Source organism: Hyla sarda, chromosome 2, assembly GCF_029499605.1.
Source record: "Hyla sarda isolate aHylSar1 chromosome 2, aHylSar1.hap1, whole genome shotgun sequence".
In the NCBI taxonomy this organism is placed as follows: Eukaryota; Metazoa; Chordata; class Amphibia; order Anura; family Hylidae; genus Hyla; species Hyla sarda.
Window position 1 is genome coordinate 73,551,929 of NC_079190.1, and position 144,179 is coordinate 73,696,107.

Below are 144,179 nucleotides of genomic sequence, written 5' to 3' on the forward strand. Positions count from 1 at the left end.
TTATCTCTACCTACCATACCGCTGCTGGAGTCGTATCTATCCATAATATTATGACAAATTCCCATGTAGCCACTGATCAACCTTATTAAGGACTATGGCCAACATTTATCATTGTCTTTAGATTGTTTTTTTTTGTCTAGAAAAGACGCAAAAAAAGGCGCAAGCAGGGCTTCTTTGCACCTTTTTTGCGCCTTTTGGTTTACACATTTCTGCTGATTTTGAGTTGCAATCCACTGATTTTGGCAATACACCTGATATGGAAGGGTTCTATGAACTGCACCTTTTTGTGAAAAGTCGCAAAAAAAGGCGCAAAGCCATTAAAAAGTCTCTAGACTACACCAGCCCAGACTTAGCTTAGCTTTATGGTGTATGTGAAGAGTAAAATTTCAGAAAATATGACCTGTAAGAAATTGATGACATGCTCTGCGACCATTAAATAAATTTGGTGCTCCTACACATTACCAGCACACAAAAAAGGTGTAGAAAAATGCTTCACTTACACCTACAATGATAAATGCCCCCTATATCCTATCCACCGCCTAGCAGGCAGTTCCAGCATGGTAATGTCACAGGAAGCATGAAGAAACCCAAAGCACCAGGAACTCAGAGCCAGCGGGACTGCAACAGCAGCGAAGAGGGGAAGGTGAGTGTGGAGTCGGGGTGCAATGCAAGGTAGATGCAGGGCAGATGTTAAGGCCCAAGGGGTAGATGTAATTAACCCCTTCTTGTCGTGACGCCAGGGCGTGGTTTAGCCTTAACCACCCGAAGGTAATACCGCTGATCCTGGGTTAGGCAGGGGCAATGAACACACCAATGCCAGATTAAGGAAAACGGCAGCTTTACTGAGGCAAGACAGGTGATATAGTCTTTGCAGTACAGCCAAATATCCCAGGGAGGTGACCAGTGACACAGGGGGCCCTCGCAGGCTTGCTGGGACTTGCAGTAGTTAGACTGACTTTAGTGCAGGCCACGGTGACTACAGGTGGACTTGACTTGACAGAGATGGTGACTGACAATAAGATGACTTGACTTACTGATGACCGACTTGTGGCTGCAGGACTTTAGACTTGAGGCCTCCAATGCTCTGGACACAGACTAAGATTTTGAAATTTCTCCTTCAATTTGCTGCTATTCCTGTGAAAAACCTAAAGGGTTAACAAACCTTTTGAATGTCATTTTGAATACTTTGAGGGGTGCAGTTTTTATAATAGGGTCATATATGGGGAATTTCTAATAAGAAGGCCCCTAAAATCCACTTCAAAACTGAACTGGTGCCTGAAAATTTTGATTTTGAAAATTTTGTGAAAAATTGGAAAATTGCTGCTATACTTTGAAGCCCTCTGATGTCTTCCAAAAGTAAAAACATGTCAACTTAATGATGCAAATATAAAGTAGACATATTGTATATGTGAATCAATATATAATTTATTTGGAATATCCATTTTCCTTATAAGCAGAGAGCTTCAAAGTTAAAAAAAAAAATGCTAAATTTTCAATTTTTTCACCAAATGTTGGAATTTTTCTCCAAGAAATTATGCAAGTATAGAGAAAATTTTACCACTAATATAAAGTAGGGAATGTCACGAAAGAACAATCTTGGAATCAGAATGAAAGGTTAAAGCATCCCAGAGTTATTAATGCTGAAACTGACAGTGGTCAGATGTGCAAAAAATGGCCGGGTCCTACACTGAAAATTGTCTGGGTCCTTAAGGGGTTAAAAGGTCTCTGAAAAATTAAAGGAGCGATCTGATTGGGCATCTTAGCAATGTTTATTCTGGACAAGTTTTGATAAATCTCCCCCATATGTCTTTAAAATTTAGAACACGTAAACAACATTGTAATGTTCTTTACACAGTAGAAACAAAACGACAAAACGAACTTGAGGATTGTTCCTGACAGCCAGAACTGGCATTGTTAAATTATTCATTAATAGGGTCTTACTATCCTAAGCATGTAGGACATGTTCACAGGATGTGCCATAAAAAAGTATTTCCCCACCGATAAAAAAAAGCCAAGCAAGCAGTTCCAAATCAGTTTCATCCTAGTCAGCCAGCATTGCTCTTTTCTCTCAACTGGTCATATACATGGAAGATATAATTTACATCATTCTGATTCATTCTTTAAAAACTCATTGCTTCATTTTTTACAGGCAGAATTTGATGTCACACCTCTCCAATGAAAACCAGTTGGGTGTGGACGGGAAAAAAAAGGTATTTTTGCATAAACTTTATAATCTTCCAGCATTAGTCACATAGACAAATATTCACAGAGCAAGAGCAAAATTGGTGTTTAACCCCTTAAAGGGGTTCTCCGGTGCTTACACATCTTATCCCCTATCCAAAGGATAGGGGATAAGATGCCTGATCGCGGGAGTCCCGCAGCTGGGGACGCCCGCGATCATGCACGCGGCACCCTGTTTGTAATCAGTCCCCGGAGTGTGACGTCACGTCTCCGCCCCCCGTGTGACGTCACGCTCCGCCCCTCAATGCAAGCCTACGGGAGGGGGCATGATAGCTATCACGCCCCCTCCCGTAGGCTTGCATTGAGGGGCGGAGCGTGACGTCACACAGGGGCGGAGGCGTTACATCACACGCTGCCGGCCCTGTAGTCGCCCATAATCAGACCCGGAGCAAACACGCTCCGGGGACTGATTACTGACGGGGTGCCGCGTGCATGATCGCGGGGGTCCCCAGCTGCGGGACTCCCGCGATCAGGCATCTTATCCCCTATTCTTTGGATAGGGGATAAGATGTGTAAGCACCGGAGAACCCCTTTAAGGACTCAGCGTTTTTCCATTTTCATTTTTTCCTCATCGCCTTCTAAAAATCATAACGCTTTCAATTTTGCACATAAAATTCCATATGATTGCTTATTTTTTGCACCACCAATTCTACTTTGCATTGACAGTCATTTTACCAAAAAATCCATGGAAAAATCCACGGAAATAAAATTAATTGTGCGACAAAATGTAAGAAAAAATTTAATTTTGTAACTTTTGGGGGCTTCCGTTTCTATGCAGTGCATTTTTCGGTAAAAATGACACCTTTCTTTATTCTATAGGTCCATACAGTTAAAATGATATCCTACTTATATAGGTTTGATTTTGTCATACTTCTGAAAAAAATCATAACTACACGCAGGAAATTTTATACATTAAAAATTCTCATCTTCTGACCACTCTAACTTTTTTATTTTTCCGCCTACATGCCGGTATGAGGGCTAATTTTTTGCGCCATGTTCTGAAGTTTTTATTGGTACCATTTTTGTATTGATCGGACTGTTTGATCGCTTTTTATTCATTTTTTCATTACATAAAAAGTAACCAAAAATTCGCTATTTTGGATTTTTGAATTTTTTTACATGTACGCCCTTGACCGTGCGGTTTAATTAATTATATATTTTTATAGTTCGGACATTTCCGCACGCGGCGATACCATATATGTTTATTTACACAGTTTTATTTATGGGAAAAGGGTGGTGATTCAAACTTTTATTCGGGAAGGGGTTAAATGACCTTTATTAACTTTTTTTTCCACTTTTTTTTTTGCAGTGTTATAGCTCCCATAGGGGGCTATAACACTGCACACACTGATCTTTTACACTGATCCCTGCAAAGCCATAGCTTTGCATGGATCAGCGTTATAGGGGGTTGATTGCTCAAGCCTGTAGCTCAGGCTTGGAGCAATCAAACGCCGATCGGATGCGATGGAGCAATGTAAGCGGACCTCCGCTTGCGTCCTTGCTGATTGGGACATAGTGATTTTATCGCGATAGTCCCGATCAGCCCCACTGAGCTGCCGGGAAGCTTTTACTTTCATTTTAGACGCGGCGATCAACTTTGATCGCCGCGTCTAAAGGGTTAATAGTGGAAATTCTTTTCCGTTTGAAACACAGAGCTGTCTGCTGACATCATGAGCACAGTGCTCTCTGCTGACATCATGAGCACAGTGCTCTCTGCTGACATCTCTGTCCAATTTAGTAACTGCCAGAGTAAAAGGAAATCCCCATAGCAAACATATGCTGTTCTAGACAGTTCCTAAAATGGACAGAGATGTCAGCAGAGAGCACTGTGCTCATGATGTCAGCAGACAGCTCAGTGTTTCAAAAAGAAAAGAATTTCCGCTGTAGTATTCAGCAGCTAATAAGTACAGGAAGAATTAAGATTTTTTAATAGAAGTAATTTACAAATCTGTTTAACTTTCTGGCACCAGTTGATTTAAAAAAAATAAATAAAAAAAATAGTTTTTCACCGTAGTACCCCTTTAACCACTTAAGGACCTAGGGCGTATGGATATGCCTTGACATCCTGGTACTTAAGGACCCAGGGAGTATCCATACGCCCGTGGGAACTTCGCAAATGCCCAGGGGGGTTATCAGATCCCCCCCCCCTGTCGGCGATCGGCGCAAATCGCAAGTGAATTCACACTTGCGATTTACGCCGATTCCGGGTCATACGGGTCTATGGTGACCCAGAATATAAGGGGGATCGCAGTTGTCTAAGACACCCACGATCCCCCTGTAGCCATAGGAGTGAGGTGGCAGGGGTGCCACCCCTCCTATCCCTGCTATTGGTCTGCTATTGATCGTCAGAGGCGACAACCAATAGCAGACCGGGGGCGGGGGGGTTAACTTTCATTTTCCCCGTCCTGCCCACCCACAGTAGGCGGGGCAGAACAGGGAACCGAAGGGGACCGGGCGCCGATGTCCACTTACTGATCCGGAGGCTGCGGCGACGGTGATCGGCGAGCGGCGTGACTTGCGTCAGAAGAGGACGGCTCTCGGGATCCTACGGAAGCTGGTAAGTTGATCTGGAGGGCTACAGTCTGAGACTGTGGTCTCTAAACTGTAGCCCTCCAGATGTTGCAAAACTACAACTCCCAGCATGCCCAGACAGCTGTTTGGGCATGCTGGAATATGTAGTTTTGCAACAGCTGGAGGGCTGCAGTTTGAGACCACTATACAGTGGTCTCTAAACTATATCCCTCCAGATCTTGCAAAACTACAACTCCTAGCATGCCCACATAGCTGTTTGTTGTCTGGGCATGCTGGGAGTTGTAGTTTTGCAACATCTGGAGGTCCACAGTTTGGAGATCACTGTGCAGTGGTCTAAAAACTGTAGCCCTCCAGATGTTGCAAAACTGCAAATCCCAGCATGCCCAGACAGCAAACAGCTGTCTCGGCATGCTGGGAGTTGTAGTTGGGTACCTCCAGCTGTTGCATAACTACATCTCCCAGCATGCCCTTCGGTGATTAGTACATGCTGGGAGTTGTAGTTTTGCAACAGCTGGAGGCACACTGGTTGGAAAATACTGAGTTAGGTAACAGAACCTAACTGGTAACTGAAGGTTTTCCAACCAGTGTGCCTCCAGCTGTTGCAAAAGTACAACTCCCAGCATGCATGGTCTGTCAGTATATGCTGGGATTTGTAGTTTTGAAACAGCTGGAGGTTTGCCCCCCCCCCCCATGTGAATGTACAGGGTACATTCACACGGACAGGTTTACAGTAAATTTCCTGGTTCAAGTTTGGGCTGCGGCAAATTTTTCGCCGCAGCGCAAACTCCTAGCGGGAAACTCACCGTAACCCGAAAGTACCCTAAAAACACTACACTACACTAACACATAATAAAGGGTAAAACACTACATATACACCCCCTTACACTGTCCCCCCCAATAAAAAAATAAATAAATAAAAATGTCTTGTGCGGCAGTGTTTCCAAACGGAGCCTCCAGCTGTTGCAAAACAACAACTCCCAGCATTTCCGGACAGCCACTGACTGTCCAGGCATGCTGGGAGTTTAGCAACAGATGGAGGCACCCTGTTTGGGAATCACTGGTGTAGAATACCCCTATGTCCACCCCTATGCAATCCCTAATTTAGTCCTCAAATGCGCATGGCGCTCTCTCACTTCGGAGCCCTGTCGTATTTCAAGGAAACAGTTTAGGGCCACATATGGGGTATTTCCGTACTCGGGAGAAATTGCACTACAAATTTTGGGGGTCTTTTTTTCCTTTTCCCCCTTGTGAAAAGGAAAAGTTGGGGGCTACACCAACCTGTTAGTGTAAAAAAATAAAATAATTTACACTAACATGCTGGTGTTGCCCCATACTTTTATTTTCACAAGCAGTAAAAGGAAAAAAAGACCCCCAAAATTTGTAACGCAATTTCTCCTGAGTACGGAAATACCCCATATGTAAGCGTAAAATGCTCTGCGAGCGCACAACATGGCTCAGGAGTGAGAGCGCACCATGTACATTTGAGACCTAAATTGGTGATTTGCACAGAGGTGGCTGATTTTACAGCGGTTCTGACAAACGCAAAAAAAATAAAAAATACCCACATGTGACCCCATTTTGGAAACTACACCCCTCATGGAACGTGACAAGGGGTATAGTGAGCCTAAACGCCCCACAGGTGTTTGACGAATTTTCATTAAAATTGGATGGGAAAATGAAAAAAAAAAATTTCACAAAAATGCTGGTGTTACCCTAAACTTTCACAACGGAAAATAGGAAAAAAGCCCCCACAAATTTGTAACCCCATCTCTTCTGAGTAAGAGCATACCCCATATGTGAATTTAAAGTGCTCTGCGGGCGAACTACAATGCTCAGAAGAGAAGGAGCGCCATTGGGATTTTGAAGAGAAAATTTGTCCGGAATTGAAGGCCACATGTGTTTACAAAGCCCCCATAGTGCCAGAACAATGGACCCCCGACACATGTGACCCCATTTTGGAAACTACACCCCTCATGTAATGTAATATGGGGTACAGTGTGAATTTACGCCCCACAGGTGTCTGACAGATTTTTGGAACAGTCGTCCGTAAAAATGAAAAATTAAATTTTTCATTTGCACAGCCCACTGTTCCAAAGATCTGTCAAATGCCAGTGGGGTGTAAATACTCACTGCACCCCTTATTAAATTCTGTGAGGGGTGTAGTTTCCAAAATGGGGTCACATGTGGGGGGGGGGTCCACTGTTCTGGCACCACGGGGGGCTTTGTAAACGCACATGGCCCCTGACTACCATTCCAAACGAATTCTCTTTCCAAAAGCTCAATGGCACTCCTCCTCTTCTGAGCATTGTAGTTCGCCAGCAGAGCATTTTACGTCCTAACATGGGGTATTTCCATACTCAGAAGAAATGGAGTTACAAATTTTGGGGGTCATTTTCTCCTATTACCCCTTGTAAAAATGTAAAATTTAGGGGGAAAACTGCATTTTAGTAAACAAAAAATATTTTTTCATTTACACATCCAACTTTAACGAAAAGACGTCAAACACCTGTGGGGTGTTAAGGCTCAGTGGACCCCTTGTTACGTTCCTTGAGGGGTGTAGTTTCCAAAATAGTATGCCATGTGGGTATTTTTTGCTGTTCTGGCACCACATGGGCTTCCTAAATGCGACATGCCCCCCAAAAAACATTTCAGCAAAAGTTGCTTTCAAAAAGCCAAATGTGACTCCTTCTCTTCTGAGCATTGTAGTTCGCCCGCAAAGCATTTTACGTCCTAACATGGGGTATTTCCATACTCAGAAGAGATGGGGTTACAAATTTGGGGGGGGCATTTTCTCCCATTACCCTTTGTAAAAATGGTAAATTTGGTTGAAAAACTGCACTTTAGTGTGAATTTTTTTTCCCATTTACATATCCGTTTTTTTTTTCAAATTCAAAAAGATGTTTATTCAAAAGTAAGTGAACATAAAAAAAAAAGATAAGCAATACAAGAACAATCAAGCCCAATGACCAGGTGAGGCCGGTCATACGGGGGGGCCATAAATCACAGCCATGTAGAAAACATAAGCAGAAGCAGGTGCATCAAACAGTCCGCAAGGGATGGCACTTATATAAAGAACATGACGGAAATTAGAACATAACCATGAGCAATTATATATCACAATAAACCATAGAATGAGAGGAACTTATTCAATAGCTGCTCGTCAGATGCACGTGCGTACACTGGCAAAATCTTAATTCAGAAAGAAAACTATGCAGAGCGAAAAGAGAGCAGTAATCGCATTCATATGACGTAACACACAAAGAAAAGATCCCAAAGGGGGGAGAACACAAGAGTGTAGAGAGACGGAACACAGAGGAAAAAAAAAAAGGGGGGGGGGGGAAGGCCAAGGAGAAGGGAAGGAGAAGTAAAGAGGACACAGATCCAGAGACCGCTGAGTCGGGCCCAATAGAGTGCAAGGGGTCTAGCCAGCGAACGGGAGCCCTCCGAGAAGCCAGGGGTTATAGGACCAAGAAGGCGCAGAAGATCGAGTCATGCAAACTAGCCCACCCTAAGACATCGAGCTATAGCGTCCGGACGAGCAAAACTCGCCCCAGGGGAGCCAGGTGGCACCTACCCTCTCCACGTCGGCAGGGAGAACCGCGAGCAGTTCCTCCATACGACGGGTCTGCGCTACTTCAGCCAGCCATTCCTCAATAAGGCAAATTTTCGGTAGCTCTGGAGCTTCCCAGATTGGGACCCACTATAAACGTTTTTAGGTGCAGAGATACAGGCGATGCCCCCTCTACCCCAACGGCACGGGGACTGAATGCAAGAGGGCAATCGCTATACAGTTCAGGCACTTAGTGTCTCTTACTGGCTACAGTGTGCACAGTCAGGTGAGTGCAGCTGTGCTTGCGATCTGGATACACGTCCCTCTGTCCTGGCGGCACGGGAGAAATGTAGGAGGGGTGATATGATCCGATGCTGGGGGTTGGAGATGATGGCTGGGAAGCAGCGTGTGGCAGCACTGTGAAGCCTAGCGGTCGTAGCAGCGTATGGCAACTCTCTCTACTCCAACGGCACGGGGAGCAGGTGAGAGAGTAGGTGAGGACCGGCAATGCGGTAACGATTGTCTCAGATGATGTGCAGGGTTGTCTTAACCCCAGACGCGTTTCGGGGAACTGCGTCCCCTTTTTCAATGGTGGAGGTTCAGGAAGACTGTATGAACCTCCACCATTGAAAAAGGGGACGCAGTTCCCCGAAACGCGTCTGGTGTTAAGACAACCCTGGACATCATCTGAGACAATCGTTACCGCATTGCCGGTGCTCACCTACTCTCTCACCTGCTCCCCAAGCCGTTGGGGTAGAGAGATTTGCTATACGCTGCTACGACCGCTAGGCTTCACAGCGCTGCCACACGCCGCTTCCCAGCCATCATCTCCAACCCCCAGCACCGGATCATATCACCCCTCCTACATTTCTCCCGTGCCGCTGGGACAGAGGGACGTGTATCCGGATCGCAAGCACAGCTGCACTCACCTGACTGTGCACAATGTAGCCGTTAAGAGGCACTAAGCGCCTGAACTGTATAGCGATTGCCCTCTTGCATTCAGTCCCCGTGCCGTCGGGGTAGAGGGGGCATCGCCTGTATCTCTGCACCTAAAAACGTTTATAGTGGGCCCCAATCTGGGAGGCGCCAGAGCTACCGAAAATTTGCCTTATTGGATTATCAACTTTTTTGCTATGTACTTTCATCTGGATTAATCCTGGCTCTTATAATATGACTTTACAGTATAACTAAACAGATACTGTTTGCACTGTCCCATTGCCCCACTTTCATTGTCTCATTGTCCAATTAGTGAAGTGCAATACCACTGTGTATATTTAATATTTTTAGCATTTTATACCATTGTAACCATTTTATCTAGTGACCAGTCTGCGACAAGGGCCCTGCCGCAGACCTCACATCATTTTTCCAAATAAATGTTATCATTTTATGCTATTTTAGACACGTTTTCTTTTTTCTCTCTCTCTTTCTTCTAATTTTTGACCTTATATCTTTACTCTGACCTAGCCTAGCAGGACTGCCTCCCCTTTTTACACTATTAGTACTCTTTCTTGGCACATGGGTATGTGCAACGCAGTATCCTCGGTATAGGTTTTCTCTTTTTACGTTGAGCTGCCACATTTTTTTAAATATATTTTGAATACCAGTAGCAACTTAGAACCGGTCCACCGGTACGGTCCACCCCAATCCCTCTCTGACACAGAGGATCCACCTCCAGCCTGCCGAATCCTAACAATCCCATTGTCGCTCCTTCCCTTCTGAGCCCTCTAATGTGCCCGCCGAACACTTGACATACACATGAGGTATTTCCTTACTCGAGAGAAATTGGGTTACAAATTTTGGGGGCTTTTTCTCCTATTACCACTTGTAAAAATTCAAAAACTGGGTCTACAAGAACATGTGAGTGTAAAAAATGAAGATTTTGAATTTTCTCCTTCACTTTGCTGCTATTCCTGTGAAACACCTAAAGGGTTAACAAACCTTTTGAATGTCATATTGAATACTTTGAGGGGTGCAGTTTTTATAATTGGGTCATTTGTGGGGTATTTCTAATATGAAGGCCCTTCAAATCCACTTCAAAACTGAACTGGTCCCTGAAAAATTCCGATTTTGAAAATGTTGCGAAAAATTTGAAAATTGCTGCTTAACTTTGAAGCCCTCTGATGTCTTCCAAGAGTAAAAACATGTAAACTTTATGATGCAGTCATAAAGTAGACATATTGTATATGTGAATCAATGTATAATTTATTTAGAATATCCATTTTCCTTATAAGCAGAGAGCTTCAAAGTTTTAAAAAAAATGCAAAATTTTCAATTTTTTCATCAAATTTTGAAATTTTTCACCAAGAAATGATACAAGTATCGACAAAATTTTACCACTAACAAAGTAGAATATGTAATGAAAAAACAATCTCGGAATCAGAATGAAAGGTAAAAGCATCCCAGAGTTATTAATGCTTGAAGTGACAGTGGTCAGATGTGCAAAAAATGACCAGGTCCTTAAGGTATATTTGGGCTGGGTCATTAAGGGGTTAAGAGGTTAAATACAATGGGGGAAATTTATCAAAACCTGTCCAGAGGAAGTTGCCCAGTTGCCCATAGCAACCAATTAGCTTGCTTCTTTCAATTTTTTTAAAAGGCCTTGGCAAAATTAAGATTGGTTGCTATGGGCTACTAGGCAACTTTTCCTTTGCACAGGTTTTGATAAATCTCCCCCAAAGGGTACTTTCAAGAGTATAGCTTTCTGTTACTATTCTTTTACTGAAAAATGAGTTTAGTAGCATAGTAAAATGAGCAGCGGATGCAATAGCAGTTTTTGAGTCAAAGCCATAAGTAGATCCATGAAGAATAAGTCCTTCCTTTATATGTCCCATTCCTTTTGAATACACCTCTGACTTTGGCTCATAAACTGCAGTGGCAGTTTTCCAAAAAACTGCCAAGTAAAAATACAGCCTAAAGAAAAGATATGCACCCATTTCTGTCTTTTGTACCCTCTCCTGGTTTTGGTATAAATATTAGCCCCAAATCAGGCCCAAAATAAGGCTCAGTATTGGTGTCTGCACAGCCAAAGGTTGGTCCACAGCCCAAACATGGGCCTTATGGCCTGAGCTAAAAGATGACAGCAGGGCTTGTGGCCATAAAGGGGGAGATTAATCAAAACCTGTGTAGCGGAAAAAAAATATGGAGAAAAACTGTTCCAGGTTAAACCCCCCCAAAGGACGAGGGGGCACTCCCTCCGTCTGGAGAAGAAAAAGTTCAGTCTCAAGGGGCGACACGCCTTCTTTACCGTGAGGACTGTGAATTTATGGAACGGTCTACCTCAGGAACTGGTCACAGCAGGAACAATTAATAGCTTTAAAACAGGATTAGATACATTCATGGAACAAAATAACATTAATGCTTATGAAGAAATATAAAATCCCATCCCTTCCCCAATATCGCGCCACACCCCTACCCCTTAATTCCCTGGTTGAACTTGATGGACATATGTCTTTTTTCGACTGTACTAACTATGTAACTATGAGTGGTGCAGTTGCCCATAGCAACCAATCAGATAGCTTTTTTATATTTCACAGGTCTCTTTAAAAATGAAAGAAGCAATCTGATTGGTTGCCATGGGCAACTGCACCACTCTTCATCTGCACAGTTTTTCATAAATCTCCCCCGTGTGTAAAAATATAACCATATTATGTTTGAAAAACTGGCCTTGAAAAAAGGGGCATTTGCTGAAGGCTAGACATGACAGAAGAAAATATTATTTGCTCTAATTGTTATTAAGCTATTTTCTTATACACAACCTGTGTTTTCAGGGCAATTAGTTTTACCGACACAGAACCAGTGACCATACTTTATCACTGACAGTCAGGCCCTGACACAATACAGACAGCCCTTCCTCCAGATATGAAACATACAGAAGGGAGTGGGAAGGGCAGGTTCATGATGAATCAGGTGTGGCACACCTAATAAAATAGCCTGAGGAAACCAAAGTTCACAGTCTGAGTATAAAGAAACACTTCCTGTGTGTGAAAACTTATGAAAAGTCAGAAGTGATGCAAAGAATATAACTATGGTAAAAAAAAAAAAATGGAAAAACTTCTTTAAAATAAACTATTTAAAAAAAATGATAAAGGATATAAAACATAATATTTAAATTAACTAATGAAACAAATGTAGTTCTTTACAGTTCCTCATATGCAGTCATAAATTATTGATCAGCTCAAATAAAGTAATATACATGATATACTTCTAACATGTGTGCATCACTAATACTTATTAGTATAGGTCCTGGCTTTTATCTCCCCTAGGGGAGGTTTTACCTCAAGTTTTTTGGATTGCACCTTACTTTGTATCTTGTGGATTTTAATGGATTGAATAAAATGGATGTTTTATATCCTGTGCTGTGATCACTTTGGAATTTTTACAGTAGTCTACGTATGACTTTTGCCAAAGGCACACGTACTTTCATTAGCTATCACGCAATCAAGACTAAATGTACCCATAAATTTCTGTCGTTGAGCCTAGTTCCGATCCCACTTTGATTCAGCTTTTCAGTTCATACTGGCTGCTACCGACAGAATATCTCATCATCGTAGAAAACCCATACTAAAAACTTCTTCCAACCCTGCTTTACACTCCGTAACTGACTTCTCCTCCTGCCTGTGTAATCTCCTCCCAGGCTTGCCTTGTCTTGCTGAATATTATTATTCTGATATCATAACATACACTGGGGTGGTTACAAATATCTGTTGCACGTAAAAGACTAAGGCTGGGTTTACACACAGAGATTTCTGATCAACCAGCTCAATCTAACAGATGAGGAAATTTTATCCCGGTGTAAATAAGGGATATGCTTTCAACAAACAATGGCAATATTTATCAATCAGCCTGAAACCCTAATTGTCTGTTTGTTCCGACAGCAACCAATCACAGCTCAGCTTTCACTTAACAAGAGCACGTTAAGATATGAAAGCTGAGCTGTGATTGGTTGCCGTGGGAAAAAAAAGACAATTAAGGTTTCAGGCAAATTGATAAATCAGGGCCAATATATGTCTAAAGTTTCCCACACACATTAGTCAAAAGTACCCCAAACTTGCCGACTTGGGTGAAGCCAACCAACTACTAAAAGTGTATGGGGGCCTACCTACTCTTCCCTAACTGATGATGTCGGAAACAGAAGGGTCAGGCATTTCTGTTGCTTGCTGCCAGAACGGTAATTCCAAGACTTTGGAAATCGCAACTTCCCCCATCCATTACCTCTTGGCTCCAAGAATCCTCCCATCTACACAGGATAGAAGAATTGCTAGCCGACTCCAAAAATCAGATAGACAAATACAACACCCTCTGGCCCCCTTTCACATCCTCTAGGGACTATACGTCCATGCATCTTTCACTCGGAAACGTATGTCCCCCAAGCCCTACAGCACACCCGGTTTCCGGTGCTCCCTCTACCTAAACAGCCCTTTTTTCACAAATAGCCACCATGCCTCATTGCTTTGCCATGTTGTTCTGAAGCCCTCCTGACCCGCTGGGTAAGTCTTACAACCTTTCTTACAAACCTAGTAGTCTTCCCATTCCCTTCTGTCCCTTTGGAACCCTTTCCTGTCTCTTCTTCCTCCTTCTTTCTGTCCTCATCTCCTCTTCTTCCCATACGTTGCTTACACCAACCACATTGTTGTTGATTGTATCTACCATAATCACATAGAAGCTCGGACCATGTGCCTTGAGTTGAATAATTGATGTTTGATTTGTCGTGTCTTTAAATATTTACTTTAATGTATTCAACATGCTGTCTTGTTACTGAATACCTGACTTTATATAGTGATGGTACGCATCATATGTGTGTGTACCCGATCGACAACCGCGTTTCTTACAATGCCTGTTTATTGATGGTGTTTTTGTACCTTACTTGAACTTTGTACTTTGAAAAATTAATAAAACGTTAATTTAAAAAAAAAAAAAAAAAAAAGAAGGGTCAGGCATGTTGGATTTCAACTGTGCAACTCTTTTATTATCAAATAAATAAGCTAAGTATTGCTAATGACAACATTTATATAATGACAATCATAGTATATGAGTGGAACTATATATATATATATTATATATATATATATATATATATATATATATATGATCATAGTTAAACAAAGTACAGTTTTGTGTGCCAACTGGGACTGGACAGTGCTGTACTTTATTAAGCCATGGTATGATATTTTCTACTTATGGTACAATATACACTATGAATTAGCTGCCATTTGCATGTCATCATTAGCAGAAAATAGTATACTTCATAGCTCAGGCTCCTGTCAGTGCCCTTTCTTTCTGTAGCAAGACACTGAGCTCCGTAATCTGATACTGGCACTGAGTGCGGGAGAATCAGTATTCTATTGGGCCTGCACAGTACATCTTTAAACACCAATAGATTGTCAACTTCATATATACATTATGTAAATCTTCTCATTCCCATACTTAAGAAATGTGTAGGGCGACTAGGGTACAGGGCAATATCCATTTGTGGTGTACAAATTGTTATATAGCACATTGGTGTTATACCTACTGGCAACCTACTGACTGTGTGCCGATTTTACCGGTAACAGTGGTGTAGGGCCTGAGATATGTCCGACTGTGACTAATAAACCACTTTATAGCACTTTGATATGGTGGTTTTATCTTACTGACTAATAAAAGTCATGTTTTATGCACTCCCCTTTGACACCTTGGTACCTTTATTTTTGGACCATACTTAAGAAAACCTATCTATAAGAAAACTGATACAATATGGAAGACATGTGGTAGAGGGTGTGATGAGGGCAGATGGAATTGCCCTAGGGGCAGATGGCATTAATCCCTTGTGTTCAGGATGCCAGGGTGTGGTTTATCCTCAATACCACCCGAAGGTATACCGGTGGATCCTGGGCTAAGCACGGGGGCAATAATAACTCTGACGCCAAGTTATGGAACAACGGTAGCTTTACTGAGTTAGACAGGTGGAATAGTCTATACAGCTTAGCCAGGCCCATGGAGGTGACCAGTGACTTTAGAGACCTTAAGGCTTGCTGGGACTTGCAGTGGACTGGGACAATTTTGATGCAGGACACGTTGACTGAAGACAGGTTGACTTTGACTGAGACTGACTATACCCCGTATGTAGCTTACCAGGCTCTGACTGGGACCTGGGGGTTGTGGACTTGTAGACTTGAGGCCTCCTCTGGACTCCAGACACACTTTTAGGATGTGGCTGCACTGGACCTCAGTATGAAGGTAATGCTCCAACTTTTTGATGTACAGGGACTCTAATGCTTTGGTGTCCTGTTGCTGCACCTGTCGCACCTCATATGGCAGCATTTTTGGCCTACATTTCTCCATTCTTTGTGCCCTCAGCCCTTCTACAATCTCAGCCACCTGGGCTTTTCCCCTGGCCCTCTCGGACTGGGCCGTCGAAACTGGGGGATGGACTTCCCTGGCAGGGGAAGAAGGTGCTCCTTCATGTATTGGATTAGTCTGGCTCATCGCCAAATAGCCACCGGGGTAACAGTGGTGATCGGGGCGTACAGCAGACTTCTGGACCTGGGGTGTTTGCTCTGGGCTAGGTGTAGGAGGGGTGGAGAAAGTGGCCTCAGCCGGGGTACTCACTTCTGACTCCTCCGTATAGATTTTGGCCCAGGATCCCCAGGACCGGTGGTGAGGGGACAGCCTCACCGGCGATGATGCACGGGAAGATTCCGGCGTTCCCTCTGCCGGGGTTGCTGGCCAGTCTCCATCGTCCTCGGGCAGCGGGACTTGGTAGCACACCTCTTGGGCCCCAATGGAAATGCGCTGTAGACGATCTGCCAGCTCCTGAAACATTTGCGCTGCGGCAACTTACCGGGCCTCCGGCGCCATCTTGGGACTCTCCGACCTCGTGCTTGCCTCCGCCATGTTGCTCCACTTGTAGACTTCTGGCAAACTGAGCAGATCGGGCGCGTTGCTCCTTTTATGCAAGGCTCCGGAAAAATGACCGCCGACTGGAAGTGCGTCAGCGGTGCAGCGCTGAATTTCCACGCCCCCGGCAACAAGGGGCTGATCTTTACAGTTCCACTTCAGCATTGATACAGCAACATGGTTTCCACACCCAGGGGTGGGACGCTGACCAGCGCGGGACATTTTCACATGTTTCTCTAGCACATCTTTAACCCTTGCAGGTACAGGCTACACTTTGTAACGTAGCATAGCTTCGGACCTGATCTTGCACATGGTTGACACAGTACTTAAACACTTCACAATGGCGGACAACAGTCTTTTCTTCACCTCCCCCTCTATTTCACAAGCGCCTCTTGACATAATCTTTTCACAAAGTCCCATACACTTTCTGGTGCAAATTTTGTCGCTCATGCGTTTTACTCTCCAATGCTGGACACAGTTCAGACTGGGGGGGGGGGGGGGGTATATTAGGCATAAGGCGCACACCCATATCCTGCTCGTAGGATGCCAAAAGTTGTGGTAGAGGGTGGGATGAGGGTAGATGGAATTGCCCTAGGGGCAGATGGCATTCCCCCTTGTGTTCGTGACGCCAAGGCTTGGTTTATCCTCAATACGACCCAAAGCTATACCGCTGGATCCTGGGCTAGGCACGGAGGCAATAATGACTCTGACGCCAAGTTACGGAACAATGGTAGCTTTACTGATTTAGACAGGTAGAATAGTCTAGCCAGCTTAGCCAGGCCCACGGAGGTGACCAGTGACTTCAGAGACCTTAAGGCTTGCTGGGACTTGCAGTGGACTGGGACAATTTTGATGCAGGACACATTGACTGAAGACAGGTTGACTTTGACTGACTTGACTGAGACTGACTATACCCCGTATGTAGCTTACCAGGCTCTGACTGGGACCTGGGGGTTGTGGACTTGTAGCTGCGTGGTTGACTTGAGGCCTCCTTTGGACTCCAGACACACTCTTAGGACGTGACTGCACTGGACCTCAGCAAAGACTTAACTGGAAATCAAGAGAGCGAGCTAGCTCCTCCCAAAGCGTATATGGGGGAGACTAGGAGGGGTCCCATAGGTCACCCTAAGGCCACATGGTCACTGATACCTCACTGGGTTACAATCACATGACACGTTAATCACGTCAATGGTTCTTAAAGACATAACACTTTTGAAATGGCAGAGGGGGGGGGGGATTGAAATGGCACTGGGTGGATCAGATGTGGGGGGATCGAAATGGCACAGGGGGATCAGAAGGGGATTAAAATGGCACGATGGGATCAAAGGGGGGTTTAAAAAGCATGGGAAGGACTGAAATAGCATGGGGGGGATTAAAATAGCACAGGGAGAATCAGAGGAGGGGGGATTGAAATGGCACAGGGGGATCAGAAGGGGATTAAAATGGCATGGGGGATTGCAATGCCACGGGGAGATCAGGGGGGGGGGGGGGGATTGAAATGGCACAGGGAAATCAGAGGGGGATTGAAATGCACAGGGGGGGAGATCAGAGGAGGGGGATTGAAATGGCAAAGGGGGGGGGATCTATGGGGCAGATTGAAATGACATACAGCTGTTGTGCAATTTCTTGCTGGCGTCACTATGTGTGTGCATAGCCCCTCAGGGTTCTCTGTTAGGATTCCATTCTAAAAATCAAATCGAACATCTGCCATGTCCTGACCAATCAGCACCGGACAGGGGTTTTGCCAGAGTTTAACCATTCCTAGGGCAGCATAAAACATACACTACTGGTATGACCTATTAAAATATAACAGTTTGTCCTGTATGCTGAAAGGTGTACAATTGCTGATTTTTGGTCACATCATATATCACAAAAACATTAATAAACAAGATCAATAAGTCCTATTGTGGTGACCCAGTACAGAACATAGCATCTTGCCCATCCTGTGTGGCAGATGTTGCCTTCAGTGTCCGTCTTGGGCCCACACTACTCAGGACTCTATATCTTCTAATGTTATGCTATGGTTAATTTATTGTCATTTTCTGTGTACCTGTCGCTTTAAGCCTGTTAAACCTTAGAAACCCTGTTGTTAGGGGAGTGTGTATGAGGCGAACCATGTGACTTATCTGTCCAATGGGAATGCTACAAATCTGCCCCTTATATAGTGTGGTAGTAGTTCAGAGGTCAGAGCAGTCCAGTGCTAGCTGAGGTACAGATTGGAGAAGTCTGAAGTGAGTCTGAGGTGTTCTTAGGAGGCCTCAAGTCTAATCCTACAACCACGCATCTGCTAAAGAATAACCCCAGTTCCCAGGTGAATGTCAAGTCTAGAGGTAAGCACTAAAGTCCTGGGGATTTAAGTCAGTCATACCAGTCACTAAAGTCAAGCGTGGGTTGCCATACAGCAAGTCAACCATACACAGCACAATCAACTACAAGTCCCAGCAAGCCGATAAGCTTCCAAGGTTCACCCTGCACCTTTCTTCATACCAATCTGAGCTGTAATGAATTTTATCATCTATCCTGCCTCAGTAAAGTCAGTTTTTCTGTAACCTTGTGTCAGAGTACTTATTGCCCCGTGCCTGGCCCAGGAGAAGCCACACCCTGGCATCACGAAAAAGTTAATTTGCACATTACCCTCACCCGACACTACACTATTTAAACCAAAATACCAAAAAAAAATCTACAGATCACAACAGAAAAAAATCATGTAGATGGAAAATTAACAAAAAGTTACAGGGGTCAAAATAGGGCAAAATTCTAGGTAAAAAAAAAAAGTATAAAAGCTATGTAAATATTGGTATTTCTGTAATAGTATGGACCCACAGAATGAACCAAATGTTTTTGGTTGCACCGTACATTTTATAGTTACATAGTTCATAAGATGAAAAAAAAAGTTTATTAACCCCTTAAGGACTCAGGGTTTTTCCGTTTTTGCACTTTTGTTTTTTCCTCCTTACCTTTTAAAAATCATAACCTTTTCAATTTTCCACCTAAAAATCCATATTATGGCTTATTTTTTGCGTCACCAATTCTACTTTGCAGTGACATCAGTCATTTTACCCAAAAATTCACGACGAAATGGAAAAAAATCATTGTGAGACAAAATCGAAGAAAAAACGCCATTTTGTAACTTTTGGGGGCTTCTGTTTCTACACAGTGCATATTTCGGTAAAAATTACACCTTATCATTATTCTGTAGGTCCATACGGATGGTACATGATACCCTATTTATATAGGTTTGATTTTGTCGTACTTCTGGAAAAAATCATAACTACATGCAGGAAAATGTATACGTTTAAAAATGTCCTCTTCTGACCCCTATAACTTTTTTATTTTTCCACGTACAGGGCGGTATGAGGGCTCATTTTTTGCGCCGTGATCTGAAGTTTTTATCGGTATGATTTTTGTTTTGATCGGACTTTTTGATCACTTTTTAATGCTATAAAAAGTTACAAAAAAAAGGCTTCTATGGACTTTGAAATTTTTTTTGCGCGTACGCCATTGACTATGCAGTTTAACATATATATATATATTAACAATATATTTTTATAGTTCGGACATTTACGCACGTGGCGATACCACATATGTTTATTTTTATTTACAAACTTTTATTAGGGAAGGGGTTAAATGACCTTTATTATCACTTTTTTTTTGCAGTGTTATAGGTCCCATAGGGACCTATAACACTGCACACACTGATCTCCTATGCTGATCACTGGCGTGTATTAACACGCCTGTGATCAGCGTTATCGGCGCTTGACTGCTCCTGCCTGGATCTCAGGCACGGAGCAGTCATTCGTCGATCGGACACCGAGGAGGCAGGTAAGGGCCCTCCCGGTGTCCTGCAAGCTGTTCGGGACGCCACGATTTCACCGCGGCGGTCCCGAACAGCCCGACTGACTAGCCGGGATACTTTCGCTTTAGAAGCGGCGATCAGCTTTGACCGCCGCTTCTAAAGGGTTAATACCGCACATCGCCGTGATCGGCGATGTGTGGTATTAGCCGCGGGTCCCGGCCGTTGATGAGCACCGGGACCGACGCGTTGTGATGCTTCATATCGCGGGAGCCAGCGCAGGATGTAAATGTACGTCCTGGTTTGACTTCCCGCACCAGGACGTACATTTACATCCTGTGTATGACCGCGAGCATCGGAAGGGTGCTCGCGTCATACACGGCAGGTTTCCGGCTACTAGCAGCAGCCGGGGACCCGCCCGTAATGGCCTACATACGCGATCGCGCGGATGTCCGCCATTAATCCCTCCGATGCCGTGATCAATACAGATCACGGCATCTGAAGCATTGCGGCACTTTGATTGGATGATCGGATCGCCCGCAGCGCTGCCGCGGGGATCTGATCATCCTGCATGACAGCCGGAGGTCCCCTTACCTAGCTTCGGCTGTCTCCCGGGGTCTTCTGCTCTGGTCCGCGATCAAGCAGACCAGAGCAGAAGATCACTGATAATACTGAGCAGTGCTGTGTCCTATGCATAGCACTGCACAGTATTGGCAATCAAAGGATTGCTATAGATAGTCCCCTATGGGGACATAAAAAGTGTAAAAAAAAAGTTGAAAAATGTAAAAAATAAAAAAAGTTAAAAATCCCCTCCCCCAATAAAAATGAAAATTGTCAGTTTTTCCCATTTTGCCCCCAAAAACATTTATTTTAACAAACATATTTGGTATCGCCCCGTGCGTAAATGTCCGAACTATCAAAATATAATGTTAATGATCCCGTCCGGTGAATGGCGTAAACGTAAAAAATTAAGTCCAAAAATGCTGCTTTTTTGTCACATTTTCTTAAAAAATTTTTTTATAAAAAATTATCTAAAAGTTTTATATATGCAAATGTGGTATCTAAAAAAAAGTACAGATGACGGCGCAAAAATTGAGCCCTCATAGCGCCCTATATACGGAAAAATGAAAAAGCTATAGGTGGTCAAAATAGGGCGATTTTAGATTAATGATTTTGTACAAAAAGTTTTAGATTTTTTTAAGCGGTACAAAAATATAAAAGTATCTAGCCATGGGTATCATTTTAATCGTATTGACCCACAGAATAAAGAACACATGTCATTTTACCGTAAAGTGTACAGTGTGAAAACCCTCCAAAATGCGCAAAATTTTGGTTTTCATTTAAATTTCCTCCCTTTAAATTTCCTCTGGCCGAGTCCCATAGTCTCACTGCTTTTACAGTCTGTACCCTGTCTGTGCTGGTGTAGAAACCTTTTTGCCTCTAGGGATAGAGGGTGCCTACTTGTTATAGATACAGTCCTCTGTATAAATAGGTCATCAGAGTGATCTCTGTACTGCCTCCTGATATATTTATACATAGGTTATTATGTTACCCCTAAACAGTCTTTTTGTTTTTAACTAAATAACCCTAATTCTGATAATCTTTGTGGTTTCTGATAATGTTTCAGGTAAAATAAAAGGTGGGATTACAAAGTACAATTACAAAAAATAAGCCCTCATTTAGCTCTATGGATGGAACAATAAAAGAGTTATATCTCTTAATGAGGAGGAAAAAAGGAAAATGCGGAAATAAATATTGTCCCGCTCCCTAAGACCAAAATTGGCCCTATCCTGAAGGGGTTAACAATAAGTGCAACTGAATGTTTTGACCACTTGTTCAACTATGCTGCAGCTCCAGATTGTGAAAGAAACATATGACACACCTAAGGCTACTGTCACACATAGCATTTTCTGGGGAAAAAACACTTTTTTTATGGAGCTTTTTCATGCATTCTTTCCCTTAAAAGAAAACTGTCACCAGTGTCACCTGCACTAACTAGTGGTACTGGCTGGTAGTGCGGGTGACACTGATAAAAAGGATTCCTACATGAGCGGATCTGTGGTAGCATTATTCTTCTTTTTGTGAATATGCTAATCAGCAGTTTGGGGCGCAGATGGGGTTAGGATCTCTCCTTCGGGCATGGTGACATCAGTGCTGTTCGCTAACGCTTGGCCCAGCTCAAATATTCATATCATCCCTTTCCCTACCAGCTCTGTTTCATGCACACAGTCCAAGATAGATGTGGCTGTGAAGTGTACATGCGCATTAGGGCATGAAACAAAGCGGGAGGGCAGAGGGATGATATGAATATTTACAAACCAGGCCAAGCGCTGCATGAACAGCGCTGACGTAACTATGCCCGAAGAAAAGATCGCAACCATGCCCCAAGCTGCTAATTAGCATAATTACAAAAAAGAAGAACAACGGAGCCATAGATCCACTCAAGGTAGGCTTTACAGGAGATTGGCTAAAAAAGAAGCCTCTCCTCAGTATAAAACACATTAAAGCAATAAAATCAAATAAAAAAAATCCTAAAAGGACTCTCCTAGATTCTCTATCTAGGTTGAGGAATCCAAGATTGAACTTTTTGGCCTCAATTCTAAGCCCCATGTCTGGAAAAAAAAACACTGTTCACCAGCTGCCCAATACCATTGCTAATATAATATACTCTAAATATAATAATTATGGGGGAGATTTATCAAAACCTGTCCAGGAGAAGTAGCTTGTTTGCCCATAGCAACCAATCAGCTCACTCTCATTTTTAACAAGGCCTCTGCAAAATGAAAGAAGCCATCTGATTGGTTGCTATGGGCAACTTCTCCTTTGCACAGGTTTTAATAAATCTGCCCCTATGTCAATGCAACATTTTACATACTTTATTTTAGCACAAGGCTGTACCATAACAACATGTGAAAAAATGAAAGGGTCAGAAATGGAAAATGTCCGAATGCATTGTATGGTGTGAGCAGGAAAAAAATATTTGTAACAATAACTTTTTTTTTATATTTAATCATTCCCCTGCCCCCTTAATCAGTCCCATGTCCCCCTTAATCAGATGCAGTATACTTCCCCCACATTAGGCGCAGTATAGTTCCCCACATTAGGTGCAGTATAGTTCCCCCACATTAGGTGCAGTATAGCTCCCCCACATTAGGTGCAGTATAGCTCCCCCACATTAGGTGCAGTATAGTTCCCCACATTAGGTGCAGTATAGCTCCCCACATTTGGTGCAGTATAGCTCCCCCACATTAGGTGCAGTATAGTTCCCCAAATTAGGTGCAGTATAGCTCCCCACATTAGGTGCAGTATAGTTCCCCACATTAGGTGCAGTATAGTTCCCCACATTAGGTGCAGTATAGTTCCCCACATTAGGTGCAGTATAGTTCCCCACATTAGGTGCAGTATAGTCCTCCACATTAGGTGCAGTATAGTTCCTCCACATTAGGTGCAGTATAGTTCCTCCACATTAGGTGCAGTACAGTTTCCCCACAATAGGTGCAGTACAGTTCCCCCACAATAGGTGAAGTATAGTCCCCCACATTAGGTGCAGTATGTTCCCCCACATTAGGTGAGTATGTTTCCCCACATTAGGTGCAGTATAGTTCCCCACATTAGGTGCAGTATAGTTCCCAACATTAGGTGCAGTATAGCTCCCCACATTAGGTTGGCACTATAGTTCCCCACATCAGGTGCAGTATAGCTCCCCACATTAGGTGCAGTATAGTTCCCCCACATTAGGTGCAGTATAATGTTCCCCCACATTAGGTGCAGTATAGTTCCCCACATTAGGTGCAGTATAGTTCCCCACATTAGGTTGGCAGTATAGTTCCCCCACATTAGGTGCAGTACAGTTCCCCACATTAGGTGCAGTACAGCTCCCCACATTAGGTGCAATATAGTCCCTCACATTAGGTGCCATATAGTTCCCCACATTAGGTGCAGTATAGTTCCCCACATCAGGTGCAGTATAGCTCCCCACATTAGGTGCAGTATAGCTCCCCACATTAGGTGCAGTACAGCTCCCCACATTAGGTGCAATATAGTCCCCCACATTAGGTGCCATATAGTTCCCCACATTAGGTGCAGTATAGTTCCCCACATCAGGTGCAGTATAGCTCCCCACATTAGGTGCAGTACAGTTCCCCACATTAGGTGCAGTACAGCTCCCCACATTAGGTGCAATATAGTCCCCCACATTAGGTGCCATATAGTTCCCCACATTAGGTGCAGTATAGTTCCCCACATCAGGTGCAGTATAGCTCCCCACATTAGGTGCAGTATAGCTCCCCACATTAGGTGCAGTATAGTTCTCCACATTAGGTGCAGTATAGTTCCCAACATTAGGTGCAGTATAGTTCCCAACATTAGGTGCAGTATAGCTCCCCACATTAGGTGCAGTATAGTTTCCCCACATTAGGTTGGTAGTATAGCTGCCCACATTAGGTTCAGTATAGTTCCCCCACATTAGGTTGGCAGCATAGCTCCCCACATTAGGTGCAGTATAGCCCCACATTAGGAAGAAGCAGGTTCCCCACATAAGGTGCAGTATAGTTCCCCACATTATGTGCAGTATTGCTCCCCACATTAGGTGTTGTATAGCTCCCCACATTAGGTGCAGTGTAGCCCCACATTAGGGAGAAAAAGTTTCCCCACATTAGGTAGTAGCAGGTTCCCCAAATTCGGTAGCATTGTCGTTCCCCCATTCCCCCCCCCCCCCTTCCCCCACTGACTCACACACACACAGGCAACCACACATGCACACACACAGACAGACAACACACATGCGCACACATACACACACAGACAACCACACATGCACACACACACAGACAGACAGACACACATGCACACAGACAACCTTACCTGACCTGCGCTTCTCTTCTCTCCGGCGGCACCCTGACGAGTGACGTCACTGACGCGGGTCTGCGGTACGTCACATGTGCAATGTCCCTCTTCAGACTCGGGCCGCCAGCCAACCGGAGACGCGGAGGAGGTCGGGGTAAGTGAAGCCTTCCGGAGTAATGAAGAAAACTGTGCCCTGAAGTGGAATGTGACCCTCCGCATAGGGACACAGTTGAGGGAGGGTAGTGGGAATGGAATGAGAGGGAGCGGCCTGCAAAGCAGAAAACTGTGTCCCTGTGCGGAGGGTCACATTCCGCTACAGGGCACAGTTTTCTTAATTACACAGGCATTTAGCGCTGCTTGCACGAAGCAGGGCTAAATCCCGGGCGTCGGGCAATACAAATTATATATACTTGGTGCGAGCTATGTCGGTCACCCGGCGCCCCTGTTGTTATGGCGCCCTGTGCGGCCGCACAGCTCGCACACCCCTAAGGCCGGCCCTGGGTGTGAGTGTCACAAAGTCTCCAGATTCTGGGGTTTATCTAGGGTTTATAATTTCATCCATTCCTCCTGGTTCTTTCCTTATCTTTATTAACCTTTCTATTCGGGAGTCTCCCATACTCAACAAAAGTCGATCTCCTTTTTCTAAACGGCCAAACAGACAATTGTCCTGTAATAGTCCTGTAAGTGATAAACCTAGGACTTCCCCAAAGTCCAACACAGTCTAAATTACTGTATGATAAACAAAGAAATTGACAGCTTTAATCCAAGGACACTCGAAAGCCTAGAAACGTTTAGACAAGTATGGTCACACTGACAGACTTACACTTCACCGTTTTTCCAATCACCCTCTGACAGAAAATGCTTTCCGTAACCCTTCCGAATGACTTCTATCTTTTCTCTTTTGTGTTTAGTCTTGTCTTGTCCTGAATGTTTTAAATGACTTCTGCAATTTGCACCCTTCTGCAGTTGTATTCTGCACATTTGATATGCCAGTTTAACCTGATATCGATTTAGCGGTCAAGGCTCCTCCGTGAGCCAACACTGATCCAACCCTGTTCAACCATTCTGTTTCTTTGTTTTTCAGTGAAATCGTTCAAAGGAAAAATGTTAAATGATGTTTGAAAAGCTGCATGCCTCTCTATAAATATGGCACATATAGAACTCCCAGACAAACAAACCAAAAATTAGTTGTCTGCTATGTGCACACCTTTGCGACAAAATAATGCCCCAAATACATGTGGGCCAGAATGTACTGTTGTAGGCATGGACAGCTTCATATTTTCCATACATAAAAATGTGATCATTTTACATGTTCACCTTATATTGAAGTGGAATTTTTTATTTATTTTTTTAAATCAACTTGTGGCAGAAAGTTAAAAAGATTTGAAAATTACTTCTATTTAAAAATCTTAATCCTTCCAGTACATATCAGCTGCAGTATGCTCCACAGGAAGTTATTTTCTTTTTGAATTTCTTTTCTGTCTGACCACAGTGCTCTCTGCTGACACCTCTGTCAGGAACTGTCCAGAGCAGGAGAGGTTTGCTATGGGGATTTGCTCCTGCTCTGGACAATACGGACATGGACAGAGTTGTCAGCAAAGAGCACTGTGGTCAGACATAAAGGAAATTCAAAATGAAAAGAACTTCTTGTGGAGCATACAGCAGCTGATAAGTACTGGAAAGATTAAGATTTTTAAATAGAAGTAATTTACAAATCTGTTTAACTTTCTGGCACCAGATGATTCACAAAAAATAGTTTTCCACCGGAGTACCCCTTTAATGTTGAATAAATTATATTCTGCCATACACACAAGCAAGCAACACTCCCAGACAGGCATCCAGAAACATCATGATTGACATATGTGCAGACAGTAGTCCTAAAAACTTTCATACAGTTGGAAAAACATGCCAAACTGGTCAGTATCTACCAGTGTCTATGAGCGTCTCAAAAAGTTGCCCACACAAGAACTGATCAGGCTGCCTGAGCTTTTACCTTTTGTTGACAATGACACATATGACAAATAAGAGCGGTTCAGACATGTCTCCACTCCCTTGTCAGGCGACAACAGGAACTACATTTCAGAAGCCCCATTCACACTTCCATCTCATCATAGTGATTTCTAAGTGGTTCATTATCTGCTGTTACTATGCCATCCACCTCTTTAAATGAAAAATGTCAATAGAGAAGGTCTAAAACCAGGCAAATAACCAGGCAGAGAAAGTGCAGGTTCCATCAGTTACTTGTTTGTCATATGTAATTGCAGGGTAAAGCACATGTCAAGACTTGGAGTGAATTAATAGTAATTTGGCAAGTATAGAGCTTTCCATCACTCACTGTTCTCACATACATCAACAACTATGACAGAATGCTATAGCAATCTTCAAATCTATTGTTCACATGATGCAATTATCCTTCAGGGAATGAGGGTGAACTGACTTGATACACAAGCATCAGGGTCGTGGGTGCCCAAGGCTCACTGATGTATTAGTTGGATGAGGGCTAACCTTCTAGTCTGATTCCACTGAAGATCTACTGTAGTCCAATTCTGCCGAAATTTACTGCCATTGATTTTAATGGTATTCTGCAGTCCCATTCAGACAGCTGAATGCCTACCGCAGAAATTCTGCTTTTCGCAAAAATTCAAGACCAGTCTTATATTTTGCAGAACTCTGCGGTGGAATCCCACTTAAAGGGGTACTCCGCCCCTAGACATCTTATTCCCTATCCAAAGGATAGGGGATAAGATGTCAGATCTCTGGGGTCCCGCCGCTGGGGACCCCCACAATATAGCAAGCAGCCCCCACCTGTAACTGCTTCCAGAAGCACTGGAGGCTCTCAGGCTAATTCCTCCCGACCACGGGGACGGAAGATCATGACGTCACGACTCCGCCCCTGTGTGATGTCATGCCCCGCCCCCTCAATGCAAGTCTATGGGGGGGGGCGTGACGTTCCGATCTTCCGTCCCCGTGGTCGGGAGGAATTAGCCTGAGAGCCTCCAGTGCTTCCGGAAGCAGTTACAGGTGGGTGCTGCTTGCTATATTGGGGGAGTCCCCAGCAGCGGGACCCCAGCGATCTGACATCTTATCCCCTATCCTTTGGATAGGGGATAAGATTTCTAGGGGCGGAATACCCCTTTAAGTCAATGGGGCTAACATTTCAGCAGAATTCTGTGTTCTGAAATTTTTGTCGGAATTTCACAATTTGTGTGGAATTGCAGAAACTCCAACATGTGAACATAACCTTAGAAATCTACAACTTCTCTGAGTTGGTATAGATTTCAACTACAATTTACACTAAATTTTATTAAATTCAGCATGCAAGAGTGACCACGCCCCTTGGCTAGAGACTGGTAAAAAGTTGGAAATTTTTGCCCAAACCGCTATTTATACTCTATACTGTGGGCAGGAAATAACTTTTAATCCTGAGATAAGGCCTTTAAAGGATCTACTTGTAACATCTTAGGGTCATATTGGACAGCCTGATCTGCCCTGTAAAGATGCGCCAATCTCGTAGATTAGTGCTCATTTACAAACACAGTTCAAGTGTTGGGAGGGGAGAGACGCACAAACAATAGTCAACTGCTATCAGGACATCTTAAAGCTCATGGTGGAGGCACAACCCAATACTTAGACGACCTGAACCAATCTTGTAAAGCCTATTGCACGACTTGGTAATCATGCCGGAAAGGCTGCATAAATGAGTGTTAGGGCCTTTGCCTATTACATGGGAAGATGTGTGGCTGACGCGCAATGATTTTTTGACAGGTTGAAACAACCCGTCAGCCAAATAGTGATGAAAGTTATGTTATAATTCAAGGATCATATGTTCGGAGACTACTGCTTCGACTAGAAAAGCTGGGTTATGGTTCAGAGATCCTATGATGAGACTTGTTGAAATTGGAAAATCTGGGTTACCACTCAGTGACGGTATGTTCTAAAACTGCGGCTAAGTGCCCTATTACACAAGTTGATTGGGCCAAACAAGCCCATATTGTCCTGTGTAATAGGAAAAGCGATATGCTGACAAATAAACCAATGCTCATTTTAACCTGCTATAAAATCATCATGTGATAGAGGATGTACAGTCAATGGCTGTGTGGTGTCCCGGTGCATTGCCGTGGAATGAGATTTGCCATAGAATGAGATGGTCCGCCTCCATCACATCCTATTGGCTCTCTCTTGTCACGTGACATATTTAAACGTCACGCATCGATGCGCACAGTAGTGTCAGTTTGGCTATCACAGGGAGAGGGTCTCCTCTCCCTGTGATAGCTGAAGCTGCACGTAGCTCTCATGGCCTCTGTGGCCCGACAGAAGTTCACACATGTACGCAGCTCATACGGCTGCCTCATATACATTTACTCTATTATTACATGTACTGTTGATCCACAGCGCTATCGGGATCCCTATGCCCGATGGCGCTGTCATCAGTGTGCGTCCCCGCGAGCGCCCCACGCCCGCAGCTGTACTCCCCGTCCCCCGCAGCTGTACTCCCGTTCCCTGCCCCCCCGCAGCTCTACTCCCCGTCCCCCGCAGCTCTACTCCCCGTCCCCCGCAGCTCTACTCCCCGTCCCCCGCAGCTCTACTTCCCGTCCCCCGCAGCTCTACTCCCCGTCCCCCGCAGCTCTACTTCCCGTCCCCCGCAGCTCTACTCCCCGTCCCCCGCAGCTCTACTCTCCGTCCTACGCAGCTCTACACCCCGTCCCCCGCAGCTCTACTCCCCGTCCCCTGTGAACGCTCAGGGAGCGATCCACAGCGCTATGGGGATTCCTACGCCCGATGGCGCTGTCAGTCGGTCTGTTCGGTCAGCTTTGATCGCCGCGTCTGAAGGGTTAATACATGGCATCACCGCAATCGGTGATGTCCTGTATTAGCCGCGGGTCCCGGCCGTTGATGGCCGCAGGGACCGCCGCGATAGGGGTGTATTCGCCGTATAAGACGCACCGACTTTTCCCCCCCAGTTTTGGGGAAGAAAAAGTGCGTCTTATAGGGCAAAAAATACGGTAAATCCATATGAGACATGAAGTAGCACAGCAGTCTGTATAGTCCATACCTACAGACAGGTAAATATAGCTTTCATGGACACATAATGTGGTCATTTTAAATCAATGTTGACATTTGCTCAGCTGAGATAGAGATTCTTTATCTGCACTGATATCCGGACGGTACACAATAAGTGCTAGCAACAGCATTGTTTAATGCCGGACTCATAAGCAGCAGCCATTGTGTATAGTAATAATGAGCACTTCACGCTGGACCCGAGAATTGTTCTATTACTAGAGCGAATTTGAAGAGAAAATGTTAATAAAACAATGCCGCCCCCCAACTCCATTAAACTTTTACACCCTTCATCTATCTATGGGCGTAGACTGAGCCAAACTGGGACTGAAATGATTATGGCTGATCGAGCTGTATATCACATTTACCAAATACAAAATTGAAATCGCACTTGACAGAAGGCAGAGTTATATATTATGATCTCTGTTACATACAGTCAAGTGCATGCTGCCCCTTACTCCTGCTTTCCCAAGATGGGATCTATGTTAGGCTAAGTTTCCACTTGGTTTTTTTTCTGGCAGTTTTTTAGCCAAAGCCAGAAGTGTATTCAAAAGGAATAGGACATATAAAGGAAGGATTTATACTTCTCCTCCCTTATGGATCCACTTCTGACTTTGGCTCAAAAACTGCAGTGGTAGTTTTCCAAAAACTGCCAGAAAAAAACATGTGGAATCCTAGCATTAACCTCTTAAGGACACATCATACCGGGTCGGCCCCGGCTGCTAATCATAGCCGGGACCCTGGGCTAGTAGCGCACGGCACAGATCGTTGTGCCGCGCACTATTAACCCTTCAGACGCATCGATCAAAGTTGATTGCCGCGTCCAAAACAAAAGTAAATGCTTCCTGGCAGCTCAGTCGGGCTAATCGGGACTATCACGATAAAATAGCGATGTCCCGATCAGCTAGGATGCGAGCGGAGGCCCCCTTACCTTGCTCCCTCACGTCGGATCGGCGTTTGATTGCTCCAAGCCTGAGCTACAGGCTTGAGCAATTCAGCCCCTTGAACGCTGATCCATGCAAAGCTATGGCTTTGCAGGGATCAGGGTAAAAGATCAGTGTGTGCAGTGTTATAGTCCCGTATGGGAGATATAACATTGGGAAAAAAAATAGTGAAAAAAAAGTTAATAAAGGTAATTTAACCCCTTCCCTAATAAAAGTTTGAATCACCCCCCTTTTCCCATAAAAAAACCTGTGTAAATAAAAATAAACATATGTGGTATTGCCGCATGCGTAAAATATAAAAAAATATATATATCCTTAATTAAAAAAAAAAAATTACAAAGTCCAAAATAGCGTATTTTTGGTCACTTTTTATATCATGAAAAAATGAATAAAAAGCGATAAAGTCCGATCAATACAAAAATGGTACCGCTAAAAACTTGAGATCACGGGGCAAAAAATGAGCCCTCATACGGCCCGTACGCAGAAAAATAAAAAAGTTATAGGGGTCAGAATATGAGAATTTTTAACGTATACATTTTCCTGCATGTAGTTATGATTTGTTTCAGAAGTACGACAAAATCAAACCTATATAAGTAGGGTATCATTTTAACCGTATGGACTAGAGATAAGTGAACTTACAGTAAATTTGATTCGTCACGAACTTCTCAGCTCGGCAGTTGATGCCTTATCCTGCATAAATTAGTTCAGCTTTCAGGTGCTCCGGGGGGCTGGAAAAGGTGGATACAGTCCTAGGAGACTCTTTCCTAGGAATGTATCCATCTTTTCCAGCCCACCGGAGCACCTGAAAGCTGAACTAATTTATGCAGGAAAAGTCAGCAACCGCCGAGCCGAGAAGTTTGTGATGAATCGAACTTACTGTAAGTTCGCTCATCTCTAGTATGGACCTACAGAATAAAGATAAGGTGTCATTTTTTACCGAAAAATGCACTGCGTAGAAACGGAAGCCTCCAAAAATTACAAAATTTAATTTTTTCTTACATTTTGTCGCACAATTAATTTTTCTTACATTTCGCCATGGATTTTTTGGTAAAATTAATAATATCACTGCAAAGTAGAATTGGTGGCGCAAAAAATAAACCATCATATGGAATTTTATGTGCAAAATTGAAAGAGTTATGATTTTTAGAAGGTGATCAGGAAAAAATGAAAATGCATAACGGAGAAACGCTGAGTTCTTAAGGGGTTAACAAGATGAGCCCATTGACAGCAATAGCAATGTGCTGCCTTAGGTTGGAATTACACACAACTTTTGTTTCATTTTTTTTATTTTGCCACAAAAAACTCCCAAATCATTTTTCCCTCCTAAGATGCAGTTTATGTGGTGGTGTTTATTAGTAAAGGTGTTTTGGGGGAATTTTATCCGCTGTTTTTTGTTTTGTTTTTTCATTATAACTTAAGTGATTCTTTCATCATGTGATTTCTATTAAAGAATTGGGGAGAAAAATGGCAAGATTAAATTCAATTACCTTTAATCCTATACACACTCCCAAACAATCTCTGCACAACCTTAAATAGCTGATAATATAGAACAATAGACTACATTCAGCTTATAGACACTAGGCAGAGGGCTCAGTGGAGGGATTTACTAAAACTGTCGATTGTTAAACTGTCTTATCTTTTAGACTAAAAATGGATTAACTATTGTGGAGCATTATTATTGATAAAATTGACTCATGATGACGGACAATTCCATAATAATTGTCCATCTCAAAGGGTTTTCCTGAAAAGCTGTCACTGCAGTTTCTGGGCCACAACCAGAAGTGGATTCTCCATTTAGGCTAAGTTTCCACTTGGTTTTTTTTTCTGGCAGTTTATGGAAAACTACCGCTGCAGTTTTTGAGCCAAACACAGAAGTGTTCTCAAAAGGTATAGGACATATGAAGGAAGGACTTACACTTCTCCTCCCTTATGGATCCACTTCAGACTTTGGCTCAAAAACTGCAGTGGCCGATATCCAAAAACTGCCAGAAAAGAAACCAAGTGGAAACTTAGCCTTACAGTTCTCATTCCTTTTTAATCCACTTTTAGTGCTGGTGCAGTGGCAGCACACAAAAACAAAACGCTGCCATGTGTAGATGCTGCCTAGGGGGTATGTATCATTACATTTAAACAGCTTTGGACATTTGTTGCAAATTTTTGCACAAATGACAATTTGCCCAAAAAGTTAGCAACTTTTCTTTTTAAACTCCTCAGAATTAAGTCAGATATGCAGTGGTAGCTGATTTATCAGATAAGACCATACTCACTGCTCTCTCTCACTTCACCCCATACTCACTGCTCTCTCTCACTTCACCCCATACTCACTGCTCTCTCTCACTTCACCCCATACTCACTGCTCTCTCTCACTTCACCCCATACTCACTGCTCTCTCTCACTTCACCCCATACTCACTGCTCTCTCTCTCACTTCACCCCATACTCACTGCTCTCTCTCTCACTTCACCCCATACTCACTGCTCTCTCTCTCACTTCACCCCATACTCACTGCTCTCTCTCACTTCACCCCATACTCACTGCTCTCTCTCACTTCACCCCATACTTACTGCTCTCTCTCTCACTTAACCCCATACTCACTGCTCTCTCTCTCACTTCACCCCATACTCACTACTCTCTCACTTAACCCCATACTCACTGCTCTCTCTCACTTCACCCCATACTCACTGCTCTCTCTCACTTCACCCCATACTCACTGCTCTCTCTCACTTCACCCCATACTCACTGCTCTCTCTCACTTCACCCCATACTCACTGCTCTCTCTCACTTCACCCCATACTCACTGCTCTCTCTCACTTCACCCCATACTCACTGCTCTCTCTATTACTTCACCCCATACTCACTGCTCTCTCTATTACTTCACCCCATACTCACTGCTCTCTCTATTACTTCACCCCATACTCACTGCTCTCTCTATTACTTCACCCCTACTCACTGCTCTCTCTCACTTCAACCCATACTAACTCATCTCTTACTTAACCCCATACTTATGGCTCTCTCTTCATTTACCCCATAATCCCTACTCTCTTACTTCACCCCATACTCACTTCTTCCTCCTCCAACACCACCAGGCACTCTTCTCCTACACCTGACAGTCCTCATCCCTTACACCACCCACTCACTCTTCTTACTTCAATTCCTACTCCTCATCCCTTATTTTACCTCACAGTCACCCCTCACTTACTCCTCTTCTCCTCAACCCCACACTCAATATTTTCCTCCATCCCACACTAACTCATCTCTTAGATCAACCCCTACTTATTATGCCTTACTTCATCTCACAGTCAGCCCTCAATCACTCTCCTACTTCACCCCACATTCCTGCTTCACCAAACACTCACCCTCTCCTTCACCCTACAGTCCTCCTGCCTTACATCCCACACTCACTCTTCTCTTACTTTAACACCCTACTCCTTATTCTTTACCTCACGGTCAGCCCTCGCTCACCCCTCCTTCACCCCACGTTCCTCCTTCACCCCACATTCCTCCTTCACCTCACATTCCTCCTTCACCTTGCACTAGCCCTCTCCTCCTTCACCCCACGTTCCTCCTTCACCCCACATTCCTCTTTCACTAGCCCTCTCCTCCTTCACCCCACGTTCCTCCTTCACCTCACATTCCTCCTTCACCCCACATTCCTTTCACCTTGCACTAGCCCTCTCCTCCTTCACCCCACGTTCCTCCTTCACCTCACATTCCTCCATCACCCCACATTCCTCTTTCACTAACCCTCTCCTCCTTCACCTCACATTCCTCCTTCACCTTGCACTAGCCCTCTCCTCCTTCACCCCACGTTCCTCCTTCACCTTGCACTAGCCCTCTCCTCCTTCACCCCACGTTCCTCCTTCACCCCACATTCCTCCTTCACCCCACATTCCTCTTTCACCTTGCACTAGCCCTCTCCTCCTTCACCTCACATTCCTCCTTCACCCTGCACTAGCCCTCTCCTCCTTCACCTCACATTCCTCCTTCACCCTGCACTAGCCCTCTCCTCCTTCACCTCACATTCCTCCTTCACCCTGCACTAGCCCTCTCCTCCTTCACCTCACATTCCTCCTTCACCCTGCACTAGCCCTCTCCTCCTTCACCTCACATTCCTCTTTCACCTTGCACTAGCCCTCTCCTCCTTCACCTCACATTCCTCCTTCACCTTGCACTAGCCTTCTCCTCCTTCACCCCACGTTCCTCCTTCCTCCTCCCTTACACCACACACTCATGCTTCTCTTTTACATCAACCCTTTCTCCTCATCCCTTACCTCACAGTCAGCCCTCACTCATTCTTCTCCTCCTTCACCCCCACCCTCAGTCTTCTCTTAATTCCACCCCCTACTCCTCATGCCTTACCTCACCTCACAGTCACCCCTCACTCACTCCTCTCCTCCTCCACCACACACTCATCTTCTCTGACTTCACCCCTACTCCTCATCCCTAACATACTCACTCCTCTCCTCCTTCACCTCATTCTCCTCCTCTCCCGCCTCCCTGTGCGGTGACAAGTCACTTTCTACAGCCGTTCCCCCGGCGTCCTCTAGGAGGCGCTGTGTCGGCTCTGCCGCTTTATATGAGGCGCTGGCCGGCCCGATGACGTCGTTACGTGGGCGGGCAGTGCAGGTGCTGATCAGTGCGGGGCAGGTGCGGGTGATCACGGTCGGAGAGTAGCATACAGCCGAGCAGCGTAGACTACAGCGGGATTGTGTGCGGTGACCGGGCTGTGTGAGGTGAGTCTCCTCCATTACGTGCGGTATCTGGGTCATGGCAGCGCAGCTCAGGGATAGAAGCCGGTATTACGGGTCCTTGGCGGGTGACATGTAACTTTCCGTCAGTTCGGCGTCTCCACCGTCATCCTTGTGCTGGCTGGTTGTTCTGACACTTGTAGTCCTTTTTGTGTATACCTTTTGTCCTTCACTGTGGCGCGTATATTTAATACGTTACTCCCTATATCTTGATGATTGTTGCGGTATCAAAGCTATAACTAAGGAATAACCGCTACATGTGAACTGTACCTTACAGCTTATTGGCATTCAAAGGGCTGTTCTGTAAAGCTGCTTGTGCCCTAGAAGCAAACAGGGTGGTTACACCTGGCATAGTTCTGCTATACTGTATATAAGCGATGCTCTGATAGTTATGGCAATTATTCATATAAGTATCCGCTGTATGTTGTACAGGGTGCCTTCAGCTTCGCTGTCCGGGCATGCTGGGAGTTGTAGTTTTGCAACAGCTGGAGGCACCCTGGTTGGGGAAACACTGCTCCAACCAGTGGCTTTCTAGGTGTTGCAAAACTACAATTCCCAGTGTGCCCTGTTTGCCTTAGGTGGACAAAGGCATGCTGGGAGTTGTAGTTTTGCAATAACTGGAGAGACAGTTACTTATACTGTTGCTGGAACAATTACACCCATCATCTGCCTTCACATATAGTATTTGTCCTTTTTGATAAGTGAATTAGATCTGCATTATATGTCCCTGTGACATGTAGCCCATGACCTGAGATCTGCTGGGAGGATTGGTGAGAGCGGCATGTGAACTGTGCCCTATGGCGCTCCCATATGGTGTAATTGTAGCAGGTGGGATGTTGGCTGTAACCTGATAGCTGGCGTCCTCCTCCTGCACCTGTATCCTTATCATTAGTGTCTGCTCTCTGACCGATTCCTGCGAATCCTCCCCTCCCCAAGACAGTGTGCACAGTAGGATCCTGTATTCCTGAGTGTGGAAGGAGCTTCAAAGGCGTATTCACATGCTGCAGTTTTTTTATATGCATCTGCTGAATATAAAGCCAAGAATGGATTAAAAAAGTGGTCGCTTTTCATACATGCGATAACTGTAGATGGTTTTATATTGTAAAACAGCATAGAACCGTATTGCCATAGATTGGCATTAAGAAACCACACTATAGTGAATCCAGTTTGGGGCAATCAGGGGCGTTGCTTTAGGGGGTGCAGATAGGGCTGCGCGGTATACCGGTTCATACCAAATTGCAAATTTTTTTATTTTTGCTCACGATATGAATTTTGCCCATACCGCAATACCGGTATTCTTCTTACTCCCCCCCATATGAATTATCAGCTGTGCTGTCCCCACATGTTCCCACATCATGTCACCCGCGTGCGCTCCTCTGCTCATCCTCATACGAGTTGCGGGCTGCTGGCGCTAGAAATCTGTACTACAAGTAACGCTGCAAAAATAAACAAAATAAACTTTAACTTAACTTACCTTCCAACGTGGTCCCTCCGCTGCGGTCCTGGGGATGGGAACGTCACGGAGCCGTCAGCCTATCACCGGCCGCGGCGATGTCCTTCTCGGCCGCTGATAGGCTGAGCGCACTTATGTATGCTCCTTACATGACAGTGGGCTCAGCCTATCACTGGCCACAGCGATGTCCCGCCGCGGCCGATGATAGGCTGGCTGCTCTGTGACTGTCCCGTCCCAAGGAAACAGCAAGAGGACCACAGCGAAGACGGTAGCAGAGCAACGGGGGAACGTAGGCAGGTTACAGTTTATTTTGTTTGTTTTTGCAGCCCGGGAAACGTTATTTGTAGTACAGATTTCTAGCGCCGGCGGCCCACAAATCATAGGAGGATGAGCAGAGAGAAGCGCACGCGGGTGACATGATGTGGGGACAGCGCCCAGGTCACATGGGGGGATATCGTTAATTACCGTGAAACCGCAATCACTTTAAAAAAAAAATAAAATACACGTTTTTTTTCTCATACCGCCCAGCCCATGGTGCAGAGGTAGCAATCGCATCGGGGTTTTGGTGCCTAAGGCTGGGTTCACACCACATGTTTGCAATACAGTTCCCGAATACGTTTTCATTTTGAGAACCGTATGCCAAACAATGCATCAGGTTGTCTGTTTTGCATCTTGTACAGTTTTCTCACTTTTTTTTTTTTTTTATTTTTTTTTCTCCATACCCAAAACCGTAGCCTACCATGATTTTTGGTCCGGGTGAAAAACCGTATTGAAACATACTTTATTTTTATTTATTTTTAAACATGGGAGTCAATGGGGACCGTATGTGTATGGTTCCATACGGTTGTCACTATACGGTTTTCGACTTCGCACAGTTTTGTTTTTTTTTTCTTGGAATTTCAAGCAAAAAAGTGAAACTTTATTCATAATGGAATGAAAAGTTAAAAATGTATACCGGACATAACTTTTCAATCCGTGTATGGATTAAAATTTGTACACACGTTTTAATACAGGTAAGTACGGTTTTGAGGAATCCATTTTTTTTGTTTAATCAAAAATCTTATATGGGAACTGTATTGCAAAAATCGTGGTGTGAACCCAGCCTGAGACCAGTATTATATTTGATACATGGGGCCATGTTGCAGATTTTGCATCAGGGCCCAGAAGCTACAAGTTATGCCTCTGGACACAATTTGGTTTAGGCTGTCTTTTTTTTATTTTTTATTTTTTTCACTCTCACAACCAATTAACCGGGTCCTGTTGTGCACTTGTATATTGTTCCAAAATTGTATATTAACTACCTTTTTTTATTTTTTTTTATAATATTTTAGTTATTGAGAACGGTATAAACCTGGTATATAGTTTTAATAGCCCTAAACCGTGTGCACAAATAGAAGTAGGAAAGGAGTAAACTTATTACAGCTGTCAGTAGTTGTAGAATACTGTGACTGTACAGCTAACACCCAGTGCTGGAGAAGGTTTTAGGGGTTGTCTAAACTGTATTTTTTATAAATCTGACATTAGACGTAAATTGGTAATGTATTGTCCCATATGCCGATTTGTAGCTTGTTCTGAGCTGTAAGATGGCCATGCACTACAGCTATTATATTGTTGTGGGGTGAGTATTAGGGTGTGACCCAACGTGAACTTAGGTTTTCCTGATGGAATGGCCTTGAAAGCATCTCGCCTAGGTTTGGCTCCCTTAACCTTACAGATGGGTTCATCTATTTTCAGGCTTTAGATTAATTCTGCCCAAAAACATCTTTCATTTTTGATTGTACCATGTGCAGATTAGCACTATGTAGTAAACAGTGCTGAGCACCGGGATACTGTCACTCAAGCCTGGCTGGAAATGAGAAGTGTGCGGCCAACTAGAACTGTAAGCGACTGCGTCTTCTCCTCTTTGCATATGGCACAAGCACCAATTAAAGTAGTTTTGGGGAAGATAGGGCATCTCTTTGAGTGCCTAAAAAATAGAAGCACACATCGGTAAGGTACTGGGGAAGGTTTGGAATGCTAAAACTAGGTGTCGGGGGTTCCTTTCTTACACATGGTATTTATTTTCTAGTAGACTGAACTTTTATTATCCATGATAACTACTTGTGTTTATTGGTCTGAGTTTTAGTGCATCTGTGTCCTACATTATGGTTAGTGTTATAAAACCTTTGACGGTTTTTGTTTTTGCTTCTCACAAAATTCTTATAACTACTAGAAATGTATATATGTAATGTTGGGTATTTTATAAAGTTGTACCAGCTGGACAGCCCCCTTTTGTCAGATTGCAGCCGCCCCCGGGGATCAGCTAACAGTGATGGGACCTTTTTTTTTAATATTAGCCCTTTTAGTGATGCCAAGACAATAGCTGTATTTTTACTTTAGATTCTTACCTTAGCCCCAAAGACTTGCCTGTGTGGTCCCTACAAATGGCTTCTCCCCTTTGAGGCTCAAGTGGGTGCCCACCCCCTCATGTAAATCGTATTGTCAATTTAAATATTCCAGACATTTTGTCACTTGGTCAATGTGATTGTTGCTCTTTTATTAGGGATTATGTGCAGGAGGGGGAAGTAAATGAGATAGTGAAAGTTTATATCCCTGTTCCCATTATCAGTTCCTTATTTTGGTGTACAAAGCAGCACACTGTTGAACTTTTTTATTTAAATTTTTTGGGATACCATTTACTTTCTTTTTAGAGCCCTCAAATGGGGAGTTATCATGTTAGTAGTTATGCACTTGGTTTCTTGAAGAGATTATAAACAGCAACAGGCTATAGAAAAAAATGAATTAAACTGTGGCACCATATACTGTAGTAGTTACATCCAGTGAATTAACCTTAAAGGGGTACTCTGGTGGAAAACTTTTTTTTTTAATAAACTGGTGCCAGAAAGTTAGACAAAAAAGAAATCCCAAAAGAGAAGCATTTCCTCTTTAGTATACAGCAGCTAATAAGTACTGGAAGGATTAAGAACTTTTAATAGAAGTAATTTACAAATCTGTTTAACTTTTTGGCACCAGTTGATTAAAAAAAATTCCTCTGGAGTACCCCTTTTAAAGGATGATATGTGGTAACTGCGTGCCTGAGTTGTGCGCCGGTTATAGGCACCACTGTCTTTTTTTAGGGTCTGCATACTACAGAGGAAATGGGTTTTCTTTTTGGAACACAGTGCTCTCTGCTGACCTCTCTGTCCATTTTAGGAACTGTCCAGAGCAGCATATGTTTGCTATGGGGATTTTCTCCTACTCTGGACAGAGATGTCAGCAGAGAGCACGGTGTTCCAAAAAGAGAAGAATTTCCTCTGTAGTATTCAGCAGCTAATAAGTACTGGAAGGATTAAGATTTTTTAATAGAAGTAATTTACAAATCTGTTTAACTTTCTGGCACCAGTTGATTTAAAAGATAATAAAAAAAAAATAAAAAAAATAAAAAAATGGTTTCTGGGTTATGCAAGCCCCTTCATCAAGTGAGAACATGAAACATGTTACCTGAGGAATGAGCTTGCATAGGGGCCACAATGAACACAATATCTTCCTGGATCTGCTGTGTGCCCCTGTTGGTATCTTCTACAGATGGCTGCTTGAAGGGATTATATAATTTTTATTGGATTTATATTCCTTGTTTGTTTTCTCTGCTGGTTTAGGAGGTCACAATTGTGAATACTTGTATCTCTCGCAGTGATAAACATCAGGTACACTGATGACAAATCCTCCAGGAATGAGGGCAGCCATCCTACATAAAGCTTATTGTGGTCACAGGGCTGTGACAAGTTTGTCTGGTTTCTTCTTGGTTTTATTTTTTATTTTTTTTAAACACCGCAGGTTATGTTTCACCTTTTATGTAGGTTTAGTTATTCAGTTTTTTGCTTACTGTAGTGATGGCTTTCTTCCTGTATTCAGATCATATGTAGCTATGACCGGGGCATCACCCTCTTGTTCTGCTATCTGAAAATGATACTAATATTAGTCATGGTTTCTCGTAAGTTCTCCAGAGAAAGTAGTTTGTTTAGTGGGTGTTCGAGGGTGCGTCCTGGCACTGATTAGAAGTACCGTAGTAGTAAGGTATGGTATCTTTTATCAATTCCCCCCCCCCCTCCACATTTGTTCCAATGCATGTAATCTTTATACATACTCTATATAGTGGTTGTATATAGCAAAAGCATACATGTGTCATTGGTAGAGGAAAATAAGTCTGCCAGACTGGTTTCTTTTGCAGAAACAAAGAAAGAGGAATGTTCTAAGGCTTCTTTCACACTACAGAATTAATCAGTTTTAAAGAATCCGTACGAAGTTCCATCTGAAAATCAGCTGAAAACGGCATTTACAAAATCCTATACGGCCGTAAGAAAATCCCATTATAATCTATGGGATTTTTCTAAAAGCAGTTTTAACGGCCGTTATATTGTGGCGAAGATGGTAACCGGAGAAATAGTGCATGCTGGGAGTTGTAGTTTTGCAACAGCTGGAGGAACTGGTTGGGAAGCACTGCTGTATACACACAAATCGCAGACATGCAGTCTATGTATATGACTCTGTAAAAGGAATGGTCACCTCTGCTGATCTGTCAGTTTTTAGTATTCACTTGTATTTCCTATGAAATTCTTGAATATATTTTTAGAACTATGAGTTATGATCGTCTTATGCCTTCTAGAAATATATGATATATACGAGTGACGTGATTAGTTTCCTGATGGGGACAGCGCACGAGGGGGCGGGGGATGTGTCCCTCTGTTATGGCCAGCTTTTACTGGTCACTGAGAGACTGGGGTGGGGGGGCATGATTTGATTATTTTTTTTTTTTTATTCATTTATATAGCACCATCATATTGTACAGCTCTGTAGAGTGCATGCCAACACTTAAACTGGTCCTGGCTGCCATTGAGACCCACAATCTAAATGTATGGTAGGAAACCAGAGAACCCAAGAGAAACCCAGGTAGGACATGCAAACTCCATAAAGATGTAGAGACCCCCATACATACTGGATAGTCAGAGGGATAAGTTGATTTGATAAATAGCCGATAACTTATACCGGAATATTGGTATAAATTATCAGCTATCTGCTTTAACCTCCCACAGATTATCGGTATCGGCCCTAAAAAAAAAAAATCTATTGGTTGATCCCTAAATAGAGTGAAAAGTTAAAAATGTGTATTTTTTTTTAATTAAAAAAATATATATATAAAAAAAGGATGCAACCGAACATAATTTTTCAAATCGTATACGGGTTTTTTAACCATATATGGGTTAACATTTGTACAAACGTTTTGATACAGTTTAGTATAGTTTTGAGGAACTGTATTGCAAAAAACGTGGTGTGAATGCACCCAACTGAGCATGGAGCAGCCTTTATATTGTGAACGCTCCTTGTGCAGCAATAAAAGGGCATTCACATCACTTTTGCCATGATGTTTTGCATCAGGGTTTTTTTGTGCGCAGTACTGATGCCCTAAAAAAAACTAACTGTATGCAAATGTGTGCTGTATAAAAAGTATACTTTAACACTTTAGTGCAATAAATTTCTAATTGTTTTATTAAAATTCAAAGCAAAAGTAGGGGTGGTTTGCCATGAACAAAACGTATCCCAAAAATCGTATGGCACTGTAGACACACCCATTTTTCATTGACTTCAATGTAAAAATAAGTATACCGATTTTAAACAGGACACACAACTGCAGTTTTGAGAGTGGTTAAAAAAAAAACACGGGAGGTCTATGTATATGGCTTTCCATACGGTTGTATACGGTTTTCCTATACAGAACAGTATACAGGAACTGTATAGCTAAATCATGATGTGAATGCACCCTTAGAGTAAGCAGACATCGATTAGGTGGGAAAAGTTGCCCAAAGGGAGGGTGCTGGAGGCCAGTGTATGGGGAAAAAAAAGGCATTACTGCGACTACTCTAAGAAGAATAGTCTTAGGACTGCTATGAGGCACTGCTGTGACTAGTGGCAGAGGATGAGATGAAGCTACTGCTGTGAAGAGTAATGGCAGTAAAATGCACTACTGAAGAAAGGGAAGCGGAGGAGGTTTGGGGGCAGAACACTACTTTATCTACAGAAACTTTTGGGGTGTCTATGCTACACAACTTTTGGGGTGAGTGATTACATTGCTATAATTAGTATGTTGGGGATGGTTTAGACCAGTGTTTCCCAACCGGTGTGCCTCTAGCTGTTGCAAAATTACACCCCTCTGCATGCTGTGAGTAGTAGTCTTGCAACAGCTGGATGCACACTAGTTGAAACGCTGGTCTAGGCTTTATGTATATCTTTCATTTTGTCACAAACCAGATTGCATGTCAAGTGTTTGCTGGCCTCAGCCCATTCAGTGCTAGCAGTTCATTGTGCAAGACAGTTTCAGGCTCTTCTCATTGCCTATAAATAAATAACTTCCAAATGTTAGTCAGCAAAAAGTTCTACTTGGTAACTTTTTGACTTGCAAGATTAATTCTAATCTTTTCAACCCTAGGTTTTAACATGGACAGTTCTGGGTTTAGAAGAGGTCAATGGGCCTCCCAGTCCCTCCGAGTAACAGCGAGAGAGCTGTCGCTTGTAAAGCCGAAGAATGCTGCTTTAATGGAACGATTCTCCAAGTAAGTGGGTTTTGTTACCTAATGTTTGTTTCAAGATTATTTTTTTTTTTTCCAAAGGACAGCTTTGTTATAATAAACTCCTTATTTTAAATATTGAATTTCTATTCTATATAACTATTGTGCTGTATGTAGCTACAATGTGGAGGATTTCGTTGAGCTCACAAATGTTCCCTCTATTGATCTTGCTGTAGACCAGTGACCTTTTTGGAAGCATCAAACACATTCTGTTAGAGCTCATTGACTGGAGAAGATGAGTTTTCATGAATATTAATGTTGTCTCCAACCTGCAGACCTCCAGATGTTGCAAAACTAAAACTACAGTGATCCCTCAACTTACAATGGTCTCCACATACAATAGTTTCAACATACAATGGTCTTTTCTGGACCACTGTAACTTGAAAGTAGACTCAACATACAATGCTACAGACAGTCCAGATCTGCAACACGTGTCAATGGCCGGAAGAACTGACCAATCAAAATGGACATTTTACTTGTAAAACACCTGTATTACTGAAGTGTATGCACTGACTGGTGTCTGGTAGCACCCCCTACAGTACAGGGAGGTATTACATGTTCTGCACTATTCTTTACCTGTGCCAGGGTTAGCTGCTCCTTTGGACACCAGGTGAGTGCGACTCCATGTTACTTTTTTAGGACATTCTGTAGAGAACCCTGAAGAAGCTCCTGTCCTCTACATAGACCAGCATTTCCCAAACAAGGTGCCTCAAGCTGTTGCAAAACTGCAACTCTCAGCATGCCCGGACAGCCAAAGTGATTTACAGCTTCTAGCAGCTCATTCTTACTTTTATATGTAAGGAATTGCTTTATCTATATTAGTTATCTACTTATTTTTCTTTAATCCTCACTTTTTCCTATTTTTGGATGACATTTTGGTGGCTTCAGAACCAATTACCAGGTTTCCATAGAGTTATGGTCTCAACATACAATGGTCGTCCTGGAACCAATTAATATTGTAACTTGAGGGACCACTGTACCAGCATGCCCGGACAGCCGATGGCTGTCCGGGCATGCTGGGAGTTGTAGTTTTGCAACATCTGGAGGTCCGCAGGTTGGAGACCACTGGCCTATAAAATGTCTGTTATCTGTAGTCTACTGCGGTCAGCATTATCTTATAGACTAGTCCCCATACACATAATTTCTGTGCTACTTTTTGTATTTTGATTATGAACACCAGTTCTTCTACCTTCATGCAACTTTTGAAAGTTTAAATGTGACACCTCTAAGCTGTGTTGTCCGTTCGCATAGAATTGCTTCCTACCATTGCATACTGATAAACATATACAGTGGTCCCCCAAGTTACAATATTAATAGCTTCCAGGATGACCATTGTATGTTGAGACCATAACTCTATGGAAACCTGGTAATTGGTTCTGAAGCCCCAAAATGTCATCTAAAAATAGGAAAAAGGATTAAAGAAAAATAAGTAGATAACTAATACAGATAAAGCAAATCCTTACATATAAAAGTAAGATCTGCTGGTAGCTGTAAATCACTGTCTATATCAGTGTTTTCCAACCAGGGTGCCTCCAGCTGTTGAGAAACTACAACTCCCAGCATGCCCGGACAGCCTTTGGCTGTCCGGGCATGCTGGGAGTTGTAGTTTTCCAACAGCTGGAGGCACCCTCGTTGGGAAACACTGGTCTATGTAGAGGACGGAGGCTTCTTCAGGGTCCTGTACAGTACACGCAATGTCCTAAAGTAAAATGAAGCCGCCCTTACTTGGTGTCCAAAGGAGCAGCTAACCCTGGCACAGGTAAATAGTACAGAACATGTAATACCTCCCTGTACTGTTGGGGGGCGCTACCAGACAGGAATTCAGTGCATGCGCTTCAGTACTACATGCACGCACTAATACAGGGGTTTTACCAGTGAAATGCCCATTCTGATTGGTTGGTTCTTCCAGCCATTGACATGTTTCGCAGATCTGGACTGTCTGTACATTGTATGTTGAGTCTGGTTTCAAGTTACGATGGTCCAGAAAAGACCATCATATGTTGAAACTATTGTATGTTGAGGTCACTGTAATCTATTTTAAAAGCTGAGTAACAACCAATATGGCTCCAGTCCCTGCTACTGAAGGTGTGGTCACGCTTTTCCTAGTGTCTAGCAACCTGGCCTAGATAGACAATAAAAGCAGAGGTGTCATTACATCATTAGCATAGGTGTTTAGGAAAAGTTGTGACAACTTTCTGGTATGTGTCCATTTGCTGTTTGCTTTGCAGTAATGAAGAACCTGAGTGACAAGATGGGTAGTGGCAACACCTAAATTAACTTTGCATTCTCTCCTGTGCCTGTCTGGGTTTTAGCGTCAAACAAATAAATTATATTTAGATTCAAAAGAAGATAAACAATGGGAGACGCTGATGCTGGGATGCAACCCAATGGCATAGCATAGTACACAGTAATCCAAACCATTAGCGAGAAATAATACAAACACAGAAAAATAAAAAAACTGATGAGGTAGATTTTAAAAGCACATCCCAATCTTAGAACTGTAACAATAGGACGTCTTGTAGGTCTAGGCATTGAGAACATCCAGGGCTCCCACACCGCTCAACCAGTCCACCCAATTATCTCTTATAGCGTTATGCCCCTTAGGGTTTTAAACTCCCTCCCAAGCAATGGATGATGGTGTTTGTGCTCTAGCAGGTTAATTTAGACAGCATTCAGGGGCCATAGCAATAAACATGTGGCTTTCATGAAACAGTAAGAATAAGACCGATTTGTGTGTGTGTGTGTGGTGGGGGGGGTGGGGGGTTAGGCTTTTCTGGTTTATCGATGAGTCAATCCTTGGCATGAATTTGTGTGAGAATTATAATCTATATACAGGTCAGCAGAATATTTGCTATATATCAGCATCATGACATGAGCATCTTTGCGCAGGTGCTGTTTCGAGCAATGTATATGTGAGATTCTGTTACTGATAAGGAGTTTGTCCCTGTTACATTTTTATCTAGACAGGTAGCATCTTGCCTTGAACACTCCTGGGAAGATTAGTCAGGTCCCTCCTGAGAAATATACTAACCCTTCCCTGTTTAAAGGAAGCTGCACCTATTTCTGTTAACTGGTTACATGTTACTGAAGGGTTAACGTAATTAGTTTAGCAACTAGAAAAGACAGTGATTTGTTGTGTAAATCTCTAGCGCTACGTTCAAACTGATATTGGTCTCAAACATGCATAAAAAAAGTGCATCAATGTGGCAGATATCAAATCACCCTAGCATTTTGTAGGCCTTACACGTGGTGGTGTTGCCAGGTACACAATGAGATCCCGTTATTAACTTTGTTTTAAATTCACAGTAAAACTGACATTCCAGCTCTGCGTGTAAAGAATTCCATGATTTGAGGCTGCTTATACATGGCATGTTTGTCTACCTCCCCATTACTGTTTTACTTGACTAGGTGTTACTGGTTAAAATGTCGGGTTACAGTAGTTAATAATTCTGTGACCTTCTCTATAAGGTTACCTATTGTGCTCTTTATGGGTGGTAGAAACAAGACTTGGTAGAGCATGGCAATAAGACATTCCTGAAACCTTGTGAGTTTACCTGGAAGATGACTGGCCATATAAGAGCAGGACGAATAACTAGAATACGGATGAAACATTTGTCATTTGTAAGAAAGCAACCACAAGTTCATACACTGCATGATATTGCAACTTGACTCCATTAAAACCATTAAGGCTTGGCTACAATACCCCTCTTCTTCTACACCCAATATACGGTAAATACCATAGGTGATTCACGATTATGTTTAGGTTTGAGATTTTTTCCAAATATCCTTGATTTAGTGGAATAATCCGTCCATCCCAAGACATGCTTTTTTTTCAGGCGGAATAAGTCTGCCACAAAAGTGTGCTTACGGGTAGCTGTGGTTAGCACTGGGACACAGTGGGAATATGTAAGAGTATACAGCCCACCACCACATCTACAGGACTGTCTTTTGGAATGGATATTGGTTGGCTGGTGAGGAACCAATATCCAGATTACAATCTGCAGCAGATTCTGTATGTGTGGAGTCTTTTGGCCAAAAACTATTCATGCCCTAGCCACATGATGGGCCTCAATGATGCCAACACTGAATGCCCACCTGATTGACACAGCCACCACATTGGTAATGTATGGGAGCCAAAAGCCTTGGCTCTCTACCTTGTTTGTAGTGGGGGAGCACTGTCCTTGTTCTCTTTATAGCATGATGACTTGTTTCAGACAGCATCAAAGCAAGGAATAGTTCCCCTTTAATCACCCCTCTTTTAGTTCTATAGACCTGTATATTTTTTATTATATTAATCGAAATGAAAACTATATAACTTTGGCAGTCTGGTCAAAAGGGAGAAGTCTCTTATGCCCAGGCTTCCAAAATAAAAACAGTAAACATTAACTTACATTCTGCCACTCCCCCGGCGCTGCCAATATTGCAGTCCAGTCCTGTTTTTTTATATATATATATATTTTTTTTTTTTACTTTTGGAAAACTGTAAGCCTGTTCACCCACACTAAACCCAATACTGGGTTATAGTGTGGGTGAACAGGAGTCCGAGGGGGTCACTTACGTAAATATGTCCAGTAGGTGCTGAGATATGTCCCCCAGAAGATCCTCTGCTAAATGTAGTGAAACACACAGGGCTCCGCCCACAAGTTACATATGGTCTGTGACTCCACTTCACTAGGATGTGGAGTCAATGTATATGTAAAATAAGTGTGCTGAGCCCTGTGTATTTCACTAAATTTAGCAGAGGATCTTCTGGGGGACATATCTCAGCACCTACTGGACATATTTCAGTGACCCCTTGTTGGACTACTGTTTGCCCATACTATAACCCAGTCTATTGGGTTTAGTGTGGGTGAACAGGCTGACAGTTTTTCCCTTTAACACTGCAGCTCAGCTAATCGTCAGCCTCAGCGATGTCCAGTCTCGGCTGGTGATAGGCTGAATGGCAGTGTCACATGTCAGGCACAAACGCTATAAGAGGACTTGACAACAATATTGGCAGCAGTGGCGTAAGATTTAATTTATTTACTTTTGACAGCCCGGGCACAATAAGTATGTGTGTGTGTGGTATTTTTCATGTGTATCTCACGATTTTTTTTTTTTTTTTTTTTTTCCCCTCACTTGCACAGATATCAGAAAGCAGCTGAAGAGTCCAGCCAGGATAAGAAGAGACCTGTAAGTAACCTTGATGTCATGCATATTAGCAGGTGTCTGGATTTGTCATTAGGGCACAGATCCTTTTGTGTAACTGGTGACCATACATAAATAGTAACCCACAGCACTCTCATTATGGCAAGTAGTTGCTTAGTTGCAAAGGGAACTAATTAGTTGTGCCAACCGGACAATCTGTGCTACCTGAGAAGCAAAGACCAAGTTTTTAAACAGCTTGGGCTGCTTTCACACTATAAAAATTTCATCAGTTACAAACCTCCGTTAGAAAAGCCCTGTTAAACGGCTATTAAACAATCCCATTAAAGTCTATATGGGATTTTTTGATTATCCGTTATGACCTGTTATAGTCCGTCATGAATAACTGCAGTTAGTTGTGACGGAAGAAATAACGGCACATGCATTAATTTTTCGTCAATCACAAGAAACGGGTAAATTAACGTTCGTTATTTTTAACATGGAAGTCTATGGCTGACGGATGAGCCTTTACGTCCTCCGTTTGCACCCAGTTTATAATATCAGTTATTACTTCTGAGCATGCTCAGAGGCGACATCAGCAGACTCCTGCAGTGCTGAGGGACGACTACTACTACTACTACTCCTCCTCCATCATGGAACAGACTTGTTTCCATGATGGGAGTACAAATTCGCCGTCTGCGGGAGTCTGCAGACAGCTGGGGAGGCTACATTAGTGTCTGTACTACTACCCCCATCATGGAACAGTCTGTTCCATGATGGGGGTTGTAGCACAGGGGCTGAGGCATTGATCCCACCGGGTTTCACTTCTGAGACCCGATGCGTTCCAAAGTTATTAAGCAGGGGAGCGGGCGGCAAGCTCCACAACCCTGCAATGTATCAGTGTGCTTTAACTTTCATTTTTGAATCCCCCCACGGGGAGTCCAGAATGGTCAGTACCGAGGAGCCATTCAGGGCTCTCAGCTGGAGGTTTAAAAATCAATATTGGGAGTAGCAGGGGCCTAAAAGCACTGTGGGGGGCAACATATATAGCGCTGCAGGGGGGGGGGGGGGGCAGACATATAACCTATATATCTAGCCCCCCAGCAGTGCATTAAATATAACCCCCCCCCATGCATTAAATATATGCCCCCGCAGCACTTGTATATGTGCCCTCGCAGCGATATATGTGAAAAGCACTCTAGCAGCAGCATCGGCTGATGCCGATAGAAATACTTTTCATAATTAGCGCTGCATTGGCATAGGTATATAGAAGCGCTGTGGGTGGGGGCAGATAACTCTATGTCTGCACACCCCAGTGCTTCTATATACATATATCCATGCCGCCATATGAATGAAAAGTATTTCTATTAGCAGCGCTTAGTGCCGGCACTATGCACTGCTAATAGAAAAACTTTTCATTCATATGGCGGCAGGGGTATATGTATATAGAAGCACTGGGGGGGGGGGGGGGGCAGACATTTAGCGTTATCTGCCTCCCCCCCCCCCCCCTTACAGCGCTTCTATATACCCCTGCAGCGCTATGTATGAAAAGTATTTCTATCAACATAGAATGCTTCTCACATATAGCGCTGCAGTGGCATAGGTATATAGAAGCGCTGCAAGGGCACATACATGCGCCGGCGGGGGGTATATATTTAATACGTCGGCAGGAGTCATATCTAATGTGCTGCTGGGGGGTGAGATATATAGGTTATGTCTGCCCCCCCTCTCTGCAGCCTTGTATATCTTTCCCCCCACAGCGCTCTTAATATAGATTTGGCCCCTGCTAGTCACAATGTTAATTTTTAATCTCCCGCTGAGAGTCCTGATTGGCTCCTCGGTACCGACCATTCAGGGCTCCCTGCGGGGGATTCAAAAATGAAAGTTAAAACACACGACACATCGCAGGGTTGCAGAGCTTGCCACCCACTGCCCTGCTTAATAACTTCAGATCGCATCAGGTCTCAAGTGAAACCCAGTGCGATCAATCCCTCAGCCCCTGTACTACAACCCCAATCATGGAACAGACTCTGTTCTATGATGGGGGTTGTAGTACAAACACTAATGTAGCCTCCCCAGCTGTCTGCAGACTCCCGCAGCCAGGGAATTACTAAAACAATCATGGAAACAAGCCTGTTCCATGATGGGAGTAGTAGTAGTCCCGGCTGTGGGAGTCTGTAGGCAGAGGTGTTTGGTAGAGATGAGCGAACTTACAGTAAATTCGATTCGTCACGAACTTCTCAGCTCGGCAGTTGATGACTTTTCCTGCGTAAATTAGTTCAGCTTTCCGGTGCTCCCGTGGGCTGGAAAAGGTGGATACAGTCCTAGTAGACTTTCCTAGGACTGTATCCACCTTTTCCAGCCCACCGGAGCACAGGAAAGCTGAACTAATTTATGCAGGAAAAGTCAGCAACCGCCGAGCTGAGAAGTTTGTGAAGAATCGAATTTACTGTAAGTTCGCTCATCTCTAGTGTTCAGCCATACATGAGGGATAACGGGTCTTGACAGATGAATATTTATTCAGCCGTTAGCACCCTTTATTTTATCCGTTATTAAACGTCTGTTTTTTACACACAAAACGGATGTTTAATAACTGATGAATGCTCACAGTGTGAATGCAGCCTTAGTTATGGAAATGGTTGGGCAGAGTGATAGGCTGGAGGAATGTTGTCTTACCAGAAGTACCTCAACTCGAATAGATCTAGTAATATCTAATAAACTAGATACAGGGCTGATGAGCCGATTTGGAAGTATGTGAAACACACACTTGGAATTCGAACAACCCGAATCTCCATTCTCCTTAACTCTGCTGTCAGGAGTGTTGGCACACCTTAGATACAGTCCCACAAAATCACTTTCTAGTAACTTTATTCTTGTGGGCAACTTAAAGGGTTACTGTGGAAACCTTTTTTTTTTTTTTTTTTTTAAATCAACTGGTGCCAGAAAGTTTTACAGATTTGTAAATTACCGTATTAATCGGGGTATACCACGCACTGGCCTATAACACGCACCCTCATTTTACCAAGGATATTTGGGTAAATTTTTTTTACCCAAATATCCTTGGTAAAATGAGGGTGCGTGCGTGTGTGTGTGCATGTGTATACCCTGATGCACTGTTTCTGACCCAGGAAAGGCAGGGGGAGAGAGGCCGTCGCTGCCCGCTTCTCTCCCCTCCCCTTGCCTTTCCTGGGGTCTAGAGCCCTGGCTATCGGCGCCACTGCCCCATTGCCTCCCCCATCCCCGGTTTTATGATTACCTGTTGCCAGGGTCGGGTCCGCACTGCTTCTGGCTCCGGTCCGTGGTGCTTCTGGCTCCGGTGTGGCGTCTATGCGTCGTTGCTATGCAAGGACTAGTGACGCAACGTCATTACGCCCCCAAAACCATTTAAGAAAAAACTGACTCTCCAAAATCCCATTGTCGCTCCTTCCCTTCTGGGCCCTCTAGTGCACACATAGAGCACTTCACATACACATATGAGATATTTCCTTACTCGAGAGAAATTGGTTAAACATTTTAGGAAGATGTCTCTCCTTTTACCCTTGTAAAAAGTAAAAAACTGGGTCTAAAGGATCATGCGAGTGTAAAAAATGAAAATTTCGAATTTTCTCCACTTTGCTGCTATTCCTGTGAAACACCTAAAGGGTTAACAAACTTTCTCCATGTAATTTTGAATACTTTGGGGGGTGTAGTTTTTATAATGGGGTCATTTGTGGGGTGTTTCTAATATGAAGGCCCTTCAAATCCACTTTTTTGTGAATAATTTGAAAATTGCTGCTGAAATTTGAAGCCCTCTGTCTTCTAAAAGTAAAAACATGTCAACTTTATGATGAAAATATAAAGTAGACATATTGTATATGTGAATCAATATATAATTTATCTGGGATGTCCATTTTTCCTTTATAACCATAGTTTCAAAGTTAAAAAATGCTAAATTAAAAAAAAAAAAAAAAAAAAAAAAAAATTCATCAAATTTTGGAATTTTTCACCAAGAAATTATGCAATTATCGACACAAATTTACCCCTAACACGAAGTAAAATATGTCATGAAAAAACAATCTCTGAATCAGAATGAAAAGTAAAAGCATCCCAGAGTTATTAATGCTTAAAGATGGGTCAGATTTGCAAAAAAGGCCTGCGTCCTTAAGGTGAAAATGGGCTGGGTCCTTAAGGAGTTAAAGGTAATCTGTCAACTCAATATTGTGCTCAGAGCTGCAGACTAAGTTATACCTTTCTCTTAACTGATGGCTGGTTGCAAAATTATAAAATCAAGTTTTCCTTCCAAGTTTAAAGGAGTACTCCAGCGCAAAATAAGTTATCCCCTATCCAAAGGATAGGGGATAAGTGGCCCCCCCGGGATCTCCTGGACGGGGCCGCAGCAGTCTGCTGGAAGTAGTTTCGTCCCCAGCAGAAAGCCGCGGCAGACACGTGAAACGTAAAAGTCCAAAATAGCTGCGTTTTTTTTTTTTTTTTTTATATAACATTTTATTCCCCAAAAAATTATAAAAAAAGTATTAAAAGTTTTATATAGGCAAATATGGTATCAATAAAAAAATACAGATCACAGCGCCAAAAATGAGCCCTCATACCGCCGCTTATACGGAAAAATTTAAAGGTCTTCAAAATAGGGGGATTTTAAACATACTAATTTCGTTAGTTTGCCTTTTTTTTTTTTCTAGCGTAATAGAAAAGTATGTTATGGGTATAATTTTAATTGTATTGACCCAAAGAATAAAACATGTACCGTATTTTTCGCCGTATAAGACGCACTGTTTCTTCCCCAAAACTGGGGGGGAAAAGTCGGTGCGTCTTATACGGCGAATACACCCCTATCGCGGCGGTCCCTGCGGCCATCAACGGCCGGGACCCGCGGCTAATACAGGACATCACCGATCGCGGTGATGCCCTGTATTAACCCTTCAGACGCGGCAATCAAAGCTTCACCGCGGCGTCTGAAGGGAAAGTGACACTAACCCGGCTGTTCAGTCGGGCTGTTCGGGACCGCCGCGATTTCACCGCGGCGGTCCCGAACAGCCCGACTGAATAGCCGGGTTAGTGCTTACAGAACACTGGGAGGGACCTTACCTGCCTCCTCGGTGTCTTCTCCGTTCAGGGATCCCCTGTATGGCCGGCGCTCTCCTTCCTCGTCGTCGCGTACGTGCGTCGGCGTGCGTAACGACGTGATGACGGCGACAGAGCGAGGATACCCGGCCGGCAGCAGAGACGTTCCGGAGCGATGGGGACACGGCGACAGCGATGGAGCGACATCCAGGGCAGCGGTGACTGGTCCGGATCGGCGGGGACACGTGAGTATTACCTCCTATGCAGTGGTCTTCAATCTGTGGACCTCCAGATGTTGCAAAACTAAAACTCCCAGCATGCCCGGACAGCCAACGGCTGTTCGGGCATGCTGGGAGTTATAGTTTTGCAACATCTGGAGGTCCGCAGGTTGAAGACCACTATTAGGTTCAAAATCTTAAATTTTTTAGATTTTGCACCTAAAAATAGGGTGCGTCTTATACGCCGGTGCGTCCTATAGGGCGAAAAGTACGGTAACTTTTACTGTAAATTGTACAGCGTGAAGACAAAACCTTCCAAAATTTGCAAAATTGCAGTTTTCTTTTTAATTTTCCCACAGTGTTTTTGGTTGCGCCATACATTTTATGGTAGAGTGATGGCATTACAACGGACAACTGGTCACTCAAAAAACAAGCCCTCATACTAGTCTGAATGAAAATATAAGTTATGATTTTTATTTTATTTTTATTTTTTTTGAAGATGAGGAAAAAACACAAACGTAAAAATAAAATTGAGTCCTTAACCCCTTAAGGACTCTGCCCATTTTGGCCTTAAGGACTCAGACAATTAAATTTTTACGTTTTCATTTTTTCCTCCTCTCCTTCTAAAAATCATAACTCTTTTATATTTTCATCCACAGACTAGTATGAGGGCTTGTTTTTTGCGCGACCAGTTGTCCTTTGTAATGACATCACTCATTATATCATAATGTATGGTGCAACCAAAAAACACTATTTTTGTGGGGAAATTAAAACTAAAAACGCAATTTTGCTAATTTTGGAAGGTTTTGTTTTCACGCCGTACAATTTATGGTAAAAATGACGTGTGTTTTTTATTCTGAGGGTGAATACGATTAAAATGATACCCATTATTATATACTTTTATATTATTGTTGCGCTTAAAAAAATCACAAACTTTTTAACCAAATTAGTACGTTTATAATCCCTTTATTTTGATGACCTCTAACTTTTCCGTATAAGCGGCGGTATTGGGGCTCATTTTTTTGCGCCATGATCTGTACTTTTTTTTGATACCACATTTGCATATAAAAAACTTAATACATTTTTAATTTATTTTTTAATAAAATGTATAAAAAAAGTAGGAATTTTGTACTTTTTTTTTTTTTTTTCCGTTCACGCCGTTCACCGTACGGGATCATTAACATTTTATTTTAATAGTTCGGACATTTACGCACGCGGCGATACCAAATATGTCTATAAAAAATGTTTTTTACGCTTTTTGGGGGGTAAAATAGGAAAAAACTGACGTTTTACTTTTTTATTGGGGGAGGGGATTTTTCACTTTTTTTTTACTATTACTTTTACATTTTTTTACATTTTCGCTGCGGGCGATCCGATCGTTCATTTAAATCGCGAACTGCCGCAGATGCCGGGATCTGTATTGATCCCGGCACCTGAGGGGTTAATGGCGGACGCCCGCGAGATCGCGGGCGTCGACCATTGCTGGCGGGTCCCTGGCTGCGATCAGCAGCCGGGATCAGCCGCGCATGACACGGGCATCGCTCCGATGCCCGCGGTTATGCACAGGACGTAAATGTACGTCCTGGTGCGTTAAGTACCACCTCACCAGGACGTACATTTACGTCCTGCGTCCTTAAGGGGTTAAAAAAAAAATAATTCTGCCACACCGTACATATAGTAGCTGTGTATCGCCAGCAGCATAGCTGCGTTGCTGCTCCTGGTGCAGTGTATCTCGAAATAACTATACCAGATGCTGTACCCGATGGCAGAGTGATTCGGGTACAGCATCCGGCTATGCTATTTAGAGACAGCAGCAAGGAAGCATGCAGCTCTGTGTGTTTTATCATTCACAGAAAATCACCTAACGGTGCTGGCAAAACTGTACTGAACTGCCTGGCACTATACTAGGCTGTGATTTGCACTACAATCTGTAGATGGCATGTGGAGGGATTACTGATTCATTGAAGGGGTTAATCATGCACCGGCTCAGCATAGAGCTATTTTTTTAAAGGGCTACTGGGAAACGAAAGAAGCGATCTGGTTGTTGTGGGCACTGTACCATTCTTCTACACAAGTTTTGATAAATCTCCCCCTATGTGAGCAAAAAACACAACAAGGAAAGGGTTACACATTGAGCTGCTGCTGCTGAAATATTCCTTGACTTATGCCCCCATGCACAGCGTGTTCAAACTGTACTTTTGATGTATGGAGGACCATTGTGTTGGCTTTCTACTGTATAGAATATCATGTTCTAAGCTTCCCTACAAACAGGGACATGCTAACTTATATGGATACTTTCTGAATCTCTTATCAGAAATGATTATACACCCACATGCACCCAAATTTTATAGGTATACATATTGGACTATGATTATAATAGAGCAGCATGCACAGTGTGACCCCCCCCCCCCCCCCCCTCATTGTACACCATTGTCAATGGGTTTCACCATTGGTACCAGTCATAAGACCTGGCAGAACATTGTGGCTGCTTACAACATATGATTTAGTATAGAACCACAAGGGACAATTTGCGCTCTTATTCATCCCTATGGTTGTTATTGCTTTGTTAATGTTGACTTTAATAAGGCCATGTTCACATTGACGAAAAATGTGTGGAATGTAAGCCAGAAAAAATGGCTGACTTTCGGCACACTTGCTTCATTCTGCAGCAGTAGGACCACTTGGTAATGTCTGATGCTAGAATTTGGATCTCTGTGGCTAAAAACCTGCTGCAGAAATTCCACCAAGTGCATAGTTCAGCAGAATCCCATTGAAATCAATAGGACTCTGCTGCAGCAAAATTTTTAAGCTGAATTACTGCTTTGAAAGTCCGACTTGTGAACAGAGCCTTAAAGGGGGGGTTCTGGGTTTATTTAGAAACTGTATAGAACCCTCTTAGGCCTGCTTTAAAAAAAAAAAAAAAAATTGCATGTGTGTGTGTTGGCACCCTTGTCCGCCCCAGTTATTGTGCTTACATACCCAGATGAGACCACATGTGCTCTCCCTGCTCTGCTGATGATGATGATCCGAACCAAGTCACTGGCTGCAGCAGAATTGGAATGATCTCAGCAGAGCAGTTTGGGTAAATACTGACTGGACGAGGTAATTATGGGACTTTATGGTTTTTAAACAAATTGGAATACCCCCTACACTTCCAATAAAGCTGTCAACGGTAACATTACAATGGGAATGCACGCTTTGAATTGCTGGTAGTTTCCAACCCAGTGTTTAAATGTAGAAAGTGGAAAACTCCCCTGCTTAGAACAAGTCGGTGACTGGAGCTGGGTGTCTTATCAGTTCTGAGAAATGGACTTCTCATCAGTAAGTCAGCATTTGCCCTGGAGCTGCTGAAAGCTGGATGAGACCATTGTGCTTGATGTCTTCAGTGCAGAGCTTGTCTGATTAATCACAAGACATTAGCATGTAGCCTGGTGGAGATAGGTGACAGACATTCCAGGGATGGACGTGGGGGGTATGAGTAAGGACAGGGAGCACTAATCCTATGGACACTGATTGCTTTAGAAGTGACATTTTCTTATCTGATAACACACGACTTGGGAGAATAAGATTTCCCCTTTGCTGGCCTACCTAAAGCTGCCTTAATTTAATATAGGAAAAAATAACTCAAATCAGTGACATTATTAATAGACATTAGTTTAATACTTCAAATACAGACTCTTTTCCAGTGTTTTCCAAACAATGTGCCCCCAGTTGGGCATGCTTGGAGTTGTAGTTTTTTAACAGCTGGAGACACCCTCTTAGGAAAATGCTGCTTTATTCTATAGAATAACTCATGATCAATCTTTCCTCACTTTTATCCCCCTTAATGGTTTTTGCAAGTTAAACATGGCTGAAAAGGTACTGACTGGACACTAAATGGGCTGCATCACCTCTACGATGCATGATCTCTCTAAAGCCTTGATCTCCAACCTCTAGTGCTTCGGCTGAATCAAAACTACAGCTCCCAGCATGCCTCTACTGGGACATGTAGTTGTTTGAGTTTGGCCTGCTACGCTTTGAATTCGTCTTATTCTTCCCTGGTAGGGTTAGCCTTGTAGCTAGCTCTTCAAGAGCTGGCGCTATGCTTGTTAGCATTTGTTAGGGAAGCTGCCTGGGTAAACTTCTGGTGGTCTTGCGTTTTTGTCAGCCATGATGCAGTTTCTTCAGCTTGTAATGAGGTGAGAGACTTAGGGTTACAATCCCGATATAGCTGCTAATCGCCTCTAATTCTATAAAGCCTGGCAGGCTGTCACTGTGGCTACACTCCTGCTAGAAGCTCCTCCAGGCAGAGGCCGCAGTCATGCAACGAAAACAGGTAGAGATCCTTTCGGTAGTGGTTTATTTTACTTTTATTTTTTTGGGGGCTTCTGACTTTCCTGCCTATTCTCACATGCAGTTTTTGAGCTGCATACTGGTTTATGATGCAGTAATCTCTAGCCCACATTATGGCTGTTTATTTGCCATACTTGCCATCTCCTTCTGGCTTTGCTCAGGAACTTGTTAATCACACCCCAAATCTTACCTTATGCATGTGTAACTTTATGGCTGTCTACTTGCTCACCACTCACCACTGGCACAAAATTCTAATATTTTCCCGTCTGACACTGATTAGTTACCTGTGTTAAATAACTATCTCTGAAATGCTTTACAATTTTTATTTCATATTTTTTTTTTCTCATTGTTAACTCTTCTGTCAGCATAAACAAGACTGAGGGAACAAAGTAAATTCTTTCCTTTCCCATTTCATGTCATGGCTTCTTCCTTGTTACATGAGTCACTTTCTCATAATTCTTTTTTTTCCCCTTGTTCTTCCCATCTGTTTGCCCATATAAGGATATCCTCCCTTTTTTTCCCTTAAACTTCCTGCCCAATCTTTCTCCGCCTCTTATTCCCCCTGGGCTAAATGCTGTTTTTTTTTTTTTTCCCCTCCTTCCCCTCTACATGTGGCATAGACCAATAATATCTGAGCAGCTGTCTGGATGTGGATCTACCGTCTGTTGGAGACTTTTCTTTACTTAGCCTCTTCCTTACTCATTCACTTTATGTTCTCCCTAGAACACAGAAGCTCTTCCGTCCTCTTTTAATCGAGGATCCCTGAGCGTGTTAAGGAAGAAGTGGGAGATCCCCGGTCCTGTTGCTCGGACAGAAATTAAGCACAGCAGCAGCTTTGCCGTAAGGCAGAGAGTCAGCAGTCCTAAGATTGAAGCAGTACCTGCTGTCCGCTCTGTGGTCGAAACCACCAAGGTCCGCTCTCCAGTGCAGGAACAAAGCCACTTCCGCTATCCCAGTGCCTCAGAACCTCACTCTTCCTCCACTGAGGTCGAAAGCATGGAACAAGACTTGGAGTCTGCAAAGTTGGACACCCCTGAACCTTCTCCTAAGATTGAGAAGTTCAATGTCCCTTTAAACAGCCTGAAGATGATGTTTGAGAAAGGTGAAGCTGCCAACCACAAGGTAAGAAGGAATCCTCTGTATGTAATGTGACTTCCCTCATCTGTATTACTTAGCAGTGGCTGGTGTAACAGATGGGACAGCGGACCCTCCAGTGTCGTGTTCCCCGGTAGAGAACTAGCCTTCTGATCACTCAGCACTTGTGTATCTGCCAAACTCTTCTATGAGCTCATACAGCTGTCCAAGGCTGCACAGGAAAACATGGAGGGTTTTTTTTCTACTAAAACTTGTTTATAGCAATAACATAATCATTATTGATGTTGTTCTATATAAAGCCTCTTCTCTGGAACTACTACCTCAGCAAAAATGCCTTTTTTGTGGTGTTGCTCTTAAGTTAGAAAATCAATGACTAAAGATTATGAATCCCCCAGCCCTCCCCCCATCTCTTGTGGTTCCTGTAACTACTCCAAGGAGATTACACTCTGTATAACATCCATGTCTGCGGTAAACTTCCACCTGATGGGAAAACAGACATGTCAGCACTTTGGGAATGAATCAGCTTGTGTGAGCCGCCTGTGATCAGGAAGCAGCCGCATTGTGAGCTCACTTTCTTTTCCTGTGTCTTTTTTTAAAAGCACATTGGATGGAAAACTGTAACCAAAGTGGATATGTATATTGTTGCTTTCTTAGTTTGTATACTTTGTTTCCTCTTGCAAAGCTGGATTCTGTCCTTTGTAGCAAATGCTATGACCATGATCTGTACAGTTGTAAAGCTTAGGACTGAAACCTAGGAAAAAGCCCGATAGAATACAGACCAGCCATTTTATGGTTGCTTCACATGAGTGTAGAAGTATACGTTCATAACATACATTTCAACTATGAATGTATTATCACAGTCCAAAGGTATATCCAGCTCACCCCTAGTAAGTTGCCACTCCTGCGCTGCGGTCCCAGCCCGGACTAGGCTGTAAGCATACGGTAAGAATGTCCAGCGCAGCAAAGGCTCAAATGCAGGTTCTCTTTATTCTGATACGGCAGTACAGGTAAAATGAACAGCAGTGACGTGTTTCGACCGCCTAGGCGGTCGAAACGCGTCACTGCTGTTCATTTTACCTGTACTGCCGTGTCAGAATAAAGAGAACCTGCATTTGAGCCTTTGCTGCCCTGGACAATCTTCTTCTTAATGAATGTATTATGGATGAAATACCATCAGTACAGCATCTGTATTTTTATACTGGCTGCCTTGTTGACAGAAAATTGAATTATGCTTTGAGACAAATGCAAAATAAATGAGATTATATAAGGGTGCAATATTGATGAAATATGCATGCATTCCTATTGACATCCCTATTGGGCTATACAGAAGTAAAAACTCTTCAGGTATTGACCTGGTTATTGTAGTACATCCAGGACTAATGCTCTTAAAAGCTGGTATAGCATAGAGTTGTCACTCAGCTTTCCCAGACTCCCGAGCAGTGTGGTGGTTATACAAGTCTTTCCCTCACAATGTGGTTATAAAAATGTGGTGTTGCATTGTATCTAGTAAATGTGGTTTGAAAGCTCCAGCATTGGCAATGTTGGTTGTCATCCAGCTTTCTGAGGAAAAACACATTAGGCTGCATTCACATCTCGTTTCGTACATACGGGTGCTGGATCCGGCGGGGGGAGGGGCAAACCGGGCACTCCCGTACCCCAGCCAGATCAGCCCGTAAGTCCATTTACTTTAATGAACCGCCAGTACCTGACCGGAGTCAAACGGTGACTCCGGTCGGCTCAGTTTTGACCCGTATGCGGTTTCCTGACCGGACCTCAAACTGTAGTATACTACGGTTTTAGGTCCAGTCCAAAACCGCATATGGGTCAAAACTGAGCTGACCGGAGTGACCGTTCGACTCCGGGCGGCTCATTAAAGTAAATGGACTTGCGGGCTGATCCGGCTGGGGTATGGGAGCACCCGGTTTGCCCCTCCCCCCGCCGGATCCGGCACCCGTATGTACAAAATGAGATGTGAATGCAGCCTTAGAAACTGCATATAGTTTTACCTTAAGTATAGGAATGACATTGGGCCCTTTTGGTCTTCAGAATTCATAGGGACTAGAGATGAGCGAACTTACAGTAAATTCGATTTGTCACGAACTTCTCGGCTCGGCAGTTGATGCCTTATCCTGCATAAATTAGTTCAGCTTTCAGGTGCTCCGGTGGGCTCGAAAAGGGGGTTACAGTCCTAGGAGACTATTTCCTAGGAATGTATCCACCTTTTCCAGCCCACCGGAGCACCTGAAAGCTGAACTAATTTATGCAGGATAAGTCAACTGCCGAGCCGAGAAGTTCGTGACGAATCGAATTTACTGTAAGTTCGCTCATCTCTAATAGGGACACATAGTAAAATAAGATGGACTCTGAACAACTAATGGCAGTAAACAGAAGCTGGATTAGCAATTATTAAAGTCCTGGAAAATGGTTCTGTATACACAATCTACATAATGGTGCTTGATGGTAAAAGCCACTAACTTGGTATTCTGTGATAAGGTGCAAAGTTCTTACCCTGGAGGTAAGCCCCCCTACCTCTGGACCCCATTGTAGCTGTTATAGTTAAAGGGGTAGTCCAGTGGTGAAAAACGTATCCCCTATCCATAAGTTTCAGATGGCAAGGAGTCCGACCGCTGCTTTTCACCCCCTCCCTGCTGGCCAGAGATCGCGTGTTGACTTCCGCCCGAATCGGTGGCCGACGCGCTCACTCAATACATCGCTATGGCAGAGCCGGAGATTGCCGAAGACAGCACTCCAGCTCTACCATAGAGTTGTATTGAGGGGGCATGTCAGCCGCCACTTCGTGTGGTGGTCAACATGCCCCCTTCCCGCCGGCTGTCGGGGCTCCGTACAGATCGTGGGAGGCCCCAGCGGTCGGATGCCTCCCAATCTGAAACTTATGGATAGGGGATACGTTTTCACCACTGGACTACTCCTTTAACAGCTTAGGATACGTTTTTTCACCACTGAATATCTTCTTAAGTCTCTGTTTGTGGCTTTGCTGTTCTGTTTATACCAGTGGTCTCCGACCTGCGGACCTCCAGATGTTGCAAAACTACAACTCCCAGCATGCCCGGACAGCCAAAGGCTGTCCGGGCATGCTGGGAGTTGTAGTTTTGCAACATCTGGAGGTCCACAGGTTGGAGACCACTGTTCTATACCATTGTGCTCCAACCTGTGGCTCCCCAGATGTTTCACAACTAGAACTCTCGTGCCCTTAAATCCTTTTGCTGGAGGACGCTTTCTGTATTTACTAGTAGTCATGTAGAATGTTATCTGCCCTCATAATCTCCTTATCTCCACCTGAAATATTTGCATAGGTATGTGTTCACATGTGGGAATGATTTAGTACTGGGGGGGGTGGGGGAGATGAGGAGGTAAATGGAATTTTCATATATTTTATTCCTTCTACTTCCAGCAAGGTAAAGTGAAAATGAAAGTCTAGTGTACTTTAAGTCTAACAGAAGCCAGTTAAGTGATTAACCAGCCATGGAGCAGTTCATAGGTTACCCAGGCATTGCCCATTCCCAGCATGCCTGCCTCCTGATAAGAGATTCCTTGCACAGATAATTGCCCGGGTGTGTCTGCTTCTGCCTGGCAGGAAACCTAATCCATTGACTTATGTGTGCAGGCCTTTGTCCAGCAGTGGTCGGTGCCCTCCGTGCGGCCTTCCTATGCTATCCCATTCTCTATCTCAGGCTCTGGTTACAGTGCCTAAAGCTGCTATATATGAGGTCATAGACAGTAAATTCCCCCTTCCCCCACACAGGCTCTTACAGCAGGCATTGGAGTAGTACTGGAGATGCTTAACACTTTGTGCTCTGCAACACTGGGGCATTGTTTCTTCGTAGCTTCATTATGAAAGTGAGAAGTGGTATAATGGCGCAGTGTACATGCCTGAGATCCGCTTTTATTCGGCTCTGTTTTTTCAGATGACAAGGAGCAATTATTTGGTTACTGATTAAAAAAAAAACAGGTTAAACTATATCCGAGCCGGTTATGGATTTTTCAGGTTTGCAAAATATAACAATGCAGATCATTTGTATGACAGGTGCCAGCTAAAGGCTGGTTAGGCCAAAGTCCACAAACGAATAGTAATAAATGGCACTCCAGTGCCAGACGTTATGAATGGCCTCCTGGCCTCACAGGTATATAAAAAGATCAGCCCCCACTTGTTCACACCTTGTTTGCCAATACACTACAAACACATTTATAAGGGGCAGATGTTACAGTTGAATGTGGTATGTGCTTAAGGTCCCCATACCCTTAAAGCATACCGGTTACTGAAAAAACTTGCAATGTGTTAGACATGTCACAAATGTTTGATCGGTCAGGGTTTAAATGTTCAGAATATAACAGGCAAGGAGAGAAATGGACGGGTGAGTCAGAACTTGCGGAGTATACACTTCTCCCAGCTCATTCTTGTGCTCACTTGGGGTCTGGACATGAAGACCCCTACCAATAAAAATTCCCCCCCCCCCCCCCCCAAATGACGGGTTCACTTTTGTCAAGCTTGCCAAACTTGAGCAAATTGGCAAACTGGCAAATGTAGAAGTCCAGTCTCTCTCCAGTGACACATTGGTCCGTATTTATCAATCAGCCTGAAACCCTAATTATCAGGTTTTTTTTTTGTTTTTATTTCCCCCAAAACAGCCAATCACAGCTCAACTTTCACTTTACAAGAGCTTAAGATGTCAAAGTTGAGCTGTGATTGGTTAAGGGAAAAACCAGACAACTAGGGTTTCGGGCTAATTGATAAATAAGGGCAATTATGTTGGGAAAGAGAAGAATCGGGAATGTTGGTTTTCAGCTGCCGGACCCTTTTTGTTCTCAGTGAGCAAAGGATTGAGAATGCATGAATCACCTCATACATATGAAGCAGAGCATGAGGGGTATGAGAAGATCAGGAGAGAGGGCTGTTAAAAGTTTAGCCTTATCCTTCACTGGATGGGGAACTGCAGATTAAGAATAAAGATGAATAAAGCAGAAATAAGCAAATACACTAAAGGGTAATGTTTGTAAAATAGTGCAGCATAGGCTATTCGACTAATGTAGAGGTTCTTGTGTATACCTTGTGCTTACCTCTTGTTGTTGTGGCAGGCATGGGATAGTCTCCATTTTGAATGCAAATCAATCACTGAAATGCCTGGATAATGCTGCTTACACTTCCCATGAATATTCACGTCTTATCAGGCTACTGGCGCTGGATATAGCTGTAAACCAAATATACTTCCATGAGGCAAAAGTAATTTGCCATAAAAAAAAATACTCTATTCTTGAACAATATGAAACGGCAACTGTGCTGGAATAAAACAAATGGCACTTTACGACAAGTGATATGGCGGGGGGGGGGGGGGGGGGGGGGTGAAGTCAACCTTTTTTTGGTGGTATGTTCACAGGGCACAAAAGCAATCATTTGAAGTGCTGAATGGCCCAGAAGGGTATTTACTTCAATGGGAGCTTTAGCTCTGAAAAGTGGCACATTACTACTTTTCAGTGCATTTCCCCATTTCACATTGAAGTTATAGGGAGCTGGGCTTTTGGCAGTGACATCAGAATGTTCTAGATGCCAAAATCTGCTTGTTTTCCATGTCCAAAACTGCGTGTTATGCTCTTGTGAACGTACCTTTCAATATCCTGCTGACGGCTGCTTTTCACTGACTGCTAACCTAATTTATTTCATTGCTTGGATGATGGCTGCCTATTATATTAGAAATCCATTCTGCAAAATGTATGCTTGACAGATTTTATCAGAGATCCTTTGTACAGCCATACATAAGATGTTTGCCCTGGAATGTAGGAATCCCTCTGTAAATAGTTTATTTCTTATCTTTCGATCCTATGTTATTGCCCAGAGCTGCATTCACTATTCCTCTGGTTGCTAGAAGAGAAATACTTGTCTCCTCTTCAGGCCAATCCCTGTGAAATTAGTTTTTTACTTTTTTCTATATAACATTTTGCACAGTTGCTCGTTGTTAAGCTGCCCATACCTTTCAGATGAACACTTGTTCGACAACTGGTGTCCTTCTTTCCTCCCTACATACTATGCATACATCTGTTCTAAATGGGGAGAAAGAAGAAAGCTGATGCCAGACACTGTTGTTGCCATATTGATATAGGTGGCTAATCGCAAGAAAACGGACTCTGCACCGCAGTCTTCAGATAATTCCATATACTGTTAGGAAGTCCTCAGCTACAGGCCAAAATTGTATGTTCCTTGTTTATGCTAGCACCACCATGACTGCTATACTAAGTCAGTATAATAAAAATCCACATCCACAAAGAAAACGTGAGAATCTTGCACTCACCATTTAGACTTGAGACAATTCACACTTTGTTCCTGCACCTTACCTGTTCAACCTGCTGAATAAAACACACAGGATGGAAGATGGCAGGGGAGAGACTGACAGCGGGGCGACACTGTTTCGTGCCTGTTTGCGCTTTCTCAAGCCCTTAGTCTCACATTAGATGGTTGACAGGCCAGGGGTGTTAGACAATGTGAATATTATGGCCATCCTACATTCTGGGAAGACAGTAAACAAACAAGGAATGCTGGGAGATTTGAACTCCTGAAGTCTGCAGGGCTCTTAATGTAGATTTGGGCACTTGTATAGGCAAGGTAAGTTTTAGGGTTAGAGTGGCCATGGGCAAAATTAAGTGGGGCCACGAAAGTCAAAATTGTGCACTAAGCAGATTTGCGCATTTTTTGGTCTTTTAAAATACCATAAAAATTTTATATGAAAAGCGATTGTAAAGTCCCATTAAAACAAAAATGGTAGTGATCACGGCACAAAAAATGACCCTCATACATTTCCGTATACAGAAAATTAGGCATAGGGATCAGAATAGGACAATTTTAAGCATAAATTTTTTTTGTACAAAGTAGTAAAATAAAAATAAAACCCATATAAATGGTCACCATATGGACCTACAAAAGTGTCTTAAACCAAAAGGTGCACTGCATAGAAACTGTAGCCCCTAAATTTTACAAAATGGCATAATGAGGTTCTGAATCAGCCTGTGGCATGACACGCCATGTCTGCTACCCATGTCCCCACTACAAGCAGCCAATGCTCTTTGTGGCAGGTCACCACAGGTTTGTGGCGCCTGATCTTAAGGTGGTGATGGTTGTTATGGAGTTCCATGTGCTCTGACGTTTCCAAACTGTCTCTTCAATATACATTCCTTGCCTCCACCTTACTGGTCTGTATTACTGGCTACTGTGAGTGTGCTGCCGAGGCCTCAGATCTTCCCACTTGCCTGACTCCCATCATCCTGACAGTTTTGAGAGAGAGAGATGTTTCCTGGACACCCCATTACATTGAGGCACTTCTGATTTTTAGGGTTTGGCACCCCTTAATTCCACATTCACCTTTTTCACTAGCAAGACGTTAATGGGGCTGTAGGATTCCTCAGACCTCAATAGAATTCAACCATAGGCTACTATTCTGTTAACAAGGCAGCAGAACTTGAATTCTGAAAAGGACCTTTGCCGCTGAAGGTAGGATGTAAAATATTGGCCCAGATTTAGTAAGATTGTCTGTCTGGCTTTCAAAATCCCTTTAGTGAAAGCAAAAGCCTAATACGAACAATCTGCGTGTGTGTGTGGTTGGCTTTTGGAATGTGTCCCTGCCTTCCAATGCAGCATTGAGAGAACTTACCCTGTTTTTAGGGTTTCTAAGCTGCTTTGTTCCCTGTGTAAAATTAGGAAAACCAGTTGAACACATGACAGATCTGTTGGAAAAACTCATAAAAAATAAATTCTACATAGTGTTTTTTATAATTTACACAATGACTAAATACACAAGGCGCAGAGAAATTTGGTCCTGCGTCAGACCTAGCTTACGCATGAATTATTCACCCAGCTACAATAATTACAAATCATAAGATCACCAAATAAAGTGTCTTAGGGTGTGCTTAAAATATAACTTTTATTCTAAGTTACTTGTAAAATGGGAAACAAAAATATGTGTACTTGTGTATTTCAATCACCAAAATTAACATAGGGATCACTGACAAGTATGGGTGGGTAACCTTAGGTGTGCTCTGCTTGATTCAGCCAGCACAACCTGGTACAAATCTTAGTCAGATTTCCTAAAATAATTCACAATATCGCCGACGCGTTTCTACCAGTTGTTGTACTGGTGTCATCAGGGAGATGAATTATCATAGAACTATCATATAAAGACAATTTCATATATACAGGACAGAGCTGTTATATAGGTAATGCCTGATATCCTGTAAGGAAAAAAGGCAGGTTGCCTGTAATAAAAAAGCCACAGCGCTCTCCCATTAGAAACCATCCACAGTCCCGGATAACCGATTTGGTCCACCTGGGAAAAACAAGTACAAAGGGACCCTGTCAGTAGTCAACAAAAAGAGAAAGTCGGGGAACACATAATGGTTCCCTATCATTACTCACGGTTTCCTATGGCGGTCAGGTGTCACGCACAACCTGCTGTGTCGCAGGGAGCTGTAAGTCCACAGCTCTGCTCGCTCTGTGTGGCGAGGTGCCGGCGTCTGACATCACTTCCTGTCAGCGACCAGATACACGCGCACGCCTCCATCACTTCTATTAAAAAATCCTTCCAATAGTTATTAGCTTCTGAAGTTTTCTGTCTAACTGCTCAATGATGTCACGTCCCGGGAGCTGTGCATGATGGGAGAATATCCCCATAGGAACTGCACAGCTCCCGGGATGTGAGTCATCAGAGAGCAGTTAGACAGAAAACAACTCTACTTCAGAAGCTATAAACTATTGGAAGGATTAAGATTTTATTAATAGAAGTAATTTACAAATCTGTTTAACTTTCTGGAGCCAGTTGATATATAAAAAAAAGTTTTGGCATGTTTGAAAAACACTGGGATAGAGCATGTCAGACACTGGGCTATATTTAATCCTTGAGATCACATTTCTGTGACTACTATTGCTCCTGTACTTCTGTGCAAGGTGCATCCACCGATAAGGATTGATGGCTATAGGTCACATTCCTCAGTGTTTAGAGCAAGCTCCTTTTTAGCTGTAGACTCTGAATTCTGTTCTAAAGTGATGTCTAAATTCATTAACAGGGTTTTTAATTTTTTTTATTTAATTGCTATAATTCTTCTGTGGGACTCATCGGAAATGGCTAGATACAGAACTTTTAGGGTCCTGTGGATCAAACATGCTTGTCACCTGCCTTGTGCATAAGTGTTTCTGGGAAAAGTCTTTTGAAGCCCTATTGCAAGGATGGTTGAGTAGTCTAAGGGTAAGTTCCCACCTGGCGCATACGCAGCGTATTTCACGCTGGGCAAAATCTGCAGCAGCAGCAGGAAATGACTGACGCATGGCTCCATCTCCAAAACTCGCTACACACATAGGTCTGCTGCCGGAAAGCTGTGTGTGGATATGGTGAGCGAGAGATACGCAGTGTATTTCCTGCTGCTGTTGCAGATTATGCGCAGCGTGAAAAACGCTGCGTATACGCCAGGTGGGAGCTTACCTTTTTAACCTGCAGTCTTATTTCTTTCATTCATTTGTCATCTCTCAAACTAAAGTAGATTTGTGAGATGAAAAGACATAGAATGTAATGACTTTAGGATCAGTCTATACAGGATTGGTTTGCATGTTTCCAAGAAGGCACTTGTGTAGGAACAATGAAACAATATAAGATGTTTAATTACAACAAATTCTAGAGTTATATACATTTTTTTTTTAACTTATTACACTTGATCTCAAATTATACATCAAAGAGAAATTTATAACACAACCCAAAATACATGTAGAAGTGTATGCCTCACTAAGCCAGTCCAAAGGCCCACTGTAAGTAGTCCACAATAGTAAAGGCAGCACAAAAAAATGTACCTTCTGTATTACTCTACAATATTTCGGTTATGTAAACTTTTTCAGGCCTGAAAAATGGGACATTACTGTCTTTTTAGATTTGCTTTTCCTGTTACTACACATCTTATGTCTTTAGGCAGATTGGCACCATTTGCTCTGACAGTGTACATTGCAATAGTGATGGTAACATAGTTTTCCTTCACAAAACCTAATACACAGGTTAGATACAACTTTCTCTGGTCAAAAAGATCTGTCTGCCTCCCTATGTCTGACTGAGATTTTTTTTTTTTCTTCCTATGATTAAAGCATCCTCAACGTGAGCCAGGAAAAATAAATGTTGGCCGATTGAATACTGAAAACCACATCACAAATGAAGACTCTGATGCCTGCTTCTCTGAGAAAAGTAAGTTTGTGTGTTTTTTTTTTTTTTTTTTCCTAACCCCCCCCCCCCCCCCCCCCTTTATTCCTTATAGTGGAAGCATTAGGGTTTGTGGAGATCATGGACTGCTTTAATTCAATACACACCTGTAGGTGCTACACTAGCCGATGTATGGTGCCTTTGAGACCCATATAATATGGCATGGATGTGAGTTGGTGGTAGAAAACTGGCGGTCAATAGAATATTGTCAAATTTCCATTTACATGTGGCCTTGCTAAAGCAAGCAGCAGATGTATTTGCTGAAATCCCCATAGACATGCATAGGACTCCCAGCAACTGCGAAGTTGCCAACAGCTTTAAACGTATCCTGCCACCCGATGAACATCTGAATTGCGCTTTAAGCTGTTTAAGATGGTAAAATGTAGACTGCGGAGTGCAAATCACTTGGGTCACATCTTTCTTGTAATCATTACACAGAAGTATGCAAGCCCCTATTTGCATTTTTTTCAGTTTGTTTGCTAAATTGCTTAGTATGCATGTATGATGTCCTGGGCACCTGTCACATTGGCCCATCTTTATGGGCAGCCGTGCCTGCTACTGTTCACTGTAGTAAGCTAGAGTATGAACGGATGACCTATTTCAACTTCACTTGGCTTCAGTGACTTTTTGTGCTTTAACTGATTTTTGACAAGCATTTTAGGATGTTTACCATGTGCTCACATGTTCTATCTGAATTCAGCTGAAGATTATGGTATCTGGCATATGTATTAGCTTAAACACATGCAGAGGCATGCAGCAAAATGTAAAAATGTTCTTTCAACATACCTTAATAAAATCAATCGTGCAAGCAAATAGAAGAAACTCAGTAATATGTTAGATAAGGAAATGGCTTTCTCCACTTATTAGGCTTGTTTCATCCTCCTCCCTCCTCCATAGTTCACTACTAAAATCCATCTTGAGGCAGATCACAGCTCAGTGACACATGGTGGCAATATAAATCTATGGAGAGTTGGGGGGGGGGGGGGGGGGGTAGTTGGCACTGAAAGAGCTTGTAGGAAGTAGTAAATCTTACCCAATAACTTGATCCACAGCTTTTACTGCTCTATAATGTTGTCCATGCTGCTTCTGTTTCTGGGTGTGCTACAGCGATAGAGAAGCAAGATTCCCTCTGTCTGTGCAGTGTACAGGTGACATCACACCACTTAGTCTTCACCACTAGCTCAGTAACAACTAAAAATGAGGGCCTGTAGTGGTGAAAAAAAATGGTGGGTGTCTATACATGTTACGCAATGGTGAGCATTGTTACTCCTCAGGCACATACATGGCTGTTTTATACTGAAGTTAGTTGAAAGGTTAGTGACTGTTAGGCTAGGTTTACACCACAGTTTCCGGCCAGAATTTCCGCAGGAGATCCTGAGGGTGGCGCTAGGACTGCACCTTCTCCATAGATGGCAACACATTGCCGTCTCCATAGATAGCACTGCATTTTTGAGTGGATCCACCAAAAAAAGTGTAAATTTACATTCTTTTGGTGGATCTGATCAGAAATGCATTGTGGTCTATGGGGACAGCAATACAGCCTAGCGGCGGTTTGGGGATTTAGAGATGGAGATTTTGTGTGAAAGTGGCCCAAAAAGTGGTTGCTCACAATTTTAAGCAGACTGGATAAACTGGCATACAGTAGGGAAAATTATTCAGACAGTTTACACACAATTTTTGGGCCTCACTTTGAGGCTTCAATACCTGGAAAAGGAGACAAAAGTAAATAGCTGATAACTGCAGTGGATTAAAATATGGCTCAAAAACCGCTTGAAAACAGCCTTACCTGTAAACCCATCCCCAAAACGCAGGTGTTCATATACTCGAATAGGATATATGGCCAATGATTGTTTCAATCAGTTTTCCTACGTGGAATTTACTATTGTTCCTTTATATCAATAATTCTGTGTCTATACCTTTTGTGTTGCATACCCACCTAATTTTTGCAGTATATAATACTGGCTGTGTAAGAGGTTAGCCTGATATATGTGCTTCCTGATTTTTGATCTGGTCGTAATTTTTTTTATTTTCCCTATCCTTGTTGTCCAGGCCATTCTATTGGTTCTCCTGACAGCAGTCCTAGTAAACTCACATCTCAGGCAAGTCTCGAAATATCTCATGTCCTGGAAACCACCTCTCTTAAAGACAGAATGGCTAAATACCAAGCTGCTCTGAGCAAACAGACCAAGCCTGCTTCTCCTACAGTAAGTCTTGATGACAATACAATTGTAATACTAAAGTATTAGCAAATGTGTGTAGATACTTATCAGTTTGTAGCCAAAAAATAATTCTTGACAGGAAGTATCCCAGATGAATGGGCTACGTAGTTTCATCCTAAAGTCAATATCTGGTTCAGCCTGGTCTGTGGACATGTAAAGATGTGTTGGGTCAGGAAGTGGTAAAGAACAGCACAGTCTTTAAAATATAGGTTTGGCTTTATGTAAGTAGTGCAGTAGTATAGAGGCAGAGAGGTGCAGAAAAATGGGAGTGTTCTTGGGCAACAGTCTTTCACGCAATTTAACCCGATCAGGCCCGATGAAACCCTTATTGCGGGAAACTGACAATCGCCTGAGAACACTCCCACTCCTATGTACCTCTCTACCTCCCTTGTACTGCACGGTTTGATTCTCCTGATATGTAATAAAGTTTCTGTAAATCTGCATATGGTGAGTGCTGTGAAAGTTTTCATATTTTTGGAAGCTTTGAGCACCCAGTGGCTACTGCAAGATTAGAACTCCATAAAGTGAAGTGTAAACACAATTGCCCAGATTTATCAAACTTTGTGAGGGGAAAAAAATTACCAATCACAGCCCAGCTTTCACTTTACCAGAGCTCGTTAGCTGAACTGATATTGGTTGCTGTGGGAAAATCTCTCCACTTTCTCACAGTTTGATAAATCTAGGCCAATCTCTCAATCTCTTCAAAATACTGAGTGAGGGCTGGAGTAGCAGTGCAGAGTTTGTATTTTTGTCTGGAGGGATTGTTCAAACTTTTTAAAATTTTCCAGTCCACGTCCACAAGTGTGTAAGGATCAGATGAAGTTTGTAGCATCTCCTATTATGTAAACGGAGACTGGTGAGTTTCATACTACTGAAAAACTGAACATTCTGCTCCTGCCGGAAACATAAGAAAACCTGATTATGGAAAGAAGTGCTGAAACTATTTGTGGAATGTTGGAAGCAGTTCACTCGTAGTATCCTGGGTGTGTGTTTATACTGTGTGTTTCAAGTTGCGTTAATGCTAGTTTCTGAAAACAGGTATACCTGGTACTGTATCTGTAAAATGTAGTATTGTACAAATCTAGCCACCTGCTTAGTACACTGCAGGGTGCTTCTGGGCTATGACAAATGCAGGTACATTCTGGCATGTCCAAATAGATTATTTTTTTTTTTTTCATACAGAAGTATGGTTTTGTGGATGATCTCTAAGGCTAGGTTCACACTGCGGAATCTCCGGGCAGAACATTTCCAGCTGGAGATTCAGAGTGCATCCAGGACCGTGCAATTTGCCTGCAATTTCAAAGCGGAATTGCAGATGGAAATTCCATAGTGTGAACATAGCCTATAGGCCATGAACACCAGGTTTTCTGCTTGTATAGGGTGTGGAGAGTTGGAAAGGCATACATTAAGGGCCGCTCACAAAGGCTGTAGATAGAAAAGCACACACAAGTATAATCCTTGTTAACTCTTGTCTCCCAAACACAGACTTCACATCCAGTATGTTATTGGGAAGACACATTTGGATGAGAAAAGTAGGTTGCAAACTGCAAATATGTGGAAGTCTACATATATTTCCAGAAAAAGCATCTTGGAATGAATACCTGTCATCTCAAACTTTTTATAGGTGAATGTATTAGAAACAACTTTCTAATACCATGTCATTAAAAAAAGTATATATTTTTAACTTGTAAAAACTGACCACTAGGGGTCTCCCTACATTTCCCGGCAGCAAGTCTCTGAGTCCAGACTCATGCAGGAGTCCTAACTCTCATACTGCAACTTGGACACTGACGAGCTGTGCATGGTGCACCTCAGCTACATTGAACACTGCCTGCAGTGGGCAAGATTTGAAAAAGGATTATGAAGGAAATACCGAGCGAAAATGAAAAAAGTGCTGGGGGCAGGTAATGAAGAGGGCAACATATCGGCAGCATAATATAAAGCAATGGAGATGGTGGCAGGTACTCTTTAAACTCAATCCTTCCCCTTTGCTCGAGTAACTGCTTTATAGCCGTCCATCTGGGCAGTGGTGGCTTCACCACCAAAATCCGCTGTCTGCTGCTTGGCTGGCTGCCTTTTGTGACTTTTTTCCCCTAAAGATTCCCAGCTCCTGTAACGGAGATGGGTCCATGCTCATAAATATCAATGATCCGTGCATTATTGCAGTGCTGTGGTGAGGGGAATTACCGATCACTCACCAGACTGTTATATTCTTACATTCCAAGAAATTGGACAGGGACATTCTCCTGGTTCTAAAAGGCGGGGGCTCTGTGCCTAATGTTCTGCACCCATGTACTTCACACTTAAATCTTAAATGATTTATTACCCAGTTGAATGTATATAGCATTGGAGCCTTTGCTTTGATTTTTTGTTTGCCTTTTTATTATGCTCCCACGCCACTTACAGGAAAGCTCTTACACCAGGGCATGTGTTCTTTGTGATTCCTAGTGCATGGTTAGGTAAAGGCCTCATCCGATCACTAGTGAATGACTGACTCAACAGGACGTGCAGTCCAGTAATTTCCTCAGTAACAATAGTGAGAGCCTGAGACAACAAAATACTAAGTAATGACTTGTCAGGCAGAGAAACCAGTCTGACCACTTCTGCTGGAACAAATCTGCCAGCTCCTCGCCTATTCCTCAGCTGTATCCTCTACCATGTGGATTCAGCATGCTCTTTTGAATAATTCTATAGATCAATGCGGTGCTCATTCCCTATTTAAGAATGTGTTTGCTATATGGAAAACATAATGATGTAAAACCGGGGATGCATGTGAACACAGAATAAATTACACTACTTAACCCACATTACTACTGTTGGTTTTTAATTTTCTTTTTGTACATATGGCAGTCTGTTGGTAAATTGGAAGTAACTTGTTTGCATCTGGCCCTATTCTTTCCTAAACATGCATGCTTGGTTTAGCGAAGATATAAAGAATTTAATAGAGAAGAAAATATGCCTCTCAGTAATGTAGCAATGGTTTTCTTGATCAGTCCACTAACCTGTCATAAGGCACCAGTTTGTGTAATTTTTTTTTTTTTGTATTGCACCTTTGGTAACCGTAATTGAATTAATGTTAAAATTAGGTTTGTGCAACGTGTTAGGATAACTTCTCAACTGAGTGCAGTACAAATATCTTAATGCAACAGGGACTTAGATGACCTTGGCAATATCTGTATGTGTGTGTATAATATAATAAAATATATTTATTAATTATAGAATTTTATTATATTCTATAAAAGACAAATATCACAAATAACCAATGGGATTTTAGCCTTAGGCTATGTTCATTAACTTCTGTGCGGAATGTCTGCCAGGAAAATATGGGCTGACATTCCACACATCTGATCGTTCCAGCGGGCACTAGGACTCCATAGACCAACACCTTTCCGAGCAGAATCTGCAGAGAGAATAGATATGACTAATCTTTCTGCAGATGCCGGAATCAGGATTTCAACTGCAGAAACTACTGCCGCGGAAATTCCGCAATATGCACAGTGCAGTAGAATTTTGAAGCAAAACATTCCTGTGGGATTCCACTCAGAAATTCCACCATGTGAGCAAGTCTTGGGGTCCTAGAAGAGGTGTTTTGTGTATGTGGGCAGCCTGTCCCACAGTTTTTGTTTGTTTGGCACTTTTTTTTATAAAATATGGAACTAGCTCCGCCCATTTCTGTAGATTTTTAGTTTTTGTTCAGCATAGTAGTTGCAGGGATACAATGGGTAAGATTCATAGTTGACAAATTGGCTCCAGTTTGTCAATGTTTTTGTTAATTACTGTAAATTCTTCTGGTGTTTCTGTAGAGTGACATGAAAACAATTTGGAACGACATGAAGTCAGAACATAAGGAGAATGTTCCTCCTAGCCCAGCACGCTCCAGCTCCTCTGTGGAGAGTGAAAAGGTAATAAAATTATTCACATTGAGAGTGCCCCATTAATTGTCTCATCACTTTTATATATTTAAAATAAAAAATAAAAATGTTTTGTGTTGTAGAGATCAGTAAGTGAGAACAGTTCTTCTACAACCCAGAGCCTGACAGATAGTAATGGTAAGTTCTGCAGTCAGTACATCTGTTGGTGCTTAAAATGCCAATTGCATCTTTACACTTTTAAATGGGCACTGTCATTAACATTTTTTGCTATTGCATGCCTTATGATAAATAAATAAAAATCTTTGATGTACTTTATTTAAAAAAATGAAGTTTGTATTTAAAAAAAAAACAAAAAAAAAAACAGCCACTAGGTGTCTCCCTACTTGTCCAGAGCAGAGCTCCCCTGTATGGCTTCAGATAATGTCACGCCTGCTGGGGAACGCCTCTTCCCAGTCTGTGAATCTGAGTAGAAAATACAGCACAATATAAAGGTAGAAAAATTTATTAAAAAGAAAAGGCAGGGGGTGTTTTATAATAAGGGTAGGGAACAGGGAGGATTATAAAATTGAACAAGATCATGACCGGTACTCTAAGTGAAAATCGCACTCTTTGCATTGTATGCTTTTATACTGAAACTTTTTTTTTATTTTTATTTTTTTTTTTTACTTTCCAATGCACAGCTGCAACATGATGCAGTAAAATGTATTGTTTGGCCCTTGCCCTCACAAGAGCTACACAAACGTTGATCTGTTTTTGTTGGCATCTATTCTAGTTAGAAAAGCAAAAGTGTGGTCCTAACATGTGTCCTATTCTACTAAAGCCAGTAGGTTAAGTCTGATGGCTGCAGCGTGCATTACAGCCACCGCAGAGGGGATAGTATGATTATGAAGAAAGGGTTCACTCTTATCATAGCAGCATAAATCACTGAAACACTTGCCTAGGTGAAGAGATCAGCAAAGCTCAGAGCTGTAGAGCAAAAATTGTATGTAAAGTGAAGCTCTTCACTATTTTTTTTTTTTTTTTTCCCCACACAGTTTGATAAATCTGGGCCTCAAGTTAGTTATTTTTCCCACAACAACCAATTACAGCTCAACTTTCACTTCATCAGAGTTCGTTAGCTGACCTGTGATTGGTTGCTGTGGGAAAATCACTCTTTTTTTTTTATTTATTTTTTTTTTTTTTTTTTTATTTTATTCTGTTTGATAAATCTGGGTCTAAATGTATTCACTGGTTGGGGCAAGTGGACCTAATTAACTATTCCTTTGGCCTGGCTAGTAGTACAGAGAATGTAGTAATTACAAGTATTTAAGGGGTATTCAGTCTCATGAATGGCATAGCAAGGTGTTAATTTCAAGTGTAAAAAAGAAAAAACTTAGTGTGAATTTTTTTTTAATTTTTTTTTTGTAAGGCCATTGCTTTTGAAGTCTCTGAATGTACACCTAGAACTCACATGTTGATGGAATGTGTTAATACACTAAAAATGTGTGTGCTTGAATTTACAGGAAAGGCTGAGGATGAGGTTCAGAGACCCAGCAGTTCTCCTGGTTATAAGCCACAAACAAGAGCGCTTAACCAGCTGGAGACCACTCCTCCCAAAGTTAAGGTAAATGGCTCATTTTGACGAGGTTGACAAGACCTCCTTTCTTAAATCCTTTTAACAAAATCTGTGTAATATTCATTGCATTGTGTATCTGGAACCCTGTAATTGAGACATTGCCTACTGCTTTATGCTATGGGCTAATGTAATGCATTAGTTACGGATTTTTGGTGTAAAGTTTGTGCAAAAAATTTGTAATTAACAGTGGAGTCAAGGAAATTGAATGAAAAACTGACATGTCCAAAAGTTTTTCTGTCAGGATCTGAGTGTCCAGACCCTGACCAATGACATGGATGAAAAGCAAAAGTGTTATCTTTTCTCTTACACGGACACTAAGTATGAAGCATGCACTTCTCCCAGCTCCTTCTCCTGATGGGTCAGGGTCTGAACACTCAGACACAAACTGATGAATAATTGTGTCATTGATGAATATCAAAAGCTTCAATATTTTTTATTTCAATGGCTGTGCAGGTTTAAGGCTGGTTTCACACTGAGACTTACGAATAGTCACCAGGTCCGGCTGGGGGAGTGAAAACCGTGCGCTCTCGTATTTCATTCATTTGAATGAGCCGACCGGAGTCAGATACTGATGCCACGGTTTTAGGTCCGGTCACAAAACAAAAAATGAGTCAATCTGAGTCACTATCTGACTCTGATTGGCTCATTCAAATGGCTGGTATCTAGCAGCCATTCTCTCTACTGTAAGCACTATGGATTGCCACTCTTGGGTAACATCAAAGGTGACTCTGCTTTTCTCACAGCAGTGTAGAGATGTGGTCACTTGTGTTGATATTCAACCAACTCTGCTAGTTTGTGCTCTGTAACAAAGCTGACACTTGAATACATTATTCATTAGGAGCCTGAATGTCTCTACTGAATTATTCCGATGGGTAACACCAGTCTTTCCCCGGGGTTTTCCCTTGTAGATTCTATCAAATTTTACCTTATTCTGTTCTCTTGAACTGGTCATAAACATTTTGCAAGCACTGATGGGTCAAAAATCGCTTGAAAAAACTTGGTTAGAACAGTATGCAAGTAACACTTTTGCAAGGATAGAATGTTTTTTAGTTAAATGACAATTTGCAACAATAATTTATCGGCTTTAGTTTCCGTTTAAGCCAGATTTGACTGCTCTATTTGACTACTTCTCATTTCTCTCTTCCAGCTTCTGTCTCCTGCCTCTTCCTATTCGCTCCTGTCCTTTCCTTGTAGTCTGACCTCTGCAGCCTCCACCTTTTATGGCTTTGTCTTCCTCCAAGCTGCAGTGGCCTAGGCAGAGCATACAACCCTCTCTGTACGTGACTTTTACATGCTGTTATTGCATTCACCCATACTATTCAATGAGGCCAAGGCCATAATTAATTCACAAGTCACATGAGAATGCTTTGTTCACTGCATGCTACTGCCCAACCATATAAAGCTATACACTCAGGAGGGTACATTCAGTTCTGTAACTTGTCTGTGCTCATGATAAAATCTGACTTTTTTTTTTTTTTTTCTCTCACTTGGCATGTATTTGTGTGAATAGATAACTTATTTATGATGTTTCTGTCCTCCTGCAGCTATTCATTTTTCTCAGAAGCTTCTTTTCACCTTGTACCATCTTTTTGCTGTATAGTAGACATGTGGCAGAGTAGGTAAATTGTGTATTTGCATATTAACAGACTATTGACTTAGGTGTTCGATTTTGTACTTTGCATAGAAGTTTCAGCCACCTCAAAGAGAACTCTGCTTTGGGTGTCAGAAGACTGTTTACCCTATGGAACGTCTTTTTGCCAACCAGCAAGTGTATCACAACAGTTGCTTTCGCTGCCATCACTGCTCTACAAAACTCAGGTAAATAATGACTCCAGTGTAGACAACTGGGATTGGTTTAGGGTTTTTTGTATGCAAACAAGTTGCTTCTGTGAGATGTTCTTTGACTGATCAATGTAACTGCTGCATGTATATTCCTTAACTTATGTTCTTGACATATGGAATATTAATTTAGTATGGGAATTCATTCTTTTACCCTTTAACGACCACATAAGTATATTTACGTCCGTGGCTAGGATATGTGAAGCATGCGCTTCGTATCTGTAGGGTCCCGGTTCCTAGGCTAATACCTGACATCGACGATCGGGCTGATGTCCGGTATTAACCCTTTAGACGCCGCGATCAAAGTTGATCGCGGCGTCTAAAACTGGAGAACACACTGCCGGTTAGCTCAGGGGAGCTGTTTGGGACCACCTCGGTGAAATCCAGGCTTGAGCAATCAAGCACAGAAAACACTGATCAATGCATTCCTATGGCAATGGATTGAACAGTGTCTGCAATCAGTGTATGCAGTAATATAGCCACTAGAGGGGACTAACACTGCTAAAGTTAATAAATGTGATTTAACCCCTTCCCTAATAAGTCAGAATCGCACCCTTTTTCCCATAAAAAAGTGTGTAAATAAAAACACATGTGGTATCGCCGCGTCAGAACTATAAAAATAGATCATTTAAAGGGTAGCTTCCACCATCATGGTGTCTGTTATTTATTTATTTTTTTATTTCCCTGCCTATTGCCCTTCTATCCCTAACACCCTCCCTGCCTTTATTATTTTTTTTACGATTTAAAAAATGGCATTTAGTCGGCCTGGTGGTGTGCTCACTACCAGGCAGACTTCCCCAGCAGGCACCACGTCACTGATGCCTGCTGGGGGGGGGACAACTTCCGCCCTTAATTCTCCTAACAGGGTGCCTCCAGCTGTTTCACCACTACAACTCTCAGCATGCCCTGACATCTATTGGCTGTCAGGGCATGCTGGGAGTTGTAGTGGTAAAACTGGAGGCACCCAGGACAGGAGCTTCATTGGGTAAGGAGGGAGCCGATGCGGGAGGGACGGGTGTGGGGGAGCCTCTTCCTGCCGCTCAGTGAGTACCACCCCACCCCCGTACCTTGCAGCAGGGCAGTCGGCGAGTACGGGGAGCCAATGCGCAGCCCTGGATGTGCCTGCGCAAAATTACGACTGATGCCCTGCTGGAATCAGTCGGAATTTTGCAGTGATATCACTCCGCACTGCATTCGGCCACTAGGAGGGCGACCCCTAGTGGCCGAATTTCAAATTGCTTTTAAAATGTTTTAAAAGCATTTTTTTAAATAAAAGTATATTAGAGATATGTTGTAGTACTTAAGTCATAGTACAAAATCAAAACTTTTTTTTTTGTTCATTTTATATCATTAAAAAATGAAAGAAAAGCAATCAAAAAGTCCAATGAAAATTAAAAACTTCAGACAAGGCGCAAAAATAGCCCTCGTACATCCCCATATGCGGGAAAAATAAGTTATAGGGGTCAGAAGAGGACATTTTTAAAGGTATAAATTTTCCTGCATGTAGTTTAGAAGTACAACAAAATCAAACCTATGTAAGTTGGGTATCATTTTAACCATATGAACTTACAGAATAAGGTATCATTTTACAGAAAAATGCACTTCGTTGCAACGGAGGCCCCCAAAAGTTAAAATGGCCTTTTTTCAATTTTGTCACACAATTATAATTAAGTTTTCGCCATTACTTTTTGGGTAAAATAACTGTCACTGCAAAGTAGAATTGGTGGCACAAGAAGTAAGCCATAATATGGATTTTTAGGTGGAAAACTGAAAGGGTTAGGATTTTTAAAAGGTAAGGAGGAAAAACGAAAATGCTAACTGAAACGCTTGGAAGGAAGTATGTTAAGGCTCTATGTAAATAAATATTTTGTCTAATGCTTGTAGATAAAATCCATTGTTTTGGTTTACCTGGCTTTTTTCTGCAGTTTTTAAAGTGTACTGGAGTGTTTTCTTCCTCCAATGCAGTCAAGACATTCAGTATCTTTGGGATTGATAAAAAGAGTGCTGGTAAAGAAGTAAAATTGTGTATGACAAAGCATTGCATGTCTTTCACCTTACAATTGCACAGATTATTGAACTAGGCTATGTTCACACTGGCAAAAACCTGCAACAAAGTGCAGCACCTGATCCTTCTAAAAGTATGTTCCATGAATAACTGCAGTCTGCTCCAAATCCTGAGGACTGCAGGGGGCTCCCCTGTCCCCATTGGCATCCCCATAATGCAATTGCCGGGTCCCGTTGGTTGCCATGGCAGCTGGAGGCCAGCTGATGGCCTCTTGTCTGCCAAGTATGGTAGCCCTTGAGGTCCGGTCCAGTGAATCTCAGGCTGAATGTCAGCGCAGTACTGACAGTTATACTGTGCTGCAGTACAGATGTACTGCAGTATAGTATAAAAGGTAAGGTAAAAAAAAAGTTCAAGTGTTAACAAACCTATAAAAAATAAATGCCCCATTCCCAATAAAGCCCTGTATTAATAAAAACAAGTATACATATGTAGGTATTGCCACATGTAATGATTTAAACGATAATTACTATAAAACTATAAATATCCCGCACGGTGAACACCGTAAAAGGAAAGAATCACATTATTTATTTTTTTGTACAAAAAAAGTAAAAATTATCAAAAATTTTGCATGTATTGCAAAAAATAAGCTCTCGCACATTGTGTTCGGAAGAAAAATTAAGTTACGGCTGTCTGAACATGGCAACACAAAGGGGGGGGGGGGGGGGGGGGGAGGATTTTGTTGTAAAAAGGAAAAACATAAAAAGCTTTATAGATTAGGTATTGCCATAATTGCACCGATCAGCAGAATAAAAATAATTTTTACCGGACAGTAAACGGCATAATAAAAATCATTTCAATCACAAAAAAGCTGCATTTATCAACAAATTTACCACCAATATAAAATACAATGTTACAAGAAAACAATGTTTTGTGTGGTACATTACTTGAGAAGAAAAAATGACGACTAAACCCAAACACCTCAAATGTAACAATAGCCTTTGTCCAGAATGATTAAAAAGGGGTTAATAGTAGGGATGTCCCGATACCATTTTTTTTAAGACAGAGTACAAGTACCGATACTTTACTTCTAGTACTCGCCGATACCAAGTACGAGTGCTTATATTTTAAAGAGAATCTGACACCAGGGTGACCCGGTCTCTGGCACTGCTTACCGTATGGTATGTAGGTTCCTTGTTGTGTATAATGGAGGCGGCTGCTGTAGTATGAGCCAAGATTTCTCTCTTCTCCATTGGACAGAACAGAGAATTTGTATTGGCGGTGAGACCGGTTACCACATGGTGAGCAGCGGTAGAAACCGGGTCACCTGCACTATCTACCTATAAATTCAAGTTGGGGTGCATTCACACCACGTTTTTGCAATACAATTCCCGTATCAGGTTTTTGATGAAAAACGGATTCCTCAAAACCAGACTAAACTGTATCAAAATGTGTACAAATTTTAAACCATATACGGTTTGTAAAATGATGTCCGGTTGCATCCGTTTTGCAAGGAAAAACATATACGTTAACTCTTCACTCCATTTTGAATAAAGTTTCACTTGTTTGATTGAAATTCCAAGAAAAAAACCTGTGCAAAGTCAAAAACCGTATGGTGAAAACTGGACGGAACCGCATGCACATACGGTTCTGTACGGTTCCCATTGACTCCCATGTTAAAAAAAATATCCGGTTTAATGCAGTTTTTCACCTGGACCAAAAACCGTGGTAGACTACGGTTTTGGGTACAGGTAAAAAAAACTGTACAAAACCGTATGTGATGCAAAACGGACACAACCTGATGCATCTTTTGGCATATGGTTTTCAATGGAGAGTCAATGCATACTGTTTTCAATACGGTTCCGTACGGTTTTCACATTGAAAACGTATACGGGAACTGTACTGCAAAAACATGGTGTGAATGCAGCCTTAGTGCAGGTATTTCTGCTGTAACATTGTCTTTAATAGTAGGTAGTATCCCCTTGCAGACATTAGCAGCAGCGCCCCCCCCTTAGGCGGCGGCAGCAGCCCCGCCCCCTTAGGCGGCGGCAGCAGCCCCGCCCCCTTAGGCGGCGGCAGCAGCCCCGCCCCCTTAGGCGGCGGCAGCAGCCCCGCCCCCTTAGGCGGCGGCAGCAGCCCCGCCCCCTTAGGCGGCGGCAGCAGCCCCGCCCCCTTAGGCGGCGGCAGCAGCCCCGCCCCCTTAGGCGGCGGCAGCAGCCCCGCCCCCTTAGGCGGCGGCAGCAGCCCCGCCCCCTTAGGCGGCGGCAGCAGCCCCGCCCCCTTTGGGCAGCGGCGGCAGCGCCCCCCCCCCCCCCCTTTAGGCAGCAGCGCCCCCTCCTTTTAGGCAGTAGCAGGGCCGCATAAAGCATAAAGCTTCTGATGCACTCTTGTGTAAAACTTATCACTGGCTGTCTTTTATACACTGATTTTTGTGTTAAAAAAATAGGTGTAAAATTTGGCTTGATGTTTTCGATGGGACTTACTGATAAGTCTAGCTTTATTAACCACTTGCATGAGCAGTTGTGTATAATTTCTCACTACTCTGGATGAGATTTGCTACTGTAAAGTAATGTATATTTGTTTTCTTTACCAGCCTTGGTAGCTATGCCTCACTGAATGGAAATGCATACTGCAAGCCTCACTTCAACCAGCTCTTTAAGTCCAAAGGGAACTATGATGAGGGTTTTGGCCTCAAACCACACAAAGAACTGTGGGAAAGCAAGAAAGATGCCAGTGAGGACAAAGAGAATATTGTCCAGCAGAGTAATACCACTGAAGACCCTGGCAGTCCTGTTGTTGAAGATGCACCAATTGCCAAAGTTGGTGTCCTGGCTGCATCCATGGAAGCAAAGTCTGCTAGTAATATGCATGAGCGAGAAAAAGTTGAAACCAAAAAGCTGAGAATTGCTTGGCCACCACCAGCAGAATCAAGTTCTGGTACTAGTTCAGAGGAGAACATTAAAATGTTCAAGCCAAAATGGCCACCGACTGAAGAGTTTCTGAAAACTGAAACTGAGGAAGATTCTGACCTAAAGAAGCTTAGGAGAACGTCTTCACTCAAAGAGCGCAGCCGTCCATTTATACTTAGCTTAGCAAAACCAGTTGTCACCAAAAGCAGAAAAGAATCAGAAAGTTCATCTGGGTCACCACCACTATTTCGAAAGCGTGATTCCTTAAAACGGGATGATGTGGAAGCTGTTCTAGATCAGGATAACACATTGCCCTTAAACACTAAAGCACAGGATGAAACTCCTTCAAACACTGAAGATCAGAGCTTCTTAGAAAATGGGGACAATTCTGAAATGGAGGTTTCCAAACAGCAACACTCCCCTGAGGAACCTACCCATTCTACACACTCAAGCACGGAAGATCTAGTAGTGTCCAAGGAGCTTTCTCCAACTCTGAATCGGAGATCTCAAGATAATGGCTACTTTGAAGGAGAAGATGATGTAGAAGAATTAAGCGTCGAGGAACAAATCAAGAGAAATCGTTATTATGACGACGATGAAGACGATTGATAGCAAAACTTTTGAAGAGGTTTTTATGCTGTACATGTCCCGGCCTTAATACCCTAGAAAAATTAATCTCATGTTGTATTTAGTGTAAAGTCACATTTTAAAACTTGGGCCCCAAAGCCACATTTAAGTCGTTAATTACGTTTTTCAAACCCTAAATGTGTTTTTTGCTTTTGGTTTTAGTTTTTCATCATACAGGTTTTCAGTGATAGGGATGTATAGCACTTTGTAGTACAATTATAGTATTGCTATCAATGAATCTGCCTTCATGCTGCCAATGGCAAATGCATAATTGTAATTTACTCTCGATGCTTGCAGTTAGGCATCAGGGGCTCCTGTTAGTACAACACCCCTCAGCAGATACTTGTGAATGTGTGGTACCTTTTATGGATTATACTATTTGAGGAACACGCATGGTCAAGCTGATGGACAAATTAAAGCTCCACCTATATCCTGTGATGGTGAAATGGATGGCTAAATGGGAGGTTTTTTACCTCCTCCCTGCAGGATGTTATGCTAACATTGACGCGCCACTTCTCAGAAATCCTATTTTGCACAGATCTGTATACACCATTATATAATATTGTAGCATTTTAGGTTTGTCCGAAGGTAAACTGTTCCCTTGGATTTGCACAGCCAGAACTGCATCAATTGTGATATTTTAAACTGTCAAAGTATGCAATTTTTTATAGTTTTGCAGTATATGCTTTGTATAAAGGCTGAATCTTTCATCATAGTCTGTTTTTAGGTGCTTTTTGTTAACTCTAGTGTTTCAAGTGCAATGTAGATGTATTTTTAATTCTCATGAACACTTTATGATTTTAGAAACAAAGTAGTGAACTGGAAGAAAATGACCAAAGTCCTAATGTATGTAGAGCCTTCAGTCATGGCTGCTTACAGCATTCTTCAGCCCTCTGTGGGTCATAAAGTGCAATGTGCTGCTTCCTTAATATGCTTTTACTATGTCGTGGCAATAAGATTGACGTGTGCTTAAAGGCAACTGGTTAGCCATTTTATACTGGAAAGATCTTTATACTTATGATACACCATTGATGTTAGTGTGTCCATCCCTACCTTCTGCTACTTTCAGAGGGCAGCAAAAAATGGTGTTGATGGGTTTCCGCAAAACCTTAGCGAAACTGGGTCTTGAGCCGAATCCGTAATAGGAGGAATGCTGCCTGTCCATTTACTTAGAGAAAGCAAAAGTTTTTTGTTTTTGTTTTATGGCCACAATCTTCCTCGATGTTTAATTGCACAAGATGGCTTCCTCTGTATATGAACAGTGCAATTTCTAGTTGGATCAAGTTTTGTTTTACATCTTGCATCAGAAGCAGACTTTACTATGCAATATACCGAATACTTGTACATTCCTGGTTTGCCGCTGATGAATGTGTGACACTTAAGCAGGGTCATTAAAGACCTTCTGAACATGGAGATTTAGCGTTTTCACTTGTGATTTCTGCAGCTTTAGCAGCACAAGTGTAAAATACATTTTAGTCACTGTTCTTGTAGCATTTTTCCCACAAGCACTACAACGTGTAACATGAGAAAGTGGTGTAATGTCATGTTCAAAAAACACTACATAAGAATAGTCTACAGAATGGATGAGATTTGGTTTTCAATGGCTGTGTATGTGGGTTTTCTTTTTACATAGCTGATTTTATAATTTCCCTAAAAATAAAAAAAATTAAGGAATTTTTTTTATATATATACAAGGTGCAGCTTTCTCTGACTTGGTGAATGAGTTGTGAAAAAGTTAGTACTTTTTAAAAAAAAGTTGTAATATATTTGTTTCCAAACCAATCTGACAATAAAGAGATTTTTATTCTACAGTGTGGATGTTTCTGTTGCATATTTGGCTTTATTTAATGTGTTGCAGATTATGGCCTGAACTAGTAGTGTAGTCTAGTAACTTGACATTTGCTGGTATTGCAAAAATATTTCTGCTGCAGTCATATGTAAACTAACCCAATACTTCTTGTTTCTGCAGAACAGACAAAAGCTTTTATAGCAATATACAAGGGTGTCCACAATGAGACAGGAGTATATTTCCATAAGTATGTAAAGGGCCATTTTCATGGATGAATGATCATATGGGCGATCATTGTTCTAATTTGTTCCAGATCATTGCCCAGTGTAAACAAGGTGATCAAATGGCAAATGATAGATCGCTCATGTCCCGTTGGGCACACCTTTTATAAAGACTTAAACTATAATTTGTCATCAGCCCTTCCCTTCATATAAAGGTGGTGAGCCGCTGACTATAATGCGAAGTGGTTTGTACAAAATCTAGGTAAAAAAGCATCAATTGACATCACAGGGAAAGTCTTACCTTTTTAGAAAATGCCCTAAAAGACCTCTCTGAATTAGCACGTCTGTTTAGCTCTATGACTTAGACTAGAGATGAGTGAATTTCCAGTAATTCGATTCATCACAAACTTCTCGGCTCAGCGTTTGCTGACTTTATCCTGCATAAATTAGTTCAGCTTTCAGGTGCTCCCGTGGGCTGGAAAAGGTGGATACAGTCCTAGGAGACTCTTTCCTAGGACTGTATCCACCTTTACCAGCCCACCAAAGCACCGGAAAGCTGAACGAATTTATGCAGGAAAAGTCAGCAACCGCCGAGCTGAGAAGTTAATGACGAATTGAATTTACTGTAAGTTCGCTCATCTCTAAATATAATATAAAGGAGTCATTACTCCAGTGTAGATAGGTACTGCAGATACCTTATGACCCACTAGGATATATAAAAACACACTATATTGCAAGCCCCGACATGTTTCGCCGGTTCACTGGCGTTCTCAAGAGGCAAACAGTAGCAACAGCAATGACAAAATGGCGGAGGGGGGTTTTATAGATGTCCCTCTGACCTCATCAACATGAGACTATATTGAACTGCCTATAAGATTATTGATGACATAATACACCAATCAGGGTTCAAAAACACAAACTCCTATGTGAGGTAGACTCGATGATTTGAGGTTCATGGGGCTGTGCCAACTTAAACTAGGACCCAGGAAAGGAGACGTGGATAACCTTCTCCTACGAGAGGAGGCTAAATGGATTTGGCAACTTGGTAGCCAGGCACCATCAGGTTTAAATGAGTGTTTCTCATTTGCAGCTTTTCTTTAATGTTGTATTAGATATTTGCACATATCCCAGAGTTTTTATACAGCTGACTAATTGCAATTAAATATTGAACGATACATTGACATATGAAAACCGCTTATTTTAACAATCGTTGTGGATTAACATATAAAGTTGTTGTCATCTAAATTAACTTTATGGATAGAGAAGAAACGTTCAATTAGGGGTGTGATTTTCATACACTGTTGATCCCTTAAACTACATTAGCAATGTTGTTGAATAATTCAATGGAAGATAGATTAATTACTACCTTATCAGTACATAGAAGAGTGATAACCCTTATTATAATTCTATCTGTTATACTATTGCTAAAATATCACGGGAGGGTGACCATAAGGATTAGAATATGTCAGTGTTAGGGATCTATAGATTAAGATGTCAGGGTATTAGTAATAGACTTTTTTTGTTCTAGTTCTCCCTATGTGCATGCGCATTGAGATAAACGGCAATTTTTTCTAAGTTTTCACGCATGCGCCTACTAGCTGCTGCGATAGTTGCGAATTCTTGCGATATGCTGCGCATGCGCTATGCTCGCTGTTGACGAGCACTCCGTTACGGATGCATACAGATGAGAGCGCCGGCAGAAAGGACATCATCATGACATAAGTGAATAACATCGCCGATTGGAAGGGAGACTTACCTGACATAGGAAGGAGTTTGTGTTTTTGAACCCTGATTGGTGTATTATGTGATCAATAATCTTATAGGCAGTTCAATATAGTCTCATGTTGATGCGGTCAGAGGGACATCTATTACCTCCCGCCCCCCCCCCCCCCCCCCGGCTGTTTTGTCATTGCTGTTGCCACTGTTTGCCTCTTGAGAACGCTCGTGTACCGGCAAAACATGTCGGGGCTGGCAATAGTGTGTTTTTATATATCCTAGCGGGTCATAAGGTATCTGCAGTACCTATCTACACTGAAGTAATTACTCCTTTATATTATATTGATCACTGGTCCCACTGGATATAGTTTTTTATTCTGTTTTGTCTGGGTCTAATTTTAATATCTGAAATAAGTTACTTTTTAGGGGTATATTATAAGTGGTTGTGCTCACATAACAAGAGATCATGCACTCATTAATACATTATGTATTGCCTATGTATTGCCAATGTATTGTACACAAGGTACATAGGGCACCTATCTGGGCACTCGGCTGTCATGAATAACATGTTAATCCCCCTCCTCTTTGATATAAACTAATAAAAGAAGAGCACTATAGAACTGCCAGATTTTATACATTTTCTTGTCTTGGTTGTGGAAACACTGCTCCCTTTTCACAATGAACAGGAAGACTAGATATAGAATGACTTGCGGAACTGGAGCCTCCAGTACTTTAATTCAGGGTGTCACATGTGTTCGGTGGGGAACGTATGAAAGGAGAACTAACATGAAGCGTTCCTTGTAAGTAGACAAGTGCTGGCCTTGTTCCCGAGGACAACGACCTCTCTTCCTTTCATTGCAGAGTAATTGCTTTGCAATCATTAGTCGGATAAACATAAGCAGCTGATCTGTTTGTTTTCGGTCAGGAACCGAAGAGTCAACATTTTAATTTTGTCCTCTTATTCATAAATTTGTTTACCCCTTATTTTAATGCACTCTGGTGTGTTAGTAACTCTTTACATCCCTCTTCTAACATGAATGTTAAAGTGGTTATCCAGAAAGAATTTTTATTTATATAATTATATAAATTAATTTATTTTCTCTCCATCTTTCAACTGGCTCCAGAAAGTTAGATTTGTCAATTACTTCTATTAAAAAAAAAAAAAAAAAAAAAATCTTAATCCTTTCCATACTTGAGCTGCTGAAGTTGAGGAGTTTTCTAAGTGCTGACACCTGTCTCTGGAACTGTACTGAGTAGAAGCAAAGCTCTCCTACTCTGTGCAGTTCCCGAGGCAAGCAGAGGTGTCAGCAGAGAGCACTGTTGCCAGACAGAAAAGAACTCCACTTCAGCAGCTGATAATTATTTGAAGGATTAAGATTTTTTTTTTTTTTTTTTTTTAAACAGAAGTAATGTACAAATCTGTTTAACTTTCTGGAGCCAGTTGATAAAAAAAAAAAAAGTTTGTTCCTGGAATACCCCTTTTTAATCATTAAACCTGATATGAATTTTGACATGTAATCTAACACTACATTTGCCTTATTTATAACAGTTGTGCTTTAACATAGCCTGCTGCCACATCCTCATTGGAGTTATGCTTTGAGCATTGCCCAGTGCCCACTGAAATCCATGAAATCTATGAAGTGGGCATCTAGTGAACAGACTGGAAAGTTTGCTTTTTAAAGACATGTTTGTTTGCTGTTACTCATTTTGCTTGTTACAAAAGAGTTTTCGATCAAATAGTCCAAATTAGTCCTTTTGGATGATATAAATCACCAATGTATAGCCAGCTCGCCCATAAGGACTTACTGGGAGTTTTCTTTTAGCTGTCTCTTATTCACTGGAACAATGGGGGTCATTTAGTGATCCCAAATTTTTTCTTCTTGGGTTTTGCACCCAAATTGTGTTTTTGTATGCTTCATGTGCTAAAATTTGCTACTAACAAATCCAACCAATTCTCCATTTTAAGTAGCAGACCCAAAAAGGCCATGGCCTCAGAAAAGGGAGTGTCTACCAGTTTAGCAACATACCAAAATATTTACTAAGGTGGATTCGAGCTCCGAAAAACCCCACAGCTTGGAGCAAAAAAAAGGGAGGGGATGAGACTAAAAACACTCCACTCTTAGTAAATCATGAGGTTCTTTTGTACGCTACATATGTCTTTACGCTATAAGGTTTGAGGGGGATTTATGAACACCGCCATTTCATAAGCTGTTCTTAAGGGAAATCCCACTCTCATCCGCTGTGGTGGATTTATTGAGAGGCACATGCAGTTCTCAAACCCGGTGCATCTGAGGCTGGCAGTGCTGCACTTAGAAAAAATGTACATTAGCTAGGAGCTGGTATAAGTTTCAGATACAACATATGCCTGTCGTCTAGTGGGTGTGGGAGGCCTTTCTCCCTTTACACACAGGCCAAAAAAAAAAAATGCATTTATGTGCAAAACTGAGCCATTTGCTAACTTTTGTAACTCTAAAGTTGCTCAAAACAGGCATGATTTTATTTTTTTTTTTTTTTTAAATGCCCCGTATAATGTACAGATAAGAACATGACTGTAAAATGGGGTTTCCATATTGGGCTACAGCACAAGAGTTTACCTGATACTGTTGCTGATGCATTGGTTCATTGACTTTTTGAATACTTTTAATGCTAATAAAAATTCTACTACTGTCAGAGAGCCACAAGTTAAAGAGTAGCTCCCACCATCTCACATTTATTTTACTCTGTCCCTACCTATAGGTAATCTATCCCTAACCCCCTCCCTGCCTTTAAAAAAAAAATTTTGGCACTCCCATAGCGGTCATCTGCACGTCTTCTTGCTGGCTGCTCGTTCCTCTACCAGAAGCCGGCTTTCCCAGCAGGCGTCACGTCACTGACGCCTGCTAGGCAAAGACTTCCGCCCTCACTTCATCTATGCTGCACTCACGTCGGGAGCGCGCATAGATGATCTGCCAATCACATGGCAGGCTGCTCCGGGGTCTCCTCCTCCCTGTTTATCTGTACATGTGATACCCGGGGAGGAGGAGTATAGGAGTAGCCTGCATAGCGACAGTAGTGAAGCATCAGCACGGCACTGATAACTAGTGTGCGCGCGCCGTCTCCACTACAGTGTACATGTCGGGGGCGGAGATGAATGGGCTGCGCGTGACTATAACCAGCCAATGAGCGCAGTCCCGGCGTTTAATGCGCTCGCGCCTGCCTGTCTGGCAGGCAGGGAGCGAGCGCAGCCGAAAAGAAAAAGGACTGATTTTGCCCAGCCAAAAACAGTCCTTTTTCTGGCGTGACGTCACGCCTGGCTGCAGCCGGCCACTAGTAGGGTGACCCCCTAGAGGCCGGTTTTTAAATGTAAATATCACCACGAAAAATAAAAAATAAATAATGGAAGTATATTAGAGAGATGTTGTAGTACATAAGTACTACAACATATCAAAAAAAATAGTTGATGACAGTGCCCATTTAAAGACTAACCAATTTCCACTTCTGAATCTAATCAAACTTTACACATAAATGGTATAAAGTATTTGTAGGTGGTATAGTGTAACTGTATAAATTATATATTTATACAAACATGCTGTATGTTCTCATGAAACACTGCCATCTTATGGGAAAGTTATGAACAGTCACAACTTAAAATTACATTTTAAACTGGTAGAACTCCAATTTATAATTTTATACACAAATTTACTAAGTGTAACGGGCATGGATACCATGAAAACAGTGTCATTTATGGGTCACAATTAAATAGCACGAACTTTACATTCTTGTTCTCCAAGAGCCATTGCTTCAGTGCATACAGAAAAGGAGCTTTTTATTTATATATTTACTGTGTATATAATCGATCAAGTATATAAAGGGGTTTTCTAGGATAACTATTCTTAGAAGAGACCAATGTTTGATCGGTCGACATCTGACCTTTTGGGACCCTTATCAGCCAATCCAATGGCTACTCACTACTTACTCATCCTAGTAAAACTGTTGCAAAGACAAAAAAAAAAAACTCAAAACCACTGCAAACTGCCAACAGCTTGTATTGCTTTAAAGGGACACGCCGGTTTTAAATCAACTGGTGCCAGAAAGTTTCGCAGATTTGTAAATGATATATATGAATGTGTATTGGTGCTCTAATTATAAAAACTATAAATAGTAATAGAGGCTCACTTCCTAAAATCCTGATTGGGAGTGTAGTCAGAATCTCTGCCCAGAGGGAAGTTCTTGTCTCCACTTCCTGCAAAGCTGGAAGTCTGCGTCCTTGATAGCATGGAACTTGTCCCGTTGTACTTGCTTTTTGTGTTTGGAGTAGTTTACAGAAGTCCGTGGTTCCAGTCAGCCTATTAGCCGGGAGATCTGCCCCGGCAGGTGGCGTCTCACCGGCTTGATATACTGTAAGTGGATTATGGAGTGCTGTGACCTAGCGCTGTGAGTGACGTCACTACTACAGGGAGAGTGCAAAGCCAAAAAGCATCTAACGCGTTTCGGAAAGTAAAGCTTTCCTTCATCAGAGATGCATTATCCTCCTGTAAATTACTTCTATAAAAAAAATCTTAATCCTTCCAGTACTCAATAGCTGCTGAATACTACAGAGGAAATTTTCTTTTTGGAACACTGTGCTCTCTGCTGACATCTCTGTCCATCTTAGGAACTGTCCAGAGTAGCATATGTTTGCTATGTGAGATGTCAGCAGAGAGCAATGTGTTCCAGTGAAAAGAAAATAATTTCCTCTGTAGTATTCAGCAGCTAATAAGTACTGGAAGGGTTAAGATTTTTTAATAGAAGTAATTTACAAATCTGTTTAATGTTCTGGCACCATTTGATTTAAAAAAATAAAATAAAAAATATAATAATTTCCACCGGAGTACCCCTTTTAAGGTGGATCAACCAATATATTGTGTTATTTCCTCCAAGGTATGGTCAGGAGCACTCCACTATAGCCAGGTAGGTGTAACAATATCTGGTTCTGGAAGAGATGGGGAAACCTGTTCCCCCACTAAGACCCTTTTCATTTTTAATATGTAAGGTTTGTCCCCTGATGAACCCCAAATATTTGAGGTGAAATGTGTTGCAATTTTTATATAATATATAATCAATCCTGGTCTAGATATTTGTAACTGCTGTATCTAATTTTTCAGATGTGCACATCTTCACATTGTTTGCAGATAGAGGACTGGAATATGGAATGCTATGGTGACGTCCATTCAGGCAGGGATATTATAGGAGTGAGTCAGAGACTACTTCCCAAGTATCAATCACTATAAATATAAATAGATAGATAGATATAGAGAGAGATAGATAGATATAGAGATAGATAGATAGATATACATACATACATACATACATACATACAGAGAGAGAGAGAGAGACTGATTCACTCACTCTGACTTTATATGTCCGCAGGTCACTGATGTGAACTTTTGCATGATAAAACAATTCGAGCTGTTGTGAGGTAATGTCCTAATGTCCCATGGAGCTGGCGTTAATAGCTCCTCCGAGTGCCCCCCCCCTTTTCCAGAGCTTTAACCCCTTGTGCTAAAACACTATCATTCTTATATTCCTGAATATTTGTTATCCATGATAACATCCTACCACTCACCAAATTTCTTTCTACTTCTCTATGCAACAGCCATCCAGATACTGACGAGCAATCTATGCACAATGAGACCATTCAGACCACAACAAGAACAAATATTAAAAATAGTTTCTTCTAAGAACGTGTGATTTCTGCTATAAATATAGTACGTGTAGCTGTAAGGTTTAGATAAGACAAGTTCAGTTTATGGCTTGAATTACTGTGGGGAAAAAAAAAGGCCTTAAAATCTACCGCTTTCTGCAAATTATCCAGCAAAGATAGATTAGGATTAAAGTTCAGGATTAGCGTGCTGGTATGAGGAAGACCTGAAATAGCATGTGGCTGTGAGAAGAAATGCATGTCTGCCTGGGAACGAGATTCACAGATAGTTAGGAAATGTAGACATCTATAATGGTTCCCTTACATACGCGTTCAGCAGCATAACCTGATGGGAAATTCTCTGCCCTGCCAGCTGATAGGACAGGGGGCATTTAAAGGGGTATTCCACCGCTAAGGCTGGGTTCACACTACGTTTTTCAACTACAGTTCCCGCATACGTTTTCTATCAAAAACCGTATGGGGAAAAACGGATGGAACAGTATGGGAAAAAGTAAACCGTATGGGTTTTTAAACAGTATACTGTTTTTAAAAGTGCATACTGTTCCGTCCGTTTTTGTAGAAAAAAACCCATACGTTTTTGAAAATTTTGTCCATTTTTTATGGGAGGGGTCTTGGGTGGGGACTTTAGGATTCAAATGCGCATGTGCAAAGTAAAAACGTATACGTTTTTCCCGTATGGAACCGTATACATGTGCGTTTCCCATTGACGTCCATGTTAAAAAAACGTATGCGGTTGCAGTACGGTTTTTAAACCGGAGACAAAATCGTGGTCAACCACAGTTTTGACTCCGGTTTAAAAACCGTACTGCAACCGCATACGTTTTTTTTAACATGGACGTCAATGGGAAACGCACATGTATACGGTTCCATACGGGAAAAACGTATACGTTTTTACTTTGCACATGCGCATTTGAATACTAAAGTCCCCACCCAAGACCCCTCCCATTAAAAATGGACAAAAATTTCAAAAACGTATGGGTTTTTTTTCTGTAAAAACTGACGGAACTGTATGCACTTTTAAAAACAGTATACTGTTTAAAAACCCATACGGTTTACTTTTTCCCATACTGTTCCATCCGTTTTTTCCCCCATACGGTTTTTGATAGAAAACGTATGCGGGAACCGTAGTTGAAAAACGTAGTGTGAACCCAGCCTAAGACATTTTATCCCCTATCCAAAGAATAGGGAATATGATGCCTGATCGCGGGGGTCCCGCTGCTGGGGACCCCCATGATCTTTCACGCAGCACCCCGTTACCATCAGCCCCGGGAGCATGTTCGCTCTGGGTCTGATGACTGCCGATCACGAGGCCAGAGTATTGTGACATCATGGCTCCGCCCCTCAATGCAAGCCTATGGGAGGGGGGGGGCGGAGCGTGACATTACAATACTCCAGCCCCGTGATCGGCAATCAGTCCCAGAGCGAACATGCTCCGGGGGATGATGGTAACGGGGTGCTGCGTGAAAGATCACGGGGGTCCCCAGCGGTGGGACCCCCGCGATCAGGCATCTTGATGCCAGAGTACCCCTTTAAGTCTGAGCCAATATAAAGAGCCATGTTTTGTGTTTTTTCTGTTTTACCAATGGTGGTGGTGGTGCTCCATATTATGTAATCTTTTAGTTTTTATTGCAGACTCCAGGCAGAGAAATGTGTGTTCCACTTTTAGTAAAAGTTGTGGTTACTGGTACTACATATGTGCGGGATACGTATGTGTGTCTTTGCAGGGGCGATGTCCTTGTTTTCTTTGAGACTGCATTCAGTTTCTCATGTGATGTGTACTGTGTGCTTTTCTACAGTCAGTTTTTGTCTTGCTGCTATTTCTTTTTATTGATGTGCATGTCAGAACTTTTTCTTCCAATCTATGGTGGGGAAAAAATATTTTTTTCAAATGAACTGGTGCAAGAAAGTTTAACATTTGTAAATTACTTCTATTTATAAATCTTAACCCTTCCAGTACTTATGAGCTGCTGTATACTACAGAGAAATTTGTGAAGTTCTTTCCAGTCCAGCCACAGTGCTCTCTGCTGACACCTCTGTTCGTGTCAGGAACTGTGCAGAGCAGGAGAGGCTTTCTATTGGAATATGCTTCCAATCTGGACAGTTCATGACCCGAACAGAGGTGTCAGCAGAAAGCACTGTGATCAGACGGGAAAGAACTGCACACTTTTCTCTGTAATATACAGCAGCTAATAAGTACTGGGAGGATTAAGATTTTGTAATAGAAGTAATTTACAAATCTGTTTAACTTTCTGGCACCAGTTGATTTGAAAATATTTGTTTTACACTTGTTTCTACCGGAGGTCCCCTTTTAATGTTCTCTGCCAGCTTCAGTGCAGTGTGCATTTTGGCTGGTGTGCTTCAGAAACAATGTTTGGGTTTTTATTCATTAAGGGTATGTTCACACGTACAGGATCTGCTGCATATTTTTCAGGTGTATTTTGAATGTATTGGGTAGCAAAATCAGCTTCACAAAATATGCAGCAGATCCTGTACGTGTGAACATGCCCTAAAGCAGTGTTTCTCAAGCGCGGTCCTCAAATCCCCCCAACAGGTCATGTTTTCAGGATTCCCTTAGTCTTTCACAGGTGATATATTTGTAGTGATGCCTGATGCACTGACCATAATTTTATCAACTGTGAAAGACTAAGGAAATCCTGAAAACATGACCTGTTGAGGGGGACATGAGGACCGCGCTTGAGAAACACTGCCCTAAAGGGGAATTCCAGCCCTAAAACCTGCCCCCTTTCTACAAGATGGGAAATAAGTGTCTGATCATGGGAGTCCAACCTCTGAGATCCCCCGTGATCTCTAGAATAGAGCCCCAACTCTTCCTGCTAAATGGAGAGGTATGTTGTCACGCCGCCCATTCATTATGTATAGGAGGGCCAGATACACGTAAATACATTGCCAGGGTTTCTCAGAGACTCCCATAGACAATGAATAGAGCGTGTGTCAATCCACTGCCCCATCACCCCAATGTGGAGATTTGGACTCTGTTCTAGAGATCGGGGGGAGGGGGGGGGGGGGGGTTCTGAGAGGTCAGACTTTCCTCCCTTTCCCCAATGTTCAGACACTTACACTCTGTCATGTAGATATGATTTTTTTTTTTTAAGGCTAGTATAACCCTTTAACCCATTGTTTCACTCTTTGGGTGTGGCTTTTGGTTTTTGCTAAAATATCTGTTATCCCTGTCTATTGCTGTGCTATTTCTAGCACTCTTGTACTCCTCCTACTGAATGGTATGCATTCACAGTGCATTATTTTCGGTCTATCATAGTTTATATACAGCGATTGAAATCTTTATTTTTAGATGTCTTCCATGTTAATGCTGTTTAAAGAGAAAATACTCCTCTTCCACTGCTGTGACTATAGTTCAATGATATTGCTGCTGTTTGAAATGCTGGAGTCTGATGTTCACATCCTGTAGTTCTGACTTCTACCAGTGTGTTTTCAGATTTTTTGGAGTTGTATAAGGGACAGAATCCCTTTTACTCTGAAGGTTCATCTAGCAACTCTAACTGCTCTGTTGCTCCTCCAAACCTTATGGTGAAGATCAAAAGCCTTATGGCATTATCAAAGAGGTCATAAACTATAAGTTCGCTCATCTCTATTAAATACCTGTGCAGTTAACCATTTAAACCCTGGTACTATTGTTTTGCTATTTGCTGTCTCCTCAGCCAGAAAGAGAGAATCTTCCATATAAAGCCTCATCCACGTGTTGTCTCTTCCTTAGTGGGGGTTGGCTGGATTTGGAAAGCTCTATAGCACATGACAAATCCCTCAGGAAATTAGGAGTTCAAGATAATAAACTAGTTAAAAAAAAAAAAAAATTCTACTTGCGCATATGTTTCTAGGACATCCTTTTTTTCCAGAAAAGATTAGCATAATCTCCTTTCTCCTCAATTATGCTGGGAGAAAGAGAGCTAGCACACCTAGCGTCTTCTCCCAGCATACCTTTGACAAAGTGTCACATGATGCAAAACGATTACTAAGAGCATTGGCGTGTTAATCAGTCCTCCAGAATTGTATCCTACTTTGAAGCAAGAAAGGAATTGTCTTTTGAAAGTATTGGTCTCGTGTGCCATCTTGGATAGAGCAGTGTGGTGCCGACCGGCTTATTTCGGTTGGTGTCCTTTCTAAAATCTACTTTCCTTAACATCAAACCCACCAAATTCCTTGTACATGGTGTCATCAATACCATCTAGACTACTGTAGCATCCTTCTCTGCGGCCCTCTCTTCTAACAATCTTTCACCATTCAATCCATTCTCAGCCCTGCTGCCTAGTTAGGCTAGGTTCACACTGCGGAATCTCTGGGCAGAAAGTTTACGCCTGAGAGATTCCAAGTGTGGCCAGTGCCGACTGAATCAGTCGGTGCTAGGACCGCGCGGACACTGCAGTCTCCAATAGGCTGCAATGTGTTCTGCGAGTATTTCCGCCTGAAGAATGAGCAACGCCATTCTTCAGGCGGAAATTTCCAAGTGGTTTTTCCGTTCACAAATTCCGAAGTGTGAATTTGTAAACGGAAACCCATTCACTACACTATACATTTTAGCAAGCGGAATTTCTGCCTGGAATTTCAAAGCAGAATTGCAGGAGGAAATTCCGTAGTGTTAACCTAGCCTTAGGGTCTATTCACACGGCAGAATTTCCGCTCGCGGAATTCCGCCTCAAATTAAAGCCCGTAGACTTCTATGGGATTCTGCACTCTCATTCACACCTCTAAATTTCTGCTTGTGGAGCAAGAAGTGTGAATGGGAGTGTGGAATCCCATGGAAGCCTATGGGCTTCAATTTGCGGTGGAATTCCGCTTGCGGAAATCAGAAATTCTGCCGTGTGCATAGACCCTTAATCTACCTCTCCCTGAATACTTTTACCTGACCTAGCCCCCCCCCCCCCCCCCCCCCCGACAGTTTCTTCACTGAATACATTTTAAAAATCCTGACAATAAATGAAGGTGCCCTTTGTATCTCACCTCCATACTTATCTGCCCTAATCTCCCAATAAATCCCCAAATGTAATCTCTAATCGCTCACGAGAACTTCTCTGCTCTGCTCTTTTATCATCCTCACATCATGACTGAGATTTCTCTTCTACAGGGTGGGCCATTTATATGTATACACCTTAATAAAATGGGAATGGTTGGTGATATTAACTTCCTGTTTGTGGCACATTAGTATATGTGAGGGGGGAAACTTTTCAAGATGGGTGATGACCATGGGGGCCATTGTGAAGTCAGCCATTTTTAATCCAACTTTTTTTTTTTTTTCAATAGGAAGAGGGTCATGTGACACATGAAACTTATTGGGAATTTCACAAGAAAAACAATGATGTGTTTGGTTTTAACGTAACTTCATTCTTTCATGAGTTATTTACAAGTTTCTGATCACTTATAAAATGTGTTCAATGTGCTGCCCATTGTGTTGGATTGTCAATGCAACCCTCTTCTCCCACTCTTCACACACTGATAGCAACACCGCAGGAGAAATGCTAGCACAGGCTTCCAGTATCCGTATACACTGCTATATACTACTATATACACCGCAGGAGAAATGCTAGCACAGGCTTCCAGTATCCGTAGTTTCAGGTGCTGCAGAATGGGCAAAACAAAAATTGGAACAGGACCCTCAGTTTACGCAGAAGATTTTATTCAGTGATGAGGCAAACTTTTATGTGAATGGTGAAGTTAACAAACAAAACCACCGCTATTGATCTGACACTAACCCACATTGGATAGTTCCCTCCAAGACTGTTGGCACACAAAAATTGATGGTATGGTGTAGTATATGGGGTACAAAGATAGTGGGGCCATTCTTCATCAATGGAAACCTCAAGGTCACTGGATATGTGAAATTGCTACATGATGATGTGTTTCCCTCTTTATGCACTGAAGCTGGCATGTTCCCTGAGTTTTTCCAGCAAGATGGTGACCACCACATTATGGGTGCCAGGTCCGAGCATTCCTAGATGAACAGTTTCCTGGAAAGTGGATTGGTCGTTGTGGGCCAGTTGAATGGCCCCCAAGGTCTCCCGATCTGACCCCCTTAGACTTTTATCTTTGGGGTCATCTGAAGGCAATTCTCTATGCTGTGAAGATACGAGATGTGCAGCACCTGAAACTACGGATACTGGAAGCCTGTGCTAGCATTTCTCCTGCGGTGTATATAGTAGTATATAGCAGTGTATACGGATACTGGAAGCCTGTGCTAGCATTTCTCCTGCGGTGTTGCTCTCAATGTGTGAAGAGTGGGAGAAGAGGGTTGCATTGACAATCCAACACAATGGGCAGCACATTGAACACATTTTATAAGTGGTCAGAAACTTGTAAATAACTCATGAAAGAATAAAGTTACGTTAAAACCAAACACAACATTGTTTTTCTTGTGAAATTCCCAGTAAGGTTGATGTGTCACATGACCCTCTTCCTATTGGAAAAAACAAAAGTTGGATTCAAAATGGCCGACTTTATAATGGCCGCCATGGTCACCACCCATCTTGAGAAGTTTCCCCCCCTCACATATACTAATGTGCCACAAACAGAAAGTTAATATCACCAACCATTCCCATTTTATTAAGGTGTATCCATATAAATGGCCCACACTCTACTCTGGAAATCGCTCTCCTAAGACATCTGATTCTCTTCCACCATCCAGACATTAACTCAGGGGTGTAAGAACCCCCCAAAAATCGGGGTGGGGGGGGGTTGGGTTTTAGGTACAGCTCCTGTCTCACCGCTTGATGTGAATGCAAGTCATTTCCGGTATTTAATTCCCCCTTGCAGCATTGGAACCTCAGCCGCCACTCCATTTACTTGGGAATGCCATTTAGAGTAATATATTTCTAACACAAAACCATCATAAAGTTACAGGAATTGCCAGTGCCATACAAAAAGCCAAAATTACTCTGTGGATCAATATTAAAATACACTAACTAACTATAATATTACAACATTCTGCAAAGTTTTCCAAAGAAAGGTACATCTATCCGTAACCAAATACTGACTTGGATTGTTTGTCCGTTTGATGTACATTTCATATAATTAAGTCTGTACATGCAGCAGCACTGTCAATGATACGTAAGTGTAGGAAGATTCCAAGAGTATTATCTCTACATTACAAGACGCACAACCAATATACCAACAACAAGAGAGCCCTCTAGTGGCAAGACACAATAAATACTGCAGGGTGAATCTAGACACATCTGTTTCCTTGTAATTAATGTACCGTACTTCACGTTACTTTCTCACACTATCCCAGCGCTGTTGTTTTTTTTTGCGCTGAATTCATAGGAATGTAGGAGGAAATAGTTGGGGTTTTTTTTCACGTGAAAACGCCTTCGACAGAAAAGAAAACATTGCAGTCTATGGGGATTTACATGTGGATTCCCCATGAAGAAAGAACATGTTCATTTTTCATGCGGAATGGAAAGTGTGAACAGAGGAGCGGAATTCAATTTAAATCAATGGGGTATGGCACTGCTGAGTGAATTGGAGAGGAATAAGCGAGCGGAATTACTTGTGGAAATTCCTCTCCAATTCTTCAGTGTGAACATACCCTAAGGATCTGGATTTTTTTTCTTTCCCTTGGGAAATGTTACCGGACAAACAAGTATATGCTGGATATATACAGTAGTCCCTCAAGTTACAATATTATTTGGTTCCAGGACGGCCATTGTATGTTGAAACCATTGTATGTTGAGACCAGAACTCTATGGAAACCTGGTAATTGGTTCTGAAGCCACCAAAATATCATCCAAAAATAGGAAAAAGTGAGGATTAAAGAAAAATAAGTAGATACTAATACAGATAAAGTAAGGCCAGTCTTCCATATAAAAGTAAGAAAGATCTGCTGGAAGCTGTAAATCGCTATCTATGTCAGTGTTTCCCAAGCAGGGTGCCTCCAGCTATTGCAAAACTACAACTCCCAGCATGCCCAGACAGCCAACGGCTGTCTGGGCATGCTGGGAGTTGTAGTTTTGCAACAGCTGGAGGCACCCTGGTTGGGAAACAATGGTTTATGTAGAGGACAGGAGCTTCTTCAGGATCCTATACCGTACACACAGTGTCCCAAATGGGGCCGCCCTTACTTGGTGTCCAAAGGAGCAGCTAACCCTGGCACAGGTAAGGAGTAGTACAGAACTTGCAGTTCCTCCCTGTACCGTAGGGGGCGCTACCAGACACCAGTCAGTGCATGCACTTCAGTAATAGAGGTGATTTACCAGTAAAATGCCAATTCTGATTGGTCAGTTCCTCCAGTTGTGACACGTTTCACAGGTCTGGACTGTCTGTAGCATTGTATGTTGAGTCTGGTTTCAAGTTACAATGGTCCAGAAAAGACCATTGTATGTTGAGGCCATTGTAAGTTGAGGGATCAGTGTACTGTATATCAAGATGTCAGCCATGACTTGTAATTTAAAACATTTAATAAAAAATGCCATGAATATACAATCTTCAGGATCCACACTTATCTTTAGATGGAGGCCCATACATCCTCCTACCCCCCCATGATTTGTGGATTCTGCAAAAGTTTGTATAACTCCCATTAATCTTAATGAGATTTGCACAAACCGTGTAGCACCCTGAGGCCCTTTGTAATCTTTGCCATAGGATGCCCTCATCTCTCAGTATAGCTGAATGTTAAAGAAATTGTCTGTGTGTCATTACTACTAAGTGACATTTGTTAGGGTGAATTCACATCACGCTTTTGCTATACAGTTCCCGTATATGGTTCTGTATTTAAAAACTGTATACATTGACCTCCCATACAAAAACTTACACAACAAGATGTATCCGGTTGTGGTTTTGTGTGTTTTTTTTTTTTGCTGTGCACAATACTGCAGTCAATCATGGTTTTATGCCCAGTTCTGTCCAGTTTTTTTTTTGTTTACAAAGGGTTTTGTGTCCTTCTATAAAAAAAAATTGTATACAGTTTTTATAACATTGTAGTCAATGGAAACCATTTTGATCATACAATTGCATACAGTTTTGACAGTTTTTGAGAGATACATTTTCCAAAACAAAAACTCATTCAAAACAGCATGACAAAATTGTGATGTGAATGTATCCTTATAAACTATCACTAGATTTTTTCAGTGGTGCTAATAACGTATAAGTGCATACAAGTGCAAAAACTAAAATTGATATACACTCATAGTGTGCGTGTACTATGGCACCCATATTACAATCTGTTGGTCCATACTGTAGACAGGGCTGGCGCTAAGGGGGGCAAACAGGGCAACCGCCCAGGGCCCCTATCCTCCAGGGGCCCCCTGTGGCTGCTACAGTGTCTTTGGCTAGGGGAATAAGTGTGGGAGTGCAGCCAGTACCATTTATAATTGAGCCTCACTGCTTCTTAAAGCCTCTCATCAGAGACCATTCACATAGTGCTGGCAGGGAGAGGCCGGGCTCCTTTAACACACAGACAAACTTCATACCAGCGTCCATCTTGGATGTGTAAGAAGCTTCCTTAGCAATCTGCCTGCCTTCAATTATATATATTTTTTTCTTCCTGTGTTTTCCAAACAGGGTGTTGCTTGCTGTTTTAAGACTACAACTCCCAGCATGCCCAGACATCAGAATCCTGTCCGGGCATGCTGGGAGTTGTAATTTTGCACTGAAAAATATCTGTGTTTATCAACCAATGTGTCATAAGCTTTTGTAAAACTACAGCTCCCAGCATGCCCTGACAGTTTTGTGTTTTAGAGTGTGTCTCTAGTTGTTACAAAACTACAACTCCCAGCATGCCTTGACAGGGAGTTGTAGTTTTATTAAAGCTTTCAACACAATGTTTGAGAAAAATGTCAGGATGATGGGAGTCGGGCAAGTGAGAGGATCGGAGGCCACAGGAGATAATACACCAACGTAGGGCAATAATATACTGACTGCACGCCAACTTGATTTCATCACAAGGGAGTTAAAATTCAAGACATAACTCACGATTTCATGGAAATATTCTTCCGACTTTAATTCATCTTTTCATATTCCACAAAGGTTTGTCTCACAGGACACTTTATATCAGCAGCAAAAATAGCAGCATAATCTGTAGTTTCACCAGTCATGGCACACAGGATCGGAGGCCACAGTAGCCAGTAATACAGAGAGGGGGGGAGGCAGAGGCAAGGATTGTATATGGAAGAGTTTTCCAGTTTGGAAATGTCTGGAGACTTGAGGGGAGGAGCAGACGCAAATATGTCCATAGGGAATTCCATAGCACAACTGTCCCCACCTTAAGATCAGGTGCGAGTGTGGTGCAGTGGCTGCTTGTAGTGGTGATGGGTAGCAAACATGCCATGTCATGCCACGCACTGATTCAGAACCTCAATATTACAACACCATTTTGTAAAATTTGGGGGCCACTGTTTCTACACAGTGCAACTTTTGGTAAAAACGACACTATCTTTATTTTGTAGGTCCATACGGTTACAACAATACCCAATTTATATTTTTTTTACTACTTTACTTTTTCTACAAAAATGAGTATGCTTAAAATTGTCCAATTCTGATCCCCATAACTCTTATTTTTCTGTATACGTGGATGTATGGGGGTCATTTTCTTGTCATTTATATTTTGAAGGGACTTTTCAGTTGCTTTTTATATTGTTTTTATGGTATTTTTGAAGTGACCAAAAATGCTCAAAACTAGTTAGTGCACTATTTTGACTTTTGGGACCCCACTTTTAATTTTGCCCAGGGCCACACTAAGAGTAAAACCGGCCCTGACTATAGAAGAAAAATTGTAGAAAGATTGTATGTGCAAGGCCTTGGCGAGCTCGTAAACCAATCAGATTTTTAAAGCTCTTGTTTGTGAATTAAAATAAGAACCTGATTTTTGCATCTCATAGTATATCTAAAGGAAGGGAATTGTGTATTGAAAACAAGTGGCCCAGGGAGCTTAGGCTGGGATCACACATTGCGGCTAATAAGCAGGACAGCAGCTAATTCCTGCTTGCGTTTTTGTTATGGCAAAATTTGCAGTCAAAATTTTACTGTGATTATGCAAATCTTTGTAAGGCCCCTTTCACACTACAGGTATCATTCTGTAAAAAACTCCGTTATTACTCCCAGCAAAAAGTCCCATTCATGTTAATGTGATTTTTTTGACCATCCTTTTGCATCTATTATGTCCGTTTTTACTAATGTCAGTTATTTTTGCCAGCACAAAAGACGGTGCATGCACAAATTTTTGGTCTGGCAAAAATAATGGTGAAAAAATGTCAGTTAAAATTTAACATTGAAGTCTATGGAAAACAGATGTTAAAAAAAACGTCCGTTATCATCCGTTATTGTCTTTTTTTACAATCCGTTTTTTTTTCTGAGCATGCTCAGTACAGCTTTACAAAAAAGGGTTAAAAACCTGATAAAAATACGGATGTAACTGGTAATAACGGATGAACAAAATCAGGTTTTCTTTAAAGAAAAAACCCCATTAAAAATAACAGATGATGGTCATCAGTTATCATCCATTATTACCAGTTATTGCATCCAGTTTTTTCATCCGTTACTGTAAAATAACGGCAGTAAAAAGCAGGATGATAGCTGTAGTGTGAAAGGGGCCTCAAGTGCTTAATTATGATAATTCGCTGGGTTCCGCTAATTAGACACAACATGTGAACAGAGCTTTAGAAGAAAAAAAAAGTCAGCCATTAAGCAGTTGGCATTAACCAGGGGAGATGAATCTGTAGCTGTACAGTTGTTTTAGAAAGGAGAAGAATCCTGAGAGAAAACTTACCGTATTTTTCGCCGTATAAGACGCACTTTTTCTTCCCCAAAACTGGGGGGGGGGGGAAGTTGGTGCGTCTTATACGGCAAATACACATTAAAACCTGTCCTATCGCGGCGGTCCCTGCAGCCATGAACGGCCGGGACCCGTGGCTAATACAGGACATCATTGATCGCGGTGACGCCCTGTATTAACCCTTCAGGCGCGGCGATCAAAGCTGACTGCCGCGTCTGAAGCGAAAGTGACACTAACCCGGCAGTTCAGTCGGGCTGTTCGGGACCGCCGCGGTGAAATCGCGGCTTCCCGAACAGCTTACAGGACAACGGGAGGGACCTTACCTGCCTCCTCGGTGTCTGCTCCGTGCCGGGATCCCCTGCATGGCCGGCGCTCTCCTTCGACGTCATCACGTCGTCGCGCACGCCGTCCGGTCATCCAATAGGACGTGCTGACGGCGACGGAGAGCGAGGATACCCGGCAGCAGAGACGTTCTGGAGCGACGGGGACACCCCAGGGACGCGGCGACAGCGATGGAGGGCGACATCCAGGGCAGCGGTGACGGGTCCGGAGCGGCGGGGACACGTGAGTATTACCTTCTATACCAGTAGTCTTCAACCTGCGGACCTCCAGTTGTTGCAAAACTACAACTCCCAGCATGCCCGGACAGCCGTTGGCTGTCCGGGCATGCTGGGAGTTGTAGTTTTGCAACATCTGGAGGTCCGCAGGTTGAAGGTTCAGAATCTTTATTTATTTTTTTTTTTTTTAGATTTTAATCCTTTAAAATTGGGTGCGTCTTATATGGCGAAAAATATGGTAAATTCAGAAGTAAAGTTGGGTTATCCTACTAGCATATTGCTCCAGTTTGTTACCTTTAAAAGACCTTTACATGTGCAGATATTTCCAATGATGAAAAAAAATTGATATTTGGAATAACCACATTTTGGAGGATGGACACCCACCTTTTATTACTTTTGTAGAAAATACACAAATCATAGAACACAAAACAGTGTGTAATAGTGGAACGTTATGGCTTCATGAAACCTCCATCATGTACACAAAAGAAAAGTACTTAATCTGGATAAACATGCCTTTAAAATGAAGGGGAAAATTATGGAATTGCCCAATGTTAAGAAAATAAATATGAAATCAACAAAAACATCTCAAATATTAATTTTTAACTCTAATGAATTCTATGAAGGTTGAGTTTCAATATTGATAAACAATTGGGGAATTAAGTAAAACTGGAGACGGTCAAAATACATAGACAGTGCAAATTTAGGATTCTATTACTCGGGGAGATTATCAGCCAAACAGGCTAATTGGTCAGCTGACCAGGTCATTTTGACCCATCAAAAAATGATCGTCCATCAGTCGTCCATCTATCCATGTAATAGGACACGTGTGGCCGACAACTGATTGCAGCAAAGAATCCAGCGATCGTTCGGGTGGCCCTCCCTCCCTCCCTCCCAAATGCTTCAGCTGTGTAAAGGACAACCCAGCTATTTGGGCCAATTAATAGGGCCCTTAGTTAAAAAGTCTTCAAATGTGCCAGAGCTAGCTAAGGCTGATTGATAAACGTGGCATTTCTATGACCGGTCTAGTATAAGGTTAGACCAACCATAAGCTGGTTTACAGAAGCAAGTGGCATACTTTTGGTGCATGATGTTGCCTTTAGACCACCATCCTTTACAATGAAGCCACACTCATTTTGGATAAACCACGCCCCTTTCAAAGTATCTAATAAGTGTCTAAAACATGATAAATGTTATATAAGACTTTTTTTTTTTTGGCACATCTGCCCCGATATTCTACATTAACCCCTTAACGATGCAGGACGTATATTTACGTCCTGCGCTGGCTCCTGCGATATGAAGCGGGATCGCGCCGCGTCATATCGCATTGGCCCTGGCTCTCATCAACGGCCGGGACCCGTGGCTAATACCACACATCGCCGATCGCGGCGATGTGCGGTATTAACCCTTTAGAAGCGGCGGTCAAAGCTGACCGCCACTGTGAAAGTGACCCGGCTGCTCAGTCGGGCTGTTCGGGACTGCCGCGGTGAAATCGCGGCGTCCCGAACAGCTTACAGGACACCGGGAGGGCGATCCGATCGACGAATGACTGCTCTGTGCCTGAGATCCAGACAGGAGCAGTCAAGCGCCGATAACACTGATCACAGGCGTGTTAATACACGCCAGTGATCTGTGCAAGAGATCAGTGTGTGCAGTGTTATAGGTCCCTATGGGACCTATAACACTGAAAAAAAAAAAGTGTTAATAAAGGTCATTTAACCCCTTCCCTTATAAAAGTTTGAATCACCCCCCTTTTCCCATAAAAAAAATAAGTGTAAAAAAAAAAAAATATATATATATATATACACATATGTGGTATCACCGCGTGCGTAAATGTCCGAACTATAAAAATATATCATTAATTAAACCGCACGGTCAATGGCGTACACGCAAAAAAATTCCAAAGTCAAAAAAAGCTTATTTTTGGTCACTTTTTATACCATTAAAAAATGAATAAAAAGTGATCAAAAAGTCCGATCAAAACTAAAATCATACCGATAAAAACTTCAGATCACGGCGCAAAAAATGAGTCCTCATACCGCCCTGTACGTGGAAAAATAAAAAAGTTATAGGGGTCAGAAGATGACATTTTTAAACGTATACATTTTCCTGCATGTAGTTATGATTTTTTCCAGAAGTATGACAAAATCAAACCTATATAAGTAGGGTATCATTTTAACCGTATGGACCTACAGAATAATGATAAGGTGTCATTTTTACCGAAATATGCACTGTGTAGAAACGGAAGCCCCCAAAAGTTACAAAACGGCGTTTTTTTCTTCGATTTTGTCGCACAATGATTTTTTTTTCCATTTCGCCGTGAATTTTTGGGTAAAATGACTAAAATGTCACTGCAAAGTAGAATTGGTGACGCAAAAAATAAGCCATAATATGGATTTTTAGGTGGAAAATTGAAAGGGTTATGATTTTTAAAAGGTAAGGAGGAAAAAACAAAAGTGCAAAAACTGAAAAACCCTGAGTCCTTAAGGGGTTAAGCTGGTTCCACCTTATTTAAAGAGCTATTAACAGATTAGACAGCTTTCTTTATTTCACTTTTTTCACCTTAAATTTCTTTTTAGGATTGAGATCTGGACAGTTTTCTGGCCTTGACAGTGATATTTTTTTCTTGAATAGACACAAAACATGGCAATATGCACTCTCATCCTATAAAATGACTACATCATTAATTTCTACATGGAAGGAGAAAGGTATCTAAAATGTCTATGCTCCCTGTGCATTGACTGTTGAAGTAATGAACGCCGTCTACCCTAGTCCTTACCTAACTTAGAGCCTCATATAATTAAAAAGGGGAAAAATGTGTTTTCTTCAGGCGTCATCTGTATATGGTTCAAAAGAACGGCACCCTAGAGAACGGTTCCTGCATCATCTCCTTGGCCAGTGCAAAGTCATCACTGAATATCCCTTTAATCCAATCCACCATACTTCTCTTTTAGCTCATTAATATCTTTGTTTTCTTTTGGTTTTTGTTTGGGGTAAATTCCCATTGAAGACAATAGGAGGCTGCTGTCTTGCAATTTCTGGGTGGAATTTCTCCACTCAGAAATTCCATAGTGTGAATGGAGCCTTAGAGAAACATAGGGCATTGATCATATCTTACACATAATAATGCAACACACAGTCCACCTCTGAAGCCTAAGTATGAAAGTATTTCTTACTTTAGGAGCTTATTTTTAGGAGCTCTAAAGTATTGTTGTTTAGGAACTTTATGTCAAAAAGTTGAAGGCCCAAAGTAATGTGTCATTCAGGGGCCTCTATTGGTTATGGCCTAAGCCTAGCCAAGAAGTTAAAAGGACAAAGAATAATAGTACATTGGTCCCTGAAGTTACAATATTAATCGGTTCCAGGACGACCATTGTATGTTGAAACCATTGTATGTTGAGACCAGAACTCTATGGAAACCTGGTAATTGGTTCTGAAGCCCCAAAATGTCATCCAAAAATAGGGGGGAAAAAGTGAAGATTAAAGAGAAATAAGTAAATAACTAATATAGATAAAGCAAATCCTTACATATAAAAGTAAGAAGGAGCTGCTGGGAGCTGTAATCACTGTCTATGTCAGTGTTTCCCAACCAGGGTGCCTCAAGCTGTTGCAAAACTACAACTCCCAGCATGCTCGGACAGCCGTTGGCTGTCCGGGCATGCTGGGAGTTGTAGTTTTGCAAATGCTGGAGGGACCCTGGTTGGGAAATAATGGTTTATGTAGAGGACAGGAGCTTCTTCAGGGTCCTGTACAGTACTGTGTGTACTGTACAGGACCCTGAAGAAGCTCATGTCCTACATAAACCATTGTTTCCCAACCAGGGTCCCTCCAGCATTTGCAAAACTACAACTCCCAACATGCCCGGAGCCACCATGGAGCCACCATTACTTGCTGTCCAAAAGGAGCAGCTAACCCTGGCACAGGTAAGGAGTAGTACAGAACTTGTAGTTCCTCCCTGTACTGTAGGGGGTACTACCAGACACCAGTCAGTACATACACTTCAGTAATAGAGGTGGTTTACCAGTGAATGCCCATTCTAATTGGTCAGTTCCTCCAGTTCTGGATGGTCCGTACATTGTATGTTGAGTCTGGTTTCAAGTTACAATGGTCCAAAGACCATTGTATGTTGAAACTATTGCATGTTGAGGCCATTGTAAGTTGAGGGATCACTGTACATTATAACAGTTTCCTTACTTTTTTTTGTCCTGCATAATTCATAGAAATACTGCATGACTGTTCCAAACAATATACCTATTATTTTACTATTTACTGCAATTATTAAACAACATTTGATCGTTTAAATATAAAAAAAAGTTTTAGCACCGGCGCACTGGGATAGCTAACTGAGCAGCATAGACACAACAAGATGGATCCCTGTAGTTCCACTCAGGAAGGGGTTAACAGTAATAGAAATCTGTGTATCGGCACTTATAAATAATGGAATAAAACTAAGAACTTTAGTTTATCTAATATAACGTATAGATATCTATACGTTATATTAGATAAACTAAAGTTCTTAGTTTTATTCCATTATTTATAAGTGCCGATACACAGATTTCTATTACTGTTAACATTTGATCGTAAATGCTGTCCATTATCATGAGACAAGTGCAGGATTTAGAATCCCGACTAACCTAACAGATTGGAACATTTGATGGACATGTCAGCTTAAATAGCCTTGTTCCTAAGTAGAGATGAGCGAACTTACAGTAAATTTGATTCGTCACAAACTTCTCGGCTCGGCAGTTGATTACTTATCCTGCATAAATTAGTTCAGCTTTCAGGTGCTCCGGTGGGCTGGAAAAGGTGGATACAGTCCTAGGAGACTCTTTCCTAGGACTGTATCCACCTTTTCCAGCCCACCGGAGCACCGGAAAGCTGAACTAATTTTTGCAGGAAAAGTCAGCAACCGCCGAGCCGAGAAGTTCGTGACGAATCGAATTTACTGTAAGTTCGCTCATCTCTATTCCTAAGAGATGAACAAATAGAATGTATAGAGTAGAACAATTAGTAATGTAACAGCTTGTCAGGGTAACATTATTTCCCTTTTTATCCAATACTGTGAGCTCAAAATTGATCCACTGGGTGCGACCCCTTTCCAGGAAACTGGAGGTCACATACCAGAAATTCCAGCAGAAACAGACGCCCAATTACATCACTTTCAAATGTTCGAGCTGATTTTAACTGTTTCCCATGTAAAGGTAACCTATTGCTATAATCCAAGATAAAATAATTGTAGCTCCATAAAAGAAAGAGAAAAAGAAGTCATACAAACAAATTGTGTGTAACAAATAAATCTTCTGTGGAAACTACCCAAAAATAACAGGATTCTGGTGGACGAACAGGATTTTCTGCAGTTTTCTTATGTAGCTTTAGGGTACGTTCACACGGACGCAGATTTGATGCACAGGATTTTCTGCTGCAGATTTCAGTGTAAACTAAACGACTGAGCACAGCTTCTAATCGGCAGTTACAAATGTGTGAACGTACCCTTAAATGTTAATTTATTAGTTTATACCTTTTTACTCTTAAAAAACTTTCAGTTTTATTTCATTCCTTTTTGCTTATATGGCAAATTTCTAAGAGCTGTACAAAAATTGTCATTATTGACATCAGCATCTGTCCAGGGGGCAGGGAAAATAAAAATAAAAACTTTATACCCAATCCTCCAGTGCATCCATGTCCAGTGCCGCAGCTGCTCCAGTGTGTATACACTGTGTACAGGATGCTTTAGCCAGTCACTGGCGTTTGTTTTACTTCTTTTAAATCAATTATAACTTTTTGTACGAAAACAAGCATGTTTAAAATTGTCCCCTTCCGACCCCTATAAAAAATTTTATGGATACAAAGTTACCAAAAATACGCAATTCTGGACTTTGGTATTTTTTTATGTATACACCATTGATCGTGCAATTAAAGTATCATTACATTTTTATAGTTTGGACATTTACACACGCGGCGATACTACATATGTTTGTTTATTTTTGTAAAAAAAAAAAATTTATGAAAAAAGGGGCGTGATTTAAACTTTTATTATAGAAGGGGTTAAATCACTTTTATACATTTTATATATATATTTTTTTTTTTTACAAAATGTTATAGTCCCCATAGGGGACTATTACATGCAATCTTCAGATTGCATACACTGTTCAATGCCATGCCATAGCATAGCGTTGATCATTGTTATTGGTGCTTTATTGCTCCAGCCTGCCATGGCTGACTGGAGCTTTGGATTACCAATCGGATGGAAAGGAGGCAGGTAAGGGCCCTCCTGCCATCCTCTCAGCTGATAGGGATCACCTTGATTGGTGTGGCCGGCATTAGCCACGGGTCCCAGTGGCAGATAGCTGCCGGGACCACCCCGCTATGACCCGTGCACAGCTCCTGAGCGCTCCTCATAGAAGGGAAGCAGGACAAGGGTGTACAGTTACACCCTTCGTCCTCAAGAGGTTAAAAAAAAAACGCTCCCCACAATAATAAAAATGCATTCATTCCCAATAAAAAAATGTTTTTGTATAAAACATAAGATCATTTTAAAAACTGAGATATTTGGTATCACTACACCCGTAATGACCCTATAGAAATTATTATATAGCACGCATGGTGAACATTGTAAAAATTTTAAAAAACGAATCACAAATGGCAGTATTGGGTTAAAGGGGAACTCCGGTGGAAACAAGTAGAAAACAAATGTTTTCAAATCAATTGGTGCCTGACAGATTTGTAAATTACTTCTATTAAAAAAATTTTAATCCTTCCAGTACTTATTAGCTGCTGTATAAAACAGAGACATTTTGTGAATTTCTTTTATGTCTGACAACAGTGCTCTCTGCTGAACTGTCCATATTAGAATAATATCCCCATAGAAAACCTCTCCTGATCTGGACAGTTCCTGACACGGACAGAGGTGTCCGTAGAGAGCCACAACAGTTGATAAGTACTAGAGCGGTTAAGATTTTTAAATCGAAGTGTTCAACAAATCTGTTTAACTTTCTTGCACCAGGTGATTTAAATTTTTTTTTTCCACCGGAGTTCCCCTTTAAAAACTACAACTCGTCTACACATAAACAAGCCATCATGCGTCTAAAAAAAATAAAAATAAATTGTTATAACTTTTAGAATGTGAATTGTCTTGGTCACTAAGGGGTTGAGGTGTATTGGCACTTTAAGTGCACTTTGGCAAATTCTCTTTTCAGTGCTCTACAATATGGGAGTAGCTTCTGGAACGGACTGGCCAAGATACATTTATAAATCAAAGCAGATGTACATTGAGGCTCATTCACACTTATGTCTGAAAATAAGGATGAAATATAAATACCCAATATGGAACTTAAAAAAAAAAAAAAAAAAAAGCGTTTTTTTGCTCCACATCAAGGACTGTTTTTTTTTTACTGCTGTTTTGATAATAATTAAAAAAAAAAAAGCCCCACAAGAAGCAATTTACTTCTAAGGGCTATAATCGGTATTCCTAAATCAGTGATGGCGAACCTATGGCACGCCGAGCCCCCTCTGTGGGCACGGGGCCATAGTTCGACAGGTGCCTTTCTGCGGCCGTGGGTTAAACTTTAAAAACGCAGAGGCCGCTGGAAGGTAGCGCACGCAGGGACGTCACTGACGTCCAGTGCGTGCGCCCATAGGACTGGAGAAGTGGAGCATCGATGAGGACGACGCGTGCTGGCTGGCATGGTAAGTTACCAGCTACACTTTAGCTTCGATGCTCCGACCACCGCTCCTCCGGTCTTGGGACCTCCTGCTACAGTAGATCGTGACCCCTGACCGGAGCAGCAGTGGACGGAGCACTGTGAGGCAGTACACAGACATACTGCCTCCAGCCATACACTGTATATGGCTGAAAGCTTTATGTCTGTGGGGGAACTATACTGCACCTTATGTGGGGGAACATACTGCCAACCTAATGTGGGGGGAACATACTGCCAACCTAATGTGGGGGAACTGCAACCTGATGTGGGGGAACTACAACCTAATGTGGGGGAACTATACTGCTAACCTAGTGTTGGGGAACATACTGCCAACCTAATATGGGGGAACTATACTGCCTACCTAATGTGGGGGAACTGCAACCTAATGTGGGGGAACTACAACCTAATGTGGGGGAACTATACTGCTAACCTAGTGTTGGGGCACATACTGTCAACCTAATGTGGGGGAACTATACTGCCTACCTAATGTGGGGAAACTACAACCTAATGTGAGGGAACTATACTGCCTACCTAATGTGGGGGAACTATGCTGCCAGCCTAATGTGGGGGAACATACTGCCTACCTAATGTGGGGGAACATACTGCCTACCTAATGTGGGGGAACTGCAACCTAATGTGGGGGAACATACTGCCAACCTAATGTGGGGGAACTATACTGTCTACCTAATGTGGGGGAACTGCAACCTAATGTGGGGGAACATACTGCCAACCTAATGTGGGGGAACTACACTGCCTACCTAATGTGGGGGAACTATACTGCCTACCTAATGTGGGGGAACTACAACCTAATGTGGGGAAACATACTGCATCCCTAAGTTGTTTTTTCTAAACTTAAACCTCAGTATTCTGATTTAATTGCTGTGCTGGCACTTTGAGGGGAAAAAAGTTAGCGTGCATTACGGTTTGGGCACTCGGGCTCAAAAAGGTTTGCCATCACTGTCCTATATCAATGAGCATAAAACAATCTGTATAAAAAATGTAACTACCACCATTTTACCACCATGGTATTTTAACCACTTTTCTTATAAAAACAACAACAAACAAACAGAATATTTATGGATTGGACATTTGAAAGTGGTAATAAGCCTGTAGGATTATTATGGGACTGAAAAAGAGATAAAAGTGGAAAAGTATCAGAAAACCTCGGGTGGATAGAAGGCACCCAAAGATATAAACCTTCCTTATATTAGACATTTGTTTTTTAAACTGGTGTTACCTGTAAGGTGTGTATAACATGAGAACTTGTTATTATAAGACAAACCTTTTCTGTAGTTTACAGTCAACACTCACAAGTAGTCACCTATACAACCTTTAAGAATACGCCATATTGTAAGGTAAACTCATAAATTTGTGGTCCAACAAAAGCTTCTTGTTTAGAGAAAGAATTTGACATAACAATCTACTGATCAATATTTTGACATAAAGCAAAGCTTTATTGACTGTGTGAGAATGGTGACAAAGGTAAGTGATACAGAAGATAGCTGTGGGCTGATCCCCCCTATACACATGCTCGTTTGGCTCAGCCGACTGTGGATGTTTTCTATATAACACCAAACGGGAACCCGACAGACCCCATTCGGCCAATGGGACCTGTCTGTGTCCGTTGTGCAACGAACATTCCAGGTCAGTTGTTTGTCACTGGAACAGACTGTGTGACGGAGCTCCGATGAAAATGTGTACTTAGCCTAAGCAGTTTTAAAGGGGTACTCCGGTGAAAACCTTTTTTTCTTTTAAATCAGCTGGTGGCAGAAATTTAAACATATTTGTAAATTACTTCTATTAAAAAAATCTTAATCCTTCCTGTACTTATTAGCTGCTGAATACTACAGAGGAAATTCTTTTCTTTTTGGAATGCTCTCTGATGACATCACGAGCACAGTTCTCTCTGCTGACATTATTATAATAATAATGCTTTATTTATTGTTGTCCTTAGTGGGATTTGAACCCAAGTCCCCAGCACTGCAAGGCAGCAGTGCTAACCACTGAGCCACCATGCTGCCCTTAGCATACATCTGCTATGCATGGTTGCTAAAATGGACAGAGATGTCAGCAGAGAGCACTGTGCTCATGATGTCATCAGTGTTCCAAAAAGAAAGGAATTTCCTCAGTAGCATTCAGCAGCCAATAACTACTGGTAGGATAAAAAAATTTTAATAGAAGTAATTTACAAATATGTTTAACTTTCTGCCACCAGTTGATTTAAAAGAAAAAAGGTTTTCACCGGAGTACCCCTTTAAGAGAAAAAGGAGGGTCCTCCCTAGGGACAATCAACGAGACCTGAACATGACTCTTCTAAGGCCTTGTAGCTCGGAAGCTTGTGAAAATGCTTTCAAAAAGGATTTATAAAGGACCACATTCAGTTCCCCATTTTTGACTTGTGTTTTTTGCACTTGGGTGATGGAAAGCATCAGCGCAGGCTTTGAATAGCAACTGTAAATATGATCAAGATTGCTTGTATTGTGTATCTAAAATTGGCTATACACACACGATAGCTGTCATCATAAATGTCCTGAGCCCTGCATATATCTGACTGATCATTTTGAATAAGGAGAAAGGTAAGCTTCTCTGGCAGTGGCTTATCTCCCTGAGCAGCTAAAATTCAACATACTGGATTCTTCACTCCCCCAACATTAAAGGACAAGTATAAAAAAAACATGTATCCCCTATCCAAAGGGGAGGGGGTGTGGCAGCCCCTGCTTTGGGCGGGGGTCGTGACGCGCAGCTGTGAATGAGAGTTTGGGCACTAAACCGGAGATCGCGTGGGGGCCAGCGCTCGGACTTCCTTCGGATAGGGGATACTTTTTTTTTCATGATCCTTCTCCTTTAAGAATTGGGGGGCAGAGAGTTGGCAGGTCACCTCTTATTTACACTATACTAGCATCCCAGCAGGCATGCATGTAAATACACAGGTCATTTTGCCGAGAAGATATGCTTATTACACTTGACATCACGTGGGTTTATGCGTATAATTGTAATGGTACTTTCATAGAATTAATAAGCTGATACCCAAACATCTTGCAGTAATAACTGAAAATCCTAAATCTTTGGTCCTCATGCATAAATCAGGTGCAGATGTTGGTGTCATACTTATCCAAGACATAAGGTATCTTGCACCTGATTTAAAAATACCAAATTGGTTACTATGTATAACACGGACTGCTTTTGTCTGCTCTAGTTACATTAGGCTTATCAGCGTTCCTCCTTCATCTCACCCTGAGGTATTTGGCTTTCCAGATGCCTTTTTGCTCTTCAACTGATGTCACAGGTAGCAGCCGGAGCAGTAAATAATACGGATGAATGGGGTCTTATTTACTTACTAAAGGGTATTGGCTAATGATACACTAATGCAGGCGGTGTAACCGTGCAACGGCTGAAAGTTAGAACTATATAAAGTATTTTTCGCCATATAAGACGCTCCGGCATATAAGACACACCCAATTTTAAAGCATGAAAATCTAGAAAAAAAAGATTCTGAACCTTCAACCTGCGGACCTCCAGATGTTGCAAAACTACAACTCCCAGCATGCCCGGACAGCCGTTGGCTGTCCGGGCATGCCGGGAGTTGTAGTTTTGCAACATCTGGAGGTCCGCAGGTTGAAGACTACTGGTATAGGAGGTAATACTCACGTGTCCCCGCCGCTCTGGACCCGTCACCGCTGCCCTGGATGTCGCCCTCCATCGCTGTCGCCGCGTCCCCGGGGGTGTCCCCGTCGCTTTGGAACTTCTCTGCTGCCCGGTATCCTCGCTCGCCGTCGCCGCCATCACGTTGCTACGCATGCTGCTCCTACTGGATGACGGGACGGCCTGCGCGACGACATGATGATGACGACGAAGGAGAGCGCCGGCCATGCAGGGGATCCCGGCACGGAGCAGACACAGAGGAGGCAGGTAAGGTCCCTCCTGGTGTCCTGTAAGCTGTTCAGGATGCCGCAATTTCACCGCGGCGGTACCGAACAGCCCGACTAAGCAGCCGGGTTAGTGTCACTTTCGCTTCAGACGCGGCGGTCAGCTTTGATCATCGCGTCTGAAGGGTTAATACAGGGCATCACCGCGATCGGTGATGTCCTGTATTAGCCTCGGGTCCCAGCCGTTGATGGCCGCAGGGACCGCTGCGATAGGACAGGTTTTAATGTGCATTTACCGTATAAGACGCACCTACTTTTCCCCCCCAGTTTTGGGGAAGAAAAAGTGCATCTTATATGGCAAAAAGTACGGTAAGTCAAACGTACACTGTTTGTCCTGTTCTCTTAAGCATATGAAAATACAGTCCAAACTTAGGGTCTATTCACACGGTATAATTCCCACTTGCGGAATTCCGCAGCAAATTAAAGCCCATAGACTTCTATGGGATTCCACACTCCCATTCACACTTCTGAATTGTCGCAAATGGAAATTCAGAAGAGTGAATGGGAGTTCGGAATCCCATAGAAGTCTATGGGCTTTAATTTGAGGTGATATTCCACAAGTGGAAATTCTACCGTGTCAATAGACCCGTACTTCCTAACTTGTGTGGTTTATTTCAAGAACACTGGTAACCTTTTATTTGTTTTGTCCATTCCATTAACATCCACAGCCAATTAGGCCTGTGCCACTTTTCTTGCCATCACACGCAGGCCCTGATTTATTAAAATGTGTGTGAGAAAAAATTGATTCTCCCATAGCAACCAATCACAGCTCATAGTTAGTATGGTTGAAAAAAGACATACGTCCATCAAGTTCAACCAGGGAATTGAAGGTAAGGGTGTAAGGGGAAGGGATGTAGTTTTATAATTCTGCATAAGCATTAATGTTATTTTGTTCCAGGAATGTATCCAACCCTGTTTTAAAGCTGTTAATTGTTCCTGTTGTGACCAGTTCCTGAGGTAGACCGTTCCATAAATTCACAGTTCTTATGGTAAAGAAGGCGTGTCGCCCCTTTAGACTAAACCTTTTCTTCTCCAGACGGAGGGAGTGCCCCCTCGTCCTTCGGAGGGGTTTAACCTGGAACAGTTTTTCTCCATATTTTTTGTATGGGCCATTTATATTCTTATATACGTTTATCATATCCCCCCTTAAACGTCTCTTCTCAAGACTAAACAATTGTAACTCCTTTAATCATTCCTCGTAGCTAAAATGTTCCATGCCCCATATTAGTTTAGTTGCGCGTCTCTGCACCCTTTCCAGCTCCACAGTGTCCCTTTTATGGAAAGGTGCCCAAAACTGAACAGCATATTCCAGATGAGGCCGTACCAATGCTTTATAAAGGGGGAGTATTATGTCCCTGTCCCCTGAGTCCATACCTCTTTTGATACATGACAATATCCTGCCGGCCTTGGAAGCAGCAGCCTGACATTGCATGCTATTCTGTAGTCTGTGATCTACAAGTGCACCCAGATCCTTCTCTACCAGTGACTCTGCCAGTTTAATCCCCTAAGACATATGACGCATGCATGTTATTTGCACCCAGATGCATAACTTTACATTTATCCACATTGAACCTCATTTGCCAAGTGGATGCCCAGACACTTAGTCTATCCAAGTCATCTTGTAACTTATGCACATCCTCTATAGACTGTACTGTGCTACAAAGCTTGGTGTCATCTGCAAAGATAGAAACAGAGCTGTTAATACCATCCTCTATATCATTGATAAATAAATTAAACAACAGCGGGCCCAGTACAGAACCTTGGGGTACACCACTAATAACCGGTGACCAATCAGAGTACAAATTATTGACCACCACTCTCTGGGTACGATCCATAAGCCAGTGTTCAATCCAGTTACAAACTAAAGTTTCCAAACCCAAAGATCTTAACTTACCTGTCAGACGTCTATGAGGGACAGTATCAAATGCTTTAGCAAAATCCAGAAACACTATATCCACAGCCATTCCTCTGTCAAGGCTTCTACTCACATCTTCATAAAAGCAAATTAGATTGGTTTGACAACTTCTATCCTTAGTAAACCCATGCTGGCTATCACTTATAATACAATTATCCCCTATGTATTCCTGTATGTAATCCCTTATAAGTCCTTCAAACAATTTACCCACAATGCACGTCAGACTTACCAGTCTATAGTTTCCTGGGGAAGACCTAGAGCCCTTCTTGAAGATTGGCACCACATTCGCCCTGCGCCAGTCCCTTGGCACAATACCAGACACCAGAGAATCTCTAAATATCATGAACAGGGGTACAGATATTACTGAACTTACCTCTCTAAGAACTCTTGGGTGTAGTCCATCCGGCCCTGGAGATTTGCTTACATTTATATTACTTAACTTACCTTGTACCATCTCTACATTAAGCCAGTTCAGTACATTACATGATGTGTTACCAGCACTGACCTGGCCAATCCGCCTTCTCTTGATCACCCGTGACAACCTCCCCATTATCATTATTAAGGGGTCCTACATGCTCTGTCCTTGGCTCAGTGCTGCACTCATTCCCCACCCTATGCCAGTCACAGCACTGGCTGCCCATTGAGTTTAGCAAACAATTTAAACTCTTCTCTTTAACCCACAAAATTCTCCACAGAGCTGCACCTGCTACATCTTCTCCTTCCTCTACACCTAACCTGGGCTCCACATTCTGCTAATGATGTTATTTTATACTGCATTTGCGCATTCCCTTACGTCCTAACCAGTAGCACAGATGGGGTATTCCACCCCCCGCGAACTGGTAGGACAGATGGAAGTTTTATTGAACCTAATTAAACAATCAGTAAAGACACACCCACAACAGCCTGTATAAGTAAGAGGGTCATCCTCTGCTCCATTGTGTTTTTTTCTGTCCTCCCGGACAGTGGGACAGATGGTGACCCCCTTACTCCTGTTATATGAGTAGGAGGGGGGGTTTTTTCTTACTTGCAAATTTGGGCATAGTTTGCGCCCATCTGCTTCTATTCCTCGGAGCCGCGACTCCAATCGCGGCCCCGGCCGGAAGTGCGTCAGCGGCGTCTGACGTCACTTCCTGTTTCTCTCTTCGCTCCCGGCTCGGTTTTTTGCGCCGTTTTTTGCTAATAATGCGGCGAAACCGAGCGAGGAGCCTCTTTCCATAACCCTCTAACTAATAGGGTTCCTTTTTTTCCTGTTTTTCTCCTGTTTTTTTAAGACAGGATTTCTTTATCTCTGTAACTCCGCCTTGTGGGCGGAGTCTTGTTTTGGCGCCAGCCAGGAGGATATTTAAACTCCCCCTAGGCTGTCATTCAGCCTCCTAGAGCGCAGAGCTGTTGGTACTTCCACAGTCCTGTCTTTTTGAGTCTAGTAGTGCATCCTTGCGGATACTACTGTTTCCCTATCTCTATATCTTACCTGGTCTCTTGCTGAGAACTTTGGGTATTTTAAATTATTTTTTAGCTAGCCGCAATTTTTTTCTTGCTGCTACATTATCTAATCCTCCTCTCATATTTATCTAGATATGTCGACCGAGGGCTCAGGGGATCGTGAAGGCTTGGCAAAAAGATCCGCCAAGCGCAAGCACCTCTCTTGCCATGACTGCAATACTCCCCTTGAGGATAATTATGAATTTTCCAGGTGCCCTCCTTGTAGGGCTAAGTCTCTACCTGCCCACCAGACTGAACCTACAGTCCAAGATATGTATGTGTGGGTCTCCTCTAACATGTCGGCTATGCAAGCCTCTATTGAGGAGCTGAAACACGTTGTCTCTCAGAAACGCGCCAGACCTTCTTCACCTCCCAGAATGGAGACGTCTGTGGATCAGGAGAGAGAAGATTCCAAGTCCTCCTCTTCGGATGAGGAGGTCACTGCATCCTATTTCTTTCCGCTGGAAAAGACCCAGCGTCTTCTGAGATCCATCCGGTCGGGGGACCAGGATGTTGATCCCGGGGAAGCCTCTACCTCCGCCTCTAAGGGACCTAGGGTCTTTAAAGCGGATGATACCCTTCTGTCCTTGCTTAGAACGGAATGGAAAAAAACAGAAAAGGGTCCGGTCTTAACTAAAAGATTTAAGACCATGTTTCCTATACAGGAATCTCAGCTTTCCTCCTGGGGCCCTGTCCCTAAGGTTGACATGGCAGTTGCCAAACTGTCCAAGACGACAGTGGTCCCTGCTGAGGATGGGTCTTCCTTGCAGGATCCAATGGATCGGAAGGCTGACTGTGCCATGAGGCGCTCCTACTCCACTGCATCTGCGTCTGCATCAGTGGCGATAGCTTGCTCTGAGGTAGCAAACTTTTTGAAGACCCGCCTTTCTAACATCCAATCGGATTTGGACCAGGGGGTTCCTAGAGATGAAATTCTTTCATCCTTCAAGACGTCCAATCTGCCCGTTGATTTTTTGTGCGATGCTTCCACCCAGCATCTTAAATTGGCCTCCAAGTCTATGGCCCTGGCTTCCGCTGGACGACGTCCTCTGTGGTTAAAACCTTGGAAGGTTGACAACTCTTCCAAGAACACCTTATGTGCTATGCCTTACGAACCCGGCATTCTTTTCGGAGCTGAGCTGGACCGCATTATGGAGGGACTTTCTGACAAGAAAGGCAAGTCCCTTCCTTATTCCTCCTTTCGTGGTCGAGGGCGGCGTTCTGGGGGCGGATCAGCCCCCCAGCCTAAGCCTCAGAGAGACTGGGGTAATCAACGCCGGGGCGGAAAACGCTCCCGTGGCCCCAAAGACAACAGAAAGCTCTGACTGCGGGCTTCTACGAAGCTCTGGGTTCCTTGCCGAGGTGACCTTTCCAGTTTCCCATCCTGCCCCCCAGATTCCAGTTGGTGGTCGTCTTCACCATTTTTCAAGCGCCTGGTCCCTCCACATTCAGGACCCTTGGGTCCTGAGATTAATCTCGGATGGTTATTCGATAGACCTCGAATCAATTCCCCCATCCAATTATGTGGAGACAAGAGTTCTTTCACCAATCAAACAGGGGGCGCTAGAAACCTACATTCTGGAATACATCCAGAAGAATGCCTTAGAGGAAGTTCCTCTTGCAGAGCGGGGGTCAGGAATTTATTCTCCAGTCTTCCTAGTTCCCAAGGTAACAGGAGACTGGCGGATGATTATAGATATCTCAATCAGTATGTAAAGCACAAACGCTTTCGTATGGAAACTATTCAATCTGTGGTCAACCTCATCTCGCCAGGGGATTACCTGGCTACTCTGGATCTAAAGGATGCTTACCTTCATATTCCTATTCATCCGGTATCCAGAAAGTATCTAAGGATCGCAGTTCAGGTAGGGGGAGTTCTAAAACACCTCCAGTTTGTAGCCCTCCCGTTTGGAATTTCTTCGGCCCCACACACATTTACCAAAGTGGTGGTAGCGGTAGTTGCTGCTCTAAGGCTCCAGGGGCTCAGCATCGTTCCCTACCTAGACGATTGGCTCCTCAGAGCTCCTTCTTCTGCGATCCTGTCCCAACATCTGCAACTAGCAGTATCCTTCCTTCACCAGTTAGGGTGGATAGTCAATTGGGCCAAATCCAATTTCCTCCCAACGACCTCAGTGAGGTTCCTCGGCTTCATAGTCGACTCAATCTCCATGACACTTTACCTCTCTCCCGAGAGGAAATCTCGGGTTCAGGAATCGGCCCTTTTTCTCTCTGTACCCCGGAGAGTTTCCATTCGCACTCTCATGCGGATGTTGGGACTTATGTCCGCTACCGTGGATGCGGTTCCTTGGGCTCTTTGGCATCTACGCCCTCTTCAATCAGAGGTGCTCGCCACTTGGAATCTCAGGCCCTCGGGCCTAAACAAGTGCCACTCCCTGTATTATCGAGTCCGGTCCTCTCTCAGATGGTGGTCTCACCTCGAGGACGGCAAGTCAATGATCCAACCCCCTTGGATCATACTTACTACCGACGCGTCCCTTGTAGGTTGGGGAGCGCATCTCTTGGATCTGTTAGTGCGGGGATCTTGGTCTCCACAGGAGAGAGGGTTAACCTCCAATCTCCTCGAGATTCGAGCCATCAGATTAGCACTCCTCCACTTTGCTTCTCTTCTTCAAGGGAAAGCAGTAAAGATCCAATCCGACAGCATGACGGCTGTATTGTACATCAACAAGCAGGGAGGCACTCGATCACAAAGCCTCCTCAGAGAGGTGGGTCTGATCTTGGATTGGGCAGAGAGGAACCTAACCCACCTGTCGGCAGTTCACATTCGGGGATCTCTCAATGTGATCGCCGACCGCCTGAGCAGAGGACTTTCAACTGGAGAATGGTCTCTCCATCCAGAGATGTTCAAACAAATAACACTCAGGTGGGGTATGCCAGAAATAGATCTTATGGCAACAAGGTTCAACACCAAAGTGGTGAGATTTTGTTCCCTGTACAGGGAAGACAACCCAGTAGCAATCGATGCTCTCTCAATCCCATGGAGGTTCAGGCTGGCCTACATCTTCCCTCCAATTTCCTTGATCCCAAGGGTATTGATGAAAATCAGGCAGGACCAAGCCTCTGTCATAGCCATAATTCCATTTTGCCCCAAGAGAGCTTGGTTTACCCAACTCTTGCAAATGAGTCGGGGACAATTCTGGAGGCTTCCCCCAGAGCAAGCACTAGTGTCGGGGGACACTCACAGCTGCTCAAATCTTCAAATGTTCAACCTGACAGCCTGGAGGTTGACCAGTCCCTTCCACATCTAGAAGGGCTTTCTAGTGCGGTCTTGAATACCCTCTCGCATTCCAGAGCGGAGTCCACTAACAGAGCCTATAAAAGAATTTGGACAACTTTTCAGTCTTGGTGCTCCAAGAAACAACTACCTGGACAGAATCCAGCTGTTGCCACAATCCTCAACTTTCTCCAGGAGGGATTAGACAAGAATCTATCTCCTTCCACACTCAGAGTTCAGGTATCAGCCAACATGTCACCCAGCCTGAGGTAGGTGAGTGTTTAGGGACCCATCCGATAAGAGGCCACCTCCGCGTGGTGGATGGGGGACACGTTTTGATCAAAAAGTGCGCTAAGAGCCTCCATTTTGTTGACCAAGTGTGCTGCTGCCATTTTCTTTTTTTACATGTTTTGTACTTGCCACAGCAGCGTGCACCCGTGTATTGGGTTTAGGTGCTGGCTACATTTTAATTTTTTTTTTTCTTTGCTGTGCAATTTTGGGGGGAGTGGCTCCCTCTGTAGCCGTGCATCCCCTCCCCTATTTTCACAGGAGGTGGTTTGGATCGTTAGTGGATCCAACATGTCACCCAGCCTGAGGTAGGTGAGTGTTTAGGGACCCATCCGATAAGAGGCCACCTCCGCGTGGTGGATGGGGGACACGTTTTGATCAAAAAGTGCGCTAAGAGCCTCCATTTTGTTGACCAAGTGTGCTGCTGCCATTTTCTTTTTTTTACATGTTTTGTACTTGCCACAGCAGCGTGCACCCGTGTATTGGGTTTAGGTGCTGGCTACATTTTAATTTTTTTTTTTCTTTGCTGTGCAATTTTGGGGGGAGTGGCTCCCTCTGTAGCCGTGCATCCCCTCCCCTATTTTCACAGGAGGTGGTTTGGATCGTTAGTGGATCCAACATGTCACCCAGCCTGAGGTAGGTGAGTGTTTAGGGACCCATCCGATAAGAGGCCACCTCCGCGTGGTGGATGGGGGACACGTTTTGATCAAAAAGTGCGCTAAGAGCCTCCATTTTGTTGACCAAGTGTGCTGCTGCCATTTTCTTTTTTTACATCAGCCATCTCTGCCTTTCTCAATAAACCATTGTCTCAAGACCCACTAGTCAAAATATTCTTGAGGGGATCCTCAAGGTTAAAACCTACAATTATACAACCTGTCCCAGCATGGGACTTATCGATGGTGCTCAAGGGGTTAGCATCTCCCCCCTTTGAGCCCTTGGAGGAGGTGGACATGAAGTTTGTTACCATTAAAATAACTTTTTTACTGGCAATCACTTCAGCCAAAAGGATTGGGGAACTTCAAGCGCTCTCGGCACTTGAACCATATACTAAATTTTTGCCGGATCGAGTGTTACTCAGATTCATGCCATCCTTTATACCTAAAGTTCCATCATTCCAAAATATTAATCAAGTTATATCCCTGCCAGTATTTTCTCCTCCTCCATCCTCCAATGAAGATAGTGCTCTTCATTGCCTAGATATCTCGAGATGTCTCCAGATCTATATAAGAAGATCTTTGGAGTTTCGGAAGGATGAAAATCTGCTAATTCTCTTTTCAGGACCCAAGAGAGGTCTTAAAGCTTCAAAGCCCTCCATCAGTAGATGGGTAAAAGATGCCATTCGTATTGCCATGGTATCCCAAGGTAAGGAGCCTCCTGAGTTTGTAAAAGCTCATTCCACCAGGTCTGTATCTACCTCCTTTGCGGAAAGGAGTCTTGTTCCCTTGGAACATATATGCAAAGCTGCTTCCTGGAGTTCACTCTCCACATTTATCACCCACTACAGACTTGACAGTAGATTGGCCGATTTCTCCTCATTTGAACGGACAGTATTATCTGCCGTCAGGCATGAGAGCCCTCCCTCATAGGGTTTCTGCTTGCCATTTCCCCATCTGTGCTACTGGTTAGGACGTAAGGGAATCGTTAATTTCTAACGATAATTTGTTTTCCCTTAGTCCTAACAGTAGCACAACTTTCCCTCCCTAGTTAAGTTATTTTCTTCTATTATTTGCCTTTAGTTCTTCTTGTTACTACACAATGGAGCAGAGGATGACCCTCTTACTTATACAGGGTGTTGTGGGTGTGTCTTTACTGATTGTTTAATTAGGTTCAATAAAACTTCCATCTGTCCTACCAGTTCGCGGGGGGTGGAATACCCCATCTGTGCTACTGTTAGGACTAAGGGAAAACAAATTATCGTTAGAAATTAACGATTATGTGCCCTGGTAAATGTATCCATACACCCTCCCCCATTACCTTTCATGTTCAGGTAATAAATGTTACATTTTCTGTATGAAAAAGCCCAGACTGCTGCACTTTTCCATAGAATGGTATAAAGTGAAAACATGGACCCCATTTACGACTGTTCCCACTAAGTGACCTCCATCAAGACTAATTTCCATAGTCCAAATCTTCCAATCTCTTGTCTGACACTACTTGTGCTGCACCAATTTTCTAAAATGTTCCAACCCAAATGATCAGATTAATTTCCAACATTCAGTTTAAAGCCCTAAAAATTCATATATTTTTATCACCATTATTTCTTAGAACATCATCTCTTCATTCAATAATATCCTCTACACCAGTGGCTCCAACCTGCGGACCTCCAGATGTTGCAAAACTCCAATTCCCAGCATGCCCGGACAGCCGTTGGCTGTCCGGACATGCCAGGAGTTGTAGTTTTGCAACATCTGGAGGTCCACAGGTTGAAGACCACTGATATAGGAGGTAGTACACACGTGTCCCCGCTGCTCCAGACCCGTCAACGCTGCCCTGGATGTCGCCCTCCATCGCTGTCGCCGCGTCCCCGAGGTGTCCCCGTCGCTCCGGAACGTTTCTGCTGCCCGGTATCCTCGTCTCCGTCGCCGCCATCACGTCGCTCCGCATGCCGCTCCGCATGCCGCTCCTACTGGATGACGGGACGGCCTGCGCGACGACATGATGACGACGAAGGAGAGCGCCGGCCATGCAGGGGATCCCGGCACGGAGCAGACACAGAGGAGGCAGGTAAGGTCCCTCCTGGTGTCCTGTAAGCTGTTCGAGACGCCGCAATTTCACCGCGGCGGTCCTTAACAGCCCGACTAAGCAGCCGGGTTAGTGTCCCTTTCGCAGTGGTTGGAGACCGCTGCTCTACACCCTTTGAACTTTAAAGGGGTTGACCAGGGGTTGAACTTTAAAGGGGTTTTAGTATGTGGCTCTGTATGCAGGAAACATAACAAAGCTGTATACTTACCCTGCTCACTCCCCAGCGCCCAGTCTCCGCCATGGTCCTCTTCTTTACTACTTCTGCTGATGTGTCCTTTAATGAACTTCATATCAGTGCCCTCATGCATAGTATTATTTTAGTCAGTGTTTTTAACCAGGAGTGGATCCAGAACACAAAACAAGTGCAAATCTTTCCATTTTAGTTTTCTCTGTGTCCGTTTTTCTCTTGACTTTGGTTGAAAGTACTGACCAAATACTATGTTTGTAAGAGGCCTTTAACTGGGTTCATGACTCATGCAGCTTCATGTGCACTATCCTATTGATGACCTCTTGTGTCATCCTGATGTCTACATAAATTGCCCTCTATTTCATCATTGACTGTAATCTCTTGCAAAGTCAATTTTGACTTTGTTAGTACATTTGGATTGTAAAGAGTAAAGGGAATATACTACAAAAGATAATAAACACAGCTGTGAACAGAATTTTAGGTTTTTCTGTACTTTAGGTATATAGAATCAATAACAGATATGATAGATCTGTAATAATATTTGTGTTAATAATAATTATAATAAATAATTTAATTATATAGTGCCAACAAATGTAACATTTTGAGGGTACAACTAAGGACAAATATAGACATTACAATATTACATACTAAATCAGTGTTTTCCAACCAGGGTGCCTCCAGGTGTTGCAAAACTACAAAGGAGGTCCAGGCATGCTGGGAGTTGTAGTTTTGCAACATCTGGAGGCACCCCAGTTGGGAAACACTGCACTAAATATTCAAACAAGGAGAGTGAGGGCCCTACTCACTACAGTCTATGAGACTGTCTTTGCTTAATATCAGTCACTATGCTATGTTAACTATGACAGAGCAACAGAAAAGAAAGCAAGTGTGAACAGTAGAGATGAGCAAATTTTTTGAAAATTTTTGCGGCGAATCGCTATTAAAAACGGCTGTTTCTAGCCTACAGAGAGCCTCAATAGGGGTGTAGAACACTTTGCCTTGTCGTAACACGCATATGGAGTGTGCTGTGTTAGTGAAATAATACTGTTATTCAGTATAACATGAAGATTACAGGCATCGCTATTAGAATCACTGCCACAGAGCGTCTGTATGTGGAGATTAAAGAGTTTTTTTTAATGTAATTTTTATTTAATTTAATTTGGATTTATTAACATTTTTTTAATCCTTTTTTGAGGACCCATTCCGCCGCGATACGAGCTACCTCCTGTTCCAGCCCCAGCCTCTCAGCGCCCCTCCCCCCCCCCCCCCCCAACTGTCTTACTCTGTGTGGAACTACGAATGTTTCATTTAATCCAGGGGTCTCAAACTCCCCGGTCCGCCGAACAAAATTTTGTGGCCCGCATCAGGGATCTGAAATTTGTATCGCCCTGACGCCCGGGACATGCAGTTCCGGGCGCCAGGCAGGTGATTTCTTCAGGCATTTGAAGGCCGGAAGACTTCACACACTTTGGCAAACACTGTTACATGGGACCCAGTGAACATATGATGGGGCAACCAGTCTTGCCCCGTCACTAAACTGCTACTTACACATGCCTGCGGGGACTTCCTGGCAAAGGTGCGTGCGGGGAGTATCATCGCAAGCGCCGCACAGAGACGCCGACTTATAGCGCGCACCTCCACCAGGAAGTTCACGCAGGCAGATGTAAGTAGCAGTCCAGGTGGGGAATCTGTGCTATGGCTACCTAATGTGGGGAATCTGTGCTAAGGCTACCTAATGTGGAGAAACTGTGCTGCACTACCTAATGTGGGGAATCTGTGCTAAGGCCACCTAATGTGGGGAAACTGTGCTGTGCTACCTAATGTGGGGAAACTGTGCTGCACTATCTACTGTGGGGAAACTGTGCTGCGGCTACCTAATGTGGGGAAACTGTGCTGCGCTACCTAATGTGGGGAAACTGTGCTGCGCTACCTAATGTGGGGAAACTGTGCTGCGTCTACCTAATGTGGGGAAACTGTGCTGCGTCTACCTAATGTGGGGAATCTATTCTAAGACTACCTTATATGGGGAAACTGTACTGCACTACCTAATGTGGGGAATCGGTGCTGCGCTACCTGATGTGTGTAAACTGTGTTGCGCTACCTAATGTGGGGAAAATGTGCTGCGCTACCTAATGTGGGGAGACTGTTCTGTGCCACCTAACATGGGGAAACTGTGCTGCGGCTACCTAATGTGGGGAAACAGTGCTACGGCTACCTAATGTGGGGAAACAGTGCTACGGCTACCTAATGTGGGGAAACTATGCTATCTAATATTCTAATATGGGGAAGCTGCTACCTTCCTAATGTGGGGAAACTGCTGCCTACCTAATACTCCCCCCCAGCATTAGCACTCCCATCATCCGTCAGCTCATGCTATTACCACAGGGGGTAGGGGGAATGGGGGAGGGAGGTGTTGCTGGTGGATGATGGGGGTGTTACTGCTGGTGGGGGGTGTTGCTGGTGAATGATGGGGGTGCTACTGCTGGTGGGGGGTGTTGCTGGTGGATGATGAGGGGCACATGATGGGGGCATTATATATGAGGAGCACATGATGGGGGCATTATATATGAGGGGCGCGTGCGGCCCAGCCTCACTCAGCTGCTACCTCCAGTGGCCCCCAGATAATTTGAGACCCCTGATTTAATCAATTATGGTTCATTGTTGTCGCTCCAACCTGTTTCATTGGATTCTTGTTGTAATTCCACAGGTAATATATGATGATGACTATGGTGCCTCAGTCTCGAAAAGATTACATAGATTTTTTTTTATATAAATAGAAGATTTTGAATAGATTAACAAATTTTATGTGCCAGCCGCATGAGGAGATCACATGGTGGCACAATGACAGAGCCTGGTAATTGTAATGAGTAAACTTTAAATCCTTTTTTGAGGATCCATTCTGGTGAGCATCGAGCTACCTGTTCCAGCCCCCGCCTCTCAGTGCCCCCCAACTGTCTTACTCTGTGTGGAACTGCAAATTTTTCATTTAATCAGTTATGGTTCATTGTTATCACTCCAACCTGTTTCATTGAATTCTTGTGGTAATTCCAGAGGTAATATATGATGAAGACTAGAGTGAATTTTTGAAAAATTTGATTCATCTGATCTGATTTGCTCATCTCTATTGAGGACCCATTGGAGGGCAAGTCTGGTGCCAGCAGCAGCGGTAATTCCAGCTCCGATAGTGTATAATTGCTGCAGTGCAAACTATGGAAAAGCTCGTACTTGTATCTTACATAGGAGCTGGTGGTCCTCTGTGAGGTGAGCTAGCACCTGTTCCAGACCCTGCCTCTGGAGGTGGCAGCAGCCTGACAAGACCATAGGGCCTCACAATTGAAAAGATTAAAGATATATTTTAAAATTTAAATTGAAGATTTTAAATAGATTAACATAAAAAATGTTATGTAATGTGCCAGAAGTATGAGGAGACCACATGGCGGCACAATGACACAGCCTGGAGGTGGCACCAGCATGAGGAGACCAAAATGTGTAAGAATGACCAAGCCTGGGGGTGGCAGCAGCAAGAAGAGACCATATGGTAACAGAGCGACACAGCCTGGAGGTGGTTGCAGCCTGACGAGACATAGGGCCTCACAATTGAAAAGCTGAAAGAATTTTTATTTTTTTTGCATGTGGCCATGTTAACATCCTCCGGATACTTGATGAAAAACTGCCACACCACAGAGTAGCTGATTTTCCCCCCAACAGTCCGCACAGACTGACTGTTGCCGACTCCAGGGACCCCTGTTCCACTACCTCCCGGGCAGGTAGGCTGCCGCGAAGCAGGTGGTCTACCCCAGGCACGTTTGGCTCCACACTTTTCACTGCTGCCACCATGCTGACTCCCAACCATGCTACCACCTTGCTGGCTCAACTGCGGCCTCATGGGCAACCTGCCACCCTCTTCTCCTGATGATGATGAAGCCCCTTCTGTACTCGGGTCCCAAGTGCGATCGGCTTCATTATCATCGAGTTGTGTCTGCACGTCACTGATGTCTTCCTCAGGTTTCTCAACAGTGTGTGCTTCAGGAGCCTGAACGCCCCCAACACCACCTATCACGCCACTCTCCTCAACACTACTTGCCCGCCTAGCGAAGGAAGCGGGGGATGTCTCCTCCACTTCCTGGCTGGGCAGTAGCTGCTTACTGTCCTCTAGTAGATCATCCTGATTAAAAAGTGGAGCTGAACCCACTACTTCTATGGGGGGGGGGGGGAACAGCATAGGACAGAGGCAATGGGAGGACAGGGACTTCTCCCGGGCCATGCCAATTGAGGGTTGTGTCTGAGGAACCCACTGCCTGTAGACTGGGGGTATCGGATGTCACTTGTGATGAAGTGGGTGACCGAGTTAACCAGTCAATGACGGCAGATGGGTTGCTGATCGAGACACGACCGCTAGCTGATACCGGGAGCTCAGGTCTCTCGCTGTGACTCCTGCTGCCACTCGCCTCTAGTGTGCTGCGACCTCTGCCTGCGTCTCATGAATTTAGGCCTCTGCCACTCCTCTGGGCACATCCTGGCACTTCTCTGCCTGACATACTTAGTGCATATATGAGGGGAGGACAATACGCTCCACTATAAACAGTATTTGTCTAGAACAACAGCAGGTGTGTACTTTTGGCTGGCCTTTCACAGTAACTAGGCCCTTAAGACTTTAACAGGAACAAAATGGTACACCACGTAGATGTACGTATGTGGTATGCACTTATGAGGGGAGTACAATACGCACCACTATGCTTAAAACAGTATTTTTCTACAACACCAGCAGGTGTGTACTTTTGGCTGGCCTTTCACAGTAACTGCGCCCGTAGGACTATAACAGGAACAAAATGGTACACCACGTAGATGTACATACGTGTTATGCACTTATGAGGGGAGTGCAATACGCTTCACTACACTTAAAACAGCATGTGTCTAGAACAGCAGCAGGTGTGTACTTTTGGCTGGCCTTTCACAGTAACTTCGCCTGTAGGACTATAACAGGAACAAAATGGTACACCACGTAGATGTACATACGTGTTATGCACTTATGAGGGGAGTACAATACGCTTCACTACACTTAAAACAGCATGTGTTTAGAACAGCAGCAGGTGTGCACTTTTGGCTGGCCTTTCACAGTAACTAAGCTCTTAAGACTAATAGGAACAAAATTGTACACTTCCTATGTACGCACAAGTTACACTTAATAGAGGACAATACGCTCCGCTACGCAATCTGTATTAGGAACTAATGGCTTTTAGTGCTTTTCTCACCCTAACTGGCTGGCTACTATTAGCTTTTCAATTGGTTTCACACAAGGTATTTTACTGAAAAAAATGCAGAAAGGATATGCCAGGGTGACACATTGCATTTTTTTTATTTCTAAAACAAGAATGCAGTGTACAGATGTTTACACATGTGTAAAGGTGTGCATTTGTTGTTCCTGGAATTTTTCCCCTGACATTGTTCAGTAGCAATTTTAGAATCACGTAAGCAAAGAATCACAAGACTTGTAATTAGAAAACAATCACCAGTACAATCTGCTGTATGTTAAAGGGATTCTCCAATTTCAGATATTAAAGGGGTACTACGCCCCTAGACATCTTATCCCCTATCCAAAGGATAGGGGATAAGATGTCAGATCGCCACGGTCCCGCTGCTGGGGAGCCCTGGGATCCCCGCTGCGGCACTGCGCTATCATTACAGCACAGAGCGAGTTCGCTCTGCACGTAATGACGGGCAATACAGGGGCCGGAGCATCGTTACGTCACGGCTCCGCCCCTCGTGACATCACTGCCTGCCCCTTGCAATACAAGTCTATGGGAGGGGGCGTGGCGGTCATCACGCCCCCTGCCATAGACTTGCATTAAGGGGACGGGCCGTGATGTCACGAGGGGTGGAGCCATGACGTCACGCTGCTCCGTCCCCTGTATCGCCCGTCATTACGCACAGAGCGAGCTCGCTCTGTGCTGTAATGATAGCGGGGATCCCGGGGTTCCCCAGCAGCAGGACCGCGGCGATCTGACATCTTATCCCCTTCTTATAAGATGTCTAGGGGCGGAGTACCCCTTTAGTGGCTTGTTCACAGGATAAAGCTGTAAATGAGTTTTACCATGATAATAGGTCTAAACCAATGTATAATGTGAAATTAAACATATGTAATAATATCAGAAATCAATCGATTTTGATAGGCGGCCTTCTAATATGTTTTTTTTTTGCTTGTTACCATAGGATACGTTCTGTAGGCAATTTTTTTTCCTGGTCAGGCATGTTCAGTTGCTCAGTTCTCCTCACACAGAGTGAATATAGGGTCAAAAAGACTGCAGCATACAACTGCTACACTACATACCGTTCACTTACATACTTATGAATGATGAAGTCTGCTTGCCTGGCTGTATACTCACTGGCCAGGATGAGGTAAATATACATTATGTACAGCTATAGCTTCTACAGTGATCCCCCGACCTACGATGGCCCGGACATACAATAATTTCAACATGCGATGGCCTCTCAGAGGCCATCGCATGTCGAAGGCAGCATCAACATACGATGCTTTTGTATGTCGGGGCCATCGCATAAACGGCTATTCGGCAGCGCAGACTGCTTCAGCTGCTGCCGGATAGCCGTTTACGGGGCCTCGTAAGCTCTGGTGATTGTTACTTGCCTGTCTGTGGCGCTCCAGGACGTCATCTTCGGGATCTACAGCATCGCCGTCGCTCTCCATCGTCATCATCACGTCGCCGCGTACACCGTCGTGCACGCCGTCCCGTCATCCAATAGGAGTGGCGTGTGTAGTGACGTAATGGCGGCAATGAGGAACGACGATCCCAGGCAACAGAGATGTTCCGGAGCGGCAGGGACACCCCAGGGACACGGCGACAGTGATGGACGGCGACATCCAGGATTGCGGTGACGGCGGGGACAGGTCAGTATAACATCCTATATTTAACATTCCACGGATCCCTCAACATACGATGGTTTCAATAAACGATGGTTCATTTGGAACGGATTACCATCGTATGTTGAGGGACCAATGTATATTACAGTCTGTAACACTTAATTCAATTGGCAGGAAGGGAGGATATTATTCCCTATAATAACACTGTATGTTGTATGAAGATTACATTCTCTAAGGATGACTCTCACTATGCAGCACAGGAATGAGCATCTGCACTAATGACCACTGGGAAATAAAGCTCAAAGCAAATCATGTGACAGAAGCTCCACCCACCACACAGATTTTTATATGAAAAAGGGACAGAATAAAAAGAAGTCAAAGACAAGGAAATAAGGTCATGTCTGCATTATTTTTCTGAGGCAGACATTTATTTTCATTTAACCCCTTAAGGACTGAGCCCTTTTTCACCTTAAGGACCATTTTTTTGCAATTCTGACCACTGTCACTTTAAACATTAATAACTCTGGAATGCTTTTAGTTATCAATCTGATTCCGAGATTGTTTTTTCGTGACATATTCTACTTTAACTTAGTGGTAAAATTTTGTGGTAACTTGCATCCTTTCTTGGTGAAAAATCCCAAAATTTGATGAAAAATTTGAAAATTTTGCATTTTTCTAACTTTGAAGCTCTCTGCTTGTAAGGAAAATGGATATTCAAAATAAATTTTTTTTTATTCACATATACAATATGTCTACTTTATATTTGCATCATAAAATTGATGAGTTTTTACTTTTGGAAGACACCAGAGGGCTTCAAAGTTCCGCAGCAATTTTCCAATTTTTCACAAAATTTTGAAACTCGCTTTTTTTCAGGGACCAGTTCAGGTTTGAAGTGGATTTGAAGGGCCTTCATATTAGAAATACCCCATAAATGACCCCATTATAAAAACTGCACCCCCCAAAGTATTCAAAATGACATTCAGTCAGCGTTTTAACCCTTTAGGTGTTTCACAGGAATAGCAGCAAAGTGAAGGAGAAAATTCACAATCTTCATTTTTTACACTCGCATGTTTTTGTAGACCCAATTTTTGAATTTTTGCAAGGGGTAAAAAGGAGAAAATTTTTACTTGTATTTGAAACCCAATTTCTCTCGAGTAAGCACATACCTCATATGTCTATGTTAATTGTTCGGCGGGCGCAGTAGAGGGCTCAGAAGGGAAGGAGCGACAAATGGTTTTTGGGGGGCATGTCACATTTAGGAAGCCCCTATGGTGCCAGAACAGCAACAAAAAACACATGGCATACCATTTTGGAAACTAGACCCCTCGGGGAACATAACAAGGGGTAAAGTAAACCTTAATACCCCACAGGTGATTCACAACTTTTGCATACGTAAAAAAAAAAAAAAAAAAATTCCCTAAAATGCTTGGTTTCCCAAAAAATTTACATTTTTACAAAGGGTTAAAGCAGAAAGAAAATACCCCCCAAAATTTGAAGCCCAATTTCTCCCGATTCAGAAAACACCCCATATGGGGGTGAAAAGTGCTCTGCTGGCGCACTACAGGTCTCAGAAGAGAAGGAGTCACATTTGGCTTTTTTGAAGGAAATTTTGCTCTGGGGGCATGCCGCATTTAGGAAGCCCCTATGGTGCCAGGACAGCAAAAAACCCCACATGGCATACCATTTTGGAAACGAGACCCCTTGGGGAACGTAACAAGGGGTAAAGTGAACCTTAATACCCCACAGGGGTTTCACAACTTTTGCATACGTAAAAAAAAAAATTCTTTAAAATGCTTGGTTTCCCAAAAAATTTTCATTTTTACAAAGGGTTAAAGCAGAAAATACCGCCCAAAATTTGAAGCCCAATTTCTCCCGATTCAGAAAACGCCCCATATGGGGGTGAAAAGTGCTCTTCTGGCGCACTACAGGTCTCAGAGGAGAAGGAGTCACATTTGGCTTTTTGAAAGCAAATTTTGCTCTGGGGGCATGCCGCATTTAGGAAGCCCCTATGGTGCCAGGACAGCAAAAAAAAAAAAAACATGGCATACCATTTTGGAAACAAGACCCCTCGGGGAACGTAACAAGGGGTTAAGTGAACCTTAATACCCCACAGGTGTTTCACGACTTTTGCATATGTAAAAAAAATAATTTTTTTTTTACCTAAAATGCCTCTTTTCCCAAAAATTTAACATTTTTAAAAAGGGTAAAAGCAGAAAATACCCCCCAAAATTTGTAACACAATTTCTCCCGAGTACGGCGATACCCCATATGTGACCCTAAACTGTTGCCTTGAAATACGACAGGGCTCCAAAGTGAGAGCGCCATGCGCATTTGAGGCCTAAATTAGGGACTTGCATAGGGGAGGATATAGGGGTATTCTACGCCAGTGATTCCCAAACAGGGTGCCTCCAGCTGTTGTAAAACTCCCAGCATGCCTGGACAGTCAGTGGCTATCTGGCAATACTGGGAGTTGTTGTTTTGCAACCGCTGGAGGCTCCGTTTTGGAAACAGTGGCGTACCAGACGTTTTTCATTTTTATTGGGGAGGGGAGGGGGGTTGTATAGGGGTATGTGTATACGTAGTGTTTTTTACTTTTTATTGTGTGTTAGTGTAGTGTTTTTAGGGTACAGTCGCACGGGCGGGGGTTCACAGTAGTTTCTCGCTGGCAGTTTGAGCTGCGGCAGAAATTTTGCCGCACCTCAAACTTGCAGCTGGATACTTACTGTAATCCTCCGCCCATGTGAGTGTACCCTGTACGTTCACATTGGGGGGGGAACATCCAGCTGTTGCAAAACTACAACTCCCAGCATGTACGGTCTATCAGTGCATGCTGGGAGTTGTAGTTTTGCAACAGCTGGAGGCACACTGGTTGTGAAACACAGAGTTTGGTAACAAACTCAGTGTTTTGCAACCAGTGTGCCTTCAGCTGTTGCAAAAGCTACAACCCCCAGCATGTACGGACAGCGGAAGGGCATGCTGGGTCTTGTAGTTATGCAACAGCTGGAGGCATACTACTTTGGCTGGGGATGCTGGGGACTGTAGTTATGCAACAGCTGGAGACACACTGGTTTGCTACATAACTCAGTGTGCCTTCAGCTGTTGCAAAACTACAACTCCCAGCAGTCACCGACAGCCAACGGGCATGCTGGGAGTTGTAGTTATGCAACCAGCAGATGCACTACTACAACTCCCAGCATGCACTTTAGCTGTTGGTGCAAGCTGGGAGTTGTAGTTACACAACAGCTGAAGGTACACTTTTCCATAGAAAAAATGTGCCTCCAGCTGTTGCAAAACTACAAGTCCCAGCATGCCCATAAGGGCATGCTGGGAGTTATGGTGGTCTGCCTCCTGCTGTTGCATAACTACAGCTCCCAGCATGCCCTTTTTGCATGCTGGGAGCTGTTGCTAAGCAACAGCAGGAGGCTGTCACTCACCTCCAACGATCCTCGCCGCATAGGTCAGTCCCTCGTCGTCTGCGCCGCGGCCGTCGCTCCTGGGGCCCCGATCCCAACATTGACGCCGGGGATCGGGGTCCCCAGCACCCGGGGTGCACGTCCCGCACCCGCTCACGTCCTCCGGAAGAGGGGCGGAGCGGGTTGCGGGAGTGACACCCGCAGCAGGCGCCCTGATTGGTCGGCCGGTAATCCGGCCGACGAATCAGGGCGATCGTGAGGTGGCACCAGTGCCACCTCACCCCTGCAGGCTCTGGCTGTTCGGGGCCGTCGGAGACGGCCCCGAACAGCCTGTAATTCCGGGTCACCGGGTCACTGGAGACCCGATTGACCCGGAATCTGCCGCAGATCGCTGGACTGAATTGTCCAGCGATCTGCGGCCATCGCCGACATGGGGGGCATAATGACCCCCCTGGGCGATATGCCCCGATGCCTGCTGAACGATTTCAGCAGGCATCGGGCACCGGCTCCCCTCCGGCTAGCGGCGGGGGGCCGGGATTTGACAGGACGTACTCAAATGTCCTGAGTCCTTAAGGACTCGGAAAAGGGGACGTTTGAGTACGTCCTGCGTCCTTAAGGGGTTAAACTAATACAATATTTCATTCAAACTAATACAAATCTAGCAGCCTCCCAGTCTGACTGGGAGAGCATGGTAAGTGAGCTATTACACCTTGTTCACAGTGTGGTGCTGTGCGGCGTCCGTTGCTGCCGTGGCGCCGTGTCTGTGGGGAGGTGCAACCCATAGACTGGTTTGAGTGGCATTGGGGCCGCTCTGCCAGTGGGTCGTTCCCCCCCGTGGGCACTGGTGTCGCGGCGGTGGTGGTCGCCGCCCAGTGCTACACCATTTTATGCTAGGGACGTTAGGGACCCACTCTAAATAGGTGGCCTTGATGTGGCGAGTGGGCTTGTACTTTTTGATCAAAAATGTTTACTAACAACCTGTTAGTTTTTGATATTATGCTGAGAAGCAATCAGATCATTATACAAGATTGTAGATGTGCACCATGTCTGTTTCTTCTACCCGAATTCACTGTGTTTTCTATCCCCTCCTTTTTTTTGTTTGAACATGTGCTGCACTCTTCCCCACCCCATCAGCCCAACCCTATATAAGTAGTAGTTAGCTACACATGGGCCATTTCTTTCCTAGCAGCCTCCCAGTCTGACTGGGAGAGCTTGGTAAGTGAGCTATTATACCTTGTTCACACTGGTGTGGTGCTGTGCGGCGTCCATTGCTGCCGTGTCTGTGGGGAGGTGCAACCCATAGACTGGTTTGAGTGGCATTGGGGCCGCTCTGCCAGTGGGTCGTTCCCCCCTGTGGGCATTAGTGTCGCGGCGGTGGTGGTCGCAGCCCAGTGCTACGCCATTTTATGCTAGGGACGTTAGGGACCCACTCTAAATAGGTGGCCTTGACGTGGCGAGTGGGCTTGTACTTTTTGATCAAAAATGTATACTAACAACCTGTTAGTTTTTGATATTATGCTGAGAAGCAATCAGATCATTATACAAGATTGTAGATGTGCGACCATGCCTGCTTCTTCTACCCGAATTAATACAATATTTAGTTTGCTGTGGAAAATGAATCATGGCTACACCCCTTTAATAGCTGATTGAAGTGAATGGAAGCTGAACTGTAGTACCCTGGCGCCATCACTACAGTGTTCAGATCCGCAGTATTTTTTTTATTCCTAGAAAACAATTTGAAACTAAAAGTCCCGAAAAAACATTGCAAAGCACTAAAGGAGAGATTTATGAAAACCTGTGCAAAGAAAAAGTTGCCCAGTTGCCCATAGCAACCAATCAGATCGCTTCTTTCATTTTGCAGAGGCCTTTTTTTTTTTAAATGAAAGAAGCGATCTGATTGGTTGCTATGGGCAACTTAGCAACTTTTCCTCTGGACAGGTTGTGATAAATCTCCACCTTTGTGTGAATCCAACCTAAGGCCACTTTCACAGGTATATGTTATTATGGCTTCAGGTCTAGGACTGACCATGGGTATAATGTGGGGTATTTATCAATTTTGCCTGTTGAAAGTTTCTTTTTACCCTTTTTTTTTCACTTTGGTTTTCATGGACATGTTGAAATCAGCTGTTCACAGCGCCTTTTACACAGAACTTACCGCCACAGAAAACGCGTATTTTACCCTGTAGAGCAGCCATTTCGGGGTCCCTCCTGCAGTATATCAGCAAGCGACATGAGTTATTTTCTTTTGTGGGGTTTATAGTCACCATGTGAAATGGATTTTATTTTTAACTTGGGTAGTTTTTTTTTTTTTTGTTACTTTAGTGCAGTGGTCTTCAACCTGCGGACCTCCAGATGTTGCAAAACTACAATTCCCAGCATGCCCGGACAGCCGTTGGCTGTCCGGGCATGCTGGTAGTTGTAGTTTTGCAACATCTGGAGGTCCGCAGGTTGGAGACCACTGCTTTAGTGCTTTACCTTTACTGACCCTGTGTGGCCATGTCCAATGCTGGCTCAACGGAGGGTGAAGGTCCCTCAGAGACAACTATGTCGCAGGATAGTATTGAGCAGCCCTGGAGGCGTCGCTGCTTTCACACAAAAAAATGTTTTAATGTATTTTGACGCCTTTACATTTTCTGACATTGCTAAGTGTGTTTTCCATGTGCAAAATTTCTTGGCGGGGATTTGCGCCAAAAAAACGGGATTTGTGCCAAAATTGCACCAAAGATCGATTGGCGCAAATGATGAATTACTGACTAAAGTTAAAATCACACACAGGATCGTGTGATTTTGAGAAAGTTGTAAAAATGACAGTGGAGAAGATGCCCCAAACTTTGGCGCAAAAAGACACTGCGCCAAAGTATTGCGCCAAAGTTGCGTGAAAATAAAAACCACATAAATCCTTTGATAAATACCCCCCAATGACCTAAAGTAACAGCAGCACCGGGGTGCTATGGATTGTGGGCATCTCTGCGAATAGGAGGGATTTTCTGGATATCCAGATGAGACAGTTCTTTCACAAACACTGAAGGAAGTTGGCTCTGGGGTCCACTTGCTCCATATGTATTTGGGGTACTTTGTAAGTACCGTACTTTACATCAAAGTGTACCCTTCTAATACTATAAATGTCATTATTATTTATAGGGAAGCAGCCAGATGGCATTGACTTAGGGGGCATGGTGCCAAATGTTTATGGAGGCACTTTGGCTGTTCCAGTGCACTAAGGCTAGGTTCACACTACGGAATCTCTGGGCAGAATTTCTGACGGAGATTTAGCCGGCAGCACTAGGACCGCATGGACTGTATTGCCGTCCCCATAGACAGCAATGCATTTCTGGGTGGATCTTATTGGAGATCTGCTCAGAAATGCATTGACATCTATGGGGACGGTAATGCAGTCCGCGCAGTCCTAGTGCCGCCGGCTTCGTCTCCGGCAGAAATTCTGCCTAGAAATTCCACAGTGTGAACCCAGCCTAAGGGTGACCCATCAGGGGCTTTCCAGTGCCTGAAGTAGTTGTTTGGGATTTTATTCAATTACATTGGAAAAAATATCTAAGTGTGTGAGAGTATACTTTCTGCAATGCAACTACCAGTCTCTGTTTAATGCACAAACTAAAAGCAGCAAGAAGTGATGAAGCCTTAAAGGGGTACTCCGGTGAAAAACATTTTTTCAACTGGTGCCAGAAAGTTAAACAGATTTTTAACTACAAGGAACGTCAGCTCACCCATTCCTCTGCATGGCAGACAGAGATTTGTAAATTACTTCTATTAAAAAAATCTTAATCCTTCCACATATACTGTATACTACAGAGGAAGGGCTTTTACTTTTTAATTTCTTTTTTGCCTGGCCACAGTGCTCTCTGCTGATACCTTTGTTCATGTCAGGAACTGTCCAGAGCAGGATAGGTTTGCTATAGGGATTTGCTCCTGCTCTGGACAGTTCCTGACATGGACAGAGGTGTCAGCAGAGAGCACTGTGTTCAGACAAAAAAGAAATGAAAAAAGAAAAGAACTTCCTCTGTATTATACAGCAGCTGATAAGTACTGGAAGGGTTAAGATATTTTAATAGAAGTAATTTACAAATCTGTTTAACTTTCTGCCACAAGTTGATTTAAAAAAAAAAATGTTTTCCACTGGAGTACCCCTTTAAGTGTTGCTCTAAGGCACTAGAATTGTACACTATTTAATGACAGGTAATAAAACACAATTATGTACAATCACTCCAATAGCTGTTTTACAATCCCAGCTATTGGCGTGGTCTAATCCAATGTAACAGAGCTGTGACATAACAAGAATGGCCCTCGTGCAGAAGTTGCAGGATGGGATTATTTTTCATGTTTCACATTTCAGTGTTTCTAAAAATAAAAAGGATGCAGTTGTAGAAATTGGTATATGGTCAAAACTAGAGATGAGCGAATCGAAGCTGACGAACCCGAATTCGTTACGAATTTCATGAAAATTTATTTTTTTGTGGTGCTGCACTGTTGGGTCCTGCTGCTGTTCACGAATATGTTATTTTTCAGCGGACTGTAGTGCATTTGTCTACCCTCATACGTGCCTAACACATGCCTACATCAACGCAGTCTACTATTCTGTATCTGTAACAAGTCTAGATACAGGGAAAGTCCTGACTCCTGGCAAAAGTAATCACCTACTGGTGTTTCTAAAAAAATACTTATTTTTCCTGCGTATAGTTGCGCATATTACTGCCCTCATCAGTGCATACTGCATAGCTACATCCAAGTATTGTACCATTTTTTTACCTGTTAATCTGTCAAGGGGCTACATACTGTTAAAGTCCAAACAATAGTATTCACCGGCTGGTGTTTTAAAAAAATAGAGTTTTTTCTGCGTATAGTTGCGCATATTACTGCCCTCATCAGTGCATACCGCATACGTACATCCAAGTAGTGTACCATCTTGTACCTGTTAATCTGTCAAGGGCCTACATACTGTGAAAGGACAGCCATAAGTAATCACCTGCTGCTGTTCTAGACAAATACTGTTTAAAGAGTAGTGTAGCGTATTGTAGTACCCTCATATACGCACTAAGTATGTCAGGCAGAGAAGTGCCAGGACATGCACAGAGGAGTGGCAGAGGCCTAAATACTTCAGGCAGAGTTGGCAGCAGACTAGGGGCGAGTGGCAGCAGGAGTTGCAGCGAGAGGCCTGAGCTCCCATTATCAGCCAGCGGTCGTGTCTCGACCAGCAACCCATCTGCCGTCGTCGATTGGTTAACACGCTCATCCACATCATCACAAGTGACATCTGACACCCCCAGTCAACAGTTGGTGGGTTCCTCAGACACAACCCTCAGTTGGCATGGCCCGGGAGCAGTCCCTGTCCTCCCATTGCCTTTGTCCTATGCTGTTCCCTCTCCTAGAGAAGTATCTTATGCTGTGGGTTCAGCTCCACTATTTACTGAGGACGATCTAATAGAGGACAGTCAGCAGCTACTGCCCAGCCAAGAAGGGGAGGAGACATGCGCCGCTTGCTGCGCTAGGCGGCCAATTAGTTATGCGGAGAGTGACGTGGGAGGCGGTGTTGCAAGGGTTCAGGGTCCTGAAGCAGACACTGTTGGGGAACCTGAGGAGGGCATCAGTGACGTGCACACACCTGTTGATGATGATGAAGCCGATCGCAATTGGGAGCCGGGTGCAGAAGGGGCTTCATCATCATCAGGAGAAGAGTGTTGCAGGTTGCCCTTGAGGCAGCAAGGCGGTAGCACGGTTGGCAGTCAGCTTGGTGGCAGGAGTGGAAATTCAGGAGCCACACGTGCCCAGGGGAGACCACCTGCTTCGCGGCAGCCTACCTCTCCGGGAGGTAGTGGAACAGGGGTTCCTGGAGACGGCGCCAGTAGCAGTCAATTAGTGCGGACTGCAGGTGGGAAAATCAGCTACTCGGCGGTGTGGAAGTTTTTAATCAGGCATCCGCAGGAGGTTC

General features: G+C 43.1%; 1 protein-coding gene across 5 annotated transcripts; it reads left to right on the plus strand.

The window, feature by feature from the left end:
* The first annotated feature begins 18,419 nt into the window (after positions 1–18,419).
* LIMA1 (LIM domain and actin binding 1) lies at positions 18,420–86,590 on the plus strand. Of its 5 annotated transcripts, none has more exons than XM_056562080.1 (11): positions 18,420–18,528; positions 43,499–43,622; positions 48,764–48,809; positions 59,093–59,491; positions 69,588–69,684; positions 71,749–71,903; positions 75,722–75,820; positions 75,913–75,967; positions 77,293–77,393; positions 79,090–79,223; positions 83,840–86,590. In XM_056562080.1, exons 2-11 carry the CDS (start codon positions 43,507–43,509, stop codon positions 84,762–84,764), a joined length of 2,127 nt encoding a protein of 708 aa, XP_056418055.1. In that variant the 5' UTR covers positions 18,420–18,528; positions 43,499–43,506; the 3' UTR covers positions 84,765–86,590. The 5 variants fall into 5 exon arrangements, with proteins under 5 accessions (XP_056418055.1, XP_056418054.1, XP_056418059.1 ...); XM_056562079.1 differs by lacking the exon at positions 18,420–18,528 and adding an exon at positions 35,391–35,570; XM_056562083.1 differs by lacking the exon at positions 18,420–18,528 and adding an exon at positions 35,615–35,633.
* Positions 86,591–144,179: the final 57,589 nt, after the last annotated feature.

Coding starts and splice junctions, on each gene's coding strand:
- LIMA1 (XM_056562080.1), top strand. CDS start 43,507: ATGGACAGTTCTGGGTTTAGAAGAGGTCAATGGGCCTCCCAGTCCCTC. Junction 43,623..48,763: donor TTAATGGAACGATTCTCCAA/GTAAGTGGGTTT, acceptor TCACTTGCACAG/ATATCAGAAAGCAGCTGAAG. Junction 75,968..77,292: donor GAGCCTGACAGATAGTAATG/GTAAGTTCTGCA, acceptor TTGAATTTACAG/GAAAGGCTGAGGATGAGGTT.